The sequence below is a fragment of the Lutjanus erythropterus genome, chromosome 24 (genome assembly GCF_056507025.1).
Source record: "Lutjanus erythropterus isolate fLutEry1 chromosome 24, fLutEry1.hap2, whole genome shotgun sequence".
Lineage (NCBI taxonomy): Eukaryota > Metazoa > Chordata > Actinopteri > Lutjaniformes > Lutjanidae > Lutjanus > Lutjanus erythropterus.
The window spans coordinates 2609252-2753430 of NC_139340.1; the positions used below are offsets into that span (position 1 = coordinate 2609252).

General features: G+C 37.9%; 4 protein-coding genes across 7 annotated transcripts; 2 read left to right on the forward strand and 2 right to left on the reverse strand.

Moving 5' to 3' along the window:
• Window positions 1-795: 795 nt before the first annotated feature.
• LOC146304508 (growth/differentiation factor 8-like) lies at window positions 796-5686 on the forward strand. The gene is made up of 3 exons (XM_084713249.1): window positions 796-1123; window positions 2574-2944; window positions 4868-5686. The coding sequence occupies exons 1-3, from the start codon at window positions 796-798 to the stop codon at window positions 5246-5248; spliced, it is 1080 nt and encodes a 359-aa protein (XP_084569375.1). The 3' UTR covers window positions 5249-5686.
• Window positions 5687-11443: 5757 nt separating this feature from the next.
• stat1a (signal transducer and activator of transcription 1a) lies at window positions 11444-31972 on the forward strand. 3 transcript variants are annotated; one of them, XM_084713740.1, is made up of 25 exons: window positions 11444-11558; window positions 14188-14318; window positions 20913-21057; window positions 21143-21238; window positions 22183-22269; window positions 22387-22465; window positions 23279-23370; window positions 23619-23770; window positions 24302-24460; window positions 24665-24757; window positions 25028-25087; window positions 25173-25193; window positions 25360-25450; window positions 25765-25806; window positions 25945-26034; window positions 27834-27932; window positions 28267-28402; window positions 28514-28569; window positions 28799-28893; window positions 28969-29108; window positions 29224-29412; window positions 30081-30156; window positions 30268-30364; window positions 30477-30518; window positions 31787-31972. In XM_084713740.1, exons 2-25 carry the CDS (start codon window positions 14191-14193, stop codon window positions 31814-31816), a joined length of 2295 nt encoding a protein of 764 aa, XP_084569866.1. In that variant the 5' UTR covers window positions 11444-11558; window positions 14188-14190; the 3' UTR covers window positions 31817-31972. The 3 variants fall into 3 exon arrangements, with proteins under 3 accessions (XP_084569866.1, XP_084569868.1, XP_084569867.1); XM_084713741.1 differs by having other exon boundaries at window positions 11452-11558; window positions 14191-14318; XM_084713742.1 differs by lacking the exon at window positions 30477-30518.
• A 14090-nt stretch (window positions 31973-46062) lies between these two features.
• glsa (glutaminase a) lies at window positions 46063-80455 on the reverse strand. 2 transcript variants are annotated; one of them, XM_084713476.1, is made up of 18 exons: window positions 80043-80455; window positions 66280-66370; window positions 65853-65971; window positions 59896-60025; window positions 59691-59770; window positions 57972-58135; window positions 56680-56738; window positions 50750-50782; window positions 49815-49873; window positions 49491-49557; window positions 49245-49295; window positions 48673-48849; window positions 48144-48275; window positions 47964-48056; window positions 46741-46802; window positions 46492-46568; window positions 46351-46414; window positions 46063-46215 (listed from the first exon to the last, which is right to left on the reverse strand). In XM_084713476.1, exons 1-18 carry the CDS (start codon window positions 80312-80314, stop codon window positions 46068-46070), a joined length of 1878 nt encoding a protein of 625 aa, XP_084569602.1. In that variant the 5' UTR covers window positions 80315-80455; the 3' UTR covers window positions 46063-46067. The 2 variants fall into 2 exon arrangements, with proteins under 2 accessions (XP_084569602.1, XP_084569601.1); XM_084713475.1 differs by having other exon boundaries at window positions 66280-66376.
• Window positions 80456-91730: 11275 nt separating this feature from the next.
• LOC146304511 (NGFI-A-binding protein 1-like) lies at window positions 91731-118677 on the reverse strand. Its single transcript, XM_084713808.1, has 8 exons — window positions 118100-118677; window positions 105981-106783; window positions 105758-105891; window positions 104621-104672; window positions 101950-102069; window positions 99134-99302; window positions 92865-93014; window positions 91731-92618 (listed from the first exon to the last, which is right to left on the reverse strand). The coding sequence occupies exons 2-8, from the start codon at window positions 106779-106781 to the stop codon at window positions 92542-92544; spliced, it is 1503 nt and encodes a 500-aa protein (XP_084569934.1). The 5' UTR covers window positions 106782-106783; window positions 118100-118677; the 3' UTR covers window positions 91731-92541.
• Between the last annotated feature and the right edge of the window lie 25502 nt (window positions 118678-144179).

A 144179-nucleotide genomic window follows, 5' to 3' on the forward strand; every position in this document is an offset into this window, starting at 1 on the left:
TTTTTCTTAAAGTAAAGGATTGGATGTTCCCTTTGTCACTACTGAAACATCATCACATCTTTTGTTCATGACAATTTTCAATCTGTCTCAGAGATGCAGATACAGTTTTACACACAGAAAAAAACTACATTTTCTGCAATAACACCCCAAAAAGCTTCTGAAATTGCAGAATATATATATATAATATTCCTTGAAGTTACACCTGTGCTGTAAACTGTACTGTAAACTAAAAAGTATTGTTTCCCACTTTTACACCCTATTATACTTTATTATGGACACATAACAACAGAACTGTCAACTAAATCCCACTGTTAAACGTCATTAGACTTCATTAGAGGGTAATTAGAGACACATTATTATAGAACTGTACTGTAACCTAAAGTAGATTATGTCTTACTGTTTGATTCTTATTACACTTTATTAGAGGGTAATTTGGGAGACCTTACAAGAGAACTGTACTGTAAACTGAAGTGTATTATTTCCCACTGTTAGGTCATCATCAAACTTTATTAGATTTCTAGTTTTTGTCTAATTTTACTATAAAACGCCTTTTTAGTGTACTAGCCTTAAATCAGTCGTAAAATTAAGACCCATCACAACCAGTCATTAGCACAAGTCGTCTTTAATAAGGCTTCATTCTGTGAATTCAATATTGATTATGAAATCTTGCTACCTCTTTAAATTACTCCTCTGATTAAAAAAAGATCCTCCTCGCAGCCAATCATAAAGTCTTGAGGACCGGGGACAGACTCATATGAGACAGCGTCACTGCACTGACCTCTTCTTCTCTCCAGGATGCTCCTCTTCCTCCGTCTCACCGTCTTCTTCTCTGCGGTCTTTTCTCTAGAGATGAACCAGACCTCCAAGCTGCTGGCGGAGAGCGGAGAGCAGTGCTCGACCTGCGACTTCCGTGAGCACAGCAAGCAGATGAGGCTCCACAGCATCAAGTCGCAGATCCTCAGCATCCTGCGGCTCGACCAGGCTCCCAACATCAGCCGGGACATGATCCGCCAGCTGCTGCCCAAAGCGCCGCCTCTGACGCAGCTGCTGGACCAGTACGACCCGCGGGTGGAGGACGAGGACCACGCCACGACGGAGACCATCATCACCATGGCCACCAAGCGTAATTAAACCAAATCAAAACTCCATCACTTTCTTTACTCTCTCGTGTTCTGCAACTTTATTTTCTGAACGTCGTGCGTAAAAGTAGAATGATCCGTGCCTAAATTCTGTGCGTAAAGTTTGTTTTCCAAGCAGCAGAAAACACCCGACCCTAAAACTTTTAATTCCTGCTGAACAAACAATGTAATCACTTTCAGAGTGTAATGTTTGGCTTTAATCCAAAATTACTGGTGGAATTTTAATTTTGGAGAGATTTTGGTGTAGTGAAAAAACAAAGAAACGTTCAAATTAAATGATTTAATTACCACTTGAGAGAAATAGATTGAACTAAACTTTAATTCCAGTAGTAGTAGTAGTAGAAGCACAGAATCTGCTTTCATGTGAGGGAAAGTATTTGACAGTTGAGTGATTAAAAATGTGTTTCTTTACAGATATTTGTTTTATATGTTGTGGCAATGTTGGAAATGTGAAACAATATAGAAATAGTCACATTATTCTGTTGATTTCAAAATACCACCGGTTTTCACAGCAAAACTTATAGTATGTACAGTACATTTCCCTAAATGTGGTGGGAAAATGTAAGTCATTATAACCAGACACTTTCTACAAATGAGTGACTAATATCAAACTTTTAATCTTTAATAAACTTTTTAATCTCAAAATAATTAAAGATACAGATTTTCCAGTGCAATCAATGCATCAATCCTGATTCTGATATATTGACTGATGAGTATCTATCTATCTATCTATCTATCTATCTATCTATCTATCTATTATTATAATTTTATTTTATTTTATTTTTTAACAGTTGCATACTACCAACACTGTATGGATGTGATATGACTGGTATTATTATATTACGGCCTGGTTCTGGTTAAACTCTTTGTGAAACATGAGCAAGTACATATGGAGAACGAATGCAATTGAACATGACTTCGCTGTCCTGGAAAAAAAGAGGGTGGGGGGTATCATCCATAGGCTTATGGACACAATGATACCCAGTCCAGTATTTCACTTAGTATTTCACTGAGTCATTATGTTGAGAAACTAATTATTTTAAGATACTACCATAACTATTTTCCCTAGAGGTCACTTTATCGTGTTTTATCGACAGCACCAATGGGGAACCTTTGTCGTATTTTTCCAAACATGGGAGCACTGGGGATGTATTTGCCCCTCCCCTGAGTACACCAGTGCTAAAACCATTAGGATTTAATCTTCTTGGAGACATATATATACCAAGCCTGATAGTGGTGCTAGATAAAAGGTCAGGAGTTCATCTGCAGGAGATTATTAATATTTACAGCTAATATCCTGCTAATCCATTCAGTGGTTTTGAGGTGTTTTGTTCTTGACTGAAGTGTTGGGCAAAAAAAACCAGCTGATTAAAAAAAGCCGAAAGCAAAATGTTCAATCTGATAATTTAATGTTTTAATTATTTTTTTTTTCAGCTAATCCAATTGCCCAGGACGAGTTGTCCTCCTGTTGTCTGTTCAGCCTCAGTCCGAAGATCCAACCCAAAAACATCCTGCGCGCCCAGCTGTGGGTTCACCTGCGGCCGGCCGACATGGTCACCACCGTCTTCCTGCAGATCTCCCGCCTCAAACTCGGGAAGGAGGGAAACAACACCCGAGTCAGAGTCCGCTCTCTGAAGATCGACACAGACGCCGGCGCCGGCTCCTGGCAGAGCATTGACATCAAATCTCTCCTGCAGGCTTGGCTGCGTCAACCTGAGGCCAACTATGGCATCGAGATCAACGCCTACGACTCCAAAGGAGAAGATCTGGCTGTCACGTCAGCAGAACCTGGAGAGGAAGGACTGGTGAGTGTAATCACAATACTAACCTACAACTTAAAAAGCACTCTGGAAGTTTACTGCCAGTTGTGGCCACTAACACAACCATACTGACTCATGAACGACTCTTTTAGTTCTGTATTCTGCCACAAGCTCTCTTAGCTTGTTCAGTAAACAAAATAAACTGACAGAATGTCAAGATGGGAAATATTCTTTTCCTTATTAAACAGAGAAATACAACGTACACCCTCTGAATTTAGGTTTCTCTCTTTAACCGAATAAAGATGAGCTTAATTGCTTTCTAAATTCAATTCAAACTCAATAGCAATAAAATAAAACTTAGCAAAACAGTCTCCATTAGTCTTTCCACTGTTCCAACAATCACCAGCTCTGGTTTGGTTAAAGTAGACCCTTAATTCTCTGAGTTAGATGTGAAAATATTCTGTCTCCTTTCTGTCATTGCTCGCCTGTTTGTTACTGGACTGGAAACACAACACTGCTGAACTGTCCGGCTGCTGCTCTCACTCGTTCTCAGAGAGAGACTCTCTCCAGAAAGTTGTGATGTTGTGATCGTATGCTGCAATTTCATTGCAAAAACTGCCTAAAAATGATGCAACATTGCATTACATTTTTTTTAGAAAAGCTTCTGTGAAATCATGCAGTTTAGGCTGCAACAATCCCCAAAACAGCCTGCAAAATCTGGTAATGTGCAACTGTACATGCACCATACAGAAGAAAGAGATATAGTTTGCTATGCCTTTGCATATGCATCTATATGCATCATTGCCGCCTCATGTATCTTGTATACATTTGGAGCAATGGTTGTGTACGTCCTCAGAAATTAACGATACACAAATGCAAACACATGGTTAAAAAGCAAGTACATCTCCGGTGTAAGAATTGTTCAAAAAATTTTTTTTTTTTGTGAATGTAACATCAGTAAACCAGGCTAAAGTGTGTCTTGTTTCAGGTCATTTAACCTGCACTGTTTCTACAGTGGAAGCTTTACATACAGTCAGTATGTAAAACTGACTGGGTTACATCAGTTAACCGTGACTGACCACACAAACAAATGACTGACTTTGTGAATATTTTCATATTATGCATCAGTCAATCCACATCAGTACAAGTCTGCAGAAGAGAAATGGAAGAAGTCGCCTCTCACAGCACAAACTACACTCTGTCTGACTGAAACCATACACTTTAGTGATGATTTGATCTTTAAGCTCTTAAAACAAATGGCTGCAAATATTCCTCACTTGGAGAATAGAAAGTGGCTGTGTTGTTCTGGTGCACAAGTTCATCTCTTTGTCCTTCTCCTCATCCGGATACACAGATGGTTAATACTTTCATCTGCTGGAGAAATACATGTGATACCAGCAAAAACTGTATATGCTGGCTAATCTCACCTCTTTGAAATACCTTTTTCCTTGTTGTGGAAACGAAGTGAAGAATGCCAAGGAGACGGCCATGTTGGTGTTGATGATGTATGTTGTTTAAGTCAAGAGATGAAGTTCACTGGGCGGTTTTACACAAAATTAAATGATACTCTAGTATCTTTACAACAAAATGCAACTTTTTTGAGTTGCAAAATTACATTTTAAATTGATAAAAAATCATATGTTTAATCCATAACACAATTCAAATGGGATCACCGTTGATATTTTTTCCAAAATTTCAGCGCACCAGAAGAGGAGGGATTTTGTCTCTCTGTTCATGGAGGGTTAACTTGTTTACTGATCATTATCAGTTTCTTCCTGCTCTAATCTGTGCATTTATTATACTTGGTTAAATCCAAATAATTTAAAACTGCATTAAAAAACATGACCTATGGCGACCCCCAGTGGAGGGAAGTGATCCTGCATCAGTGATCAGTGTCATGTTTTAGATTTAGATTTGGGTGATGGTTTTGTCTGTTGTATTGTGAGGACGTTTTCATTTCCTTTCCAGCAACCATTCATCGAAGTGAAGATCCTCGACAGTCCCAAGAGATCCCGCCGTGACTCGGGCCTCAACTGCGATGAGGAGTCTGCAGAGACCCGCTGCTGCCGGTACCCGCTCACCGTCGACTTCGAGGAGTTCGGCTGGGACTGGATCATCGCGCCCAAACGCTACAGGGCCAACTATTGCTCAGGGGAGTGCGAGTTCCTGCACCTGCAGCAGTACCCACACGCACACCTGGTGAACAAGGCCAACCCACGGGGCACGGCGGGGCCCTGCTGCACGCCAACCAAGATGTCGCCCATCAACATGCTCTACTTCAACCGCAAGGAGCAGATCATCTACGGAAAGATCCCGTCCATGGTGGTGGACCACTGCGGCTGCTCCTGAGGAGAGCCAGACATCTGCAGGACATCAGCTCGATCAAAGAAACTTTGTTTTCAACAACGTGATGCAAAAATTCAGTATTTTGTTAAAAATCTAAACTTAGACCCAGAAACATCTCATCTATGACAGAGATGCACGGAGTATTTTTAAGGACATGACTCCTAAAGTTGTTTTTACTTTTATACTTTGCTTTTGTTCAAATAAAAAAAAATATATATAACAAAGAAAAAAGATAGATATCAGACAAGACAACGATATTATTCTACAGGACTAACTAAAGGTCACAAGCACAAAATTTCCTACATAATCTAAACTTTCATTAAAAATATAAGTTCAGTATAAATCTTTCATATTTATCTTCTATAATATGAAGGAAGGATTTAAGTCAAATCCAACAGATCTGATTGGATTATTCAAAGTGGGCGTGGTTCATGTACAGATCTGGAGAACAGAGAAAGGAGATATGGGAAAAAAAAGAAGAAGAAGTAAAAAATAAAGTAAATGTTTTGTAGAACATAATAAAAACAGAATGCAGTAATTTGTAAAAATATCTTCAACATATATTCAATTTAACAGGGTAAAAAGACAAGATATTTAATGTTCAAACTGATTAACTTAAATTAAATTGTTTTTTGTAAATATACACTCATTCTGAATTTGATGCCTGCATGTTCCATAAAAGTTCTCTGGATTCTCTGAATCATTTAATGATATTATGGATTGTAGATGGTAAAATCTCCTGCAGTTTTGTGTCGAGAAACATTGTTCTTAAACTGTTGGACTGTTTGTGGTTTTTCACAATGTGGCGAACTTCACTCCATCCATGCTTGTGACCTACTGAGCATTTCAAGGACGCCACGTCAATACCCAGTCATGATACTGTCACCTGTTACCAGCTCACCTGTTTACCTGTCGAATGTGAGTTTCTCAGTGTTTTGTTGCTCCTGACCCAACTTAATTGAAATGTGTTGCAGGCATCAAATTCAGAATGATTACAAGAAAGAATAAAGTTTATCAGCTTGAACATTAAATATCTTGTCTTTGCACTGTCTTCAATTGAATACAAGGCGAAAATGATTTGCAAATCACTGCATCCTGTTTTTATTTATGTTTGGCACAGCATCCCAACTTATTTGTGATTGGGGTTTGTAGTCTCCTGCTGCTTTATGTCCTTCTGTCTTCTGAAAACGTGTCCTGGTTTGAGCCTTGACCAGAACAAATCCTGCAGGGTGTCCATGTGCGCCCTTATTTTGAAAAACATGAACCTAATGACTGTGATCTGACGGATCGCCCTTTGCTGTCCCAAAGCTTGTTTGCAAACTCCTCGCTGTGATCTGTTCTCAAGAGCATCACAGTGATGTAAGAGAAGGGAGAAAGACACTGGTTTAAGGACACTGCTGCAGGTGTGTTGTGATTTAATGCTGGATTGTATGGTATGTTGTAAACATGAAGCCCATAAGAAATGTTTTTAATTTTGCCCTGTCTTCCCTTGTAGCATCATGACTTCATAAAGTCACTTGTTGGATCCAGAAAATGCTAATTAGAGTGAATGAATGGAGCCGACTTAACCACAACAGAAAGTGACTGGCTGATAGACCTGTCAGTCAAAGCAAACCTCCAATCAAATCTTAAATGTCCCACTGTGAGGTTCTCTTGTTATCCTGAAAACATTTGGAGCATCATGAAAGATTTTCAAAGCTTATGTTTGTCTTCTTCTCTGACGTTTTGCACTTTCTCTTGTTCCTGTTTTATACCTTGCATGCACAACACATTTACATGATAAAGGCTCATTTATGCTTATTGTTAGATATGCATATGGGTGGAGCCTTCTTCCATACATACTTGCAGGGGTTAAAGTCATGTTCAAATGTTCAAGTCCGTACTTTTATATCATGCATCACACCATGTAATCTACTTAGTTACGTTTAAAATCATAATTGAGTAGTGAGTGCAACTAGAATTAATATCCAAACCTTTGACTTGCATTTTAGAAGCCTGTCAGGTTGTGTGGTCGCAAGCAGGCCAATGAAAAACCCCGAAACACTGCAGCAGGCACAGGAGCAGACTAGGGATATTAACAATTATTAATTAATTGATCAATTGCTGTTATGAATTTTACCGATTAAAAATGTATTAACTGATATTTAATCAATAGTTTAAAAATTGTGGTAAATGCACCTCATTTGTTGAATAAGGAAACTGAAAATGACAAAATAAATGAACAAAAAAACAGACAAAAATGAAAATAAGGAAAAAAGATGAATAATGTGTTTTATATCTTATAAATTAAATTAAAAAATAACCAATATGCTGAGTAGTTTTGACAAGAATATTTAAGAATTTTTCTACCACCAGTACTTTTACCTCTAACTGAGTAATTTTTAGTAATGTAACTGTACTTGTCCTTGAGTACAAATATTCAGTACTCTTTACACCACTGTGTATTTGTGCGTGTTTTCTGAAGCTTACATATACGGACAAAACAGAGCAGTCCACTCCACTTTTGTCTCTTTTTCAAAAGGTTCATTATTACAACCACCTCCAGCGCTAATTTTCTGAAACTTTTTGACTCTTTTTATTCTTTTTTTTTTTGGGGGGGGGGTACCTTTTGACTCTCAGCAGCGCCCTCTAGTGGATGCACTGCTTAACATCCATGCCAACGTAAAGGACGCAAATTATGCAGGCAGTGACAGTTACATCCTTTGAAATGGAGCAGTAGTAACTTGGCTCCAGACTGAAAAATAGTATTTCATCTTTAAAAGTGTGTTTCACCCCTGAAGCAGAGTTGGGGTCAGAAGTGCATGTTTTTGCACTTGGAACAGTGTACTGACACACCCTGGAGGACGCTTGTAGACATTGGAGTACATGTTCTAAGCAGTACTTATCCACAGTCAGTGTATAGATGGTGGTCGACACGCCCCAAGTTTGGAGGAGCAGCAGGAGCACCGATGCAGACAGTTGGAGATCTCTACCTACCAATCACTGACAAAAAAAACCCTTTAAATATGCTGCTTTTGTCCTGGAATAATCTACAGAAGGATCTGAAATTGGCAGAGCTGATCACTGTGGTGGACTTCAAGTCGATTTTAAAGGACTGAGAAAATAACTCTCTCGTGATTCCATTCTTCTCAGTGGTAGGCACATGACTTCTACATGTCAGCACCCCAGTATCCTTTGCATTGCCTCCTTAAAGACTTTGGATCGGTTCTGCAATACAACATTGCAGTACAAACTCTCTAATTGTTTCCAGCATATATGAAGTGTGCCCTATATTTAGAACATTTTCACTATGTGCTGTCAGCCTTTTCTGATGGGATGCCACCAATATATGAGCCAAATATTTCTCTCTCCAAACCAACTATACTCCTTTGACAAAAACTTCATTTTACCTTGCAGAATACAGGAGTTACTGTTTTACTGCTGCCTCCACCTGTTAGTTTATTTGCATTATTGTGTGACTCTGGTCAGTCCGAACTAACTCTTTGAAACATTGAAGTCAAACAAACAAATTAACCAATCAGAGTGGCAGCAGAACAGCATCTTCTGTGTCTGAAAAGTCAGCAAGGTAAAGTGGTGAAAATATTCTAAATGTAGTATACACTTCAACTGTGATTGATTTTTTTTTTTTTAGGGGTCTGAAACACATTTGGTTGCTGATCCTGTCCACAGCAGTACATTGCTTAGCTTCCTACACCGGTACTCCTGCTGCTTCTCCAAACTGAGCTCGTGTCGACCTCCATCTACTATAGATAAAACACTGTCTATGGATAAGCCACACTTCAAATAATCCGAACTATCCCTTTAACAATAAACTCACGTGCACCATGCACATGTTAGCTGAGAGTCTAAAGGTTTCACAGCCACAGGGAGTCTTTTTCTCTTCTTATGGATACAGTCATTCACCTGATGTCCTTGTTTTATTGAGAGTGCAGCAGCAGCAGCAGCAGCTAGTGGACATTAGCAGGTCTGCAGCTGAAGGCACTTCACTGCTTTCTTTAGCATGCAGCTGTGGTGTGTGGCAGTCGGTGGCAATAGAAAACTTTGTAATTTAATGCAGTTGGGAAGCATTAATACATTGATTTGCTCCACACCACAACCTGACCTCTGAACTTGAACTTCAGCCCTAAACCAACTCAAGAACAAATCAAAGCTTTTAGACTCTGAAAGCTGGTTCTGATGATTTTCATGATGATCTAAAAATCATCACTGACTGGTGCATAAACAGCCAGGGAAGTTCTGGATTCATCCGCCGGTTACGCTGTGAGGGCAGGAACTATGATCGCAGAGGGAGGTTTGATCACGATTCGAAGCCGAGAGCAGATGTCCTGACTGTTGTTGTGCTTCATGGGGGTTTCTGACCCAAATGTCTTTGTTCTGCTGCTGGAACAGAATGTCCACGAGTGACGCTGGGTCACGTTTGTGATTCGGCAGTGAACATAATGTTCTGTCCTGTTGTTATTCATCTCCACTAAAAGCAGACTAATCCACAACAGGAACTGAAAAAAACAAAGATTTAAATTGCAAAAAAGCTGAATTACTCCACTTCATGAGATTTTAAATCTCAACAAAATGACTAAATAAGGTTAAGATGTATATTTCTGATCTGTTCTGTGTATGGATAAGTGCCTTCAAAGATATATATTGAAAGATGTGGGTTTTTGGGTGGATAATTTTTGTATCTTGCATGGCTTTATGGCTGGAATTGAAGCAGGGAGTTTGCCATGTTTATTGCTATATAACTCGAGTTAAACAGTGACTTGAGTTTAGAAAATGTTCACTTACAATATGCACTCAGCACATGTGCACATTACACAAGATAAGTAAGCCAAATGTGAAGCCATGCTGCATCTGTGGTCAGCTGAAGAGGAAATGGGATGGTGCATTCAGGGGCACTCTGACAAGTGGGAACATAACTTTTGGTTGCTGAAATGCACTGATGAGCTGTCTGTTATCAGAAAATTAAACCCTGAAGAAATTAAGTAAATACATTGACAATCACTTCCAAATATAATAAAGGTAAAAAGTTTGCTTTCAGTAGACAGCTCTGATTATAATCGAAGCACCATCTGTTTTGGAGCAGTTTCTGCATTAAACTTTGACAATACTGTCACATCATCACTAATGAAGACCATACATCAGTTGTCACATTGTTCACTGTGATCACAATGTGATTTTTTCACATAATATTGCTGAAATGAACAGACACCAGTGGAGTATTATTTTAAATAGAGTGGTCCCTTTAAAGCAGTTTTCTTTTCTCCCTGCTGATCTTCTATCAGTGCTGTGTGAAATCTGCTTCACACAGGAACTGCAATATGTCAAGCCCAAACGTTTGTGGGTAATGAAGTCTTTCAAATATGTACGGTATTAAAAAAAAATAAAAATAATAATAATAATTATATATATATATACACAATTATTATTATATATTATATATATATATATATACAATTATTATTATATATATTATATATATATATGAATTGCAGCTTTAACATCAACAAAACAAAATCCAATAACTGTCATTAATATCACTAAATCAACCAATGATAATTATATTATTGTATAACTATGCATATTTTCATTGTAGCTTATTGACACTATATGTGTTTGTGTGTGTGTGTGTGTGTGTGTGTGTGTATATATAAATATAGATAGATAGATAGATAGATAGATAGATAGATAGAATACTTTATATATGATAATGGCCTAGTCAAATGGTTTCAACATATTTTGCATTTCTCTCAGTTTGTCAGAGAGTATTTGTCAATAATCTGCTGATCTTTACCATAAATTAGGTTTTGGTTTCAGAGTTGTAGGTGTCTGACTTACTTTCTCTTTCTCTGAAAACACGTGGTCACTGCAGGCTCTTCTGCTTATTGGCCGTCCTCCCTGAAACACTCTGCACTATTTTGGTTTTAATAATTTGAATTATATTTTGCAGATAGTTTGACACCCTTATAGTCTGTAAAAATACACAAAGCACAAATTTAATCTTGGTGTTGTACTCAAATTACCTAATGAACACGAAAAAGCACTGTATATAATTGTCATTGTGGGGAAGCTTGTTAACTGACAGAACAGCCGATTTTCAGCGTTCTGATTGGCTGTCACAAGCAAAAGGGTGGCTACATGTCACTATTCCTAAACGGTGATTGGATGACGCTGTTTCCGTATAGCTTTTTGCTACAGTGTATCATCAGACACAGGCCGAGAGACTGGTTAACAAATTCGTTGCACAATTTAGGCTAAACCCTTTCAGGAATTATATTACATTTCTCTTACACATTGTGCACATTTGCTCAAATATAAGGTAAGTTTAATCACTTTTGTTACTCATGCAGCGGCTGACGTCGCTTTTTGTTCGTATATTGGGATACGCTTAAGCCAAACTAACATTTAAAATTGAGCAACGAGTTTAACTTGCTTTGCCGGTGGATGAGGTCAACTGAAAAACAATGCTAAAAAGAGCAATAAAGGCTTGTTAAACGTCGTTAGTTTCCACTAGTACATTTGCTATACCGAGCAGCAGTTGTTTTAATAAAAAAACAACTTTTTATAGAGGTTTACAGAATCCGTCTCCGCCCACCGCTTTAAGTTTGAGATGAACTCCCAAATGTCGTCATTGTTATTTCCTGTGTCACAGCAGGTGAATTAAATGTAGGCCGAATTCACCTGTGAAACATTCATATTTAGATGGGGAGTCGTGTTTTGTTCTATGACTGGTAACTTTCCAAAAGCATTATGTTCTGTTAAAATGCTTTACATATCAGACAGCATATGGAGAGATATCTGCTGCAGGATGTCAGACTGGTGCAGGAGGCAGAGTTTCACCAGTGGGGAAAGTGAAACCTATGGACACCTCTTCCCAAATTCACCTTTAACAACTTATTTTGCAGAATAATCCATTTCAGAATTATTTATATTATATCATTGAATAATTATTGTTTAATGCGACAAATGGTTGATTTCATTATCTATTAATCTGTCGATAATTTCTTCGATTAGTCAACTAGGTGTTTGGTCCATAAAATGTCAGAAAATCACTGATCATGGTACATATACATATACAATACATATATATTGAACAGAACAGAGAATGTGTACATACTTTCTTAAAAATGTCTCTGAAGTGCTTGTTGAACACATGACTCAGATGTTGGACTTTCCTGTGGCCATTGAATGCATCCTAAATCTTTTTAACTTAATAAACCTCCATTCATCCTCCCACATTACAGACCTTTTGATTTTAGTTTCTAACGTTTCTCTGAGGAGAAGTGATTCGTATTAGGAGGCAGGACACAGCCCATAATAATTATGGAGTCAGCACTTATGATTTCCTGTTTCTCATTTTGTAAACAAGCAGTTGGTCTGGTGTAGTGATTGAAGAGAGGAGCTGGATTTGTTCACTCTGCTGAAGTGCCCTTTAGCAAAACAGTCAATCCCTTAAAGCTCCAGAGCTCCCTGACCTTTGACCTCTGACCACACAGGGACAGAGTTTGTACAGATGCTGGAAATCCTTGAAAAACACAATCACTTTTAATGTAATGTTTTCAGGGTTGGAAAAGTGTGTGTGTTTTGGATAAAGTGTGTGAAATTGTAATTGCATTACTTGACTGAATAGTTTGCATTTTAGATAAAGAAATAAGTTTGGCTCAGTCAGGTTATACAGGCTGCCAACTCTGCTTATTGACAGGTGACACATACTGTGCTACTCTAATGTAGAATTCTATCACTAAACATCATTTTGCACAATAAGATATGACTTAAGAATGGAAATAATTATTTTAAGTGTATGTATATAAATATAAAGTACTTTACCACAGCTGTTAGGTTGTGGAAAAGTACTTTAAAAAACTTGATAAGAGCTGGAATTTGACTTTAGGAAAGGCGTAGGAACCCTGCAGAGAGAAGGCAGTTGGAAGACAGATTAGATTATTAAATTATTGCATTATTCCTATATTTTGCAGGTCTTATAATGATTTCAGGTATCAGATGAAACACTGATCAAGACTGGGAATCGCAGAGGCAAAAATCCAAATGTAGTGTAGTTCATTATGATCCAAGTTCCTCTGCCACTAACTGCAGAGTATCTTGTCTTGACTCAGATTAAATGTAATTAAATCCCCTCTTGTAAACCTAATGTAATATAAAAAACCCAATGAGGCAGGTAAACTTGAATGAAGTTTATTCAGATATCATTTACAGCGTCACAGAGCAGGTGATCCAAACTTTTATCTCAGCCCGGTCCAGTCCTTTAAAATAACCTTCTGTTCTGTTCACTCTTATGGTGCATATATCCTTTATAGAGCCACAACGATTAGTCGATTAATTGATTAGTCAATTGGAAGAAAATTACTTGCCAATTATTTTGATAACTGATTAATCGTTTCAGTCATTTTTCAAGCAAAAATGTCAAACATTTGCTGTTCCAAGCTTCTTAAATGTGAGAATATTTTGTTTTTCTTTGCCCTTTATGACAGTAAATGAAGAGTCTGTGTTTTGAACTGTTGGTTGGACAAAAGACATTTAAAGATGCCACTTTACACACTGGGAAATTATGATGATTGTTTGCCACAATTTTTTTGTCCTTTTCTAGATGTTTCGACAGATGAATTTATAATAAAAATGATCAGTAATTGCAGCCCTAATCTTTTACATCTTTTTTTATCACACAGTGGATTGAAAAAGTATGTTTTGGATTTTTTTTTAAAATCAGTATTGTTTTTCAACCAAATGTCAGTTTTGGTATTGAAAAATCCAGAGTAGGCATTTTGCACAGCAGCCATTTTGACATGAAACAGTCGAGTAAACACAGATGTTATCAGTGATACTAGTTTATTCTGCTGTTTCACATCAGTGTGGCTGCTGTGAAAAATAGATTTTGGTTGAGATAAAAGTTTGGAGCCCTGAACACTCATGTAGCTGCTCTTGTCCACCAGAAGATGGCGCAGTGGTGCCAGCTCCAGATGTTGGACTGTAAGTACCTGGAGCAGGTGGACCAGCTGTACGACGACTCGTTCCCCATGGACATCCGTCAGTACCTGAGCAGGTGGATCGAGAGCATCGACTGGTAAGAGAACTGGATTCAAGTTTGAGCTGCTGTTTATATTCTCTTTACATCATTTACATTATTAGGTATCTTTGTCTTACTGATGTGTGTCTTTCTGACAAGTAAACTTCCACTTAAGACTGATCAAAGCCTCATTTAAACTGTATATTAAAATGAAACAGTTTGGTATTTTGGACTATTGGTCAGACAAAATGAGACAATTGAAGCAGTCACTTTCTGCTTTGTGATGTGATTTCATTCACCAGTCATCGATTAATTTAACAGACTAATCAATAATGGAAATAATCATTAGTTACAGGGAGCCCTCTTGCAGAGTATGAAAAGACTTGATTTGAAATTTGCCATTCAATGAATAAAAAGAAATTAGTGTAATGTACTGCAACTAATGATAATTTTCCAATACTGATTAATTGGCCTAATACTTTTTTCAGTCAATTTATTATTTAACAGTTTATAAAAGGTCAGAAAAAATTTAAATTCTCATGATATCAAGTGTATAAATAATTGCAGAATACCTTTCAATTGATTAATTGTTTCAGGTCTGTTCTCATTTGATGTAGCTTTTCTTGACGTTGCATCATTTTGCTTAGTAAGTACTGCAAACTAATCATATGTAAGATAATGAAAGTCTATTAAATGACCTCTGAACTTTTGATCAAAGTTTATTCATTTTTTCATTTTAAAAAACAAAGTTGTTAGAGATCAATTGATCAATTAACATCTCAGATCTTAACAGTGCTATTCAGCCCTCTTCCATGTAAATTATTTTTAGGGCTGAAATGATTCCTCGAATAATTCGAGTAACTCGATTACAAAAAATGATCGAGGAATTTTCTCTGCCTCGAGGAATCGTTTAATTTTGCCAGTTGGAAAGATATTCACAGATTCAGACTTCCGGCATCAATAACTCATTAGTGAAATGTTGTCAAAACATAAACGAGGCCTCTTTCCCATCGTTGTAAGGTAGACAATGTGCTACAAGCCCAGTTTTATCAAAAGTAGCTGTCTTTCAAGCTGCAGAAATAACATTGGTGTCTATGAGCAGCCAGCTGTGAGACGAGTGGATAGGGACCGTCTGCAAATTGCAAAACCGCTACAGCAGCGAAGAGAAACACTACACAGATATTCAATAACTTCACTCTTAGACAATGTAGTGCCACCAAAATCACTGCAGCCATCAACTGGATGCTGCTGATCATACTACAACTCTTGGTTTGATATTAAAAGCATTTTTTCATAATTTTAAGAAATTTTATTAATAATAAAATTTAATAACCTCTCTTTTATGTACTGTAGTGCCACCAAAATCACTGCAGCCATCAACTGGATGCTGCTTATCATACTACAACTCTTGGTTTGATATAAAATATTTTTTCGTAAGTGAAAAAGATGATGTCATTGCTGCCTCAAGGACACTCTGTTTAAACCAATCACACAAGGATACAAAAGTGTGATGAAGCCACTAGCCAATCAGGAACACCTTTCAATTAAGCTCTACCTCAGATCTTTTCAGTCTGCATAACCTGCATATCACCATGAAGAAGAAGATTATGATTATTTTTTATTATTATTATGATTTTTTTTTTTAAATATCAAACCAAGAGTTGTAGTATGATCAGCAGCATCCAGTTGATGGCTGCAGTGATTTTGGTGGCACTACAGTACATAAAAGAGAGGTTATTAAATTTTATTATTAATAAAATTTCTTAAAATTCTGAAAAAATGCTTTTAATATCAAACCAAGAGTTGTAGTATGATCAGCAGCATCCAGTTGATGGCTGCAGTGATTTTGGTGGCACTACAGTACATAAAAGAGAAGTTATTAAATTTTATTATTAATAAAAATTCCATAAAATTATGATTTTTTTAAAATATCAAACCAAGTGTTGTAGTATGATCAGCAGCATCCAGTTGATGGCTGCAGTGATTTTGGTGGCACTACAGTACATAAAAGAGAAGTTATTAAATTTTATTATTAATAAAATTTCTTAAAATTCTGAAAAAATGGTTTTAATATCAAACCAAGAGTTGTAGTATGATCAGCAGCATCCAGTTGATGGCTGCAGTGATTTTGGTGGCACTACAGTACATAAAAGAGAAGTTATTAAATTTTATTATTAATAAAAATTCCATAAAATTATGATTTTTTTAAAATATCAAACCAAGTGTTGTAGTATGATCAGCAGCATCCAGTTGATGGCTGCAGTGATTTTGGTGGCACTACAGTACATAAAAGAGAAGTTATTAAATTTTATTATTAATAAAAATTCCATAAAATTATGATTTTTTTAAAAAATATCAAACCAAGAGTTGTAGTATGATCAGCAGCATCCAGTTGATGGCTGCAGTGATTTTGGTGGCACTACAGTACATAAAAGAGAAGTTATTAAATTTTATTATTAATAAAATTTCTTAAAATTATGAAAAAATGCTTTTAATATCAAACCAAGAGTTGTAGTATGATCAGCAGCATCCAGTTGATGGCTGCAGTGATTTTGGTGGCACTACAGTACATAAAAGAGAAGTTATTAAATTTTATTATTAATAAAAATTCTTAAAATTATTGAAAAATGCTTTTAATATCAAACCAAGAGTTGTAGTATGATCAGCAGCATCCAGTTGATGGCTGCAGTGATTTTGGTGGCACTACAGTACATAAAAGAGAAGTTATTAAATTTTATTATTAATAAAATTTCTTAAAATTCTGAAAAAATGCTTTTAATATCAAACCAAGAGTTGTAGTATGATCAGCAGCATCCAGTTGATGGCTGCAGTGATTTTGGTGGCACTACAGTACATAAAAGAGAAGTTATTAAATTTTATTATTAATAAAAATTCTTAAAATTATTGAAAAATGCTTTTAATATCAAACCAAGAGTTGTAGTATGATCAGCAGCATCCAGTTGATGGCTGCAGTGATTTTGGTGGCACTACAGTACATAAAAGAGAAGTTATTACATTTTATTATTAATAAAATTTCTTAAAATTCTGAAAAAATGCTTTTAATATCAAACCAAGAGTTGTAGTATGATCAGCAGCATCCAGTTGATGGCTGCAGTGATTTTGGTGGCACTACAGTACATAAAAGAGAAGTTATTAAATTTTATTATTAATAAAAATTCCATAAAATTATGATTTTTTAAAAAAATATCAAACCAAGAGTTGTAGTATGATCAGCAGCATCCAGTTGATGGCTGCAGTGATTTTGGTGGCACTACAGTACATAAAAGAGAGGTTATTAAATTTTATTATTAATAAAATTTCTTAAAATTCTGAAAAAATGCTTTTAATATCAAACCAAGAGTTGTAGTATGATCAGCAGCATCCAGTTGATGGCTGCAGTGATTTTGGTGGCACTACAGTACATAAAAGAGAAGTTATTAAATTTTATTATTAATAAAAATTCTTAAAATTATGGAAAAATGCTTTTAATATCAAACCAAGAGTTGTAGTATGATCAGCAGCATCCAGTTGATGGCTGCAGTGATTTTGGTGGCACTACAGTACATAAAAGAGAAGTTATTACATTTTATTATTAATAAAATTTCTTAAAATTCTGAAAAAATGCTTTTAATATCAAACCAAGAGTTGTAGTATGATCAGCAGCATCCAGTTGATGGCTGCAGTGATTTTGGTGGCACTACAGTACATAAAAGAGAAGTTATTAAATTTTATTATTAATAAAAATTCCATAAAATTATTATTTTTTTAAAAAATATCAAACCAAGTGTTGTAGTATGATCAGCAGCATCCAGTTGATGGCTGCAGTGATTTTGGTGGCACTACAGCACATAAAAGAGAAGTTATTAAATTTTATTATTAATAAAAATTCTGAAAATTCTGAAAAAATGCTTTTAATATCAAACCAAGAGTTGTAGTATGATCAGCAGCATCCAGTTGATGGCTGCAGTGATTTTGGTGGCACTACAGTACATAAAAGAGAAGTTATTAAATTTTATTATTAATAAAAATTCTTAAAATTATGGAAAAATGTTTTTAATATCAAACCAAGAGTTGTAGTATGATCAGCAGCATCCAGTTGATGGCTGCAGTGATTTTGGTGGCACTACAGTACATAAAAGAGAAGTTATTAAATTTTATTATTAATAAAAATTCTTAAAATTATGGAAAAATGCTTTTAATATCAAACCAAGAGTTGTAGTATGATCAGCAGCATCCAGTTGATGGCTGCAGTGATTTTGGTGGCACTACAGTACATAAAAGAGAAGTTATTAAATTTTATTATTAATAAAATTTCTTAAAATTATGAAAAAATGCTTTTAATATCAAACCAAGAGTTGTAGTATGATCAGCAGCATCCAGTTGATGGCTGCAGTGATTTTGGTGGCACTACAGTACATAAAAGAGAAGTTATTAAATTTTATTATTAATAAAAATTCCATAAAATTATTATTTTTTTTAAAAATATCAAACCAAGTGTTGTAGTATGATCAGCAGCATCCAGTTGATGGCTGCAGTGATTTTGGTGGCACTACAGTACATAAAAGAGAAGTTATTAAATTTTATTATTAATAAAAATTCTTAAAATTATGGAAAAATGCTTTTAATATCAAACCAAGAGTTGTAGTATGATCAGCAGCATCCAGTTGATGGCTGCAGTGATTTTGGTGGCACTACAGTACATAAAAGAGAAGTTATTAAATTTTATTATTAATAAAATTTCTTAAAATTATGAAAAAATGCTTTTAATATCAAACCAAGAGTTGTAGTATGATCAGCAGCATCCAGTTGATGGCTGCAGTGATTTTGGTGGCACTACAGTACATAAAAGAGAAGTTATTAAATTTTATTATTAATAAAATTTCTTAAAATTATGAAAAAATGCTTTTAATATCAAACCAAGAGTTGTAGTATGATCAGCAGCATCCAGTTGATGGCTGCAGTGATTTTGGTGGCACTACAGTACATAAAAGAGAAGTTATTAAATTTTATTATTAATAAAAATTCTTAAAATTATGAAAAAATGCTTTTAATATCAAACCAAGAGTTGTAGTATGATCAGCAGCATCCAGTTGATGGCTGCAGTGATTTTGGTGGCACTACAGTACATAAAAGAGAAGTTATTAAATTTTATTATTAATAAAAATTCTTAAAATTATGGAAAAATGGTTTTAATATCAAACCAAGAGTTGTAGTATGATCAGCAGCATCCAGTTGATGGCTGCAGTGATTTTGGTGGCACTACAGTACATAAAAGAGAAGTAATTAAATTTTATTATTAATAAAAATTCCATAAAATTATTATTTTTTTTTTAAATATCAAACCAAGAGTTGTAGTATGATCAGCAGCATCCAGTTGATGGCTGCAGTGATTTTGGTGGCACTACAGTACATAAAAGAGAAGTTATTAAATTTTATTATTAATAAAAATTCTTAAAATTATTGAAAAATGCTTTTAATATCAAACCAAGAGTTGTAGTATGATCAGCAGCATCCAGTTGATGGCTGCAGTGATTTTGGTGGCACTACAGTACATAAAAGAGAAGTTATTAAATTTTATTATTAATAAAATTTCTTAAAATTCTGAAAAAATGCTTTTAATATCAAACCAAGAGTTGTAGTATGATCAGCAGCATCCAGTTGATGGCTGCAGTGATTTTGGTGGCACTACAGTACATAAAAGAGAAGTTATTAAATTTTATTATTAATAAAATTTCTTAAAATTATGGAAAAATGCTTTTAATATCAAACCAAGAGTTGTAGTATGATCAGCAGCATCCAGTTGATGGCTGCAGTGATTTTGGTGGCACTACAGTACATAAAAGAGAAGTTATTAAATTTTATTATTAATAAAATTTCTTAAAATTCTGAAAAAATGCTTTTAATATCAAACCAAGAGTTGTAGTATGATCAGCAGCATCCAGTTGATGGCTGCAGTGATTTTGGTGGCACTACAGTACATAAAAGAGAAGTTATTAAATTTTATTATTAATAAAAATTCCATAAAATTATAATTTTTAAAAAAAATATCAAACCAAGAGTTGTAGTATGATCAGCAGCATCCAGTTGATGGCTGCAGTGATTTTGGTGGCACTACAGTACATAAAAGAGAAGTTATTAAATTTTATTATTAATAAAAATTCTTAAAATTATTGAAAAATGCTTTTAATATCAAACCAAGAGTTGTAGTATGATCAGCAGCATCCAGTTGATGGCTGCAGTGATTTTGGTGGCACTACAGTACATAAAAGAGAAGTTATTAAATTTTATTATTAATAAAAATTCTTAAAATTATGAAAAAATGCTTTTAATATCAAACCAAGAGTTGTAGTATGATCAGCAGCATCCAGTAAAGAAGTGAAAATATTCTTGATATAGTGCACATGTACTCCTGCTGGAGACGTGGACTCCCATCTGAATGTAATACACTGACTGTGGATAAATACCTCATACAGCCCCTCTTGAACTAATGCAGACCATCCTTTTATTAATCAAAAATGCCAAACCCTCTCCTCCAGCTTCTCAGATGTGTTGTATGTAATTGACTGCTTTTGGGTTCCAGACTTATGGTTGGACATTCTGCTGAAAATATTTGTTGCATCTATAGTACCGCTGTGTTCTCTGTCTCCGCAGGGACACGGTTGCGATGCAGGACTCTCTGGCCACGGTCCGCTTCCACGACCTCCTGGCTCAGCTGGATGACCAACACAGCCGCTTCGCCTTGGAGAACAATTTCCTGCTGCAGCACAACATCCGCAAGATCAAACGGAACCTGCAGGTCAGAGCGTGGGCTTTATTCTTTGCGCAGTGTGTAGGTGTTCTTTCTAATTTTGGTGTTAAATGTGAAGTGATTGTCTGTCCAGGATCGGTTCCAGGAGGACCCTGTCCACATGGCCATGATCATCTCCAGAAACCTGAAGGAGGAGCAGAAGATCCTCGCCATTGCAAAGAGTACCGAGGTAAAACCTGCATCTTTTTACACAACTTTCATTTCTGTGATAATGTGGACAAAAACAACCACGCATTGTAAATATTTTAATTATTTTATAATATTAAGTGAAATGGTACACAGTGGCTGTTTTCATCTGCTGCACAGGATTAAATCAACATATTCAGTACAAAAAGTCCATCAACAACAGTACACACACTTTTGTCTAGCGTTTCAACATTTTTGTTGCAAGCATGAAATGTCAATTGTCCTGAGAGACAGTTATGTTTGAGAAGGGTCCTGAGTCTCCTGCCATGTGTGAGACGAAAGTTAATATGTCCTCCAGGTTTTTTATTGTGTCATACCTTTTCCTTTTCTCTCTCACTCCCTTTAATGAATGAAAATCTTCGTTGAGATACAAAATTGGACTTAAATATCTAATATTTCTTATTTTTGATTAAAGAACATTCTAAAATGATAGCTGTGTTTTTTATATTTATCATTTATTTATTTTGAAGTAATCTGCACCCAGTGAAGTTGTTCTTTTTTTTAAGTCTGTAGAATCTGAAGTGTAGGACAGGACGTCTCAGCCTCAAAATATTCATTCATTTAAATGTTTTTGACACCAATTCCCTAATATAATATATCCCTAACAAATATTGCACCTCCTGCGATTTGAAATTTGCAGAAAGCCATTTTGCATTTCAATCAGTTGTGCAGTTCTACTTCCAGTTAATCAGCCATAACAAATTATTGAGAGAGACTTAAAAATCTCTGCCCGTGCAAAACATGTGAAATCTGTCTACAGAGAAGAACACAATTCAGCAAATGTGAAGAATAAAATTTCCATCAGATAATACTTATTAAATTCATAATTACTTTTGATTTTAATGGAGCTGAAATCAGCAGCTTACTTTAAACTCAACACAGTGAATTATCCCAAAGTAACGTGGAGTGTTCGGTTCCTGTGTGCAGCCGGAGGGTGAGGGGACGGTGTCGGCCATGGTGGTGGAGAAACAGAAGCTGGACAACAAAGTGAAGGAGATGAAAGACAGAGTCCAGGTAAGAGAACGTGGAGCTGATCAGTGTTCTCTTTTGTCTTGATCTGATGAACCTGAGGATCAGACTTCGGGTCTGACTGACAGATGATCCAGTTTGTCCTCGATTCTTCTTCTTCAGGTTGCAGATCAGAACATCAAGAACCTCGAGGATCTGCAGGACGAGTACGACTTCAAAGTCAACACGCTGAAGAACAGAGGTGAGAAAAATGTTCTGGTCTTCTAAACATTTGTTTTGTTCCACTAATGTGCCAGAAATATGTTTATAATTCATTCACATCATTCTGTGTTATCTTACAGTGCACTCTTAGAAATAACTCTTAGAATTTTAGAACAGTTCTTCCTGAAGAGCTGAGGTTCTACCCGGAACCATCTGATTCTTATGAACCCCTTTTGAAGAAAAGATTAATCAGTGGTTCTTTGTAAGACTAAGGGTTCCATTAGGAACCCTTTTCACCCAAAGAAACCTTTTTTTTAGAAGAAAGAGTTCTTCAAGGATTGTAAAACCATTGGAATGTTCTGAGTAGAACTCACTTGATAAGTTCTAGATGAAACCATTGGAATACAAATAAGGTTCTTGGTAGAACCCCCTGAGTGCGTTTTAGTTCTTGGTGGAACCCTCTAGGATATCAATAGAACCCCCTGAGTGGGTTCTACATAAAAAGGTAAAAAGGTTCTCATTAGAAGTCCCCTGGGTGTTCTAGATTAAAATTGGGTTTTTGTTAACACCCTTAGAGTGTGGAAAAATTCTGGATAGAACCTCCAGACAGGGGGGTTCTGTGTGGAACCTTTGACAGATGGTCCCAGGTTTAAACATTTATGTCAGGTTCGAGGTAGAGCTCTCTGAAAGGGTTACAAGTCGGAACATTATTAAAAGGGTTCTCCTCTGGAACAAGCTGAAGAACCTTTATGGTTCTAGTTAATATGTCAATTTCTGAGAGTGTAATAAATGATGTATAAAATGTAGTTTGTGAGTGTGAACGTGATGCAGGTTTTTCTTTGTGTTTGTGCAGAGAACGAGATGAACGGGATGACACAGAAGGAGCTGGAGAAAGAGAAGATGACGGTTGGGAGGATGTGCTTTGAACTGAAAGCCAAACGACAGGTGAGCAGACAGACACCTGTCTGAAAAATGAATCCAGGTCTTTGTAAATACACAGGGAACGTCTCGAAACAGCAGGAGCAAGGATGGAATAAAAACAGACATTAAACGTTTAAGAGATTTTTAAATGATTTTATCTTATAGATGTGAACAGAGTTCAGTCATCCTTATAAAAACGAGATCTTTTGGTCTCTGTCATTGTTTTGAGCCCAAACTGAATGTTTGTCCGTCTGTCTGTGTGTGTCTGTCAGGATGTGGTGACTCAGCTCACCGACCTCCTGAACGTCACTCAGGCGTTGCTGTCAGACCTGATCTCAGAGGAGCTGCCTGAGTGGAAGCAGCGGCAGCAGATCGCCTGTATCGGAGGACCACCCAACGCCTGTGTGGACCAGCTGCAGAACTGGTGACACTTCCTGACTCTGTCATACAACAGTCAAACAAACAAACAAACAAAACAACAACAGACAACAACAACTCTCCTCTTCTTCTTCCTCTCCTCCTCCTCTTCATCTGTTTCTTCTTTGTCCTCCCTTTTACTCCTCCTCTTCTTCTCCTCATCTCTTCTTTCATCTTATTTTTCTTCTACTTTCTTTCTTCGTCTTCCTCTCCTCCTCTTCATCTTTTTCTTATTTTCCCTCCTCTCTTATTTTTCTTCTTCTTCCTCTCCATCTCCTCTCCTTTTATTTTTCTTCTTCATCCTCCTTCCCTGTACTCCTGTATTCTTCTTTCCCTGATTCTCATCTCCTTCTTCCTCTCTCCACCTCTCTCCTCTCTCCTCCTCCTCCTCCTCCTCTCTTCTCTCTCCTGCTCTTCCTCCTCCTCTCTTCCACTCTTCCTCTCTCCTCCTCTGGCCTCCTCCTCCTCTCTCCTCCTCTGGCCTCCTCCTCCTCTCTCCTCCTCTCTCCTCCTCCTTCTCCTCCTCTTCCCCCTCCAGGTTCACAGCAGTAGCAGAGTCTCTCCAGCAGGTCCGTCAGCACCTGAAGAAGCTGCAGGAGTTGGAGCAGAAGTTCACCTATGAGAGCGACCCCATCACACAGAAGAAAACTTACCTGGAGGCCCGAGCCCTCGAGCTCCTCAAGAACCTCCTCTCCAAGTGAGGAACCCTGACACACAACTTCTTGATCACCTTATCAGTGATCACCAATTAGGAATTTGATCTCCCACTGTTGTATGGCTCAAACTTTAGCTGAAAATACATTGTTTTTATATGACTAATAGTCTTGGGAGTAGTTATTATTATTATTATTGTGTGTGTGTGTGTGTGTGTGTGTGTGTGTGTGTGTGTGTGTGTGTGTAGCTCCCTCGTTGTGGAGAGGCAGCCCTGCATGCCAACCCATCCACAGAGGCCACTCGTGCTGAAAACAGGTGTTCAGTTTACTGTGAAACTCCGGTAAGAAACTAAAAAAACTTTAACATGGTTGAGTGTGTTCTGCTCTGGAGAAAATGCAGCTAATCATATTATTTACATCTTATTTACAAGTTCTTTTTCTGAAGAATGACCAAATACAATGTGGAGAATCAAAAACATAAAAGCAGAAATCATGTCAGAAGTAAAGAAAGTGCTGTGACAAAATCAAACACTTTTGCAAAAAGAAGAATCCGATCTGCAGATCTGTGTCAACATCCTGTTTCAGAGGAACTGACATTTGTTTCTCTTCAGGTTTCTGGTGAAGCTGCAGGAGTTTAACTACCAGCTCAAAGTCAAGGCTGTGTTTGATAAGTGAGTCATTTAACTGCTGCAAACTGATGATACCTGTGTGTGTTTGAACATGTTCCTAAATGAATCTTCCTCTGTTTTTCCTCAGAGATGTTACAGAGAAAAAAGGGTGAGTCACAGAAAACACTGCAATGAACACTTTTTTATTTTAAAGTAATACAACCACAATATCAAATTCCAATTCTTCCCCTAATATTATGATTAAGTGATTACTATTTTAAGTCAATAAATGTTAGACTTTTGAATTAATTTATTAAAGTCGTGTCTGTTGACAGGTTCAGGAAGTTCAACATTTTGGGAACAAACACCAAAGTTATGAACATGGAGGAGTCGAACGGCAGCCTGGCAGCAGAGTTCAGACATTTGGTGAGACGACTGACTCATTTTAGATACTTTAATATATTTTTATCTGAGATTTGCTCTTTTATTCCTCAATAAAAATGAAGCAGGCAACTGTGGTGGTTTTAATTAGAGAGTTTTTAGGGGTCCTTGGTCCTTTAATGAGAGCAGGTGCAGGAAGGTTAAATGAAAAAGTGAAAACCAAACATATTAATGCCTGAGTGTAAAAACTACTGATTTTTCAGACGTGCAAAGACTGAAAACCTGATGGACAAAAACAATTTCTTTGGTTTGAAAATGAAACTTTTGTGTTTCTCTAACTGTCCTTGTTCTCCCTGCAGCAACTGAAAGAACAGAAAGTAGCCGGAAACCGAACAAATGAAGTAAGTGATGATATTGTGAAGAGAAATACTTAGAACAAGATGTTTAACGCACCATCCAAAATATTTATTTTTTTGTAGTTTTCATCATGTGTTTTGTAGTTTTGTGTGAGCTTACTGTGTGTGTGTTTGTGTGTTCAGGGTCCTCTGATCGTCACTGAGGAGCTTCACTCACTCAGCTTCGAGTCCGAGCTGCAGCTCAACCAGTCGGGGCTCAACATCAAACTGGAGGTGAGAAACTCGCACACAAAGATTACAACCTGTGTGTGTGTCAAAGATGATGATTCATTTAACAGTGAAACACTCAGTCAGGGCTGCAACTGTTAATTGATTATTAGCAAATTAATTACAAGCTATTTTTTATAATCGATTAATGATTTTAAGTAATTTTTTAAAATAAAAAATGTCCAAATTCTCATATTTCAGATTCTCAAATGTGAAAATGGTTTCTTTAGTCCCCTTATGACAGCAAACTTAATATCTTTGTGTTTTGGACAAAACAAGACATTTGAGGACGTCATCTTGGACTTTGGAAAACAGTGATCAGCATTTTTCAACATTTACGCATATTTTACAGACCAAACACCAATCGATTAATGATGGATTAATCAGGGAAATTATCGATAGATGAATTTATGATAAAACAAATTATCATGCACGTAAGCACACTATATATAATCGCCATACTACTTCTTCTTCTTCTTTTTGTTATCTTTCTTCCGCCAGATTTTTGTCAAATCGTGCAGAAAAGTGTGCTATGACTTTTGTTAACGGTTCACCAAACCGTTTCTGCAAAAATCGCCATGAGGCTTTGACAGGAAACAGCATTTTTATAACTACAACGATTTGAATGAAATCTCAGTTTTAGTTTCTGGAGATTTTCAGTGTTTCAGTCTTTATAATGGGTGTGTATTGTGTGCAGTCGTTGGAGCTAGAGTGGATGATGTCATCACTAGAGTGGAGAGGAGCTGTAAAATCATCTAGAAATTTTCTCTTAAACTCGTACCCACAGCCACAGTGTTCACTCTACATACACAAATTATACATCAGATTGTAGGAAAAGTCGTGCCGGTCGAAGAGGTGTGACTGCCGAAGCAAATGGAAAAATGGTTTTGATTGGCCAAGCAAGAACCAAAATTTCTGGAAGAAAGCAGATGATACCAGTTTTTTCCATCGTGGTTCTGGCCTCATTTTTCACACCACAGAAATAAAATTTGCATTATTGCGTTTGGCAACCTGTCCTCTCGCTCACCGTATGCAGTTTTTAGCTGTAGCAGTTATGGTGTTTCATTAATCAGCTGGAGTTTGAGAAGTACGTTGTCTCAGTTTTTGGCGTATTTAAAAGTGTGCTGTGCTGTTGCTCACAGGTGATTGGTCAATTTCAGCAACCTGAGTTCTTTGCAGTTAAAACCTCATACAGAGACAATTACACCTGAAGCAGCTCAAAGTTTGAAATTATTAACAGTTTAAAATGTCTGTCTGTCTGTCTGTCTCTGTCACTCTGTCTGTTTCTGTCTGTCTTTGTCTTTCTCTGTCCAATTTTGACATTTTAGACTGTGGTCTGTTTCAACTGTTCATAAAATCAAACCTTGGCTGCTTCAGGTTAAATTCTTTCTTTTGTTCCTTTCAGTATTCATATTTCTCTGTGCTGTATCATACAGGCAATTGGTTAATTTCACCAATTGCAGGCTGGTCCTCTCTTCTGATTCGTGGATTGACCTAAAGCTGTTTTTTGTCTGTTCAAACCTCATACAGAGAGAATTACACCTGAAGTGTCCAATTTTGACATTTTAGAAACTTTATATACACACACACACACTCACATACATACACACATGCATGTGACAGCACATGTATGTGCACACACACAGACACACACAACCTCAATGATACATCTACTGTTATTAATACTGCTGGCATTATGGTGGGGATACTAGTCGGCAGCAGGCATCAGACACACTCAAAATTTTGTGTGAAATTTTCTAGCTATTGTTAACATCTTGTTGTTTGTGTGTGTTTTCTTGTTGTAGGCCATATCTCTCCCTGTTGTGGTCATCTCTAATGTGTGTCAGCTGCCCAGCGGCTGGGCCTCCATCCTGTGGTACAACATGCTGACCACCGAGACCAGGGTGAGTTAAAAATATCACACCATCTATAGAAGATGTATGAAATGCTATCAGTCAGATTCATCTGCAGCTTCTTTATGGTGCATTTGAGTGTAAGAAGGTAGAAGGAAAGTCTGTAATCATAACTGTACAAAAGATTTTACAGACAGTGCAATTCTGTATATTTATATAACTAAAATTAAGGTTGTTGCAAATGTTTCTGTGTCACTTGTTTATGTAAAAATTGATGGGTAAATGAGTGGGGTTTTTTCTGTATCAATCTCAAATATCTCAGTTGACTTCAGAAATCCAGTAGCAGTCAGGTGTGTTAAGATTTCTTTTCTCTTGTCATCTTCAGAATCTGAAGTTCTTCCTCACCCCTCCTCCAGCGAAGTGGTCTCAGCTGTCGGAGGTTCTCAGCTGGCAGTTCTCCTCCGTCACCAAGCGAGGCCTGAACCAGGAGCAGCTCAACATGCTGGCCGACAAACTGCTGGGTACGATCAAACGCAAAAAACAAAAATGCAACGAGAAGCAAAATAAACCCCTCTGATAGCTGCAGATGTTTTTAAGGCCTGTTTAATGTAAACCTGAATGTTTTTCTGCAGGAGCCAAAGCCCAGAGGAACCCAGAGGGACTCATTCCCTGGACCAAGTTCTGCAAGGTGAGACTCAGTCAACCAGGTGATGAATATGTCAAAATCATATGGGTTAAAAAATGGGTTTATTGCCAAGTAGATTTTCACTTACAAGGTGTTGGTATATACTAACGTAATACTAGAAATATAAATAAAGATCAAGGCAAAATGTATTTCTTTGACTTTTTTCAGAAGTGTTATCTGTACACTTAATTCATCTTTGCTCTACTTAACATCTGTGTCTTTTGTCCTGCAGCAAAGTGCCAATGAGAAAGCTTTTCCCTTCTGGCTGTGGATCGAAGGAATCCTGGATGTGATTAAACGACACCTGCTTCCCCTGTGGAACGACGGGTGAGCAGCGTTTCTGTGTTTTGTGGTTTTCAGAGTGAGAGTGGATTTGTGAATGTCTTTATTGTCTGTGTGCAGCTCCATCATGGGCTTCATCAGCAAGGAGAGGGAGAAGGCTCTGCTGAGCGACAAGTGTCCCGGGACCTTCCTGCTCAGGTTCAGTGAGAGCAGCAGAGAGGGAGCCATCACCTTCACCTGGATCGAACATGACGTCCACGGTGAGCACACCTTTTTTGACATTTCTTTCAGTAGAACAACCAAAAGCAGAGCCAAGTTTGGAATTTTTCCACTGTTTGAACTTGAGTTCGTAATATCTGTCATTTTGGAAACCAGACAAGCCGGTCTTCCACTCTGTGGAGCCGTACACGAAGAAGGAGCTGACCGCCGTCTCCCTGCCCGACATCATCCGCACCTACAAGGTGATGGCCGCTGAAAACATCCCAGAGAACCCGCTCCGCTTCCTCTACCCCGACATCCCAAAAGACAAGGCCTTCGGGAAGTACTACCCCAAACCCTCAGAGAGTAAGTCACACACCTGCACACATGACTCAAGTACAGTACTCGAGTACTTGTATTTTTCTGATTCTTCTTCTCCACCATATTTCAGAGGCAAAAAAAGAGTCTTTTTTTTTTTTTTACTTCATTACATTTATTCACAATCTGCTGTAAATCAGCTGCTGCACATGAACTTACTGAAGTATTTTCAAAGACACTGTCTTTGTAATTTGAATGCAGCAAGCTGACCCTTTGCCAGTAAAAATGGAAGATGTGAAGAAGACATTAAGAATAATAACTATATAGAAGAAAAAAAAAATCAAAATTCTGTGATTTCAGCTTCTTAAATGTGAATATTTTCTGGTTGCTCTTCTCTCTGACAGTAGACTGAATATCTAAAATAGGACATGTGAAGATGTCATCTTGGACTTTGGGAAACACACTTTTGAACTATTTTCTGACATTTCATGAATCAAACAACTAATCAAGTAATTAAAAGAATAACTGACAATTGCAGCTGTAGTAGTAAAAATAAGTCAGTTTTTTTTTGCATCATAAGCACTTTTACTTTTGATACTTGAAATAAAACTTGCTGACACAAATGTACTTTTACTCAAACTATTTTTAAAGTATGGTATATACTACTCTGACTTACATAAAGAATCTGAATCAGTGTCTTTGTGTTTAATGACCAGCTCCAGAGCCCATGGACGTGGAGAACCCAGAGAGGACAGGCTACATGAAGACGGAGCTCATATCTGTCTCAGAAGTGTGAGCATCAGTCCCTGAAACACATTTAAGATCACAACATGTTAGATTTAGTTATTGATTGACTGATTGATCAGAGTTAATGTAGGTGTTTTTTCTGTACCTTTGGTCCAGACATCCGTCCAGACTGCAGGACAACATGATGCCAATGTCTCCTGATGACTACAAGGCTCTGGCGCAGTACGTCAGTCCCAGAGACATCGACGCTGTGGTGAGTAACACTTCATACTGAGAAACTGCTGCTGTCCACAATCATGCTTTAATGTCATGTTTGATGGAAAACTGTCTGTCTTTCTCTGTTTTTCGTCTCGCTCTGCTTTCAGGCCAGCAATCTGATTTCAGGATTTGACGAATTTGGCATTGAGGTAGACGCAACTTTAACCTGTTGCTCTGCACTGAATGATTCTCCACATCTGTTACACTTCATTTTTACTAAATGTAGCTGCTTTTCCTCCTTGAACATCGTCATGTGCTGCTTTTTGCATGATAGTATTTAATGGGTAACGTGTGTACTTTCACAAGTTTTTGTCTCATTATTACGACACTGGTCACATTAGAAAGTTCTCTTCCTTCATCACTCTTATCTTGTCACACATGAATTTAAAAAACTCTTGTTTCCATCGGTCACTTAAGACACAGAAACATGTGAAGACAGGGTCCAGATTGAAACCAGTGGTGGAAATAGGACTGAAAATTTGGACTCAAGTACAAGAACTGTTACATTACAAAAATATTACTCAATTACAGCTGAAAGTAGTGGTGTTAGAAATGTAATGTAATGAGCAAATGTACTTCTGCTCAGGTTTCACTGTCACCTCCTCCAACTTTGCAAATTTTGTGCATTTTCATTAACCAATAGATCAATAGTTGAAAATGCCAAAAATCGATTAATCATTAATAATTTATAAGATGCTTTTTTTGCTCATTTCTTTGTCATTTTATGACACATGAGGTGCAGTGACATTTCTGATTGATTGATTAAATACCCATGAATACATTTGTAATTGTTTAAATTCTCAATGGCGATTAATCGATTAATCTATTGATCGTGCTGCCGCAGTGTTTAGTCCATATGTCCTGGTTTTCATTGGCCTGTTTATGATCAAATCACCTGATTGGCTACTAAAATGCAAATGAGAGGTTTGGATATTAATTCAAATTGTACTCAGTACGCAACTATGATTTTAAAAGTAACTAAGAGGATTACATAGTGTAAAGAATACTTAAGTAAAAGTACCGAGTTGAACTATTTAATGTCAGTAATCTGAGTACTTGTAATTAGTTACTTCCACCCCTGGTTGAAACAGACACAAGTTAACAGTAGTTTTTGTTTGATTTCACATGATGTTACATCACATCACCTTTACAGCATGAATGTATATTTAATCAGGGCTGCAGAGTTTAAATGTCAAACGTTGGTGTATCAAGTACAGATTTGATGCATTTTGGGAAATAATTATCTGCAGTGGTGATATGAATATGAAATGATGCATGACTTTGTGTCAGCTGCATGTGCTGCTCGTAAAGGTCTATCTACAGTTCACAGCACAATATTCTAGACTTAGTTTCTCTGTAGTTCATAAAGAAAGATTCATTTAATAACCTGTTGTCCTTTTTCTTCTTCTCTTCACAGATGAGTGCAGAGTTTGAGAACCAAAACTGAGGACGATGAGTTTCTTCACACTGTACTTTCTTTCAGAGCTTTTGTTTCTATATAGGATCATGTAAGACGCTCTTGAAACTCAGATTATGGGGTCAGGGACCCTTTTAATTTTGGACACAGGTCAGAACAGTAACAATGGAGAGACTAAAGCCCCATTCGGAGTGGAGGGAGATGAAATGTCTGTAGTAAGTACAGACATTGAGCAGGACATATCATTCAGTGTGACACCTCTGATGTCCATCACAATCAAACCTCCATAAATCTGCTTAGAAATCATCAATGAAAGATGCTTCACAAGTTGTCTGCCATTAATCAGATTTCTAAGCTTTTGTCAATATCAAAATAATCCAGTTATAGTTGTCTGTACAGAGAGCTGCTAATAGCCTGAAACTTTTGGACCTGAAGTCTCAATAAGAAACTTTTTCCCCAGATTTTGTTGGTGCTATCAGGGTTCCTACACAGTCTGGAACACTGTGGGATTTGATTTGAGGAACATCAGGACCTGAATAATTTCGGACAAAAGAAAAGAGGATGGAAAAAATATTTGTTTCCAGACTATTGCCCCTTTTCCTTTTTTTCTTTTTTTGAATATCAAATTCAGTTTACATTGTGCTTTTTACAGCAGACTCATCCCCATGATGCATTGTAAACACACACTAAAACAAGCAGTGTTGTCACGGTAACAGGCTTATGTCATGTGGGGAAAACGTCGGCTTAACATGTCTGAAAATGCTTTTGAATTTTTTGGCATTGACCAGTCATGCAAACTGTTTGAATGATTCTCAGTTACAAAAGTTGTGATCAGTCAAGAATAGTCAAAACACAATAATAATAATAATAATAATAATAATAATAACTATTATATTTATATAGCACCTTTAAAACAGAGTTTACAAAGTGCTTTGACAGAAGCATCATTTCACTCTGGTGTCGAGTCGTCTGAAGCAGAATGTACCACACACCAACAAATTCTGACTTTTACAGCCAAACTTTTTCACCAGGGTGTGTGATCTTTCTCTTCCAAATCAAAGAAAACCAAACCTTTGTTGCAACTTTTTTTCAACTAATTTTCACTTCTTACTTATAAAACAAGCTTAAAAAAATATAGGGGTGAACAGAATATAATGTCATTGATTTAATATGTTCAGGTTTGTTTAGCTCCTCTTTGGTAAATGTGAGAAGAGATTTCTGCAGTGGAAAAATGTGTAGGAGCCTCATCTCCATAGAAGTCACATCCATTTATGTCTTCGCCTTTTATTGCCATTTTGAAGTTTTTTCAAAATAAATTTTTTGCTACACTAAAAGAAAAAAGTTTTAAAAAAAAGGTTGACAGAAAAACAGTCTCCCCTGCTCTCCTGAAGAAATGAATTCAGTATGAATGGGGCTTGAATCTATTGTAGTCGTGACCTTTCACTTTATTTCTGTACATATATTTCTCTTTATAAAATGTCTAGACTTTAAACTCGCCTTCATGTCCAACTGTAAACCAGTGAAACTTCAGAATGTGATTCTGCAGCGATTCTTACTGTAGGAAACTGTATTAAAGTATGATTTCATGTTTGTGAGGAAAATCTGTGAATCTTTCCATCACACAGAATGTGTGTGTGTGGTTTCCTGTAGCAGCCTGAGTGTTTGATTTAAAATCTGTTTTGCTTTTCACACGTGATGTTACAATGGGACGGCTAAAGCAATCGTTTATTTTTGGAAGAAGCTGATGGTTATATGTGAAATAAAAATCAGTAAGACATAAAGATGCCAGCTTCCTTTGATATTGTCCAAGTCTGTCACTTATACCTTTATCTGTTATCTCTACCTGTCCAGTTCTACTGTGTGCAGATAAAGGTGTCCAGACAATTGTGGAAAAATAGTTCCACAATTACAAAGTAACAATGAATAACTTACAAAGTAAGTGAGTAACAACAAACATTAAATATTCAATATTAATACCAACACTCTTAATACCAGTTTTTGGTGAGACTTTATACTTTAAGGATTCATATATTTATCTGAAATATGTCTAATTTAGGAAATGTTTTGGTTTGTTTTAAACTTGTTCGTCCCAGACAAGAATTCACAACTTCAAACTATTTAAACGTGTTTTGAGGTGTCAAACTGTGTTATTTCAATCATATTTGTTTTAAAATACATTTTTTATAAAAATGTTTCTGGATTTCTGTCAGATTTTTACCAAACAAAAAACAAACTTGATAAACCTGATAATGTTAATGTTCATTTGTTGAATGCTTAAATTTTAAATTGAGGCCATATTTTACAGATTGCTCCTTTAACAAAGAGGCGACTCAATTGAAAACATTTTGTCTGCAGCAGTTGGTCATACTGAGAATAAATATCTTACCACAGTGAAGATGTCCTCTCACTTGGTCGTCTTCCAACATGTCCTCCATTGAGGCTGCATATCTACAAGTGTAAGAGAAATAAAAGTCAGGTTATTTGAAGTGTGGTTGTCTGAGTGACTGATCCACAGTCAGTGTGTTTCCTACAGTAGATGGTGTTCAGTACAACACACGTCCTAGAAGCAGTGAGGGACACCAGCACAGAGACTAAACAGAGTCCTGTTGTGGACAGAGTCAGCAATAAAACAGATTTTAGTCACCTGAAAACAATGAATGTCAGTTCAAATATTTTCAGCACTTTACCTCGCTGTGAGGCAGCCTGTTCTTTTAGGAAACCACCGTTACAGAAGACAAATATCTGTCCAAGTCCCACAGTCAACTGTCAGAAACATCATTTTAGCTCAGAGAACAGAGGAGTTTCTGCTCTACTGCTGCCTCCATCACTTAGTTCAATTATACAGAGGTGGAAAGAGTACTGAACATCTGTACTCCACTACAAGTACTGTTACACTGCTAAAATATTACTCAATTACAAGTCAAAGTACTGGTGTTACATATTTAAATACAGTAAAAGTATTTGTCACAAAAACTACTCAGAGTATTAGTTATTTTTTAAAGGTGTTGCCACGTCACTTCTCCAAACTAGGGTTGCAAATTTTCATGGTAGACTTTAGCAGTGTTGTACAGACTCTGCACAGGACTGTTATTTTGGAGACTGAAATTGTGCTCATCTCAAGTCTGTTAGTTAATTTTCAGACACCTGAACCTTCTTTTTTAAAGCTCCTTCCAACAGCGCAGCACAGCAGACATAACAGGTTGAACTGAACAAATGAACTATGATGTTAATAACTATTGTATTGGATACATACATTTGCATATTTGTGTAATTATTTTTGGTTTATTTAAATGTAAAATTGGATGCTAAAAATTCTAAATACCTGGCCAACAGAATAGACAAATACTTGATGCCTGTAACATGTTTCAAAACATAAGGAAAGGGGCAACAGAAGCTGTAAAACGCTCAAAAATCAGCTGCATGGGCAAACAGTCCAACAGTTAAAGAACGTTTCTCAACACAAAACTGCATGAAGGGATCTCACCATCTACAATCCATATAATATTAAAAGATTCAGAGAACCCAGAGAAATCTCTGCATGTGAGGAGCAAGACTGAAAACCAACATTGAATGTCTGTGACCTTTGACCCCTCAGGCAGCACTGCATTAAAAACTGCATTAAAAACCTAGATTATTGTATTGTTTGGGGCTGAGACTAACGATTATTTTCAGTGTGTCCCAAAGCCCAAGATGACTTGTGCTAGTGCCCATGGCATCATGGGTAACTGTCACATTCTTTCATCTGGGGAACAAGATTTGGTTTGATTTTGAGATCTGTCAGCCAGGACGTCCCTGTAGCACCCAATAATGTAATAATTTACTGAAAATGTAATAACGCCTGAAAATGTAATAAAATTTGCACTTAACTCAATTGAAAATGTAATAAAACCCAATAATGTAATAAAATATTCTGACTGATATTGTAATAACATTTTTACCGATAATGTAATACCTTATTACATTATTGGAGATTTATTACATTTTCAGGTGGGTCTTTTTTTTAAAAAAATGATAATGTAAAACTTGACAGATAATGTAATATAGAGGTCTATATTTTGTGTTTTGAGAATCTAAGACTGTTTAATACTTTGAAACAAGAGAATAACTATTGCTTCCCTAAACATACTTTGCTCTCCACAGTTTTCCAACGAATCACTACCTCGTGAAAACAAACCAACAAAACAAATTTAAGTAACACTTCATTTGACGAGGGTATGCATAGTTATTCATAACACCAACACATTATTTAAAATTTAACATAAATATATCCTCTCATAAATGGTTATTATATCACTTTGAATGACGGGGCGGCATGGCTCAGTGGGTAGAGTGGCGTCTGTGTGTGTGTGTGTGTGTGTGTGTATATATGTGTATATGTATATATATATATATATATATATATATATATATATATATATATATATATATATATATATACATATATATATATATATACATATATATATATATATATATATATATATATGAGGTCCTATCAGGACCTTCATTCTGAGCAACACCTTGAGTTTGAATTATACTTGTTTTTATTAGTCACAATACTGAAGAGAAAACTTTGAAAAATATTAGGACAGGTGAGCTTGGATTTGAACTGCTCACCTCAGGTTCCAGACATGAGCGGCTTGTCTCATTGAGCTATTCCTGCTGCTGATTTTTTTTTTCCAAATATTAGGACCTGTGGTGTTCATGAGCATGGTTGTAAATGTGAGTTGTCCCCATAGTAAAAAATAAAGAAAATGTTGTAGAAGTTACCAATTAAAGTCGCCTGTAGTTTTCATTTAAATTGAACACTCTAAAAAGTAAATAATAGCATGTGTGCTATATAGCATTTCATAATCTTCATCATCATCATCATGTCATATGAACAAAAAAAGCTACATGAACTTGGTTGATCACCTCAGAGCCACTGCTCTGCATGTTTTAGCTGTTTCTCTGCTCCAACACACCTCATTCAAATGATCAGCTCATCGTCAACCTGATAATTGGAATCAGGTGTGTTGGAGCAGAGAAACATCTAAAACATGCAGGGCAGTGAGCTCTGAAGGACCAGGGCTGAAAAAACACTGTACCATGACTGTACTCAAACGTAAAGATGCAACAAAGTTTAAAAAAAAAAAAAGAAAATAAGAAAAAAAGTGTCAAGAATGACCAACACAGATCACATTAAGATTTGTTGTTCTTCCGATGACATGGTGCCAGCAGCATAAACATGTACAAAGTCTATGTTGTGCCTCTGTTTATCATATTACATCTGTAAAATATATATGACAGTAATCCTAATGCATCGAGGGAAGGGGGGCTGAAGTCGCAGAAGGGGGGAATTGAACTGGAAACCTCATGACAACAAACCCAGGAAGGAAACCGCTACACTAATCCAACCGCGCCACCCACCCCCGCATTTTTTTTTTTTCTTAAATGTCAGAAACTCGGTGAACTCGGCAGACTCTTGCTGAGGTGGGACCGACATGGCTGTGCTACACTTGGTAGACGTGGTAGACTTGGTGCACCAACTAGACTTGCACACTTATGAACACCAGCCATGTCACCACTACGTCAGCAGGGGGCAGCACAGTCTCCACCACTTGGACTGGCCTATTTTTCACACTTTATTTTGATCCTTTCATTCAAATGATCAGCTCATCGTCAACCTGATCATTTGAATCAGGTGTGTTGGAGCAGAGAAACATCTAAAACATGCAGGGCAGTGAGCTCTGAGGACCAGGGCTGAAAAACACTGTACCATGACTGTACCCAAACATAAAGATCCTCCTGTGTTACCTGTCAGTGTATCAGGATCCATTCATATGTCAAATATATGTTGTGTCTTTAATCTTCATGTTTCAATGATAAAACACATGTTCATTAATTAATTGTAATGTAATCTGGATAAGACACAAAGTATTAGTATTGTCACTAACTCATTAATTCATCCAGCTATGTGTTTGATTTGGGGTGGGGGTGGGTTGTGGTGGTGGTGGTGGTGGTGGTGAGGTGGGTTGGGCGGGGGTGGGTGGTGGTGGTGTGGTGGTGGTGGTGAGGTGGGTTGGGCGGGGGTGGGTGGTGGTGGTGTGGTGGTGGTAGTGAGGTGGGTGGTGGTGGTGTGGTGGTGTTGGTGATGAGGTGGGTTGGGTGGGGGTAGGTTCTGGTGGTTGGGGTGTGGGGAGTTTCAAGTCTGCCGAGATTTTTGCCAAGTTGTAGACTCGAAACACCCCACAACACCAAAATAAGCTACCTCCAGATCCGACCCCCGCCCAACCCACCTCACCACCACCTCATCACCACCACCACCACCAACCCCTCCCCCCCACCCCCACCATCACCAGCAGCACCCCCCCCCCGCTTTTGCTTTTACAAGGGAAATGATTCAAATTTACAACCACAGTTAAGAACACCACAGGTACCAATAATTATATTTGACATATGAATGGATCCTGATACACTGACAGGTAACACAGGAGGATCTTTACGTTTGAGTACAGTCATGGTACAGTGTTTTTCAGCCCTGGTCCTCAGAGCTCACTGCCCTGCATGTTTTGGATGTTTCTCTGCTCCAACACACCTGATTCCAATGATCAGGTTGACGATGAGCTGATCATCTGAATGAGAGGTGTGTTGGAGCAGAGAAACATCTAAAACATGCAACATGAAAAACATGAGTGAGCTCTGAGGACCAGGGCTGAAAAAACACTGTACCATGACTGTACTCAAATGTAAAGATGCAACAAAGTTTAAAAAAAAAAAAAAAAAAGTGTTAAGAAGGACCAACACAGATCACATTAAGATTTGTTGTTCTTCCGATGACATGGTGCCAGCAGCATAAACATGTACAAATTCTATGTTGTGCCTCTGTTTATCATATTACATCTGTAAAATATATATGACAGTAATCCTAATGCATTGAGAGAAGGGGGGCTGAAGTCGCAGAAGGGGGGAATTGAACTGGAAACCTCTTGACAACAAACCCAGGAAGGAAACCGCTACACTAATCCAACCGCGCCACCCACCCCCGCATTTTTTTTTTTTCTTAAATGTCAGAAACTCGGTGGACTCGGCAGACTCTTGCTGAGGTGGGACCGACATGGCTGTGCTACACTTGGTAGACTTGGTGCACCAACTAGACCTGCACACTTATGAACACCAGCAATGTCACCACTACGTCAGCAGGGGGCAGCACAGTCTCCACCACTTGGACTGGCCTATTTTTCACACTTTATTTGGATCCTTTCAACTTTTTTTTTTAAGGTAAAATCATCTGTGGACTCCATAAACATGAAGACCATAACTAGATCACATAGGTAGACAATCTGAGTTATCTCAAGTGTAAAAAATAAACAAAAATGTCATAAAAGTGATCAATAAGAGTTCTCTGTGATTGTGATTCTTGTATGATAATTAAAAATGAAGAAGAACTCTTGGGAACACAGACACAGTTGGATTGAATCATATCAAATAATAATACGGTGGTGATAAATGTTCTCCTCCAATCTTCCAATCTTCAGACACTGAACTCTGGAGTCTAACCACCAGCCACAATTTCCTCAACTGTGATAGGCCAGTCCAAGTGGTGGAGACTGTGCTGCCCCCTGCTGACGTAGTGGTGACATGGCTGGTGTTCATAAGTGTGCAGGTCTAGTTGGTGCACCAAGTCTACCACGTCTACCAAGTGTAGCACAGCCATGTCGGTCCCACGTCAGCAAGAGTCTGCCGAGTCCACCGAGTTTCTGACATTTAAGAAAAAAAAAAAATGCGGGGGTGGGTGGCGCGGTTGGATTAGTGTAGCGGTTTCCTTCCTGGGTTTGTTGTCAAGAGGTTTCCAGTTCAATTCCCCCCTTCTGCGACTTCAGCCCCCCTTCTCTCAATGCATTAGGATTACTGTCATATATATTTTACAGATGTAATATGATAAACATAGGGCACCACATAGAATTTGTACATGTTTATGCTGCTGGCACCATGTCAACGGAAGAACAACAAATCTTAATGTGATCTGTGTTGGTCATTCTTAACACTTTTTTTTTTTTTTTTAACTTTGTTGCATCTTTACATTTGAGTACAGTCATGGTACAGTGTTTTTTCAGCCCTGGTCCTCAGAGCTCACTCATGTTTTTCATGTTGCATGTTTTAGATGTTTCTCTGCTCCAACACACCTCACATTCAAATGATCAGCTCATCGTCAACCTGATCATTGGAATCAGGTGTGTTGGAGCAGAGAAACATCTAAAACATGCAGGGCAGTGAGCTCTGAAGGACCAGGGCTGAAAAAACACTGTACCATGACTGTACTCAAACGTAAAGATGCAACAAAGTTTAAAAAAAAAAAAAGAAAATAAGAAAAAAAAGTGTCAAGAAGGACCAACACAGATCACATTAAGATTTGTTGTTCTTCCGATGACATGGTGCCAGCAGCATAAACATGTACAAATTCTATGTGGTGCCCTATGTTTATCATATTACATCTGTAAAATATACATGAAAGTAATCCTCATGCATCGAGGGAAGGGGGGCTGAAGTCGCAGAAGGGGGAATTGAACTGGAAACCTCATGACAACAAACCCAGGAAGGAAACCGCTACACTAATCCAACCGCGCCACCCACCCCCGCATTTTTTTTTTTTCTTAAATGTCAGAAACTCGGTGGACTCGGCAGACTCTTGCTGACGTGGGACCGACATGGCTGTGCTACACTTGGTAGACGTGGTAGACTTGGTGCACCAACTAGACCTGCACACTTATGAACACCAGCCATGTCACCACTACGTCAGCAGGGGGCAGCACAGTCTCCACCACTTGGACTGGCCTATCACAGTTGAGGAAATTGTGGCTGGTGGTTAGACTCCAGAGTTCAGTGTCTGAAGATTGGAAGATTGGAGGAGAACATTTATCACCACCGTATTATTATTTGATATGATTCAATCCAACTGTGTCTGTGTTCCCAAGAGTTCTTCTTCATTTTTCATTATCATATAAGAATCACAATCACAGAGAACTCTTATTGATCACTTTTATGACATTTTTTTTTTATTTTTTACGCTTGAGATAACTCAGATTGTCTACCTATGTGATCTAGTTATGGTCTTCATGTTTACGGAGTCCACAGATGATTTTACCTTAAAAACAAAAGTTGAAAGGATCCAAATAAAGTGTGAAAAATAGGCCAGTCCAAGTGGTGGAGACTGTGCTGCCCTCTGCTGACGTGGTAGTGACATTGCTGGTGTTCATAAGTGTGCAGGTCTAGTTGGTGCACCAAGTCTACCACGTCTACCAAGTGTAGCACAGCCATGTCGGTCCCACGTCAAGCAAGAGTCTGCCGAGTTCACCGAGTTTCTGACATTTAAGAAAAAAAAAAAATGCGGGGGTGGGTGGCGCGGTTGGATTAGTGTAGTGGTTTCCTTCCTGGGTTTGTTGCCATGAGGTTTCCAGTTCAATTCCCCCCTTCTGCGACTTCAGCCCCCCTTCCCTTGATGCATTAGGATTACTATCATGTATATTTTACAGATGTAATATGATAAACAGAGGCACAACATAGAATTTGTACATGTTTATGCTGCTGGCACCATGTCATCGGAAGAACAACAAATCTTAATGTGATCTGTGTTGGTCCTTCTTGACACTTTTTTTTCTTATTTTCTTTTTTTTTTTTGAACTTTGTTGCATCTTTACGTTTGAGTACAGTCATGGTACAGTGTTTTTCAGCCCTGGTCCTCAGAGCTCACTGCCCTGCATGTTTTAGATGTTTCTCTGCTCCAACACACCTGATTCCAATGATCAGGTTGACGATGAGCTGATCATTTGAATGAGGTGTGTTGGAGCAGAGAAACAGCTAAAACATGCAGAGCAGTGGCTCTGAGGTGATCAACCAAGTTCATGTAGCTTTTTTTGTTCATATGACATGATGATGATGATGAAGATTATGAAATGCTATATAGCACACATGCTATTATTTACTTTTTAGAGTGTTCAATTTAAATGAAAACTACAGGCGACTTTAATTGGTAACTTCTACAACATTTTCTTTATTTTTTACTATGGGGACAACTCACATTTACAACCATGCTCATGAACACCACAGGTCCTAATATTTGGAAAAAAAAAATCAGCAGCAGGAATAGCTCAATGAGATAAGCCGCTCATGTCTGGAACCTGAGGTGAGCAGTTCAAATCCAAGCTCACCTATCCTGACATTTTTCAAAGTTTTCTCTTCAGTATTGTGACTAATAAAAACAAGTATAATTCAAACTCAAGGTGTTGCTCAGAATGAAGGTCCTGATAGGACCTTATATATATATATATATATATATATATATATATATATATATCATTTGAATGAGGTGTGTTGGAGCAGAGAAACATCTAAAATATGCAACATGAAAAACATGAGTGAGCTCTGAGGAGTAGTAATTAGGGCTTTCAAATTTAATTTAAATTGAATTCTAGATTCATTAATTCTAAAAATAAAATAATAAAATACAACACAAATGCAAATAAATGCATTTAATAAATAAATATAAAACTGTTATGGCCACACTGTTGCGTGGACTATCAATATGCAAAAGTACAACTAATGTGTGTTATTTCATGGAAAGTATTAAAATTTATTTTAGGATAGGATTATTGTTAAATTTTTGCGTCTGTTTCTTGTTGGCCATATATAAAATAAAAACTATAACCATAAAATCATCACATCTATGTTCAAAATTCAACTAATCAATTAATTCATCGTATAAATCTAAAAACCATCATCAAACATAATCAAATTTAATTAAAGATTTTTTTCCTATTTATTTTTGAGGATTTTGAAGGCAGCACAGTGGAAAAATAACTGATGATTCAGGTGCAAACAAAATCAAAGCAAAATCATAATACTAACTTTTATATTCAATTTACACTCAAAATAAAATAAAAATTACAAATCAGTCTTGAATCTTTTTTAATATCCACGACATACACAGTGAACCAGAGCAGCCTGTAGGGGGCGTTGCTTTGCTGGTGTCTTTAAAGACGGATTCAATCCAACACTGTGTTGAAGTTAAATCTTAGCAGGTAATCCTCTTGAGCGTCTCTCTGCATCAACTTCAGCTCAAAACTAACACAAGGACTGAACCTGCTTCCTCAGAACCTGAAAACAGTGATCTGCCTTCCAAAGTCAATGACTCAGATACATGAAGACTCTTTCTTAGAGCTTTTCACTCTTTCCTTTGGAAACAGGTCTCAAAATCAAACCAAAGATTAAACCTGGGTCCTCAAAATCCAAACATTGATCTAAATTCTGAAACCAAAGAATCAGAAAACCCTACAAACAAAGCTACCCCCCCCCAAAAAAAAATATAGACATCCAATAGATTTTTATAACTTTTATTAAATGTTTGATCTGTGAATAAATATCTGAAGTGCTTGCGACACCCAGTAATCGACGGCCATGAGCTGAAGCAGCATAACCATACATGAAGAAGAAACAGAACGACACCAAACACGTTACATTCAGAAAACTTCAGTCGCAGCTGCAAACAGAAACCACTTCATATGTAGAACAGCTGAGTGAGCGGAGCTGCAGGTCAGAATCACTTCATGTGAAAGCAAAGTCAAATCCATATTGCTGATTTCATCTTACAATCATTGCATTTCTATTGCTAATTCTCTCTTCAGATATTGCAGTTTTTAGGTGCAGTTTTGTGCTTCTTTTTAATCTCTTCTAAATAAAGACTTTGAAATAATTTCAGTCAAAGTGAATGAACTGATCCCAACCTGTAGAATAAAAGTGTTTCTCACTGCACTACATTTGGATTGTTGATATCAACATGTTGATTGCATGAGTCAGTTTGTCTGTACAGAAACAACATCCAAACTTCCAACACGCTACAAACACACAAAAACCTCTGGAAAAACTACACATCTGCACAACTTTTCAAGTATGACAGATTCTTCTGCACATTACAGTTTTGTTTTTTTTAAAAAAAAAAAGAAAAACAATCCTGTCTGCAATATAAAGCTCCTTCAGTTTTAGTTTTTAGTGTTTCAGGTCCGTTGTGGAGACAGACCGGACCTTCCTGAGTCCTCTGCTGGAACAAGTGTTTACATACAAACCATCAGAATTCACATGATACGTTACAGTCAACACATTTTCTGCACTAAAATCTGGATTTTCAGAAAAAAAAGACAAAATGTTTAGACTGATAGTCTTAAAAAATAAAGTGTAACAGCATGAAATGAAAGGACACGGTGCACCCAACAAAGAAAAATACTTAATCATACTTAAAGTCAAATTTTTGTGTCCTGCATTCAATCAAATGGAAATATTCTATTTTTCTGCAGATGTGGTCTCACATATTTAGTATCTTTGCAAACCTTTGATCAGCAGTATAATTTCTAATCAAATTCAGTGTGTTTGAACGTTTGTCTGCACAGAATGAGTTTGAAACAGCTGATCTATCAGTGGGACAGTGGGTTCATTTGATTTTCTATTGTTGAGTGCACACTGAGATTCTTCTGACAAAGTTTCAGACTGGTGAGCTCTGATGTACAGAAGCCTGTTTACATCCAGGTGATGGGAAAAAAAACTCCATATTTATTTTCCATGTTTCTCATATTGAGATACTAACTCATTGTTTTCAGATTAAATACTGAGTCATTATTTGGATTGTATTTTATAGGATCTTTTTTTCCAATCACACTGGTGTAAACACTCTTCCATAATGACCTCTTGCACCTTGATCTAAAACTTAAAGAATAAAACAAAGTCTTCTATTGTTGGGTCTTTACAGTAACTGAAGTTAGTGTCAGTGCTGGCAGTGTCACATCTGATATTCAGAAACTTTGAACTCTTTCAACAGTCAGGAGACAACAAACCACCTGAGCTTTGGCTGACTCGTTTCCATTATTTCCTTATGTTACAAAAAAAGAATAAAATAAGTATCAAATAATACAGAGTAATGGCAAAAAATAAAACTCCAGTTTTTTGGGGGTATAAACAAAACTTCAATATCAAAACAAAAGAAAACAAGAGACTTTTAACTCATATTCACCTTTTAAAGCTGAATATTAAACAGTTTAAATAAACAAAACAAAATTCTACAGAAGCCAAGAAGGACTGTGCTTATACTTATTCTAATTTTTAATGCCATTTTCTCCAGATCGCAAGTTCATTATTTTATTGTCTCAAGACAACAAAGCTTGTTTTCTTGTAATAACAGGTTAATTTATCTTTTTATCTCAAGTTAAAGAGTCAAGTCATTTTCTTGTGATAATGGGTTATTATTTATCTCATTATCTCAAGATAACAAAGCTTGTTTTTACATGATAGTAAAGTTAATTAACTTGTTATTTGGAGAATAAAAAGAGCATAATTTACTTCTGATCTTTAGATAACAGCGTTAAAAATATGATTTCATGCACGGCTGTTCTCTGCTTCCAAAAATATTCTTGTAAATGTCATATTTAAAACTGAAAAAGTGTCAGTTTGCAGAGTTTTAGTGAAATCACACTCCTCATGATCAAAGCTGAGTCCAGAACTTTCTTTGTTTCAGTGAGAGCTGATCGACTACACAACTACAACTATACACCTGTACGTATTTACACTAATTTATCCTCATCTCAGGAATATCCACACACACTACATGAATGTACAGTTTATCTTAAATAGATAAATAAATAACACACACGCACACACACACACACACACACACACACACTTAGAAACACACCAAAGTGTTTGGGGGAAGATACATTCCACCATGTTGTGATGATGAAGTGAGGAAGGTTTTTAACTGTCTGTAACTCCTCCTGGACTCCATAAAAATGAGAACTTCCTGTTTCCTGCTTTTCAGAATAAAAAGTCAAAGTAAATAATGGAGTCCGTCGACTTGCCAGCCACAGCTGAATTTACCCAGCATCCAACTGGCGGCTTCCTACAAAGCTACAAAGCTGATGAGAAAATACAGAAGGAGAACTGAAATAAGAATATTTTCCCCACTCAGAGTACAGACATGAATATAATACAAAAACCAACAACATCTAATAACACAATGAGGAGCTTTTACACTGGAGGGACGGTGGCTGCTCTGTGTTTAAGGGGACTGTTATCTACGTTGTCTCTAAAGGGATTTTTATCTTCCACTGTACACTTGAACAGTTTTCTAGAGGTGATTAATAGAATTGCCTTTCTGATTCATGACTTTTTCTTTCCTGACTTCTTTCCCTCGTCAGAGCATCCTATCCAGGCTGATTTAAGCAATTTGTTGATCAAACAACCGTCCAGCTTCCTCTTTCCATCACAGCATCCCGTCCAGGTTCTTCTCTGCGTTCTGCTTGTCGTCGGTGGTTTCATGAGGGCTGTACTGGGTGTGGTAGTCGCGGAGGATGGTCACCACGTCATGGTGGCCGAAGTGGACTGCTTCGTCCATCGGTGTGTTCCCCCACCTGCAGCAGAGGAAACAGTCAGAACAGGTGGACATGTCGGAGGTGGAGTTAACTAGGCTCGATGAACTGGACCACCACACATTGTTTGAAGCCAGTAAAGCTGAATAGCAGAATAATCTGTTGTTTCAATGTTACCTGTCTCTGGGAACTGGGTTGACTTTACAGGCCTCGAGCAGGAAGCGAACCACCTCAGCATGTCCTGAAAACAAACACAGACCCATCAGCTCCTCTGATCAGAATGACTCATCAACACATTAACCTCCTGAGTGTATTTACCCTCAGCTGCTGCCACATGCAGAGCCGTCCTGGAGTCATAGTCCCTCTGCTCCATGTCCATGGAGGACAATGCAAACCTTAAAGAATAACAGATAAATATCAACTCGAAAAACTTCATATTAGTGCAGAAACAAAAATTAGCAAAACATGCTTTACCAAATTAGTTTTTGTAGTTCAGTCAGCAAAAGAAGAACTTGCAAGCTAATGTTTTAAGGATTTCAAATCTGAACATTTAAGGAGTTATTTTACCTGCGCAGGGCTGAGACGTCTCCAGTGTATGCAGCAAACAGCAGATTGATCACCGACTTCACCTGTAACACAACAACAAACACAAAAGCTGAGCCAAGAAGAAGACAGCTGACAGATTCAGGAGTTAGGAGAAATTACCCTACAGTACAAATTTTGACTATCCCATGCTGACTGGTAGATCCCCGGCTTTGCTTTCCTTGTCATCAGCCTGTATCAGTTAATCATCTGGACAAATACTGCTGTGCTTGTGTAACACAGCAGTGGATGAGAGACTGCAGACACAGCAGATTAAAATATTGCTTTCTTTCTCCTTCACTGTCTCTACCATAGGCTCCCTGCCAACTTTGCTCCATGTGTGTTTTTGTGTGTCTGTGCATTTGGAGAAGTCGGGCCCAACACAGAGAGCAGGGACACAGGCTGAAGTGTGATAATTAATGATTAAAGAATGTTAAAAGAACTGATAGCGTCTGAGCTTTTCCAGATTTTTATGTAGCAAACTAAGCTAAACAGACAGTTTTGGTCTGCCTTTACATGAACATGATTCATGTTTAATGATTCAGACAACAAACTGCAATATGATTTAGGATTAGTGGAAATGATCATTTTTCTATCACAATTTCATTTTCATTTAAATAAATATTAAAATCATGATGATGAATCTAAATTTTAAGAAAAACAATATATAGATAGATTTACAGTGATATAAATTTTATGTTGTACCTTTGAGCCCTGCAAGAACTCCACAATTTAAAAAAAAAAAAATTAATTTCTCTACTAATTTTGCAGCCAGATATTTATAAAATGATTAAGTGAATTATAAAATACCAATGAGACAAATATTAAGTTTTAGATGTGATATTTAAGGATAAAACAATAAAACACAAAATGTTAGGAATGGGGAAATTTCTGAGTGAACATTAAACTCTGGTGATAGAATTATTTTCCACCAGATGGCGCTGTGCATTGAAATGTTCCTCACAAGGTCAAACGGCAGCCAGGACACTGAGCTCACTGTGAGAGGATGTGACGCAGACTGTCTGAAAAATGTTTCGCTGTCTGATAAAGTGACGTTTTAGTCTAAAAATAAACCTCAACAAGAACAAGAAGGAAACACGTTTAGATATGATTTATGTTTAATGATCTGTGCTGCTGATTTCAGACTTTAACAGGAGGAAGAGGATGGATAGAAGCTGATGAAGGAGCATGATGTTATTGGGACTCACCCTCTGGTCTCCTCCCTCCCTGCGAGGATCCAGTTTCTTGGCAAAGTGTCTCAGGTTGTCATAGTTGTGGAAGTTACAGAGAGAAACCAGGTCCTGAAAGAAGAGAAAGAACCGTGTCAAGAACAAAACAGAAAACAAATGAGCAGCACTTTTCTTGTGTCAAAGTACAGTAAGGGTTACCGTGCAGAACTGGATGCCTCTGACGCTGTTTCCCAGCTTGTCGAGTGGAGGAGACCAACACATGATGCCCATCACGTTTGGAACAACCAGCAGAATCCCACCAGCGACACCAGATTTAGCCGGCAACCCGACCTGAAACAGCAGGAGGACGACATGTTGACAAAACAACTGAAGAAGTCCTCAATGTTTATTATCATTATTCTTAATATTTTTATTCCTACTATTATTATTATTATCAACAGGAGTGTAAAAACATCAAACTACACTATCATCTTAATAGATGGGGACATAAACCAGCAGTAAGAAAAATGAGTACACAGTATGAGTAGAAGAAAAGTCTACTGAATATTATACGTTTGTTAAATGTTCTTGTTTTCTTTTATGGCAAAAAGCAGGAAAGAAAGGAGTGGAAGCTTCTTCTGTAACTGGTCAACTGGTCAAGAGTCAATATAATATTATATCATGATGAAATTTACAGCCCTACTGTCCACGAGGAGCAGTGCGAGTGTTTGATGACTGAGATACTGACGTGGAAAGCGAACTGTCCGGAGAAGTCGTACATGCCGCAGGAATGCATCAGACTCAGAGTGTTTCGCACTGCCTCGGGGCTCAGCACGCGCTCTCCTGTGATTGGACAGAAGCCACCGTTGGCAAGAGTCGCTGCCATGACGCTGGCGCTCTCACAGGTCACCTCGATGGAGCACAACTGATGAGGAAGAACGTGATAAAAATATTCATACAAAAGAAAAAGTTTAGATTTGAAGCAACCTTTGATGATAAAATTTGTCTAATGTGTGTTAATCAAATTAAATTTGTCTTTTTATTATTTTTACTATTTATAGGATTATAGGATCTTGTAAATGAGGTCTCTAACTCTGTGTATTTACGAGTTAAAATAAAGGTCAAATGAATGAAGGAAATGACTTTCAATAAAATCTTAATTAGCATAACTGTTTCCATGACCTTCTCAAGATTTCCTCCTAAGAATTCAATTAAATGCAGCAAATTAAAGGCACTGATGTGAGGTGTAATAGCTTCTATCAAAGCACTCCCAGTCATAGGTGTTTGTGAGTTTTCCTCCTTTTTCTGTGCTCTGTTTACCTGGAAGTAGAAGTCGAGGATGGAGGTCATGTCTGTCCCCTCTGGAAAACACTGAAAGAACAATAACACTGTCAACCCATCAACTAACACATCTGCTGCTTCTCTGAAATGAAGAATAAACCTTCATCACTTTAAAGGATAAAATCAGAGAATAAATTGCACACAGCAGATAAAGAAGAGTTGAATGAAACAGTTACTGAAGAAGAATGAATGAAAGTGTCAGCTGTAGATGACCTTTGACCTTACCTTCTTCTCCTTCAGGTAGTAGCCGATGGCAAAGTTTCTGTCTCCAGACTCTCGCTCTGACTGGAAACTGGGACACACAGAGAGGGAGGAGGTTTGTTCTTCAAACACCATGACTCAGCTCATGTTATATAAAACTGTACCGACTGAATGATTTTATCTGCAAAGTTTCTGCGTGACCTTAAATTCAACTCAGTGATACAGAACTGTTCTTCTCACCTCAAGGACTTAAAAGTTGAAATATTTTTTGTATATAATAACACAGTAAAACATCACTGTGTTTTTATCTGTAGGTATGTTTCTGCAGGGATGTGCTGCTGTACTCACGTTGCGTTGCTGAAGCCAACATACTCGTTTCCTGCCAGTTTGTTCATGAAGTTCATGACCTGCAGAACACAGCAGCAGAATCAGAGTAAAAGATCCACTAATAAACAAAATGTAAACAGATCAACACCATCTATTCAATGTATGAGCACAAAATTTAAGCAAAGTACTGACTGTTTAAATGAATATAAATCTGCAATAACTGATTATTTTGGCCACTTGGGGGCAGTGTAAACAAGCTGTGAGGGCAACCTTATCAGCATCATCAGCAGCCATAATGGAGCAACACTGTCATTATCATTCATTTAGAGTCTTTTTCTTTTGTCTCCTGATGGACAAAAGTCAAAATTTCTTTCTCTTTTAGCTCTGTTTTTGGTCTCCACCACCTCTGGAGGGAAATATCTGTCTCTGGCTGCTAAATGCTTTGCTCTTTATTTCATTTTTAATAAAACCAGCTGAACAATAAAGTAGCAGGCCACAAAATCTAAAACTGAAGTGTATTTTTCAACCTGGAACCTATTTTCCCTTTTTTTCCATGTCTGCAGTGTGTTATGGGGACATAAAGTTTTCCACTGCTCCAGCAGACTTAAACAACAATATAATCCCTCCAGGCAGCTGCACAAAATACATCTACTAAGAGTGCCTGTCACTGACAGGTTCAGGGCAAAAGCTTACAATTTTAATTAAATTTAGAGCCAAGTACTTGAAAATTAATCAACCCATCAACTTTTTAAAGCAACTGTTAAAATATATTACTTAATTTTTAAGCAAATATGGCTAAAAAAAAAAACTTTTTTTGTTGCTATTTTATACTCTATGATAGTTAACTGAACATCTTTGGGTTTTGGACTGATGCTCCTCATTTGTAAGCTCGAAAATGAATCCAAGTTTTTAAGCACAACATTAAAAACGACAAGGTAACACACAGTAATACTCACATAATCGAATTTCTCAGCGTTGCTGGCCCCTTGCTGAAACACAAACAGAACAGTCACAGTATTAAATTTGTATCTTATCAATCTTTAAATTGTACATTAAACTGCCACTGACACTAAAAGTTACCCATGTCATGACATTAGCACTACCACGTATGATCCATATCTCTATGATATTAAACTACGACAGGAAAACAGTGCAACTTTATATCACTACGGTTTTCAAATCAAAAGTTGAGCTCATTATCAGTTATGTGACCAATCAAAACCAATCAATGAGATTAAGATTAGAGGTGGGAGACTAGCTGGAGATGGAAGAGGTGAAATAAAACAGTTAATCCACTCAGAGGTTCTGGTTTTGGAAAAGAACAGAAAACACTATCATGGAAAGTATCAAAGAAAAAAATTGATTATTTTCAACTGAACTTGTTCCATCAAAGTAAACTAACTACAGAGAGAAGTTAGATGTGTCTGATCGAGGAAGATCAGTTTATGGTCAGTCTACAGGTGTGTTTACGTGGAGCATGTGTGCCAGGTGAGTTAGTTTACTTCACTTTAGGGTGGATTCACACTGCAAGCCACATGATCAACGCTTCACAAAATGTCTTAAAAGGGGCACTCGACCAAGTTCAAGTCATCTACATATACACCGTGTTGACCACTTCAGCTTGTTGCTGCAAAATATTCTAAATTAAAAGTACTATGTCTATGACTGGTGTTATATTCAAGGGTTTATGATAAACATGGAAAAAGTTTTTTTTACTCCATGTAGATCAGAAACCCTTGAATAAACCCGTGAAAACAGGGGCACTTTTCATATGAAAACAGTGTGCACCATTTTTGCAACAGTTTCTGGACTGAACAACATGTTTCCTCAAAGCAGTGTGAGATACATGTTCTCTCATTTGGTGGGTGTGTCAGAGGTGTTACCCAATCAGCAGCCATGTGTATGTAAACACAGCCGTACTAAAAAGGCATGTTCAACGCAGCACTGATTCTGTTAAAAGAAACGTTCTGCTACATTTTGACAGGGCTGAATGTGTCTCAGTTGTATGTTTACTGTAGGTCTCCATGACAGAAAATAACACAGATGATGTAACTGTGATGTCATCAGGGTCATCTCAGCTTGGGCTCAGAGACCTGCTTTACAAAACTGGGGTGTAGAGTTTAAAAGAAGAGTGATTTTACAAGGCAGAGACAGTCTAATATAAAAACTGTGGGACTTTTGAGAATTTAATTCATTCAAATTTCTCATTTGATTGATGTTCAAACATCTGTACAACATAACATTATAAACAGCGGCGCCAAAAGTAAAAAAAATAAATAAACACCAGCATACTAACATGCTGGTACTAAATAAAAGTAGTGCAAAATTTGAAGCAAAAAGAAAAAGTACACTTTGTAGCACAGCTTTAATACAGTTATATATCATTGTGGCTTCTGTCATCTGTTAATGAGCTGTCATCTGTCTGTGCTGTCTCTACGGCTCAGCTGATATAACATATTTACTGCTGCGCAAAGGATTGTGGGTAGTAATAGCCAGAAAAGTATGTTGGGTTACTGCAAACTGTGAGCAGATGCAATGGGACATGTGAGTATTTTTGGCATTTGACATACTATGTGATCAAGCATAGTAAGTATTTTTCTGACATACTAAATAGTAAGGCAGTACAGGTACTGGAACACACCGTGCTGTCATTAAAACTCATACCCTGATGAAGACTCTCTGTCTAACCATGTTGGTTTATCCTTGGGGAAAAGTCAGTAAGCAATTGTTTAAGATATTTCAGTCTGGACCAAAACAGGGCTACAAGTAACAAATATTTTCATAGTCAATTAATCAGTCAATTATTTTTTTTGATTACTTGATGAATGGTTGTTTGATCTATAAAATGTAAGAAAACTGTGAAAGCGCAAGAAGATGTCCTCATATGTCCACATGTTGACCACAACACAAATATATTTAGTTTAATGTTATAACAAAGTAAAGAAACCAAAAAATATTCACATTTAAGAAGTTAAAATCAAGTAAATTTTTCTCCAAAAATTACTCAAACTGATTAACTGATCATCAAAATAGTTTGCAGTTATTTAATAATTGATTAGTTGTTGCAGCTGTAGTTTAACACAAGTGGACAGATGTTGTCCCCCACCATTAAGACTTGGTGACCTGACTAAAATCTATATTTTTTGATTCTGACATGTTCATCAAGTTGCAGATACAATTCTGAAACTGACATTTGATGCAACAAACAATGTTCTCCTTGTACAGATTTTATCAGTCAAAGGTCTTGAAATGTATAAAACAAAAGGCCAAATGTCTGAAATAATTCATTCTGACATTTAATTAAAAGGACTTTGTCATAACAACAGTCAATCTAAGATCAGACTGAATTATGTCCATTGTACAGTATACAAAGTTGTTTAACATGTAGCTTGCAGTGTGAATGCACATTATGAATTTTATCAACTAATGTGGCTGAGAGACAAAAACTAACTTTCTGGCCTAAGTTGACTTGAATTAAAAGGGTTCCTCATAACTTAAATGGATGACTGATAAAGACAAACAAAATCAGTTTGAATCTAAAAATTAAAAACATATAAATCAAAAACAAAGAGGTCCTTCTCTACAGAAGAATGGAGTATGAAATAAAACCAGTGTTTGAGTTGAGCCATAGCTGCACTGTTTATAATCCAGACGTATAAACAGTTTTTGGAGAATGCATGTGAAAAGTACAAAAGCAACATTTAAACATTCATAAACAGCCATGTGAAGGCTAAAAGCTTGTCACAAATCCAGACAAAAGAGGGGAAAAAATAATTAAAAAGGAAAAATTACCAACGTCATAGACCTGTTGCAGTGGTCATAATTTCCCAAAGATCCTAATGCTGTAAAATATGCAACAACACATAAAACCACACAACGAGCCTTGAAAAGGTACATTGCAAATGAGCGTATTTGAAGTGTAGATCTAGACTGAGACAGAGGAGAGAGGAGGGGGGGGACGCATGCACACAGTCCCTGATAGAACCTGGTTTTATTATCCGGATCAATGGATACGACAGATTCAACCTGGAGCTACAGAAATCTCAACAGTGATTGGTTGGGATTCAAAGGGAGAGTGAGATCGGTTGACAGATAAACTATTGTCATATCGTACGGGAATGATGGACAGAGTGACCAAGAGGAAACAGAGATTTTCTGCTCTACTTTCTTGTTGCTGATAAAACTACAAATCCCAAATGAAGAAAAATTATTTTTTTGAGCATTCATATGTATTTTTTTCCTGGCTATCATTCCCATATGATGTGAACACAACAAAAGACAGTGGATGATCCTCTTCTCATCCGTACATATGCACAGCTGGTGTTATGTAAAATTAAAAAAACACAACAGCTATTCTGAGATTTTCTTTTTTTTGGACGTACTAACAAACTAACAAAATATAGAGCAGGTCTAAACCATACTCTTTACAATATTACAGAGACATTATAGTTCCCAACAAGACCAAGCACTGCAGTGACAGTGGCCTTAGACTGGTGGGCAGAGAAACAGTTTTATTGTGACTCCATTATTTCTATCCTAACAGTGTGTCAGTTGTTGAAAACAAGGTTTGTTTGGAAGCATATTTGAAGGATTTGGTGTACGTGTATGCAGACACAGTATGTGTTTCTCTCCTTATATATGTCCTACAACATCCTCCTTTATATTGTTATAGTCCATATGTACATCAGCCAACATCAGACTGGTAAACAAAGAGTAAATATGTCTTCTTCACACTCTGAGCAACATAAACAGACCACAGAAGTCTTTGTTTGTTGGCCAACTTTCATAGTTCATTATTTTGCCACAAATGGGGACATTTTCCCGTTTACTGTAATTGACTTTATCATAAATTCAGATGATGACATAACCCACTGTTGGAAGCCTTTGTATTTGCAGTGTTATGAACTTGGTGCCTGTGCTGACATTCCTGAAAAAAATCACAGGACTCCCTATAAACTTGGTATTTCGCCCAGGAGCAAAGCTTTACTTCCTGCGTCACACACTGTGTTGTGTGCCTCATGTGAAGGCTAGCAAAACTCTGACCTGACCTTTTTTTGTCTAATCTTTGCTGGAACCCCAAAGTTAAATCTACAGGAGATGTCACATGTGACTGATTTTTTTTTATCTTTATGTGATAGATACACTTTGGCTCCTTGTACAGCTGCACCACAACTATCATTAGACTTCACTGATTTTCAAATGACTTCCACCTGACTACAGATGAACAATGAAACTGACCATTATAACATATGTGAAAATATACCTAAATCAGGGGTGTAACAGTAAATAAGGAGTTTCCCCTCATTGACTGACACAGTTAAGCTGAAAATTAGTGAGTAAACTCAGAGCCTGGTTTTAGAGAGGTGGAAGTTTACTTGGGTTTTCTCTTCACAAGGTCCCCTGAATTAAACAGTGCTAAATTATATTGACAAGAAGGACTAAACAACAAAAATATACTGCTCAGACTTTCAGACATATAATTCCTGAACTCCGTGGAAATAAACCAACAGCTGCTGACTTCATCTTGTTAACAACCAAAGAGCTAAAACTCAAGCTAAACTCCCACTGGGTTTAAAAAATACAGCTAGAGGCTCTAATAATTTTGGTCTAACATTTAGTATTTTCTTATGGCAGCAGCTTGCTGAACAGGAACAGCTAAATGTAGCAGTTTACTTCAAAAAGTATTTTATTTACAACTTTTATATGCAGAATAATAACAATGCTGCTGAAATACAACTTAAAGATTGACAGTGATGTGCATTGTGGCTGGAAATATGAATCATGTTATACTCTACAATCTAGAAGTGTACAATCCAACTTTTTATCATGGTCTAGTTTTGAAAAAGCAAACAGAAATAACCATAATATTGAAAATGGAATACTTAAGAATCGCAGTACACATCAAATCTGCACTCAGCTATCATTATGGTATTGAATTGTGCTGCCAAAAAAACTTGTCTTTGCAGATTGCTCACAGTGTGAAGGGACAGTGGATCATCTTTTGCATTCTGATCAATACTAAACAACGCTTTACAGAATGTAAACATGACTACAGAGTAGTATCTGATGTTCTTCTAAAATAACCTTGACACAACATCCAGTGAAGGTTTCAGATTAACAGCACGAGGGAGAGTCATAACACTTCCTGTGGATCATCTCTGACTGGATAAAAGTGTCGGTGTAATTAAACTGCTCATCATTCTACTGGGAAACCTTCATGATCCTCACCGGCCGCTCGAGGAGAGGCGGATCAGAGTCACTGAGAGTTTTAATGTTTTAATTGAAGTCTTAAATCAGCAGGTGGTGCCCGTGTGTCTCCAACAGCTCCCTGTGTGTGTGAACTGAAGGCCAGAGGAGGATATTTAGTAAAACACTCAGGTGGTGGAGCAGTTTCTCCGATTAAAGCCGGTAATAATGTGGCTGAGCTGACCTGACTGGTCTCCACATCCGCCCACTCTTTAAACTGTGTGTGTGTGTGTCTGAGTGATGCTGCTTTCAACCAAATCCCCTTTCAGCGTGATTATCTATAACCTTAATCTCTCCATATACAGTAATCTGGCGGAAACACGTTCTCCAGATGATTATAATTCTATTTCATACAGTTTCTCTTTGGACACAACTTTGTCTGACTTTATAGCTGCAGTTAGAAAGTCAGAATTCATCTGAAGTGAAGTTACATTGCCCTGACATAAATAAAACCCCTCACAATTTGAAATCTACATTTTAAAGATGTAAAAACAACAAATTTCAGGATTTCAGGCCATCTGAAACAAAGTCATGTAAAAAAAAACAGTCATGTAGGCCTTAGCCCAAATTATTCTTTTGTATGAGTTTCCAAAATAAGTGTACTTAATAATTAACAGTGGGGTATGTAAATGCAGCTTACCTTAATGAGGGAGGTACAGACGATAGCACCAGCATTAACCATGGGGTTGTGTGGTTTATCTGTAGGAGAAAGTGAAAAGACACAATATATGCAACGATTAGCTGATAAATCGATTACTTGTCAACTATTAAATTAAGTATTTTTTAGACATTTTTAACCATTTTGAGTCACTTTTTCTCTGATTTCAGCTTCTGAAATGGGAATATATTCTGGCTTCTTTTCTCTTCTGAAAGAGAGAAAAGGACATTCAGGAACATTTTTATGCCAGAGGTCAAAACATGGCTGAGTGAACATAAACATAATGAGGTAAGTAACCACACAACATTCACATAAACCGAACGCACACCATGTGCAGTGATACACCACTTCCCCTCTGTGTTTTAATCTCCTTATGCAAGAGGCCAGAACAATGTTAAAAAAAAAAGAAATCTAAAAATAAACAGCTGGAATATTTCCGCTGGTTTTGCTGTTAGATAACAACAATGAGAGGAAAGCTGGAAACTTTCTCAGACCAGTTTCCATTTAAAAACACTGTTTTTACACAACCTGATGTAACGTCTGCTGACTGCTGCTGCACTGGTTGAACCGTTCACTTTATTTTACCAGCTATTCAGAGTAACTTTAATTGTGATTTATTTAATGCTCACTAATTTCCTGAGTAAAGGGTTAACAGAGGACTTATCTTCTATGAATAACTACAGGGAATAACTACAATATTGATCACCATCTAAGATGACGTCATCAAATTTCTCGCTTTATCCACAAAACAAATATATTCAGTTTGAGAAGCTGTAATCAGAGAACTTGGACACTGAAATTATTTTCTAATTGCTGCAGCTCTAAAATATACTATACTATATATTTTTCAGCACATAACTGTATATTTTCAGTGATTTTCAGAGACTGAAATGAAATTTAAGGCTGCAGACATGTGGGATGTCTTTGTTTAAACTATGCATGAAATTCCAAACACTACGAGACAGTTTCTTTATAAGACAGAGACTCATTGTCCATGTGCCGGCAGCTTGTTGTATTTAGATGTTGTGAGTCTCTGTTAGACACTAGCCACTCAGTTTTATTCTGCTGTGGTGCTGCAACCTCTCATCAACAATTTATGATAGCTCCATAGCAACGAGGCCACGAGATGGATCCTCTTACAGTGAGTGTGTGTGGAGAGATGGTTCAACCACAGCAGACTGATGCAAATACAGGCCGCTGAGAGCGTGTGTGTGTGTGTGTGTGTGTGTGTGTGTGTGTATGCGTGATTGGGTTTGGACCAACTGTTTCCTCACCGTCCTCATTCAGGAAGAGCTTGTTGAATCGCAGACCGCTGGGCTCTTTGCCGATGAAGCGGTGCACGTACTCAGTGCCGTGGTCATGAACAGCGATGGCATATTTCAGCGGCTTAACACAAGACTGCAGACAGAAAGGGACCTTGGTGTCTCCGACAGTGTGCCTGAGGAACAGACAGATGTTTGTTTACATGTGTGCCACTGCAGATTTACATTTTCGGTGAAGAAGTGGACTCCAAACCTTTCAAAAAGCTTTGCCACTATCAGGTAAGTTAAAGTTCCCATGAAGTCAAAATTGATCTTTAAGTGTTTTTATGATATGTATGTAATATGCTATGTGTCACCTACACACACCAGTATCTGTCCCAACAATGCTAAAAAAAAGTTGTTTTGTAGATATTCTCAGGTATTTTAAATAATTTTTCAGAGTATGTCTTTTTCTGGAAAACAATTTTAAACGGATGATGACTCTTTTTGCACTAAATTTGCATCAAATTAAATGTTTTCTCACTCATGATTCAGCAGAAAACGAAGGGAAAAAACATCTGCTCATTGGAGCATAATGAAGTGTTTCTAGGGAGCTTGTCTCACTGTACAAAAGCACAACTTTATACCCTTATTCACTCATTTATGTGAAACTGTATTTTATGGAGAAAATATTTTTCCCCTCTGATGTCCTCCAATCAGAGTTTCTTGATTGACAGATGCCTTTAGCTTACTTGTTGCAAAAGTAGCTAACTTTAACAGTTAGCTTCCATTACAGGGCAACAGAACAGGGCTCAGCCGCTTCTCAGAGAACATAACCAGTCACACAGCCTCAGAGACTGACAGGGAACACAGCACCGAAATCACTACACTGTTTCCTGATGAAAACGTAGCTTTACTCGTTGCAAAAGTAAGCAAAAGCAGCTGTTGTTAATTCTCTTCGTAGTGACTCAGCCCCAGGGTGCTGGGAGCCAAATCCAACAAGAAAACCACCTCGGTACTGTAGTTTATTACCGTCAAACTAACCTCTGTTGGTCACCAATGGAGGTTAGTTTGTCAGAGTCAGCTCATATAACCGCTCTCTGTCATAGCGTTACATCCATGGACCACTTAAGCTACATGGCGGGAGAAGTAATGCACAGCATTATTGGCCACTGTAAACACCAAATGCAATTTGCTCTGAATCTGACAAAGTATTTACATCACTACAACTCCTAGTTACAGCTTTTATTTCAGAATTCTTTACCAGAAATATTATAATTCAGCAGTTGAGTTGGGTGTCAGTAACTCCTTAGATATTTCTCCAAAGTCAATCTGCCATGATTATGCAACTAAACACTTTATTTTTATAATTAGTAACACAGTTTGGTCTATTTCAAACATGTACTGAAATACACTGACACACTTCCACAGTCTCTGGCTTTACATCTTGTAATGTGTTGCTTGTGTTTCACCTCTACTCTTCATTTTCTGCAGCTTTCTGTATTTTCAGTACAGATTTCGACACTGTGCATAATCTGTAGCTAAAAAGCCAGCTGTTCCCTAACTGACGGCTGCTGATAAACGCAAAATACACCAGATCTCTGGCAGCAAAGGTATCAACTAAACATGAACAGAGCAAAGGAATGAACGAGATGCTTTGATTTCATGTTTCATGACCTTTGTATGTTTGTATGTGAAACTATTTACTCATCAACAACTGCTATCTAGCGTGCATTGACATTTCAGATGTACCTCTGTCCATCGACGGTGCACAGGGCGACGGCCCACAGGTCTGGGCTGAAGCGGGCCAGCTGAGGAATGTAGTCGGCCACCTGCAGCATGACATAACACAGAAATGATAAAAACATTCATTTACAGTCAGGTTTATAACTTTTGGTAAGGCAGGCCTTATTATAGAACAGCGCTCCATCGTCTTTTTGCAGCAGCCCTCACTCACCTGCCCTCCGGACATGTTTTTGGCGTTTTCGTAGAGGTCATCGATGTGGGCGCAGAAGGACTGGAAGTCTGGGATGACAAACTTCTTCCTGAAGGCCTGGGTGAGCAAAACAATGTTGCTCTGGACACATCTGAGACAGGAGAAGAGACGATAGTTCAGGACTCCAGTTTGGCCTTTAACCACGACTCAGGCTACATCCACATGAATACATTTTCATCATAACTTTTGCTACATTTTTGCCTAGCGTCCACACCGCTCAGGCATTTCCTATCAAACAAAGACCGAAAAAGCTGCTGACAATGTTTTCGTTTGAATATCCAGGGTAGCCTTTTAGTCTGGACAGGCAGAAACAGAGACTTCTTCTAACAATGACAGACACCCAAGTTCGCTTCCTAGTTGGGTTTTATCAGTCATGGCGTGTCCCTCTCTGATTCATGGCGGTCCTGTATTGTATTTGTGAGCCACAGGAGGCAGTGAGCATTTCATCTTCTGGTGTTTTAGTAAGAAAAGGGCCATTTATCCATTCTGTGGTTCTGTGGCAAAGGTGAAAAATTGATCAACAACTCATCTATATTTTGACTTGCTGAGCCTGATTCTGGCAGTTTTGAGTGACTGACAGTGACCGTCTGAACAACACAGTATGGTTAACAGAGCTAACGGCTAATTACGAAAATACACAAACATGCACAGGGAGCGGTCTTTCTTGGTTAAGATAGGAAGTAACAACCAGGAAAAAGTTTCAAGACAATATATATTTAGGGTTTTAACCAATAGAGCATGTTTAAAATCAGCCTTTAAGCTTAGACCTGAAATAAAATATACAGCTGCTGCAAACCTGCAAAATGTCAGACTACTGTTAACTGGAGCTGTTTTCTGATGAACACTGGGAAGCGTTTACTCGTTCTGTGTTCTGGCCTCCTGGTTACCATGGAGAGGGAAGAAGTGGGGGTCTTAGCCAGGTTTTAATTATCTAAATAAAACAGTTGACTCTGAAGCTCATTTGCTTGATGGTTAAATGCCTGACAGAGCTTTGAGTTAAGCCTTTGCATAAAACAAATCATCCCTCTGGCTTCACACTCTTCAGTGTCAGAGATCTTGCTGGCTGAACTGGTGTGATTCTTCCCACAGCAGCTGCAACTGAGAGGCATCTGCTACTGGATTCATATATCATGTAATTAACAGTGTTGTGTTTTGGGAGCATGTCCGTCCTTTATTTCCAGGTTAAAATGTCCTTTGTGACTTTTCTGAACAAGCTGTCTGCAGACGCAGCTTGATGAGCTTGTTGGAAGGATTTTTCTGCACCTGTTTAACCACACTGCAGCCTCTGATTCACAAACATTTGTCAGAGACCCCATGTCTGATACATGTGGGGTTTTTTTTTACATTCAAAGCTTTAATTTAGGTCTTCAAAAGAGGCTCTGTCATCATCTTTTATGATGTCCTCAAATGATTAAAGGGCTTGTGTCCATACAGAATTTTTCTCTGACAGAAAAGAAAGAAAAAATGCTGTACATGGGTTTTGGTCTCTATGACAACAATATCTTCACCACAGGTGGGAAGTAACTATGTACAAATCTTGTGTTCCTGTTTATTTCTTTGTCTGACAACTTTTCACTTGTACTGTCTACATTTGAACACAAATATCAGTATTTTCTATTCCTCATATTTTCAAAACAGGCTTGTTACTTTAGTTTTAATGCATTATAGGGGAATAATTTTTTTTTTGCATCACTGTGTGCTGGCTTCACAATATTGAGACTGATTTCAAACTAAATGAATGAGAAAATAACACATAGAAAAGCTGATTCCTTGTGTGTATCACAAACAACAGATGTACAGTAAAAAGATGACAGTGATGCAACATGACAAAACAGACAAAGAGAGAGATTTGACCACAGAGAAAAGGCGAGATCGTGTGAGAATCCATCCTGCCAGGCTACAAGTTATACGTTTGTGTCCGTACCAAAAGTGGTGCAGCCAATCAGCGTCCTAGGAGGGACTGCTGGCAACTGTGATGTGCATTGTTTCTATAAATATGACATATTGTGATATGCACTCTCTAGAAGTGTATTCACACTCTCTAGTAGATTTTTTTCCCATGCTCTGCTTTTAAAAAGGCAAACAAAAATTGCAACAAATCATAATACTGAATCACAATACATATTGAATCTGCACCCAAGTATCTGCAAGTATTGTGATAGTATTGAATTGGAGGAGATAAGTATATTGTCCTAGCCCTAAATTAACATGACACAGCTTGACTTGACATGGCCAAAACTGCCAATGGAAAAGCCCCAAATGTTTTTGCCACCTCTGATATCGACAAAACATTGCTGTTAGCTTAACAAGCCCACCACAGACAAAGCAGGTGGGAATGTTTCTTTTCTACTTGTGTGTCTCTGCCCTGCTGTCCACTGTGTGCGTGTAGAAGCTGAGCCCTGCCCTCGGTTAATCACGCAGAGGACAGAGGAGCGGATGTGATCATAAATGACAGCACGATGTGGTGGAGAACTCTCTGCATAGTTTTTTGTTTCTTTCTATAAGTTTCTTTTCAGTCTCTGTTATGATACTTTCAGTCTGACAGATCATAAATTAGCCTGATCTTTGTTTGCTGCTGTGCAGAAATATTGAGTTTTAACAGCAGACTGTTTAAAAGTCGATTTAGAAGTTCCATTCCAATGTTATGAACTAAGTTTCAAACTATTCAGTACAGCCCTACCAAGTCTGTTTTAAACTATGAGCCTTACTCCACCAATCTTTCTCCCAAATGTTGTCCAGATTTTGTCCTGATCCTATTTATTTGAGCGATTAAGGACCACAGTTAGTAAACACACGACTCCATACAACAGTAATAAGTTGGTGAGGTGGAAGCTGTGCCTCTCTGGTTGCAGAGAGATTTGTGGCTCAGCTATCTCACTGCATCAAACCCTGTCTAATCCCTGTAGCATGGGATCCCTGCACAGAAAACACACGCTACACTCCACCACTCGCTCACGTGCCTCCCTCTGTGAGCCTGAGCTCTAAAAATAAGCCTGGGGAGCGGATGTGATGGATCCCAGCCAGGAGAGGCAGTGCAGGGGTCTGTTCAGTGAGGATTCTGCTCCCCGGTGAGCTGTCATATGCCCCGACTAGCCATGCCGCAGCTTCACAAGCTGTCACCCAGTTCTGTCAGTGTTGTTTCCTCTCGGAGGGGGTCAAATAGCAGCGGTGCTACTATACCGGGATGGGGAGGTTAATGTTATTTTATTCCACACCCAGCCTTGTTTAGTTTCCAGTTGTGGTTTCACAGCAGCTTCTGGGACTAAAAATGTTCCTTGATTTCTATATAAACATGACTCATACTGGCAATACTTGTCTTTGGGCTTGTGTTAATGTAATGTTTTTTTTCCTGAGCGCTGGTGTCTTTTTTCAGTTCCTCTACAGAGCTGGTTGCCTAGAAAGAAAGAGAGGTACCCAGCATCATTTTTTTCAGATGCGTTCAATGTTTTTGTGCAGCTGCTCTGAACATTTCTGACTTGTATTTAATTAAACAGTGCAAAGACATTTAATGAAAGCAAATCACTGCATTCTGTTTTTAATTACATTTTACTCAACATCCCAAATTTTTCTGAATTGAGATTTGTTAGATGGAGCAGGACTGGTCACCGAAGTGTTCTAGCCATGTCTGTCTATAGGTCAGACAGAATCATAACACCGACAGAAAATCACATTTGTGTGAGCAGATCGCTTAAGTTAGCTATGTAGCTAATGTCAGTCTGCTTCCTTTTACAAAACCAATACACAGCTATTTTTTTTCACTCACCACACAAACCTTTCATCCCAGCACACCCCAGTGCCATTACATTAAATTACAAGTCTTGTCTGCAAGACTGGTGTGAACAGCTGGAAAATAAGGGTATTTCAATGAGATGTAGACTCGCAAAGGAGCATACAAATATGGACAGAAACGTTGATGTAAACTTTCTTTGATCATGAAGCCAAATTTACTCCTCAATTCTGTGGTTTACACTGCAGACTGGAGTCTCTGTTAACAGGGCCAAACAGCTGGATCTGTGTTACATACACTGTGAAACATTGGTCTTTTCATGGTGCTGCTGTTTATGTACTGTATCTCCCTAATGAAGCCCTTTACCACCAATATGTTGGAAAAAAAGATCCTGCCAGTCATTATAATGAGAAAAATAATGACTTTGATAATAAGTCATATTTTTGATAAGCCTTCTGAAATAGTGTATAGTATGTAAAAATAAAATCATCCCTAACCCTTAAGTTAAATTTATTATTTCAGTGTACTTAAAAGTATTTATTTGATTTGGGCCTTGCTGCACATGCATTAGTCTTTATGCCCCCAAAAACTGATAAAAACAAAGTCCAACCCTGGACTGACAAGAGGTCTCAGCTGCTGGCTACATTAGCCACTACTAGCACCATGTTTGTCATCTTTTTGTGGTTGTCTTTAGTCTCAGTGGTTGTTTTTTGTCTCTTAATTATAGTTTCGCATCTCTTCATTGTTTTTTTGGCTCTTTGTGTTTGGTTTACAGCTTGATGGTTGTTTGTCATCTCTATGTGCTCAATTTTCAACTCTTTGTTGTAGTTTTGCATCTCTTGGAATCTCTGATCAAACTGTTGACAGTCAAGTTGCAAAGTGGGTAATGTGGACACCAGGTTAAAGATTTTGGTCCTTTTTTTTCCTTAACTGTCCATTTTGAGTCCGACAATATTATCAGACTCTAGTGCTCAATATGTAGAGGTCTGTTACAAAAGCTGGTAAGTGATAAACTGGTTTTAGAATTTATTTCTCAAACAAGTAGATTTCTCACTAACACAGATTTCTTCTTGATTTTTGGCTAATGTTTCATGTTACAGTCAAAATGTTTCTTTGTCACAAGCCTTTGGTTTCATGGCAACTAATTATTTTATCACACGCTCACAATGTTATTGATCTGACCTTTGATGTAGGTTAGTAAAAGGTCATTCTGTGAGCTGTGTCAGTCGCTGTATAATGAAGCAGAGAGGCCTCAGACTCTTTTATCAGTTCTATCTATTAATGGTTCTATCACCACTAATCTGTCTTTAAATAATGTCTCACTAAATGTTAAGATAATGCACTGACTTTAAGCCCTTTCACTTATTATGCAAATTCATGTGTCCTTTACAAACTAACATAGCTTATGGAATGAACTTTGATTGATATTTTTCTGTGTCATGGTCTGAAGATGACTGTATTATGGTTTCATATCTACTATGTCAGTTATTCAAGTGTCCCGTGTTTTCTGCAGTAGTTGTGCTCTTGAATGAATCCAGCTGGATGAAAACCTCAACAAGATTCCAATGACGTGCAAACAGAGAAGTGATGAATAATTAAGAACGTGCAGTGACCCTTTTCTGCTGCAGGAAAGTGCAGAGGACTGTGACCAGCATTAATAATTCTTCTGATAGACTCTGATGAAAGATTGATGCTGATGATTAAAGTAGAACAGCAAGCAGGACATTATTTAAAAAGACCTCCGGCTTCCACTAACATATAATTACTATAACTTAGTTTTGTGGTCACAATGAAGTAAATTTGATATGTGAAGCAGTTTCCAAGGGTCTTTATTTCATTATCTTTGCTAAATCAGCTCCTCAGCAACTGTAAAATTGTCTTGTATGCAATCCAAAACACAAGAATATCAGCTCAAAACTGAACTGTTAACTGTAATCATTTTAGCACCGTTACTGGAAAAAAACAACAAATGATACCCAACCCTAGCATAGCAGATTTTGGAACATCAAAATTCAGATGCACATTTGGATCTTTCATTATATTGAAAGACATTAACTACCTCTGTCAGCTTTACCTTTTTCCAGTAAGACAAATTTTGCAATATACTGTAAAAAAATGTAAAAACTTTATGTGCTTAGCAAGAATATTGGCAAAAACTTGGTTATGAAAATAAATGTTCATTAAAACCTACTTTTTGAAGAGGTGTCGGTCCAACGCTCCGTCAGAGGTTGTCTTCAAAGTCACCTTCAGCATCTCCATACATTCTTTCAGCCGAGGGTCTCCCGTGCGAAGCCCTGTGGCTTTAAGAGCCTGTCGAGAGAGGAGAAGAGAACATCATCATTAGGACAAGAAATCAATAAAGCTACGAGCCGTGAACTGAGGCTCCTGAAGAGCCTAACAAGAGGAGTTATCCTGCTCATAATTCAACCAGGGAGACACCTACAAGGACTAAAGCTGTTTCACTACCTCCCTGCTGCTGAATTATCACACTCACATTTGTCTGCTTGCTATAAATCCTACATTACAAACCCATTTTTAGTTTTATATTTGTAAATCATGCAGAAAGTACTCATTTCAAACATAAATCCTCAGTTATGTCTCCTGCTCTGAGGACTCACTGTGGTGAATTTGTGTGCAGGGATTTTTTCCTGGCCCTCTGCGATGGTGTAGAAGAGCAGATCCTCCAGGCTGGGCAGGATGCCGGCCTTCCTTCTCCTGCAGAAAAGCAAGAGAAAAAAACACACAGGCAGAAAAAGTGAGAAAAATAACTCAACAGTGAGGCCCACTGTGGTGGAAACATGGTGCAGCAGAGGGAGGAGAAAAAAGCTTTTGGACTGCAAGGAGAAGCTGTGAGTAATAACTGGAATACTGCATTGGAAAACATTACCTTACACTGACCTTAGCAGCATTATAACCCGTGGAAAAGACTTGTACTGGACAGGTATTTTTCCATAGGTTAATATCCTGCCTTAAGGTCACTGCAATGTAAACTGTTTGTTGTCTACTTTGCTAGAACACCAGCCAGGAGTGTGTTTAAAAAGACGATTAACATGTGAGCTAACCAAACAACAACAAACCCTTCGACCCCCTGAATCAAACTCCCTTTGAGGAATTCATTATTGTGGATTTTGGATTTTTTTATGTTTTCATTTGGGTGAATCCTGGGGACAGTGAGGCAGGACAGCAGCAGCACATAAAGACCAGAGAAACAAACAAATATTTCATGACATGTCTGAGAAAGAAGTGACGCTGCCTTACAGGCATCTTTGTCCACACTGTGTGTGTGTGAGGTGGCGGTGTCAGTGCAATTCAGCCAAATAAAAGCACAATCTGTGAATTGTGATGACTGGGCCTTAACTGTTGCAGCTGTGACATGGAAGCTTGCCAACACCCCTGGCACATGAGAGTCAAGTTGTTCAGTGGCTGAGACACGACCACCAGCAACAGTTAGATCTTTGAAAAAATGTGCTTTCCATTTTTTTCTTTTTTTTTTTTGTGGTGCTGAAACCAAAGTCATAAATTTCCAACATTTAAAAGTTGACTAATCTCAATTTCACCGATTTATTCCGGCCACAAACTTTCAGCCTTGTGGCCTTCATCAGAGCAAACAAGTCACTAGCCTCCAACTGAATTACAGTTAAGAGTCTCTACTGTAATCATTAAAAAAATGCATGAAATCTCACTCCAAGCAACAAGATCACAATATCACCAGAGGTCTAACTATGTCTTCAAGAGCTGAGTGAGCAGGGAAGGTGTGGATGCTTAAACAGCATCTCCACAGCTGAACTTTAACTCAGGCAGTCATCTCAGCCAATAAGACTTTTATACAAGGGAAGCATGATACTGGTTTTTTGTCAATATCTGATATTTCCCAGCTCATTTGCACAGAATACTGAGGAATGTATTGCTTCAACTGACCACAATTACCATCAACACTGACTGGTCTGAAGATTTGCTATTGATGCTTTCTGCTTATATTGGTTTTGATTTATCATTAGCAACAGTTGCTAGCTAGCCATGTTGGCTTGTAGCCATCAGAAAAGCTATGCTAAAACAGCAAATGCAAACAAAAAAAACCCTATCACTTTGTGAATTCAGTAAGCTCTAGAGTTGGGTAATATTTGGCAAACATTTTCAATATTAGTGTCACAACAATAATTGAGTATTGGTGCGAATACAGAAAGTTTTTCCACTGTCTTAAAGTTTTTTTCCCATTAAACTAAATATGCCCAAACTGTTTAAGGCATCAGTGTGAAATGAATAAAAAAAAAATTCCCCTCTATCATGCTTACAAGCATTTTATTGTGCATGATGAGCTTCCTCAGATTCATATATCAACCACACTTTTCATACATTTTCATATTTCCTGAGCCACTAAAGAGGTTATTATCTCCAGTCTTTGTTCTGCTGGAATCCTGTAATTTGCAGCAGCAATATCTTTTGCTCCCCATGGCAATCATTGAATTAAATAAACCCAATCTTCACAGTGTCTGATGAATTTTATCATTTAGTATAATATGGCCTGGCTGGTGTTCTGAGCAGTGCTTCCACTCCGAGTCGTCTCTGGGAGGAAAGTTAGTAGCATGTCAGGAGGCAGACGGGGTGAGCAGCTCACAGCAGGCTCTCTGCTATGATTCATATCAAAACCAAATTGGATTTGTGCAAAGCTCTGGGTGCCCAGGCGCACACTGTCCAGCAATGCATCATGGGGCACTGGCCTGTGCGCGAGGAGAGGATGTCTCAAGGTAAAGCTGTAGTTGGCAGGTGGCTCCTCGCAGCAGCCAACCAAATATAAAGCTGAGGTTGCACCCTTAGGGACATGAGAGCAGAAAATCTACCAGTTTGTCATTTCAGATGCAGACTCAGTGACAGAGTTCCCTCTCGATTTATTCAGCAGCAGTGAACTATCAGGAAACTGACATGACAACTTTAAAGAGCCAAATTTGCTATTTCACAAGTCAATGGATACTGAGGTTTTCATACAAACTGTCAAATGAAGGACATTAATCAAATCTTAAACAATTTAATTAAACAGCAACAGCTGGACATAAATTTGGTCATTTTGAGAAATTTGCAGAAATTCAGATATGGGAGCATCCAACACCAGTCACTCAGCTGACGGCTGCTTTTCCTTTCTTGTGCTAAAAAAGAGTTTGTTTGGTATTTTCTTCTTATTGTCAACAACAGGGGGTGAGGGAAATAACTGATTCTTAGATGCAACATGATTCTCTCTTGAGAGATTACGAATCAATGCAAAAAAATCAGTAATGGGAAATTTAAAACCAAGTCCACTGGTTCCTACTGAAGACAGGAATCTTACAAAATTATAGTTGCTTTAAAAAAAATGGCTTAGTAATTTCCTAGAAGAGCTGGTCACTGTGTTTTTTCTCAAACTAACAGGAGAAAATAGTGCATTTCTTGGGGACTATTTTCAGTGGCGGATTACTCAACATTTGGTGCTCTAGTGAGTAACTGGGTCAGCAGGATGTGGAATTCATTCTTCTTAATTAATTCTTCTTCAAAAAAGGCAAAAAAACACCTTAAGTGAGCATAAAACTTGAAATTGTTACTAGAATTTTCTGTCAACTTTTTCTGATGCAATACTTCAAAATGCATGTGAAAGTACATTGATGGAAATATGGCTACTGTGGCTCACTGATGCATTTTTAATAGTTTCTGGAGCTCTATGAAACAGAGGAATAAGATATACAAGACTGTTACAAGGTACGCTCAGGGTTGGTTTTGGTCTTTTCATGGGATTTGTTGATAGTGAGAATGAATGTGTTTTAAAGCCAGTATCAACATTTTTCCTGGACCGCTCTGCTGCAGAATAATACAGGGGAAACACTGGGACCAAGTCTTTGATCTGCCATTATCTGTACTGACAGTTCCACTCAGAGTCAGAAGTCAGAAATTCTTCTGAGTGGGAAAATTGTAATTCCAACCAGGGTGCGTTCCAGTTTTCCAGCCAGGAAGCAAATATGGATGCAAACAAAATAATTTCCTGGCAGGCTGTGGCAGCCAGTGTCATGTATCTAACTTTCATTTTTATTAAATCACCACAGCTATCACTTCAGTATTGAAACTATGGGTGTTTTCATGTCATCAAATGCTGACAATTAAAAACTGGCTGTGTTTTGGAGATTATTCTCTGTATGTTCAACTGAAATCCTTAAAAACTAATGAGAAAAGCAAATCTGAATTTCCAACTTTCCAACTCGTGTGTGGAACGCAGCATTATTGCTGAAAAAATATAATCAAAAATAATAATTTTGTTGCTGTGTCCTTATAGAACCTGTAACTTTTTTGTTGTTAGAGTGCTCTGGCCGCATTAATGAAGGTTGATGCCTGCTGGTGAGGAAGGAATACACATCAGAGAGTATGTGTGACAAGGGAGGGAGGAAGGTCAGGTAGAGGGGAGGGGATTAAAGCGCAGCCGCTGGGAGGAAATGTGGTCATTTCAAAGTAAAAGTGGTTATTGGCTTTCTGCAGAAAACCTCTACTTCTACTTGAAAACAGAAAAAAAACAACTAAAACTAAAATAAAAATAATAGAAACATACTTACAAATGTAAAGCAAGCAGATCAACAACAGGGAGAGAGTGTGCAGAGGGAATAATACTGAATTAGTAACAGTGAAAATGGCATTTACAGAACAGTATGAACACATCAGCAGAACACTGCAACAATAAACATTCATGTAATACTGACAAACACATACTGATACTGTGACAAAAATGTACATAAATTTTCACATTATTTACTGAAGTTTAAAGGACCAGTGTGTAAGATTTTGTTGCATCTAGCGGTGAGCACCAGAAAATATTCACATTTAAGACGCTGAAATCTTAAATGACTTTTTTCCTTAAAAATGACTCAAACTGATTAATTGTTTTTCAAAATAGTTGATGATGAATTTAATAATCAATTCACAATCAATTAATCGATTAATTGTTGCAGTTCTAATGCTAAGGAATGACAATGACAATTTTATACACTAACGTAAGACTAAAAAATATTCGTTAGTTGCAACCCCTGTCCAAAACCCTTCATTTATTCTCATAAAGGTCAAAGAAATGCAGAAAATCCTAACATTAGAGAAGCCAGAACCAGCAAATTTTTTGCTTCAAAAATGACAGAAACGATTAATAAATTATCAAAATAGTTAATTTTCTTTCAATCAACTGATTAATATAGTAATCTCTGCAGTTCTACACTAATGAGAACATACTTATGAATAATACATTTCTGCCATATTCTCCAAAACAAAACAAAACAAAAAAAAAAACTATAAATCTTACACACTGGACCTTTAAGTGCTGTGTTTAAATGTACACACATATATGAATACTGACATAACTGCTGTCAGGACAACAAATTAACAAGAAAAACTGAAATTAATGAATAGAAAGCACTGGGGTTGTAAATATGTCACAAACCTGAAGAAATTCAAATTATTTGATGCATCAAATAAACATTATGCACTTTTCACATTTAATCAACAATAAGAAACTGTTACATGTTAAGTATCTCAAAATAAATCTCTGTCATAATTATTCTGAAATGCTGCAATAATATAAATATGAAGGAAGACTAATTTCAACTAACCAGTGACACTCACGCATATAGTAAACTAAATATTATGTTCAAACATGACAGAGATCTGGTATGAAATGCTTTTGCAGTAAGAGACTGCAAGTAACGTTCTTGTTTAGTTAATGAGGCCTGTGAGAGATCACCATTACCACCGGGTTAGAGGTGGCCACTGGAACATCTGGACCAGACTGGATCATCTCATTAATCTACCTCAGCTGCTCTCATTAGCGCTCTCACTACCAGGACCCGCTATGTGTGTTTTTAAAGGTCAATTGTGGTTCATCACACCATTTATCCAGAAACAACTAGCTGTAGATGTATTTTGGACTGAGCAGCACATGAAGGCTTCAGAGGTTTATCTCCATCATAGTGAAAGAAAATCAGTAGTAGCAGTGCTTTGACTAAGGACCAATGCATTCTCAGTCTTACAAACTAAATTTGTTCCCAGGTTTGTTTTCATAAATCCAGTCTCTACCACATGAACAAGAGATTTATTTCTCCTCTGTGGTGGCAAACAACACATAGGCTCACTGAACTGTGCTACGTTCACAGTTCACTAGATATCTATGGATAGCAAAAGGTACCTTAACCACAACAAACATGCACATCACTCCCTGCTGCATTTTTTAATGTTGACTTACTGTCTCCACTTGCTGTCTTGCTGCTGTTTTTTGAAGTTTAAAGTGTTATACAACAGGACCACAATGAGAACAAGCCTCATGGCTTTATTGTGTTTTTTATTCTCTGATTTTTCATGTATGCACTGACTACTGTGCAGTGTTACATGTGTTTATATCAAATAAATTCAATCACTATTAATGCTATACTGTGCAGTGGTTTGATAGTCAATGTAATCATATCCTACAGTATGTAGCTACGCCTCATACAGTCAACTGCCCTCCTAGCGACTGCTGACTCCTCTGTTCCATTTTTTAAATATGCTGGGAGGAGCAGGGCAGAAACTGAGGGGTTACATACCCTTTAAGCAGGGATAGATGCTATTATTTTTACAGAGACAGGTCACTTCAAAATAGCAAGTACACATTTTTCTCCTGGCCTGTAGTGTTATTTCTCTATCTGGACTAGCGTTGTGTGAGCTGAAGAGCTTTGGAGATATCTGCCATGGAGATATCCACCCTCTCTCCAATGTCTCCATGTCTCTTTTTCAGAAAACATGACCTTGTTATTCAAGATAATCCACAGACCATGTTGTGAGCAGTTTCACGTAGGAACTACTTTCCTTCTGCAGTATAACCTATGGGAACTACTTGAGATTTAACCGGCACAGTGCCTACACAAAACTACACAAAAGGTCTGTGGATTATCTTGAGTAACCAGGTCATGATTTTCAGAATGAGACACTAGGTTTTAATTTTTCATATGCATTTTTCTGGTACTATAAGCACCACAAGCTGGGTGCCAAGTAGTCATATATTGGAGAGACATGGGCAATAAATAAATAATAAATAAATGGCCAATATCTCAAAAACTCTGCAACTCACACCAAACCATCTAGATGGATAAATAGTACTTCAAGTACAAAGTGCAAAGTACATTTTTGGGGGGTAAATGAAGCTGCAAGGGTCAAGAAAATACTGTTTAGTTCTCATGTAATCTACTTGTAAACTATTTTGTTCATTAAACAGATGAGTAGTTTTTTCACTGGAGAAGACGCTGTGGCTGGAGCTGAACCCCAATATAGCTGCTGCTGACCAGACAGGTGGTCTTAAGGACAGAGACAGCTGAGGACAGGGTTGGACTGCCTCATAAATGTAAATACACTGGTGTATATTCAGGGTTAAATGTTTATGGTTTGTTTAGAGCTGAAACGATGACTCCATGAATCATTTAGTTGATTGACAATCAATTGCCAACTATTTTCATAATTGCAACTGATTAATCGTTTTTTTAAAGCAAAATGCCAAATATTCTCTGTTTTTAGCTTTTCCAATATGCTAATTTGCTGTGTTTCTCTTTTTCATGTCATATATAAATTTAAAATCTTCAGATTTTGGATTGTAGGTCAGAAAATAAAAGACATTTTAAGACATCACCTGGAACTTTTCCCTATATTCTGATATTTCAAAAACAAAACAATTAATTGAGAAAGTAACTGGCAGATTAATCAACAATAAAAATATCTATTAATTGTGTATGTATGTATTGTATATGTATTGTGTAACAAAAGTTTTTCAGTCAAACATACTGTAGTTGAACGTAGAGTTGCACTTATTGATTATTTTCATCATCAGTTAAGCTGCCAATTATTTTTATGATTAATCATTTAATTGTTCAGTCTATGAAACATCAAAAAATTTGTGAAGAATGCTCATCAAAATTTCCCAGAGTCTTCAGATTACTGTTCTCCAACCAACAGACAAAACCATGGATTCAAAAAGATAAATTTAAGACTTTTAACAACCTTTTTAAGAGCAGTGTGAATATAATCCAAGACCTCTTTTTATGACCATACTGAACAAAAAATTACATGCACAGTTTGCTTTAGGGTTTATATTGGTTCAATGTTTATTTTTTTAGTTATTACAGTGTGATCAGTATTTTTCTTTCCACTAAAACACATTTAAAAGGACAACTGGAGTTAAATCCAGCTTTATAAAAGTAATACTAACTTTAATCAATTTTTAAGACCTGTTGAAATTTATCTGAGACATCTGAAGGGAGAAAATTCAGATTATATATTCATTAGACTTTTTAAGGACCTGCAGATACCCTATAGTTATCATCATAAATGACAAAGAAAAGCAGCAAACCCTCACATTTAAAAAGCTGGAACCAGCAAATGTTCAATATGTTTCTTGAAAAATGACTGAAACGATTAATAGGTTATCAGACTTATCCAGTCCAATTATGTAAAGTCAACACTGCGAGGAAACTACAAATGCAGAGTATTGATAATTAAGATCAAGATTTAGAACCAACCTACTTTTTAAGTCTTTCCTCGGGTGTCCCACCATAGTTTTATTATGTTATTTCATCTGATTGACATATTTTAAGTCACTGGAAGAAAACGTTCATATCGTATTGACGAGCCGAGGTCAGTGTCTGGATAGAGTCGTCTGTAGTGTCTGCTGTATTTATCTGACCCGATCGATGGTGCTGGCTTCACTGCCTCCCAGATGTCATGACAAATTGGTGTGGAGGGTGGAGGCAGACATGAAAGCGGGAGCGTTGAGAGGCGGTGCAGCACAAATCAATCTGTGCGAGTGACTCATCTGCTCCTGAAGGCCCTGACAACTGCTGGGCAGCAAGCCAGCATACAGGCTTTGGTGCAAAAAACGTGGAAAAATGATGTGGGCGGGATAAGCTCCCCTGCATTACAAACATTTTTAACCCCTTATTAGCCGGAGCACAGCCTCAGGACCCTCATAACCACAGTAGAGTTGAGGATGAATGCTGTCAGGGCCCCAGGGACTCCAAACACCCTGTCTTGGGTATTATACTTAACAAATTTATTCATGTTACACTGGCCTAATTTACTGACTTCTAACCTAGGTCATGCTTTACGTCTGGCACCACAGCTTGGTAGGTGTGTCATCCTCTGTTTGAATATGGACAATAATGTGATCATGGATTTTTTATTTACCAGTTAATAGTTCAGTGTATAAAAAAAAACAGTCAACACAAGACACTTTACCCCGTCCTTCAATCTCATTGCCTAAAATGCACTTTGTTTGCAGTAGGGTTGGACATCAACCAAACTGGGCAATAATCAGATTCTTCATATTGTTTTTATCTCCTCTCCTGCACGTCAAAAAAGGAACTTAGGCAACGACTCCATGGCAACTCTGAGGGGACACAAGATCACAAATACAGAAGGCATTTAAATCACGAAGATCCAGGCTACTATTATTTTTGTTTGAGACAGCTGGGATTGCTGTGTAGCCAACTATGTTCCACAATGTTTGTAATGGCTAGACACTTAAGGTTAGTGTGTTTAGGATAATGTAATATGATCATAGCTCATAATAACCCTACAAACATGGTATGTCCCCTGCAACGTTGCAACTGTGTCGAACCATTTGTGGCACTGTAACAGCGGTGCAACATTACAACTTTACCATTAGTCAGGTTTTCACTATGTTGTTCAGACATTACAACGTAACACATATTCTAAGGTATTTTTGTAACGTCTGTTCCAACATCCTCTGCATGACGTTTCCTTAGGCTGGGCGATACAGCTGAAAAACCTACCACGATAGTGAAGTTTTGTATTGGTCACTATCGATAATTATTGATCATGTAGGTTGTGACTAACAACAAGTTGTGGACTCCAAAGGGTGGAAGTGATAAACGTGATAAAATGAGTAAAAACTAAACACACCTGACAGTGTGACAATATTGTAGCGATGACTTTCACAAAATATTAACCCGATGAGAGTTTTTCATAAATAATCATCAGTAATGTGGATATAATGACTAGGTGGGTAAAGGCAAATTTCAGAACAGCTAGACCAGTCTGATAAGCTCAAAAAACTACATCACTTGATTGTAATTCAGCCTTTGAAACCAGGAAAAGACAACAATTATGAATAATCACTCATTATTATTATTATTATCACTCATTCCTACAACAACTTCGTGTTGCGTTGCTGTGGAGTAGGCTAATGTCAGTCCTGACTGTTCAATCTGTATCATCAAACTACATCATTAGCATTTCAAATATTACATTAGCTTATTAAACATTTCCAGATTCATCGTTAATCATCATGTCAGTAAATTTATGCTACTGCTTGCCAAAGAAAAATAACACTGGCTGAATTTTATGATTTCTTACCGAGGTGGCAAATATGGTATGGAGGATCATGTTCTTTCACTGGTATTGGTATTGTCTCAAATTAAGTAAATTTCTGGTACTGTGACACCCCTAGCTGCCTGATTTTCCAAACTTCAAACTACCCAACATCACATACCCAACCTTCCACAATCAAGCCTCAAGACCAAATGCCTCTGCAAGGTTTCTTAATGTTTAACATCTGTGACCCTTTGTGTTGGGTCTGTTGTTTTGCAACACATTTACCTACACAAGTTGTCCTCATGATCAGATGACTTAGTGCCCCTTTCACCCGACACAATGAATAGCCAATGTGTTCCTTGACAGCTGCCAAAGTGTTCTGCTGCTTCATGCAGCTTAACATAAATGCAGCCTGTTGATGATTTCTCAAACACTAATCTTCAATGTTAACAGAACAAGCCGAGGCTTCACTGAAACTGAAATTAGCCTCCAGGGAAAATAAGATGTTGCTGACAACCAGTCAGCTGAGCAAAGTGAGTGCCTAAACATGGCCGACCACTTAAGCAAATTGTCCGTGAATGGAAACAAATGGGACAGTGTCGGCCTGCAGGGGCAATGAAGCATTTTATTACTATGGAAACTCTCTAAAGGGAGAAAATATGCTGGTGTGGTTGCTGGTATCACAGCTGCTCTGAATGTTAAAAGCAAGAAAAACTATGACGTGGCCTTAATTTCATGTGTAACGTGGAAAACATCTTGAGTTTGACTCATTTTTTTTTTTAAAAAATGCTTGTTACTGTTTTTATACTACTACTATGGACAAGTGGTAACTTCTGCACGGCCTTGATCTCTGTTCATTAATACTGTCCGATTCTGCTACAGCAAAGTGAAGACAGTTCAGCTTGTCAGTATGAATATCCATCTGCCAACAAGGATTTTCTTACATTCTCTGGGCTTTAACTACTGAAGTTAATACCAAGATATTGCCCAACATCAGCTTATTAAATAAGGCAAATGTCAGAAATTTATCTTCACTGAGAGCAACAGAGCCAGACTGTTAAATATCTGGGTTGAAGAGGAAGACGAAGGTCTTCAGTGGCATGCAGAGGCATGAGTCAACACTCCAGTGTTTGCAGAGGGAAAGAGGAAGCACTGGATCACATTCCAGCCAGATTTACATCTCATTAGAATAAAACACATACCAGACTGGATGCTGCTGGCATACAAATGCAACCACAGGCCAGCCAGGGCCCATGATATCATTAATAATCCATAGTACGTGTCGGTACCATTTGTTTTGTTTTTGTTTTTTAATTTAACACTGTCAAGCAGGAGAAACTTGCTTGTAAATATTGAGATTCATAGGACCAAACATATCGCTGTTGAGTAAGATTTTAAATAAGTAAGTGGCCAATATGGATATTGCCTGCCTGTAAAAATGATTTTACATTAATCAAAAAAGCTGATCAACAGAACATTTATCTGCAACTCTTCTGAAAATGGATTAATCTTTTCATTTTTCAGTCAAAAATGCAGAATATTCTCTGGTAACAGCTTCCCTGACATCAGGATTTGCTGCTTTTCTTTGTCTTATTTGACAGCAGTAAATTAAAAATACATTTTCAAATAGGCTGTCTATTACTGTGTTACCATTTTTCCAACAATGCAAGAAGTATCATCGCCTGCACCTGTCACCAGAGGAAACTGTGAGGGTGACTTTTTCATCTGAGACAGAGGTCGGACAGTTTACAGTTTGCAGAGACTGAAATCCTGGAGTGTCTAAAGTCAAGTCTCCTGATGGATAGATACTGAACAAAGTCCCTGTGATCAAACTTTTATTGAGTCAACACTCCAACACCATCCAGGCTAGTGCGCCCATGGACAGGCTTTTTTAGCCTGTGAAGTATCATCAGAGGAACTGACTCTCTGACATACATTTTGAACAACTTCTGCTTTGTTATAATAGTGAACTACAGAGAACACTGGTTGGGTAAGTCTGTGTTATTTGAAAAAGCCTGTGTACTTTTATAGTTTGTATGTAGGCATGTGTTTTGAGAAGCTAAGCAATTCATTGGCCCATGCTGAAACAAATGCAGTACAATTAAAGTGAATGGTGACTAGTTTTAAAATGTAAAAAAAGAACACAAAAAAACACACATAATGTCTCCATACTGCTCATGTGGTGTAATCCAAGTGTCGGTAAGCTGTGACATTAAAATGTGACCCAAATAGATGCCATTTACACCATGTTTTTAGCCTAAATATCAACTGTAGCCTCTCAAACCTGATCCTCGTGCACACATCTGAAGCGGGTACACAGGCTTGGCTGCAACACTGTTTTTACCGCTGAAGCTCCGGGAGTGTTTTGTGAACTGGAGATCTTCACCCATCTTCACATCAGCACAGGGGTGAGTAGATATTAAGTGAAATTTCATTTTTGGGTGAACTATTGCTTTAATGCTTCAGCTATAAAATATGATGCAGCAATTTGTCATTGTCTTAATTGCTGCCAGTGGGTTTTAAGTGGAATCAGTGAAGCCTTATCAACCCGTGGTGGTGATGTTGTTGGTGTTTGAGGTCATTAAATGCTTTTAACCTGCATCCGATCAATCGCCAGGAGGACTCTCATCCTCACTTCTCTATCAGTGCTCACTAATTCCCCCTGTTGAACAATCACCCCTGTCAGACACACTCAATTACAACCTTATCTGCAGGACTAACACTGCAAATAAACACTGGTAGCAACAATGTAATAATCTGCAAATTGACACTGAAATGGTTTCTAATTCATTCTTCTTGTCTGACATTTGTCACACACACATTTTGAGTGCTGAAATTTGTAGCTGATGGGTTTGTGTACTGATGGTTGATTATCTACCACAGTACATCAAAACACCATTCACTACTTTCAGCCTTACAAGTGCTCAGAGTTGCTGGACTTTTCTTTGCCTAATTATAAATAGAAATGTCTGAGGGTTTAGGTGGCTGTTGATGAGACTATTTACATAAAGACTAGACATGTGCCATTTGTTATCATGGACTTCATAACTAATGAACATTAATAATAAGAAATCGCTGTTAGTTGCATTCCTTGATCCAGTAATAAACTGACCTTCATTAGACATTGAGTTGAGGCTTGGACTTTCTGCATGGTGCATTAAGTCATACAAACACACCTTTTATTTGTTGTTTATAGTGATGTTGTCATTATCAAAGCCCAGGGAAGCTGGTAACAGCTTAATGCCTCATTGAGTTTAACATGCTGTTCTGTAGATGAAAGCTGTAGCTTCTGGCTACTGCTAGTCACGATATCTGCCTGGCTGCACACTTAACGTTTATAGGACATATCCTCATCTGAGGCGCTTATTATTCCCTTTTCCTGCAGAAAAGTTTAATCAGATGTCTTTTATTACAGGTTGTCAATAGCAATAAAACGGATGGCTTATGATTTGAATAATACTGTTATTAATAATAACTGATATGCCCTTACATCCACTTACAACTATCACGCCCTGGTTTTATAACAACCGGTCATCATTGGCACTGGCCATCGGGGGTGAGTGAGGTGTCACCGGTCACTTCAGGGTTTCATTCTCCTTGCCTTCACGGCAGACCTGACACATCTTGTTAGCTAAGACCCACAGTACAGCCTCTGCTACATTAGCTTGCTAGGTCGTCATTCCAACAGAATCTGAGCTAGCTAGTTAAAAGGTAGCCCCATTTGCCTCAATGACGAACTGCGTTGTAAAAACCTAGTACTTTAAAAATAACTTGAATGAAATGTAAAACATGGAAAAATAAATTAACATTTTACTCCGAATATAATATTAGGAGCCATGTTTTAATTCGGCAGCTATTTTTTATGTAAAATGTCCAATTATTTCAATAAAAAAGAAACTTTAATGACTCATCGCAGCCTTCCATGACTGATAATCGCGACAGTTAAATTGTCAGTTTTTTCTATGGAGTTTTGCCTACCGTGGAGCTAGCGGCTAAAATCTTCCCACAGCAGAGCAGGGTTACCGTTACTCACTTTTCTGCTGCAGAGTCCTTGCCGGCTTCATTATGTCCGTCACCTTTGGAGCAGAAGCTTCTTACACCGTGTCTCCTGGTCAGATGCGGCGGGGCTCTCCACCCGGCGAGTGTCCTCCCTCTGCCCGGCGACCTGCCATCCAAACTGCCGGTGCTGCTGAAGCAGGCGGAGGCTGCAGGTGCCGCTTTGACGCCAACTCTACCTGCCAACGGACGTTTCAGCTGGGTTTGAAATAACTCCTTGAGCGCTACCGTTGACCGAAAATGTAACATTTCAATCCCGTCGATAAGAGTATCTGGATGCTGTAACTATAGTTGAGACGAGTGAAGAAATTTAGGGAAGTAAAGGGCACAGTAGATGAGAGTGTCGGCTTTTCTCGGTCGAGTAACGGTTTTCCCGGTGACTCAACAACAGAAATTTTTCCTCACTGGGATACAACCTACCCTTCACGCCGCGAGAGTTTTGATTGGAGTATGATAACCCATACCTACAGCTGATTGGCTGAGACGGCTGTCGATCATCAGATCAATCTCGCCTACTGTTTTGATATGCTGTAGGTCGTGTTTTTGATCATTTATCTCCATCACTGCTGAGTTAGTGAACATTTAACAGCAGTTATGAATATATACTTACTTTTAACGTGTTGTAGGTAGAGTTTTTCGTCTTTTTAAAAATTCACATGAGACATACAAGAACCAAAACTATCATACGTTTAAAAAGGAAACATCATAAAAAAGCATATGGCAGATCTGTCACAGCTAATTGCAATAATAACGCAGGCCGATTCAATTAGTTTTTTAAAAGGACCGGATTTGGAGAAAGCAAAGGGGATCTTTATATTTTCTATGTCTATTGTAATTTTTTCCTCCACTTTATTAGATTTCACACTTGGAAAAAAAGGTATATATATATATATATATATATAACATTATATTTATATATATATATTATATATTATATTAAATATATATATTTAACAGAAAGAAAATTAATGTTCTTTTATTGGAAATATGATTTTCTCTTGCTTGTTTTGCGTAGATTCTTAAATGGACCTTTGTTTTTCCATTATTTGTTATGTCAAATGTAATTTAAAAATTGACACATCAAACAATTGCCAGAAAATTGAAATGTTCTATATCACTTACATGTATGATATTTTGTTTGTATTATATCTGATATATCAGAAATTTATGAAAAACCATTTATCACAATAATTTGGAAAAAACAAATATTTTTCATTACTTATGGAAAACTGGCACATTTCAAAGTTTTTTTTCAATATCTGAGTGGTATTCAAGAGCAAATAAATCACTGTTTTGTTCATTTTATTTATTGTTTGTGTGTGGTTTATTTCGTTTTTCAATAAACAATTTTGTATTTTGATTTGTAATATAGTGGTTTCCAACAAAATATATGCGAAAATAAAGTATATATATAAAGTATAAAGTACTTCAAAATCTGTATAAATAACCACAGAGCAGCACACGCATGAGATTATAATGTCTTGTCTTGGTGTGACACCATTTGAATTATTTTGGTACTGCACTCACACGTCCTCTGCAGTCTCTCTCCAGAACAACACAGTGACAGCGCCATCTGCTGGAGAGATCTGAGATTAAATATTAAGACATACATTACGGTTGGATGCTCTATTTCTTTTTATACATGCATGCAGCTTTGTTTTTCTCTATGGATATATTTCTGGGAGCCATGTGCGCCCGCTGTGCAGAAAACTTAATAAATCTGCATTTATTTTATTATTGTTAAATTTGCAAATTACACATGAATTAATAATAATTTTCAACGTCTTAATTGATTCAAAAATAGTGTGGGCAGATTCCTTTTATGATGACCAATAAAACAGATCGTAGCTTGAGGGCTGTTATCACACAGCTGTTATCACACTGACCCGAGTCAGACAGCTTTTTAATGTTTGTTTTGTCCTCTTTCACGGCCTGGGTGGGTGGAGTTTGACACGCAGTTTAAAATAATGACCTACAAAAGAGATTACTCACTGGTATTCCGTAAGTTGCTTCAGTTCACTTTTCTGTGGCTCCCAACTTTTATCTGACTTTATCTGAAATCTTGATAAACTCCACCCACCTGGATCTCCAAGTAGGATAAACCAAACAAACTGATGCTGACTAATAATGCCTCACTTGGAACGTGAAGCACTCATGAATTTGGACTGAACGCACTGGCAGAAACTCAAACTCTGCAGCTCACATTTCCTTGTAATCAGGTCTATAATTTAAAGGGGAATTCCAATGAGAATGTATTGTAGGTTGTTATTTTACAGGAATCCACATTTTAATTAAAAAGAAAAATCCCTTTTCTGCAGTCTGAGTCGTGGGGCTGCATCACAGAAGCTTCCTCTTTTAAGTATTTAGTTAAGACAGGAGGAGTCTGAGGTGGATTTTTCCTTATTTGGTGCTTTAGAAGCTAACTTGAGAGATAAAAGAAAGAGAGTGGGTTAATACAGCAGAAAGTCCCAACCATACCTGGCATCCATTGTGTGAAAGCAGTAAAAGAGAAGCCATACAAGATTTTTTTTAAAAAAAGATAGCGATCACCACCATTAGCTAACACTACAGTTAACCACTGTTAGCAAAAACAACCATTAGCTTCTGATAGCAAACACTAGCATTAAAAACTCTTAGCAAACATTACTTTTAGCGGCTGTTAGCAAACACTACTGTTAGCTGTTCTTAAGGAACACTACAATTACTTACTGTCAGTTAACGTTAACTTCTGCTAGCTAACACTAAAGTTAGACACTGTTAGGACATAGCACTGTTAGCAAACACTAGCATCAGCTAATATTAGGTAACACTTAATATTAGCGAACATGAATGTTAGTTACTGATAATGAACACTACCGTTAGCTACTATTACCATACACTACCATTAGTGCTGGTAACGAATAGTACCATTAGCTACTATTAGCGAACACGACCATTAGTTACTGTTAACGAGCACTACTGTTAGACTAGGTAAGATTAGCCAACAGTGCCATTATTTACTGGTAACAAACATTTCCGTTAGCTACTATTAGCGAATACTACCGTTAGTTGCTATTAGTGAACACTGAAGGTGAAGGTGTTTGTTTTGATTCAGGCTTCCAGTTCGATAAGTATCTTGTTAAGTCTTTTATCATCTAAAAATATATCAAACATTCCTTATGATATAACAAAAAAATTATCTACTCTTAAAGGACCAGTGTGTAGGATTTTGTTGCATCTTCCTTTCAGGTGATTATACCAGAATGAAAAGATTATATTCCATTTCTGCCACATTCTGCCAATAGATCTCCATAATTTTTACAAACTGGACCTTTAAGTCACTTCTTAAACACATTTTATCAGATTAATCTTTTATCTTATTTGTTTTATACAGTTTTTACATTACGCCTGTTCTATCTTGTTGATTCTCTTCCTGTATCTTTGTTTAGTGTGTGGCACTTTGAATATGGGTGTAATTTGTTTGGGTGTCCACATATCACAGCAGTGTAGTGTATCTGACAGCCTAACAAGCTGGATAGGAAGTAAATTAACAGGAGCCTTGTTTATGTAAGCAAAACATTTTCTCGACCATTGGGAGCTTCTAAAAATAAGACTCTGCAATCTGTCGCATTCAATCTGCAATTAAACAAATGACTGACTCCTGCACTTTGGGTTCAGCAACAATTCAAACTACAACTGCTTTACATGCAAACATTATGTACATTATGATGAGTGGATTTCTGATGTAGTCACATACATTAATACAAAGAAGACAGAATCCAGTAGAGTACAGAGTAGAGATGAATGCATGTATCTAATGTTTTTGTATTATTTGTATGATGTGTAATATATACAATACCTAAATCCCTCTTCCATTGAAGCTGTGTTGCACCAACAAAGATTAACCAAGCTTTAAACTAGCTTAAAATTCAAAAAGAGTTAATTCAAACCTTTTTAGTTTAGTTTTCACTCTAAATCTAAATTAGATTTCTGTTGCACCAAAACTTTAAACTCAGACTTAAAACATGATCCAAAAACTTACTCTTGAAGAGGTTTCATTTTTAAAATGGCCATTTTGAGATGACAATATAAAAATGTTTTCTTTTTTTTTTTTTTTTTTTTTTTACATTTTTTCAACCTTTAAGCTAGCAAGTTTTATGATTTGTTTTTAGCTAGCTAGTGTGAATGAGGCTTATGTCTATTTCCTTCAAAATGCCCCTACACCCCTGATAGTGTGATATTTTAAAGTGATAATATTTCTTGTTAGATAACTGCTAGCAATGTTAACTAGCTAGCTGTTACTGTCAGCTTAACTCGCCTCGCCAACAACTCGCCCAAAACATCTTGGTTCCAACTATCACCCATTCCGGTCTGGTTGAAATAAACCCTTAATTTATCATATTAGATATTCTGGTTTCTCTCCAGTGCTTCTCTGATATCCTCTCCTGGTGATACTTTCACTTCTAACTCTGTGAATCAAGTGTTTATTTCAGCCAAACCAGAGCTGGTGATAGTTGAACAGCGTAAAGACGAACCAAGATGTTTTTGGCAAGTTTTATTTTATTTCTGATGAGTTTGAATAAAGCTGGCAATGACAGCTAGCCAGCTAACATTGCAAATAGTTATCTAAGATACTGAGGTGTTTATCACAATGCTCAAAAATGCTCAAAAACCAAGCTGACTGTGAAAAGTAAAGTGACTAACTTAAGGATGAGAAATCACTAAGTGTGTAAGGTAACATTACAATAGATTTGACAGGAAGTAAAGAAACATGCAGCTCATAATACGGATACATTACACTACATTATTTTTTTAAAAAAGAATCATTAAAACAGAAAACAATGATATGAAATCATAATGAACAAACTGATTGTCATTAACATTGGAAAGCTAGAATAAAGCACCTGTAAGATCTGACAAAAAGTATACTTCTGGGGTCTGCAGGTCCCCCATCAGTTAAGCAAGCCTTTTCTACTCAGTTATTTTGTTCCTTAACTTGCAATGCACATTATTTTTGGGGATTTTTAGTGTCTGTCTCGAGAAATCTTTGGTGTAATGTTCATGTGAAAAATAAAGGCAAACTGGTGTGATCACTTTTTCAAACTGACAGTAGCTCTCAAAGTTTAATTCTGTGCAGAAATCCCCCATGAGGAGCAGCTGCATGCAGCAGTAAACCAGAAAACAAAGGAAGGAAGGAAGGGAGACAAACAAGGCGATCCCTAACGAAGCTGCAGGGAGGAGAGGCGATAATTCACCAACACCCACACCTTCTCAAAAGCAGTCAGCTTCCTGCTCCTTTCAAAATGAGGGTGATGGGTGCGCTCGGCAGATCCCTCCCACGCTGCTTAGCGGCTGGCTTCCGCCCACCGCCCGTGGAGCCGCCCACCTCCAGCCGTTGCCACGGCAACACATCATCATCATCAGTGACTTGCACTGGAGGAGGAGGAGGAGGACAGGGAGGGGAGGGGTGGCCGTTTTGAGCGCCGAGCAGGGCTGCCACTGTGAACGGTAACCAGCATGGGTGTTCATGAGCTATTCTCCAGAGAAAATGTGTGTGTGAGCGTGCGTGTGTGTGTATGTGTGAGAAGGGGGGGGGGCAAGAGAGGGATGGAGGGAATGGAGAGAGAGAGAGAGAGAGGGAGAGGATGATGGGAGGTATGTGAAAAGGACCTGCGTCAGAGTGACTCATCAGCCAGTTTCACAATGTGTTGATGTGACGCTGATGCAAATGGCCTGCGCAGGGATTCATCTCAGCACAAAAAAATAGAAGAAGAAGATGAAGAAGAAAACAAACAGAAGACAGGGAACCTCCTTTAAAGGAAGCCCAACTGGCCTTTGGGTGTTTCTGCTGGTCACCACTTTCTTCCCATCACTGCCTGGCTCTCTTTTTACCTGCCTTTGCTTGAAACGCTTTTGCTCTTTTCCAGCTCCTCCCTGGTTTGCATTCACACACACTTTCACACTGGGAAAAAGCCGGGGTTTCCCTGCCTTGCTCAAAGGCATAAATTAATCTACTAACTAAAACTAAGGGTGAATTTTGTTTTAGTTGATTGAATTAAAAATAAATATTAAAAGAAGACTATTTAAAGCATGTTTACTCTTTTCCAGCTGCTCCCTGGTTTGCATTCACATGCACTTTCTCGCTGGGAAAAACCTGGGGCCTCCCTGCCTTGGTCAAAGGCTAAAACTGAACCAAAAACTAAAAATAGATGTGAAAAATTTTTTTTTAACTGAAATGAAAATAAAAAGCAAACAAAAAATGGAAGTACTTTTGCGCTTCCAGCTCCTCCCTGCTTTGCATTCACACGCACTTTCTCACTAGGAAGAAGGTTTCTTGCCTTGCTGAAATGCTAAAACTAAACTAGGAGCTACCACTAGGCAAGTATTTTTGTTTTTGTTTTTTTACTTAACGGAAAGAAAGGGGGGAAAAAACAGAAAACTGAAGCACTTTTATTCTTTTCCAGGTCCTCCCTACTTTGCATTCACACGCACTTTCTCAGTGGGAAGAAGCGAGGCGTTCCCTGCCTTGCTGAACGGCTAAAACTAAACTAATAACTAAAACTAGGTGTGAAATAATATTTTACTGAAATAAAAAACAAAAAATGAAAACTAACTCAAACAATATTGTGTAAAACTAAGCCAAAACAATAAAAATATACATAGAATTTCTTCAGTTTTAGTCTTTGTCAATTTGGTCAACATAACAAGCTGGAAGATGTATTTGACCATTGAGAGTCAACCGCCTTCACAATTTGTATTCATATTGTAATTATGAACTTCTTAAATCTTGTCCCTGACAAATACCCTCTTCTTATAATAATAAAAAACTCAAACAAACATAAACTAAACTGAACTGAAAACAAAATCTGAGAAAACAAATCCAAAACTACACTAACTCTGCTTCAGAGTTGCTGCTGGAGGATGAGTGTATCAGATTTCCCAGCCAGGATTCAGTTAGTTTTATGAGCAAGACACTGAAACTCCACCAGCTCCTCCCTGTAGTGGGAAACTAATATATAATTTACCAAAACATTATTATCACTACATTATAGTGTTACAAAGACAACAACCTATTATCACAGCACTACAAAGACCTTTTCTGCCCCATTAGTCACTGTACTTGATATTCTGACTTGAGGAATGGCTGCAAAAGCTCCATCTGCTGTGCATGCTAGCAGGCTAACACACACACTGAGTGCACAATGAGCGGCTGCACATCACCACTGAAATATAAAAGTTCATTTTTGACCAGTATTTTGACAAGAAAATCTTGACTTAAGGTCTCTTACTTTCTTTCTGAAAGCTCCAGTAAAAGTTAGCAAGCAAAACTTGAGTTGAGACTCAAACTAGCATACAATTTTTTTTTTTTTTTTGCTTTATCCTGAGCCAATCTTGTTCTTCTGTTTTTGTTTAGTAAATTATGAAGTCTGTTATGAATTATTGAAAATATGTTTTTAATTAAAAATTATGGTTAAGCTGTTGTTAGCTGTGTGGCTACTAGTATTATTTTAAAATAGAATGATCTAACCATTTAGCTTTATTCAGCCCCAACACATTATTTTTAACCTTAAATTGATGTTAAAAAAATACAAGTTAAAATATTAGTGTACAAATTAACTTCCAGAGAAGCAGAGATGATTTCAGTTTTATTACACAGTGAACCATGACAAGGGCAAACCCCCAACTGATAGGTCAGCAGGTCATGGCCAAAAATAGTGAAATTTTAAAGATAAATTTTAGGTAATTTTGATCTCTATTGATTGCATTAAGTTTATTTTTAAGTCTCTATTAACCGTATCTAAAGTATCTAAAGGATCCATATCCATATAAGAGTAACGTAAACTTTTTAAGGACCTGTGGAAACCCTGATATGAAATTTAAGTAAGAAAATTAATATCAGCTGTTTTGTAGATTTTTTTTGTGTAGATATCAGCCTCAGAAAACCACCATCAGCTGAGCTATAACAGTCATATTCCCATGCCAACACAAAAACTCATGACACGTAACGAAACCACGGGTTCAAACTGGATTGAGAAGACATTGATCACAGAACGCACCTCACAATAGAGTTCAAAAAAATAAAGTTTAATGTTTATGTGCTGTATAACAAATAAAATATATTAGTGTTTAAAAAACAGGTGCATAACTAGGTGAAGCCTAATCTATCACTTTACAATAAACAGTGAGGAGAACAGTGATCGGTGAGACGGCAGGTCAGACATGCGCTATTCTCTGAAACATCGTACAACAGTCACGCTAACTAGGCCAGTGTTTGAGCCAATCAGGTCGAAAACAAGAATTTTTTTGTTGTTGTTGTCTCCGAACCATGATGGCTTTATATCTCCCAGAATTCACTAGCTAGTTTAGCTTTAGCAAACTAGATTTTTACAACAGATCACAATCCTCCTTAGTTTCTTGCCATAGTGGCTGCTTGAAACAAAACGCAACCTTATTCACCGTATTCACACGGCGGCCATTTCCCTCTGACATCACGTTCAGGGCAGAAAGCTCCAACGCTGTTATTTAAATATATGAAATGGTTAGCATTTCACCGCTTCTCTATTGATTAGCAACTGAAAAGACAAAAGACAGTCAAAATTCAGAAGGTTATCAGGCCATATTTAAAGCTAAAACAGCATATTTGATAACCCATTAGCTGCCTTTAAACAGCAGCTAACATTAGCATTCAAACACCTCCTAGCTAACGTTACCATTTGATAGTGTTACATGATACGACAGAGAGGCATAAATTAATTCTGATATATCAACAGAATATCAAATTTATGCCTTTCCTATCAGATCATGTAGCCTAACACTATCAAATGGTAACGTTAGCTAGAAAGTGGTTAATAAAAGCTAACGTTGGCTGTTGTCTAATGGGTTATCAAATATGTTATTTTAGCTTGAAATATGGCCTGATGTCCTCTGAATCCTACTGATCAATCAGGAAGCAGTGAAATGATAATTTTGTAAGCTGATTCTTGAGAATTGTGACAAATTTGTATTTTGAGGGGTTTTTTTTATGTTTACTGTTCAATTATGCTGGAAAATTATTTTAAAAGATCAAACTTTTGGCTATTAAAATTTGTAACATGCCAACCTCCTAGTGATTTTATTTTTTATTAAATGTAGACCTCAACATACTTGACAAAATGTTCAATTTTGTCGTTTCACAGCATCGTCACAGTAAGCCATTTTATTTTTTAAAGTGTCTCAGAGTCTCTTAATGTTAATCAAAGTACACATTTTTAAATTGTTCTTATTCTTATTTAGCTTTGATTTAGAAGGACTACAGAGTTGACATGTTATGGTTGAGACACATCTGGTAGCAATAGTATTTCATGAATCTGTCTAAAAATAGAAATCTTACCAGTAGCAGGATTCTTGCCTTTTTTTAAACCAGGAAGTGAGACAGAGGTCCTTAGGGTATAGCTAACCATTTTTTTTGCCTGATTAAATCGTGTTTCTGTTGTCAGAAATCTGGCACACGACTTGACAGGACCATCATTTTCATTAAAAATCTACTTTAAAACAAAGATGGTTATAATAGCACATTTTTACTCCTATGGCATCAGTACGTATTGTTATTTTTAGATTTTGAAGACTTTGAACACATTTTTAAATTGTTTAAAGTTGTGAATTATTGTCTGAGATGAGGCTGTTTTCTGACAGAGCAAGTTTAGAAAATAAAAAAATGAAAGCAAACAAAGCATTTAATAAATTACATATATTTCATATATATAAATCTTCACCAAAAAACTGCAGTAAGAGTGTTGATATTAATATTTTTAAAAGTTTTTTTTTAATAGGACATAATTTATCTCAATTCTCAAGAACTGTTGTTAAAATATGACTTTCAACCTTAACACAACAGGATGATATTATCCTTTTCCTGACAGCGTTTGAGCTTCCCACCCTGAGCGTGACGTCAGAGGAAAATGGCCGCCGTGTAAACATGGTGAACGGACTTATGTGAAAAGAACATCATTAAATACAGATACAGTGCCGTGCGCACTAAAAGTGAGACAACACAAACATTTCCCAAGTTGTAGGTGAATTCCCACCCTGAAGTTCATGACAGACGTACAGTTACTGAGCACATAACAAAATGATGGATCCATATAGAATGCAAATAGACTTATTACTTACATAAATATTGCATTGGTCTGTCATTACGCTGAGTGAGACTAAACTATCTGCAGGGAGTAGAGGGGGGAAAGGAGATTAGACCAAATTGTCTGGACATTATTATCATTTTGGACCAAACAGACGTATTTACACAGTGTGGCGAACACACAAGAACACAGTGAACACTTATTTGTTATGTATTTACCTCTAAACAGCAAGAACACATCTTTGAAATATGCACTGATGGCCATCACAGGTGGATTAAACACTGTTAAGAGCTAAGGCTAATCAACATTATCATCATGTAAAGCATGTTTTTATATACCAGACACTTTCACACTGTTGATTCTGTATTTTTTCCTCAATGACACTTAAGTTTTCTTTTTTTGTTTTTGCTCTACATACATAAACACTGTATTGACACCAAAAATCTACAGCAAAGTTACACTTGACAAAGGAAAACCCTGGTTGAGAGATTAGGCTAGCACTATTTGTTATCTTGGTACTATTTACAGACCCCAGGCTGCTGCTCCGTGAAGAGCAGCGATAAACGGGAATTTAAATTTTTGCCGCTGTTGTTGGAAAACCGTACACCTGCAAATCTTTAATATTTGATGCTGTCTTCAGTTGAAAGAGTACATGTTGAGAGGGTTTTACGACCTGTGGGGCCTGCTGAAAGCTTGTTGGATGATTTCTAAAAAATACACACAGGCTTTATTCCTGAAATACTCCCCGTTTGCAGATGCGTGGTTTCGGTTCAACAGCAGTGTTTTGCTAAATTACAAAGTGAAATGAACCAATTAGCTCGGCCTCCGGCATGCCAGCCCAGCCATCCTGCCAAGACAAATGACAGAGGTCCCCTGCTGTTACTCCACAACAGCTCCTATACATCCTCTTCTTAAATTACCTCCCATAAATATACACAAGACAAGAGTGAGGAGGGAAGGATTAATCCCACCTGTCCTTTTTTTTTCCATTTGAAGTGAGCGACGAAAAAAAAAACTAACCTGCACCAGGGGCTGAATCCTAACTCAATCTCCCTACAGTACTTTTACACCTTCGATTTGAGTTACAGTACAAATGCAAGTTAGATTTGGGAGAATGACGGAGGCTCAGAAGACCTGCAGTGACCACCAGGAAAAGGACAATTAGCCACCAGCCAAATGCTGCTAAATCTTTGGCTTTTGCTGGCAGGTTTAATTCCTTGTATGTAGGGATTTTGATATCAAAAAATATCAGTTTGTCACAAATTTAATCTATAAGGTGTTGCTATCTGACTTTATAAAACATCAATCATCGTTTTGTTGAGATATAAACAGTCTTACATCCTAAAAAAAAATAAAACTAGAATTCCACAGCCATGCTAGCAGCTCTGTACTCTGCACTTGACTGGCTTTCAAGCTAAATGCTAATATTTAACAAATATTGTTTGCCATGGTCACCATCTCAGCACGCTAACAATTGTTATATACAACTGAGGCTGATGGGAATGTCACTAGCTTTGCAAATATTTGATCACAAACTAAAGTACTGGACAGTTAAGTTTCATGACCAGTTCATGACCTTGATGTCTGTACCAAATTTTATGCAGATCCATTGAATATATATTGAGATATTTCACAGTTGGTGAATCAGAAGTCAGAGGATCGCCAAAGTACAGAAATAATTCTCGGACGTGCATGAATGTCTGTCCCAAATTTCAATGCAATCCATCCAATATTTATACGATATCTCAGTCTGGACCAAAGACATTCCTAGCTAAAACTCTCTCACTTAAAACATTTCAGAATTTGAAATTTTAGACTGAATATTAGCAGCATCTGCAGCTTTTAGTTTTGGGATCCAAGTGAATGAGGGAGGCCTTAAAGCACTGGCTATATGGCTGAACCTCACAGCGACAGAGCCAACATTTCTGCTTTTGTCTCTTGTCTGAATCTACGCTTGAGTTAAGACTCAGCCCCAGCATCACAGCCTGCAACCTGGCTGTCCAAAGAAAGCAACAAAAATATCACCCAGGCAGAGGTAAAGAGTATACAAATGTCTGCAACAGATCACTCTTAAATTACATGTACATCTAACGTGTACAATTAATCAACAGACAAAGACCTGTAGAGCACTGAAGGGCTTCTCGACATGCTCTCTAGGTGCTTTGGCAAATACCGTTTAAACACAAGAAACAAAAAGACAAAATCAAAGAAAAATAAATGCTATTCATGAGGCAACATTGGTTGTTAAGGCTCTACTGTGGCTGTGCTTGCTTAGTATCTATTGACGGGTATTAACTGCATACTGTCAAGTGTGAGTAGAATGAATTGAGGGTTGGTACGAGGGGTGGAGGGGGTGGAGGTGTTAGGGCGAGGCGGGAGGCACTATGTGGAGTCTTCCGGCTCTGACTTGATGGTCTTCTTCTCTGTGTTGCTGGACGCTCGCTGCGACGTCCCGTTTTCTGAAGACGAAGACAAAGATAAAGGATAGAATCGTCAGTATAAAGGTCAATAATGCAGCATGAAGCCTTGTAGAACACAGCAGAACAGATTTAACGCAGTAAATTCTCAGATTTTATATACTTCAACTTACCTTTGTGCCCAAAATATGCTTGAGCAAGGCATTCAGCCCTCTACTGACCTACCCTGGACAATAAAAGCTGCTCTAATAAGACCATAAAAAACAACAGACGTCTGTCATCACTAACCTGTTGCTGGTGTTTTGGTCTCGTCTGTGGTGTTGTTGTTGTTGTTATGGTTGTGATGGCGCTTCAGTTCATTGGCTAGCTGCTTGCCCAGGGGGAGGTCACCTTCCTGCATGTTCTGACTAACCACCCGCAAGTTGATTGGTCGCTCATCTGGAGGAGAGACAGAAAACACAAAAACACAAACCAGTTATTCTCATTTTGCTCAGAACTGTAGTAGGGGTAGACTAAGACTTGATTCTTAGTTCCTATTGTCTGAAGTAGGGTTGTATGTGTTTAGTTTGCTTGTGTTATTATATGACTTTGGTGAAATCAAACTAACCATTTAAAACTACAAAATCACACAGCAGCAGCAGCCCAGCAACCACTGATGTATATTAAAAAGTGTATTGGGCTTCTGGCAAAATGATCCTACTTCTCACTTGGTTTATGATCCCAGTGAACAGTTTACTAATTGGTTTATTGCCTCAATCACTAGTTTAAAGTTTTCTTCAATACAGCATAATGTTCATTTAGTAGACCGTGTAGAGTATAACAGACAGTGTGATTGACAGGTCATACTCAGTGAGTCTGTCCAGGGCAACACACAGGGCTCACAAAATGCAGATCAAACTGTCAAACTAGACAGTGTTGATCAGTTGATCAGTGTTGATTCTGTTTCTGCCTATTTCTTGTCGAAAATGCTTTCAGAAACATATTAGTGACCACAGCAGCTTATATTGTGTGTCAGGTTTCCAACAGAGGCTCCTGAAACTCTAATAAAACTGTAAGGATGAATATTCTGTGACTGCGTTGCCTATTTTTCCACTAAAATGTTTTCAGAAACATATTTTGGTGACTGTTTAGCTGTAAAGCAGGAAACTGCCACCATTCCATCCTGCCGAACAGATGAGCCAAAACCAAGCACCGCCAAAATTGCAGTATGTCACCCACCAGCTCCACGCTCTTCTTGGTACCATGTGGGCTCTGGTTGCAAAAAACTAATATGGCGACCCCAATAATGCCAAACTTGAGGTTTCAAAACAGAAATCCACAAACTGCACTGGTATTGTTTCTGTCAAAGGAGTGTGGTTGCTTTGGCAAGAGCAACATCTGGCAGTTTCCCATCAGAAAAGTCTGTCTGACTATGAGGTTAAGTGGTGAAAATATAGTTGTAATTGTCTAAAGTACAACTTCCTACAAAGGTTCTCCCAATGCTTCTCCAAATTGGTGGCATGTTGATCACCATCATCTGTGGATTTTAAAAAATACCTAACAAACTATCCATTTAAATCAATTTGTTTTCACCATTAATCAATCAGAAGTAGACTGAAGTGAATCCAGTTGAATAAAAGCAAACATCAGCCCAGATGTTATTCTTACGCTGGCTTTGTTTCACATGTTCACATATTCCCCCTGGGTAACAAAGCCTGTGTTTGTGTGAGTTAAGCTTTCTGATCCCTTGTGTTTGCTTTTATTCCCTTAGAGAGCAAGAGAATCAGAAACAAAGAGAGGGGGAAGATTTTCCTGCATCACTCGACTGCTCTGTGCTCAATACTGACATACAGATATCATTTATTTTACAGATTATTAAGTTTACATACACAGTCGTGTCCAGATTGGAGCCTTTTATATTCAGGACATGTTGCTCATATGGAACATGAGAAACATTGTTATTTCTATCCATGTAAATACATGATTCAAACATTGTGCAGGTTTCTGCCTTTTCTGCATCAGCTGATTTACCTCAGCAGTGGAGGATGAACCCACTTTGGTTTCTGGCTGTTCACCAGTAATGTTAGATGAGAGTGACACGAAGGTTTATTCTCATTTCAATCATATTTTCTGTTTTTCCAAACTAACTACAATGCAACTAGAGTTGACAGGGAAGCACCTGCATATGTGGCACACAGTGATCAGAAAAAAATTGATCAGTTTCTTTATGACCCCCAACCAGAAATCCAAATTCAGAGTCTCAGCACTCTGCGTCTTCCTGGAGTCATAGAGGATCCGTTCTGGAACGTTTCTGATGTTAAATCTGATTTCTCTGTCACCTTCTCTGGTACCTTAGAAATGTTCCTAAACGTCTCATTACAAGCGACACATGGCTTTTAAAGATATTTATGGCCAGAAGTTGAGCTGCAATGGTTAGTTGAATACTAGATCAAAAGAAAACTGTTTTGATAATCGATTACTCATTTCAGTCATTTGATGATTAAATTAATCACCTATTATTGTAATCATCGATTAATCTAATCATGAGCTGCAGCCCTCACTGCAAGTATGGCTGCAGAGGAAGCCTCCCACCACTGCCCAGCTTATCATCACAATCAACTCTATTTGTGAAACAGAACATAACTTCACTCATCGACTTCAAAAGGAAAAGGGGGATAAATACTGAGAAAAATGGGATTGTTATAATATATAGATTGTAATAATCTTCCCTCTTTTCACTCATACTTTTACTTTAAAAAATTAAAGCCTATATACATGTAACACCTGAAAATATGATGTAATATTCATATGTTCACATTTTCCGTTTCTTGCTAGGGAGGCGACTAATGACTAATGTCTACTTTCATAACTGATTGGTCTGCTGATTTCTTTCTTGATTCAACATTTTCATCATTTCAAAATACAGAAAAAATTATAATATATCACAGCTTGAGGCAATGTATTTAAAGGGAGAGTTCAGATTATTTGAGGTGGAGTTGTATGAGGTATTTAGAACCTTTTCTGACAGGAAACCACCATTATATAAGGCATATATCACTTCATCCAAACTAACCAAACTCCATAGGCAAAATCAGTAATTTTACAGCAGAACACAGGAGTTGCTGACCTACTAATGCCTTGATCTGTTAGCCTGTTTGTGTTATTTTCTGACTTCTGTGTTTTAAAAAGATTGTTCAGATTCATCGCAGTCACACAACAACACAAACAAACTAAAAGATCAAGGCAACAGTAGAGCAGCAACTCCTGTGTTCTGAGAGGTAAAATTAGTGAGTTTGCCTATGGAGTTTGGTTGGTTTGGAGAGAGTCATATATGCCTCATATAACAGCAGTTTCCCATGAGAAAAGTCTGTCTGACAGCAAGGTAAAATGGTGAAAATATTCTAAATATAGTGCACACTTAAACTGATACTGATTTTTTTAACGTGGGCCTTTTTAAGTGCATAAAATACAACATTTTGCTGCTGACCCTGTCCACAGCAGTACATTACTGTGCTCCTTTCTGCTTCTCTAAACTGAGAGCATGCCAACCATCTACTGTAGGTAAGAGCACCTCATACACCCCTACATCAAATAATCCAAAGTATCCCCTAAAATTCCTTGATTTATTTTACTAAAACACAAGCTGAAACAAGAGACTAAAATGATTAGTTGATTAACAAAATAGTTGCCAGTTAATTTTCTTTTCAATTAACCATCTAAGTGTTGCAGCCCTACACAGTTACCTCAGAAAAACATGTTGAAATGTGCTGGTGGTGGATACAGAAACACAATACTTTTGTTTTTTAGTAATTTTCACCAGAAAAACATGGATATATTTCATTTTAAGCAGGTTTAGTGGAAATACTGAGCCAATTTTACTTGGCTTGTTTGGCTATTCTAGTGGCTAAGAAAGGTGAATATAAAAAGAAGAGAAGACAAAACAGAAAAAAGGGGGTTAGAAAAGAAATACAGTACTGTATATGCAGGAAAATACATGTCAGTGGTAAAGGAGACAGGTTAGGACAGGCAGAGGACAAGGAGGAGAAGAAAAGAAACGACAAGTGACAGAGGGAAAAAAAGAAAAGAAAAGAGACAAAAAGAAGAAAACGAGGAAGGAAAGCAGAGAAGGAGAGGGGGAGGACAGAGAGAGGTAGACAGAGAGACAGAGAGAGAGAGACGCCCCCCTCCAGGCAACTGGCTGGAGGTAAACAGGCGTGGGCGTGATAATTACAGGTGCATTGTGGGATTTGTGGGAACAGCGATATAATGAGCTGTCGGGAGTGGGTGAGGGAGAGGAAAGGGATGAAAATGAGATGAGGCCCTGAGGAGAAGTAAGATCCTGAATAATGATGCATCTTTTTTCTCGTCTCTTCTTCCTCCCTCTGTGTTTGAGAGAGGAAGAGAAGAAAACACAAAAGTGGAAGCCGCCATGACTGGGTGTGGAAAATCAGCACCTATAGCCACGTACACATCCTGTGGCATTTATGGCATGAGATAAAAATAATCCCCAAAAAAGAGGAAGTCTGTTTGTCTCCTACTGAGCTTTAAAGCTGATAATGGGCAACGACTTGGCTGAAGATTGCACCCACAGCTGGATGCTCTATTCTGATTGGACATGAGGGGCAGAAGGGAGCCAATTAAAACCTGGCAAACCAGCAATTATCAAAAAAGACTCTCAAATTAAACCTGGACAAGCCAAACAAAGGTGAGATTTATGGTTCGATTGAGGCATTTTCAGGCATTTTAAGGATCTGCGTCAAGAAACATCAAATGTTCTTTGTCCATATCAAGTTCTAACTTCAACTTTCTTTGATTAAAAAGCAGGTAAAAGCAGGTAATGTCCAAGCTGCATTTTTATCATTAACAAAAGGTCTCCCTCAAGGGTTGATATTAGGACTTGTCCTTTTTTACAGTCTATATTAATGATGTCCAGGCTCTAAATAACTGTGCTGTTCAATTCTATGCAGATGACACTATTTTATATTGTTGGGTTGACTCCATACACCTGTCCCTCGAATGAATGCATGAATGAATGATAATTCTGTATTTTAAACATGTATAAAAATAAAAATAAATGAAAATAGAAATAAAAAAATGATTAAAAAAAAATCAAACCTACAACAAACTGAGAAGACAAACACTCAAGCACCACAATTAAATCCTATATGTTCTACAAGGAACAGAAAAAAGAATACATGTGTTTATTCCTACCAACTTTTTCAACTATTAGTCTAATCTTTTTAAACTATTAATTAACTCAATATGGTATAAATATTAACAACTTTCCAAATTCTACATACAACCCAACACAATATACCCAATACAACTATGACAACTATAACAACCTGACAGTTGCATTGTTTATATTAAATACATCCATTCAGGACAAAAAAAATAGTTCTAATCAAGTGCCTGGCCTTCCACGTCTTTACACTGTGCTATCTAAACCAGAAGGTTTTGTTTTCTTTCTTTTTTTTAATTCTTTCTTTTTGTTTCATATTTGTTAACGCAGCCTTGAATGCCTTGAAAGGCACTATATAAATGCAAATATTAATTATTATTACTATTGCTGTTGTTGTTGTTGTTGTAGGTCTCTAGCTCTAGTTTAATGCTTATCAAGTAAACTCAACACCTTGTTATCTACAGGGATATTATCCTGCCTTACAGCTTATCACAGTCCTGGCAGGAATGTGATTGGTCACCCAAAATGCCACCCTATTATCCTAAAGTACGACTGGCAACCTGCCCGGTGAGCGGCAATGATTCTACAATGAGATGTTAGTTGTAGCTCCCTTTATGCTACTCACAAAACAAAATAAAGAGTCAAAAATCATGTACAGCATGTGGGTGAGTAGATGATTACTCATAAAAATAAAACTCTTTTTCATGGTGGAATGACGAGGATGAATCAAGGATCTTTTATATAAAAATTTGAAACAAAGGAATGTAAGAAAATTTAAGATACTCTAATATGTTAGCTGTGTGTGTGTGTGTGTGTGTGTGCGCGCGCTTCATGCCACCCCTGTATAAGTCAGTTGGTTTATAGATGTGAACCTTGACTGATGTTCAGCATTCTGAACTTTCCTTTGATTAAAACTAATAATTGATCACTCATATAGTCCATTAAATGTCTTCAAACTGCTTGTTTTGTCAGATCAACAGCACAAAACTTAATAATATTGAATTTACAGAGATGTAAAAAAGAGAAAAACACATTTGAGAAACTGTAACCACAGACAAACGATGTGAAGCATTAACTGATGATTAAAATTGTTGTTTTTGTTGAAGTTGGAGAACCTGTGATTCTGTATGGTTAAACTGTGACCATGGCAACCTCACCCATGTAGATTTATTTTTGTGTGGAGACTTTTAAAATAGGAAAATCCCTCCCAAGCTGACAATCTTCTTGACTTCCATCAGAAAATTTAAATAATTATGTGTTTTTGTGACTTCAGATGCACTAAATTCATGACAGCGACACATTTTTCAGGCCAAACAAGGAGATCGTGAAATGTCTATTTTTTTTTTTAAACCAGCATTTGAACTCCTCTCCACTGCCTGCTCACGCCCCTCAGTACCTTGGCTGTCTCTGCTGGCGTCGGCAGCGGCTCCGTTGGTGTTCTGGGCGTCGTTGAGGTACTTTAAGGCGGCGGGGGGGATCCTCCAGTCCAGAGCCTGGAGTCGCTCCTGGACGGCGGCGTCCTGCAGGATCTCCATCTGCCGCGCCAGCAGACGCTCCAGCTGCATCTGATGGAGACAAACAGTTTCTAATAAGAACTAGAAGAGGTCACTCAGTAAAGTGCAGATCTCTGCCAGGCAACAGATGGTGAAGCACCTACTGCAATGACACCACACATCCAGATGCAACCAGGGATGGGCATCGAGAGATGATACTAAACTGGCACCAGTTCCTGATTGGTCAGTACTGAAATATTGATAAGCACATGGACAAACGGTGTTGCAATCCAGATTTATGTGATATTAATTCACTTAAACAAAGCAGTACAGTGCAATGTGTGTTCTGTGTTGCTAAAGGGCAGATGAAGAATATATATTTTTCTGACCAGAAATTACTGTTAAAGACGCCAAATAGCTGTCTCTTCAAACCAACCAAACTCCATTAGCGAAATCAGTCATTTTACCTCACAAAAAATAGGAGTTGCTGGCCTTGATTGGTTAGTTTAATCATGTTTTTTGTGTGACTTTGGTGAATCCAAACCATCTGTTTAAAACAGAGCAGTCCACATTAACATAAAGAAACAAACAGATCGAAGCAGCAGCTCCTGTGTTCTTCAAGGTAAAATTAGAAAACTGGCCAATGGAGTTTGGTTGGCTTTGAGAGAGCGATATTTGCATCATTTAACAGCGGTTTCTTGTTGTAAAAGGGTGTTTGATGGCAAAGTAAAACTGTTAAAATACTCTAAATATAACACACACTTAAACTGATATTGATATATTTTAAGTGGACCTTTCTTTTAAAGGGCCAGTTCACCCTAAAATTAAAAATACACATCTTTCCTCTGCCCTGTGGTGCTATCCCTTTAACACTGAAGGCTGTGTTCATTTTCATAACATTTTGTCTCTTTGGGACATTGCTGCCTAGTGGGCAGTCCTCACCGGTGTAAAAGAAACTCTGAAGTGTCCAAAGACACCCATACACGATCACTTACATGCAGCCTGGAGAAGACTGATCCAACCTCAGTCTGTCACTGAGCATTAACATGGAGGATGCATGAAGGAAAAGCTGACAACCTCAGATTCATAGAAATATGCAAGAATAAAACCAGCAGGGATATCTGCTCATTGTCAGTCTGCACATCACTGTCAGCTCAGATTATTATGGGATGTGCTTTTACATCCTCACACAGTGAAACAGTGTCTGGTGCGAGCGGCGGTTCAGAGGGCCTGCGGTGTGAACACAGCCATGAAATCTCTTCTTCTTCTCAGTGCCACCTCTGAGAAATCACATCAAGATGACAAGTGGAACTGCATCCACACAAACAGCTGATGCACACACACACACACACACACACACACACACACACACACACACACATGCATATGTATGTGTGTGTGTTTATATATATATATATATACATATATATATATATATATATATATATATATGTATGCACCATACATGAGACCAGACATGTATTCTCTGCAAACACACACACTTCACATGAACATGTTTCCTGCATAATGACTTATGATAAAGCTCTCCTCCTACACTCCGGCTCTAATTAGGAACAAGCCACAGCGGCAGAGGCACTGGAAACCAATAAAGAACATTACTGGGATCAAACTGGATCCTGCTGCCACAAACATCTGCTGACATGGAAATCTGTTGCCGTATCTGCTGCTGGGAATCTTTTCAACCTGAAAGCTGAGCTCCACTTGTTTGATTTTCATATTTCCTCATTTTAACTGACTGTTGTTTGCAACCGTTCGCTTTCACATCTCATAATATCCTTTAATCATGTTTATTTACAGTAAAACAGACATAAAGTAATTATATTTGTTGCCTCTTTTGAATTTAAAGGTTTCTTTAAAGTTTGCTTTAGACTATTTCAGCCGATATTCTTCCTTTATATAATATATTCATATATATGTAAATAACCCTTATTACAAGAATGGAATAATATAGTAAATGACATGTGACTGAAAAGATTATCTTTTCTCTCCATCTTAAGTAAAAAGTGTTCATGAAGTACTGGACCAAATGGATCAAATATGTCAAACCCTTAATACCAGGTTTAGTGGAGGTATTGAATGAGTGACAGTCGAATTTAGTTAAACAACAGCGAAGAAAAGTTCTCACGCTACTTCACAACATCATCAAACTACGTCTTTTGTTATTGTTTTAATGTGAAAGACCTCTAGCAGCAGAACTTAAATATTGTGTGTTTAATACTTTATTACTTCTTGTTTGTGCCAAACCCGTTGACTCCTACCAAAGACGTAAAACTTTAAAAACCTCACAAATATATAGTTTCATTTTTTAAAAAATCTCATTATACTCCTCACGGTAGCTTTTCTCATATAAACAGGAGGTCTGGGCAGAGAGCTCTGTAGTTTATTTGAGATGTTAAAAGTCTTATTGATTAGTCTGTTTGTCTGTTACATTTTTTCCTGCAGCTTGTAAAAGATAATCTGTCCTGACAGTTGTATCATCTTGGATTGGCCTTTAAATAATGTCAACTTTTACAAGAATTAGAAACACTTCAGTTTCAGAGATTCACTCCCTCATTTTGTTACCGCGCCCCCGACATCCCTGATCATCCTCCCATCATTCTAACACACAGCTGTGGGTCTGGGATTTCGGAGGAGTCGTAACAGCATCAAGCAGCAACAGTTTCCATCATGAATTTTATCTCGTTCGTCGTCGGCCTACCTGCAGATTTCGTCCGACGGTTTCTTCCCCTTTCGACTTGGCGCAGGCCAGCTGCTCCCTCAGCATCTCCTGCCTCATGTGGATGGCCTGCAGCGCCTCCTGGATGTCGAAGAAGTTCTCCTGAAGGAGGCAGGAAAAAGTTCATTGTTACCATTTTAAGGGAAAATTTATGTTTTTTCTGCTTCGGTAAAAGTTGAAAAGAGACACAGTGCAGTATCAGGTTATAGCTCAGATTTCAGGGCCAAGAGTACCAGTGAGGACACTAAGGACACTAAGGACATGTCCTCTCATACTGGAAAGTTTGGGGCCTGAAGAAGAGTTTACTTTCTTCAATTACATGGAAATTACACAAACCTTTTTACGGCTTGTATTCTTGAAAAGGAGAAAAGAGGGGCTGACTGGTATATTTTTTCAGGACCAATACCAATTTTTAGCAATCAAGCAAATCAATAAATGAACAGTTGGAACCAAAATACATTTGCAATAAAAATAAAAATCTTGGTGTCAAAATTTAGACACACAATACAAAACAAAAACAATGTTTAATTAAAACTTTTCGACATATAAACTAACCCGGACACAGATTCCAATAATCGAAAAAATACTGAATATCAAATCTGATAATCAGCCTGGGAACTAATCGGTTGAACACTAGAAAAACGTGAAGAGTGCTTAGTTTATTATTATTATTTATGTTAACTGTGGATTCTACTGCATTCTATGTTTGTTTATCTTCTTTTTCATACAACTTTTTAAAATAATTCTTACATTTTTATTTTTTATTTTAAAGTTCCTTATTTTAAATGACTTAAACAGCATTATTCTTACTATTCATTAATTCAGGCACATGTGCACGTACCAATGATATAAATATTTTTAAATCAGTTAGAAAAACTCTTATAACTACTACAAGTATTGATATTTTTCAATAGCACATTTAAAAGGATACAATATGAATTAATGATAGTATCAAACATGTTGACGCTATTTTAAAAAAATGCTCATTCAAGACCTCAGTTCAGTTCAGTCTTTATTGTCCTGCCTACAATTTGGAGTATTTTTTATACTAGTATCATATCAACATTTGAAACTGGTATTGTGACAGTTTTATACAGAAATAAAGTTTATGTTTTAAAAAATCTCATATAACAACAAGTATTACAGCTTATACTTCTGATAAGCCAAAAATTATATTGTTGTAGTATCAATAAAATGAGATAAGGGAACATATTTTAACATCTACAATACTAGCATCTCCTCGCTGAATCAAACAACTGACTAAACAAACTAGACTTTTCTGGATTTTTTCAGTTTTTCTGCACAACAGCGGCCTGAACGTGAATTTGGCAGGAATTCCCCCCGTTGGGAACTCAGAGTGGTTTTTGTGAGCAGGTGTCGGTTCATCTGCAGCTCTTCGTCTTGGTTAAAATCCCTGCAGAGCTCGCGACCACCACATGTTTTCGATCATCGGTTTACAAACTGAGAGGAGCCATTCAGAGCTCAAAGAAAACTCGGAGCCAAGTGTGTCAGGAGATGAACACTGAGAGATCGCTTTGTACTGCGTTCAAGGCTGCTGCTGCTGCGGCGTCCATTCTGGTACTGATCACTGCACACAGAGGAGCGCCATCTGCCAGGACTAAGTCTTTACATCTCAGGCATTTTAAACTTCAAAAATGAGCCAATGAGTGAGCTTCAGCTCTTTGTTTAACTTTATTTATTACAAGCAACCAAACGTAACGTCAAATGTCACACTGAAGAGACCTGTCTATACATGAGCCAGCCTCCATCATATTCCCTGCCACACAACAGATGAGGTGAAGCACCTCCTGCAATGTTTTTGTATAGTTTAGTGTCAGTTTTTCTCAATCTGTTCATTTGTTTGTGCTATTGTGTGACTTTCGTGCTTTAAAAGGTTAGTTTGGATTCACCAAAGCGACACAATGACACTGACAAACGAACAGATCGAGGTAGCGGGAGACCAGCAGCTCCTGTGGTTTGTGGGGTAAAATTACTGATTTTTCCATTGGAGTTTGGCTGGTTTTGACAGAGCAATAATAGGCTTATTTAAGCAATTTCCTGTCCTGAAAGGGCTGTCTGACAGCAAAGTAAAGCATTGAAAATATTCTGAATACAGTGTACTTTGTACAGTAGGTAACACACTGACTATGGATAAGCACGTCATACAACCACACTTCAAATAATCCAAACCATCCCTTTAATAGGGAAACTAATTATTTATTTGGAACATTTTATTTATTAAGAATATTACAAGCAACCAGGCAGCTAATTCTAAATAATTTATGCTTGATGTTGCCTGTTCATAGATTGGAACCTGCATGTCTCAGTGGAAGTTGTGTCTATAAAGAAGGTTCATGTTTTGGCATAGAGACAACCAAGGACAAAATGTGACCTGCAACAGACTAAGTAAACCTTGTTTTTAGCCTCGCAGTTGTTGCTGACTTGAGGAGTGAGAAGTTGGTATAAAACAGAGCAGTCAATAAAATACATTTTTCTTTAAAAAAATTGTGACTCAGTCACCATGAGAGGTCCTTGAGCATTTGGTCATAAAGTGCACAAAAACATGAGGCTGATGGGTCCAGTAGTTAAAAATAATAACCAGTAATATTCCCAGAGTGCAGCGTTAATCTGACTGCAGAAATGTTTGACTCACCTCTGTTTTGATCCTTTTAGGGGACGGCTCGTCTCTGTCTCCACAGCGAGACCTGCAGAGAAACATCAGGAAATACACTTCAGGACTTTTTTCATCAGAAGTATTTAAAACCACTTCCTGTCAGCTGGTGTCGGCTTCTCAAGTGTTTTTTTAAAAACAGCATGAATGCTGAGATGGACGACAACGATGCATTTAAGGCTCAGAGAGGCCGTGAACAAAGTGGCAGACAGTTGCTTTTAAGAGGCGAGGAGACCAAAATGTTACTCCAAAAGAAGTGCTGATTGTCACTAAAGTTTGGATCAGACTTATTTGCCAGGAAACAAGCAAGCAGCTTTTCCATAAATCTTAGTACAGCTGTAAACATTTCTTGCATTATTTAAGACAGAGCTGTACTTTTTTTCATCCCAAAAGTTGTGCTTAAATTACTCAACAAATAAAAAAAGGGATATTTCAGGTTCAATTCCAACCTGTGGTTCTTTGCTACGTGTCATCCTGTCTTTCCCCCATTTTCTTCTTTTCTTTCTTTCAAGCTTTACCTTGCCATCAGACGGATCTTCCAACAGGAAAATGTTGTTATATAAGCCAAAAGTCACTCCCTCTAAATCAACCAAACTCCATGGGCAAAATCACTAATTCTACCTTGCAGAACACTGGAGCTGTGTGTCTACCTTTGCCTTGATCTGTTAGTGTGTTTGTGTTATTGTGTGTCTTTGGTGAATCTGAATTAACATTTTAAAACACAAAAAGACATACAATTATACATAAATACTCACAGATCAAGCCAGCTCCCATGTTCTGTGAGGTAAAATTAGTAATTTCGCTCATGGAGTTTGGTTGGTTTAGAGAGCGTGATATTTGGTTATATAACAGTCCTTTTCCTTTGTAAAAGTCTGTCTGACAGCAAGTTAAAGTGGGGAAAATATTCTGAATATAGCATATACTGAGACTGATAAAGGTTTTTTTTAGGTGGCCAAAATATATTTAGCTGCTGACCCTGTACACAGCAGCTTCTCCAAACTGGGAGCATGTCAACCGCCATCTAGTGTAGGTAACACACTGACGATGGATGAGTACCTCATACAATCACACTTGAAATACGAATGAATATGAATGATCTCTGTAAGTGTGAGCTCTTACTTGCTGGTGCGGTAGGTGTATTTGTAGGTGACCTCTCTGGAAATCTGGCGTGCGAGTCCGAACAGCTCGTCTCGACGTGTCAGCAGCGCCATGTCCCTCATACAGAGCTGAGCTGCTGCCTCGTTCACTGTCAGCTGCACATCACACAGAAAAACACACAAACATGAAGCTCAAGCAGACTGGAATATGAAGACAAATTCTTTAATCAAGCAGGGACGTGAACCTCGTGCAGTGTCAGGTGTTTTCCGTCCCTCCTCTTGGAGTCAAAGCGTCCATAGATGGCGCTGTATTTACGGATTTCCTCCTCCCTTCGTGGGTCGTCGTCACTCATTTCAAAGATGTGTCCGATCATCTTTGCCAGTTTCTTGTTGTTCTTCAGCTGCTCTTTGACCTCAGCAAGGTCTGTCTTAGGAAGTCCCGGTGCCATCCTGTCTACACACTCCAGGACTGACTGCACGGCTGCGGCATCCAGAGCCTCTAAGGCGTCCCTCGGTGAGGATGGGGAGCCGAGGTCTGACGGCGACAGGCTGTGCTCGCTGTCGTTGCTGTGGCCTGACCAGAATCGAGCCTCGCTGCTGCCCTGCAGGGGCGACCCAGCAGACACTTTGTCCCGCGCCACATCCAGCTTTCCTGGGTCGGAACAGGCGGCCGCGACGGCTTTGGGCATCTTGACGCTGGCGGTGTTGGCTCTGTCCTGTCCGCTGAGCAGCGTTGGCGAGCCCTCGGGCAGCTTGTAGACGGGGATACTGCAGACAGGCAGCGACGTGAGTGGCTGGTTGAAGATGGCCGGGTTGGTGACCCAGTCCCGCAGCGCCTTCTGCAGGCGGCGCACGTGCAGCGGCTTGCTGGCCATGCCGACGAGGGCCATGATCTCCAGGAACTCCTCCTCCCCGGCCTCGCACAGCTGCTGCACGTCGTCGCCGCCCTGCTGGATGAAGGCCTCGTAGTAGTAGAGCAGATTCGCTCGCTGCAGGATGCGGTAGAGCTGCAGCTCACCCAGGGTTCTCGGCAACACCGCCGCCATACCTGAGGGAGGACGTAGGACAGGTTAATAAGACACAGCCAAGCAAATTTTTAATTTTAAAGCTTACAGATATGGACGAAATGGACCAGTGCCACCTTAAATTCCTAAAGTATTTTTGGGTGACATCTTTGGGGAGAGCAAGGTGAGCTGTTTCCCCCTCTTTCCCATCTTTTTGCCAGGCTAAACTAAGCTAGCCAGCAGCTGGCTTCAGCTTTACAGTAGGATTGATCTTCTTTGTTTAATCAGAAGTGTAAAGACTCACTTATGCTTAATGTTAGATACGTATACAGATACAGATGGAGCCTTACTTCAGAAATAACATTTGTCATCAATTAGTTAGTGAAAAGAAATCTCCGTCCACATGTCGGGAGTGTTTGATGGCCGTACAGACCGCCGTCATTACAATGCTGCCTCAGTCATTATTACAACCACCTCCAGCATCACCATGTTTGGTGTTGTCAGAAACTTTTGACTCTTTTTCTTCACCATAAATGACATCGTTTGAAACTAACCTATCTTCATACATAAAAGGGGCAGAAATGAGCCTTACAAGTTGCAGCTTTATGAAAAGTTAGTGTTAGACTAGGTGGATTTTGTTAGGCTAGCTTTTTCCCTTCGTTTCCAGTCATTGTGCTAAGCTAAGCTCACAAACTACTGATAGTAGCTTCATAATTAACAGACAGACATGAGCATAGTGTTGATCTTCTCATCTAACTCTTTGCCAGAAAGTAAATGAACATTTTTTCCAAAACTGTCAGACTGTTCCTTTAATGCTGAATAACTTGCCCAGTCCTCCAAAAAACTTCAGATTTAGAAATGTCAGACAAGTCATTTGCTAACTGCAGAGCCTGTAGTCCCCCTGCTGAGCACCAAATGGCGAGAAAAAACCAAGTTGTCCTTGATGGATAAATCAGACAGACAGTTTTACAAAGGACATTAACTCTGAGATGATTTGCCTTTTCTTTGTTGTCACACTGCTCTTAACAAACTCAGTTTTCTTCCTGCCTGGATGGTTAATTAGCAGCCACCAAAACAGAAAAGCGAGTGAGAATTCTTGACGTTGGAGAGTTTCTAATCAAAGACAGAGATGCAGTTTAAAGCAAGAAAATTGACCTTGAATTTTCCTCAAATTCTGTCATGTTACATGTTCTGCACCAAAATTACCACGGTAACCTGACATAGAGACACGTTTCTATGAAAACTGTGAAGACTTATATTTGGATTGCACATATTATTCCTGGCAGGTGTCTGATTGCAGTTTATCAGGCCTCAGCAGGTGTGGGAAAAGGTTAAATTTGGCGACAGGATGGACGACTTTTCCATCAAGAATGCCACAAGTGCCTTTTTACATTTTTAGCTTGAATGGTCGCGGTAGGATTTTCAAGATTTCTGCTTTAACCTTGTTTAGTTATCAACATTATTTTTAGGTGTTTTAGCTTTAGAATATTAATGTTTTATGTCACAAAATGGGTTAAAGGCTTCACTGTTGGATATAAGGGTTCAGAAAGGGTTCTCTCTGAAGTACTGAAGTTCTGAAGAACCCTTTTTGGAAGAAATAGTTTTTCATGGTTTGTTGAGATCCTTGAAGAACTCTTTTGTCAAGGACTCTTTGTACCATGGTAGCAAGAGGTTCTTGGTAGAATCCCCTGGGTAGGTTCTCAATAAAACCCTTCAAATATAAAAGGGTTTGTGGTAGAACCCCCTGAGCTGGTTCTAGATAAAACCCTTGTAATATAAAAGGGGGTTTGATATAACCCCCTGAGCTGATTCTAGATAAAAACCCTTGGAATATTAAGGGTTTTTGGTAACCTAGTGGAAGGATTCTAGATGAAACCCTTGTAATATAAAAGGGTTCATAGTGGAACGACCAAGATTCAAGATTAAACCCTAAACCCTTTGAATATAAAAAGGTTTTTGGTCGAATCACTTGAGTGTGTTCTGGACAAAACCCTTATATGAGGGTTCTCAGTAGAACCCCCTAGATGGGTCCTTGGTAGCACCCTTAGAGGGTGGAAAGGTTCTGGTTAGAGCCCCAAAACCTTTCACAGATGGTTCCAGATGGTTCAATAAAAGGATTCAAAGCTGAACTTTTATAAAAGGTTCTACCAGTAATCAAAAAGGGTTCTCCTATGGGGACAAGCCAAAGAACCCTTTATGGTTCTAGTTAGCACATTTATGTCTAAGAGTGTACAAAGCTTTCTTTCACAAGGCTAGTGTTGTATTTCTTATAGTTGCATTGATGTAAAAAGAGCTAAAATGGCTCCTGCAGTAGTTTAATTTTGCTGAAATTGTGTTTGGTATTTTTAATCTACTCTTAATTATTTCAGCTCTACATGCATCAGGGCTGATTCCATGTTTGAATAAACCTTTTCTGGATGTATGTTTGGCTGTTTGCTGCCCTGTCAGCTCGTCAGATTAGTATTTATCCTCGAAAGTGACGCTGTCATTCACTCCGCCTCACAAAGCAAAGAAAACGCTCACATCTGTGCCAAATATGTGTCACTTGCCACCTTGAATTTGAGGAAAAAGAAGCCAAAGTGGAGGCCTGAGAGAAAGAGGCTTGTTTTTTTGTTTTTTTTTTCATCTCTTCCTATGTGCATGTGAGGCCCTGCGGAGGCCCAGCTAACAGAGGAGTGGCAGTCAGCAGGCCCGGGTTGCTGGGAGGACCACATGCCTCTCTCCACCCCTGCAGGATGTGTAGGTGGTGGGCTCGCCTCGCCCAGAATAGGCCCGGAGAGCCTCAGCCCAGGGAGCCAGGCAGGCCTCGACTCAGCCTGACTGAGACGGGAAAATGACAAACACAAACGCTGCCTGAGAGGAGACGGCGACTGAAACCATCACATATATGTAGTTTTAGATCAACGAGAACCACAAATACTACTGATACTACTGCTGCCAATTAATGTCTACAAACCAGACTAGCAACAAAAGTTAGTTGAAACAGTCATTCAATAAAGTTCTTAGTCACAGTGGACAGACTGATGAGCAATATTTGTTTCCAAATGGAGGATCATCTCCAGCCTAGCCTCTAACTCAGTGCAAGATGTCTTTCTCAAGAAGTGAAACGTATAACTAGTTCAAGTATCTGTGCAGCACTTGTTAATAAAGTTTAAACTATTGATAAAATTCAAAAAACAGGAGCTTCAGTGAGCTTTTTCCAGCTCATCACGTCTTCATGACCAGGACTGGGAGAAAAAATGTAGCCAGTAACATAATCCAAGTATCAGATTAGTGTTTTTAGGGCTGCAACTAACGATTATTTTCATCATCGATAAATTGGTCAGTTATTATCTCAACTAATCGATTAGTTGTTTGGTCCATGAAATGTCAGAAAATGGTGAAAAATGTTGATTAAACCTCAAGGTGACGTCCTCAAATGTCTTTTTTTGTTCACAATTCAAAGAAACTAGAACATATTCATATTTAAGAAGCTGAAATCAGAGATTTTGATGTTTTTTTCAATTAAAAGTGACTAACAATTATTAATCAATCAATTAATCCTGTCACAATCTTGTCAGTCGATAAACAGACATACATTCATGTGCTCCACATGTTTGGTCCCATTTTCCAAGTCTTTCCTCTTATGATTATTTTCATTATTGATTAATCTGTCAACCATTTTTTCCATAAATTGATTAGTTGTTCGGTCCATAAAATGTCAGAAAATGGTGAAAAATGTTGAGCAACGCTCTTTAAAGGAGAAATCTGCAACATATTTACTGTAATAAATCATAAAATGACAATGATATGTCATCTGAGAAAGTTGAAATACTCACTACTCTAACGTCAGTGCTGCAGCCACAGTGTCTCCCTTTGAAATTTCTATTCCAGGCAGGAATAACGTTTTTTGTTTGCCTGTTTAACATTAATCAGAGCTCAAATTAATGCAGATTTTGTTCCGAATGAGTAAGTGTGTGTTTATGAGTCGCACGAAATCATTAATGATCTTTTGGAAGGAGCAGATCTTTATAACGGTTAAATTAAGCAAATTATTTTGTTAGTTAGTTTGGCAGGCAGTGGGACAGTCACTGAATACCAGCTTCAGAGTGTGTATTTTCAGGGCAATGGGTTTTTGTTTTCAGGATAACAGGCCTAACTTTTCATTGACCGACAGCTGATCAACTGACAGTGTGGGACTTGTCCTCACCTGTTATTGTTAAATTACAATGTTGCATGCATCCTGTGCTCCTGCAGCGTTACTGTAGCCTGCCTGAGCTTCCTCAAGTCTGGTGAGGAGGTCAACCATAGATCTCATATTAAATTGGATTTCTACCAAGTTCATATACAGCCTGTGGCTCCAACTTGCTATTTGGACTCATTTTTGCATACACAATTGCTACATATTGCTCCTTTAAGCACAGCCATTGTCCCACATTTTATTTTCATTCAACATAATAAATATAGTTTAATAACGTTGTTTCAGTGGTAGATAAGTAACTTTGCAAGGTAATATTAGTGTTTTTGTAAATGAAATTTGGTTGGTTTGGAGAGAGCGATATTTGTCTTATTTTTAAAGTGTCTAAAATACATTTGTTGTTGACCCCGTCCACAGCAAAGCACTGCTTAGCTTCCTACACCAGTACTCCTGCTGCTCCGTCTACTGTAGGTAACACCCTGACTATGGATAAGTTCCTCATACAACCACACTTCAAATAATCCAAACTATCTTTTTAATGCCCATTGACCTGTTCTGATTCAAAATTTATAGAAGCCTAAAATACTTACAATGAGAACTTTGGATAAAATTTGGGATGTTAGCATTTGTGAGCTGAATCAGGTCCAAATCAAAAAGATAAAACTCTAGAATGAAACTTTTCAGTGGCTCAACCTGCACAATTTCCCTCCATATCACCCACAAATGTCTGCGTCAACATGAGTGTGGCGTTTAAATGCTGTAAAAGAAAGTGGTGATGCAGCACAATCACTGAGGGAAATTATCATGTCACGCAGGGGAGGAAGTTCATCATGAGCATCATGATGCGACAACCCAATCACACAAAAACAAGTGGAAAACATGACCATTCAACTCATCATACATGACTAAAGGTCATCTACTACAGCTTGACATATTTGGGTCACACAATACGTGGCAAAAGGTGAAGAAAAAGAATTGCTGAGTAGAATCAGATTGGTGAAATGTAGGGCTGGATATGGCAACACTGTATACATATAATAATGCCTCTAATAATTCATCTTGGGAATTTTTATCCAACAAGCAAGGAGCTTTCATATGTAGGTGCAATAAACTCAGCTGTGCAGCCTTAACTGTTCCATTTATAACAGGAGGCAACCACAGTCTAGACATCACATTTAGTGCACAGCATGAACATAGATAAAACGCTGAATTAAGTTTAAAAAACTGTTTATAACAAGTCATTTTTTGTGGATTTTTTTCCTTTATATTTACCTCTGAACTTAAAATGCTGACAAATGCTTGAAACAAGTGTCATCCAATAACTTACAAAGGCTGTCATTGTGTGACTTTGTTGTATCCAAGCTATCTTTTTAAAATGCAGAAGTACCATATGCTATTTTTAGGATATTTTCAGTGCTTTATTTTGCTGTCAGACAACGTTCTCTGCCAGGCAACCGCTGTTATACGAGCTAAATATCGCTTTCACCAAATCAACCAAACTCCATAGGCGAAATCAGTCATTTTAACACAGGAGCTGCTAAACTACAAGTGCCTTGATCTCCAAGATTGTTTGTGTTCTTGTGTGACTTCTTCATTTTAAAGGGTTAGTTGAGATTCACCAAAGTCACAAAATGTCAGAAACAAACTCACAGATCAAGGGAGCAGTAGATTAGCACCTCTTGTGTTCAGTAAGGGAAAATTTCTGATTTTGCCTATGGAGTTTGGTTGGTTTGGAGAGAGCGATACCTGGTCTTTGAAATGCTCGTTTGCTGATGGAAAATGTCATCAGACAGCAAGGTAAAGCAGTGAAAATATTTTAAATAAACAACAGGAGTAGGGTTGTTTGGAAATAATGGACAAGAAAAGGCAAAGGACACAAGAAAGCCCACGTGCAAATGATGCTACAGAGGAGTGCTAACAAAAGGTGCTAATAGGGCTGAGCATCAAGAAATCATTCCAGAACCGGTTCGATGATTATCATTCTAAAGGAATCACTGATAAATACTGAAGGCATTTTCTTGGTGTGAGTTGCAGAGTTTTGGAGCTATCAACCACAGAGGTGTCTAAATGGCACCAAAGCACCAAAAGATATGTTTGCAAAATGAAAAACCAGTGTCTCTTTCTATTAATCATGACCCTGTTACTCCAGATAATCCACAGACTTTGTTGTGAGCAGTTTCATGTAGGAACTCCTTGCAGTAGAAAGAAAGTAGTTCTGGAAGATTGTACTGTAGAAAGAAAGTAGTTCTGGTAGATTAAAAAGAAAAGTCCTGCCTACTTTCATGCCTCCACGCCAATCACCGCATTAAGAGGGTGTGATTGTCAGTTTCGTTAAAGTTTAAAAAATTTCTCCCTCACATTCGAAAGTGTGTGAGAGGTTAGGGTTTCAGATGCTCTTTATTGTCCTGCCTGAAATTTGGCTTGCAACAAAACATCAGTCAACATTCACTGACTTTTTTAGTCTATTTTGTGTACCTGGGACTCTTTTATTCTAGTATTGTGTCAAAGTTTAAAATTCTGATATTGCAACAGCTGAACAATCTAACATGCCTTAAAACTGATATTGTTGAGTCTGACAGGTAGATTTCACTTGTTATTAGACTAATTTTACACTGTGAACCTGTGAGATCTGATCTGATTGCTGCGCTGTGTGTCAAGGCAGTTACCTGCTGCTATCTATTTTAATACAACTGTTAACTAGTCAGTTATTCTCTGGTTTGGCTTCTTAAAAATAAGAATTAGATGCTTTTTCTCTGACATGTATGATAGTAAACTGAACACCTTTGGACTGTTGGTAGGATAAAGAGAAAGCAAGGTAAAAAGCAAGGTAACCTTGGGCTGTTGGGGAGTATGACAGCCATTTTCAACAGTTTCTGACAATTCATAGACAACAAGGAAAGAACTTGTTGGTCGCAGCCCTACAGACAATAACACAACCAATGTTTTCAGCTGTTTTTTCAGAATAAAGTACAAATATGCAGCAGGAAAATTAATCACAACACACACATTTTTATGATATTTTCTGACAATTTATAGACAAAACAAAGAAAGAGCATGTTAGTTGCAGCCTTAAATACAATTATATAACTAACTGTTTTAGCTGTTTTTTCAAAATAAAGTGCAAACATTTGAATTGAATAACTATATTTAGCTGCAGTAGGTAAACTGTCCACACTACAGCTGTTTTTCAATATTTTCTGACAATTCATAAACAAAACAATGAAAGAACTTCTAAGTTGCAGCCATAAATATCACAATATAACTAACAACTGTTTTCTGCTGGTTTTTCAAAATAAAGTGCAAACTGAATAACTACATTTGGCTGCAGCAGGTAAATTGTCTATTGTTTGCCAAACCTGTGTCTGTAAAATAAAATAATCCCAGTCATTTTTCAAGCAAAAATATCACGCTATTAGTTGGTTCCAGCTTCTTAAATGTGAGGATTTGCTGCTTTTTGTCATTTATGACAGTAAATGAAGAGTCTTGGACAAAAGGAGCAATATGAAGACTTGACTTTGAGCTCTGAGAAACTGTGATGAGCATTTTTCTGCATGTTTTGACCTTTTGAATAAATGTTTAATCAATTAATTGTGAAAATAATCAGCAGATTAATTGATAATGAATTAATTATTTGCTATTTGATAATAATTATTTGCAGCCCTAATATTCACTCAATAATTGTATTAAATATGATGTTAAGATACTGTTAAGGACACCTCTCTCTCACACACACACACACACACACTGACATAACACACTGTTCTGGCTCATAGTGATGATTACAACATGATTGTTGAGAAACTGGGAAATTCCTCCTGAATCACACTGAAGTCAAAGAAATCTTCACTGTACTGGTGGAGGGCTGAGGTATCCCTGGCCTGCTGCGTGGCACTTCATACAGGAAACTACACACAGATCAGCCTGTGTGTGTGTGTGTGTGTGTGTGTGTGTGTGTGTGTGTGTGTGTGTGTGTGTGTGTTTGTGTGCCATTGTGCCAGCGCACGCCTCGATTCTCCAGGTGAAAAGGCGAACTCGCTAAACTCGCTTTGTGAAGCAGGACTTCAATTAGAGCCTGCCATTCACAGACGCCTCTTACACACACACACACACACACACACACACACACACACACACACACACAAACACACACAAACATCTACTGTGATAAAACTGGAGTAAGATGGCAGGCTGTTAAGATATCAGTCTGAGAGTGTTTGTGCAGACGGCTATTGAACCAACACACTGACAATAAGCATTATGAAGCTATTTTCTCTGTCAACTAAATGAATCCAGTTTCTATTAGTAGAATCACAATAAAAGAATCCAGTTAAAATTAGTAAAAACACACTGGGGGGCTTTTAAACCTGCAGATATCAAGATTATTTTACTCTCCAGACACAGGTTGATCTTGGCAACTGATGGACAATTTACCTGCTGCACCAAAATATAGTTGCTCAATTCAAATATTTGCACTTTATTTTGAAAAACCAGAAAAAAAAACAGTTAGTTGATGGTTGTATTATGATATTTAGGGCTGCAACTAACAAGTTCTTTCTTGTTTTGACTATGAACTGTCAGAAAATCTTGAAAACGGCCTGTAATGGTGACAGTTTACCTGCTGCAGATTAATGTAGTTATTCACCTTACACATTTGCACTTTATTTTGAAAACACTGCACAAAACAGTTGAATTACTGCCTGTAGTGCCGTGACTCTGACATCTGACATCTGCAGCTAAATATACTTGTTCACTTCACAGTTTACACTTTCATTTGAAAAAAAAACAAAAAAAACAGCAGAAAACAGTTAGTTGTATTATTGTATTTATGGCTGTGACTATTAGTTCTTCCTTTATTTTATCTTTAAATTGTTGGAAAATCTCAAAAAATACCTGTAATCTTGACAATTAATCTGCTGCAGCCAAATATAGTTATTCACTTTACAGGTCTGTGCTTTATTTTGAAAATCCAGCAGAAAACATTTAGTTGTATTCTTGTATTTAGGGCTACAAATAATAACTTCTTCCTTTATTTTGTCTATGAATTGTCAGAACCTGTTGACAAGTACCTGTTATATTCTGTAAGAGCCCAAAGTGACATATTTATAAAAGTTTTAACAGTCCAAAACCCAGAGATGCTCAGTTTACTAGGACTGCAAGCTACAACTATTTTCACTGTTTATTATTGTTTGGTCAATAAAATATCAGGTGAAGAGCAGTGAAATTAGTCAATCACTGTTTCCCAAAGTCCAAAATGACGTCCTCAAATGTCTTGTTTTGTCCACAATCCAAAACCCAAATATATACTGTCAGAGAGGAGTAAAGAAACCAGAAAATATTCACATTTAAGAAGCTGAAATCAGAGAATTTTTACTTTTTTTCTTTAAAAGATTCAGAGGGATTAATCTTTAACCAAAATTGTTAGTGATTAATTTGATAGTCGATTAATGATTGATTAATCTGTGCAGCTCTACTATATTCAAATTAAAGTGACTCTGATAATTCCTATAGAAATTTGTCCATGATGCAAGTTGACAATGACACTGTCACCTTTAACTCCTATAATATGCTCAAAATATACATTTATAATCCACATGAGTGGCTAAAATTGTACCTTAATGTATTGTCATGTTTACATTCATATATTAATATTCCTTTAATCTTTTATAGTATTCATATCATTACTGTATTCAAAAATTAAACTCTTTGCTAATACAGCTATAATATTCCTATAGCAACTTGTCTATGATGCTCATAATACACATTATACACAGTCATTATATACTTTTATTATGCATAGAAGTAGATATAATTATGCTTTAAGATGTTTTTATCTCTTTAATATTCACATAATGTCTGTGTATGGTGCACAGTAGCACTGACAATGTCTCCTTTCAGGTACTTTCACTCCTAAAATATCCACATAATATGTACTTATCATGCATAGCTGTGGTTGTAATTGTATTTCTTGTAGTATTTCTACAGTTTTCCTATGATACTTTATGCAAACATGAAAAATTATGTATGATAATTCCTACAATATTCCTATAATAACTAACTGCTGCTGAATAACTCCTACAACATGCTCCTCATATACATTTATCATGCACTGGAGAGGCTATAACTGCCTTTAAGGTATTTTAATAATCACTTATTCTGTGCATGGTGCTCACAAATGACAAATCCTACGATAATAAAGCTCTCATACTCCTATAATAACTTGTCTATACTGCTCAGCAGCGATTTTACAGTGACACTGTCAGCTTTAATGGTACTTAAAATTCAACAATATCATCATAAGATACATTTATCATCCATAGAAGTAGTTGTAATTGTGTTTTATGGTATTTAATATTCACAAGAAGTCTTACAGTCTGTGCATGCTGCTCAATAGTGAGTTCACAATAAAACTGTCACCTTTCATGGCACTTTAACTCCTAAAATATGCTCATAATATACATTTACAAGGCACAGAAGTGGCTATAATTGTGCTTGAATACATTTTTACCTCGAGAGCATTCATATGAAGCCTTACAGTCTTTGCAGAAATGAAAAAATAGTTAGTTGCAGCTTTAATTCTTACAGTAACTTGTCTATGGTGCTCAATAGCGAGTTTACAATGACACTGTCACCTTTAATGCCATTTTAACTCCTAAAATACACTTATCATGCATAGAAGTAGCTACAATTGTGCTTTAAGCTATTTAATGTTTGCATTATGTGTTATAATCTATGTATGCTGCTCAGTTGTCACCTTTCATGGCACTTTATTCCTACAATATGCTCATAATATACATTTAACATGCATAGGAGTAGTTCTATAATTGTGTTTATAGAGGTATTTAATATTCACATAAAGTCCTATAGTCTGTGTATGGTGCTCAGTAGTGAGTTCATAATCACATTTGGCGGTTCGAGCTATTTTTATTTCACATATTATTCCTTTAAATTAATCTCTTATAGTATTCTTACAGTTTCACTGAGGCTTATTGTGCACCTACACGGAGTTTTACCGCCTATTTGGTGAGTTTACACACAGATTGTGATATTTGAAAGCATTCCCTATAATATTCCTATAATAACTGGTCGTTTTGTGGAGCCACCGGCAGGCTTTCTGTGCAAAATGTGACTGCAGCTGCAGCAGCAAGTAACCTGCAGGATTACATCCATGTGTAATTGTGCCTACCTGGTGAGTTTCTGGCCCCCTTTGGTCCGCCCTGGTCCAGCTCTTCTTCTTCTGTTTCTCCTTCTTGTGGACTGTTTATCAACACAAAGCCTGGCTGTCAATTTGTGCAAGAGGAACGCCCGCAGAGAAGGGATCCCCCAGGATCACAGCGAGGCGCGTAATATCAAAAAATGTAAAAAATCAAAACGAAGAAATGTAAAAATTATCTCCAGGACAAAAAGCAGCCAAAGAGTGCCTGCTTGTCTTGTCTTTGCGACACTCCTCAGTCTGTCTCGTCTTCGTCTCTTCTTTCTGGAAACTTTTTCTATCTCCTGCCACTGAGAGAAGAAAAAAGCGCAGAATATCAGTAAAAAAAAAAACCCGCTGACCTTCGTGCGTCTTTTGGTGCGTCTTTGTCCTCCAAGTGTGTGTTGCGTGTGTGTGCGGGTATGATGTGTGTGAGTGTGTGTGTGAGTGTGTGTGAGTGAGTGTTTGAGTCCTCTCCCAGCGTCTATCCACTCCCCTGCACTGTTCATTCACTGTCAAACCCACAAACACTCACACACAACCACGTCCGGCTGCCGTTACAAAATAAAAGCGTCGCTCAGCATGTAAAACATTTAACATTTAGAAAAGTGTAAATAGAGGCTGGATTAATGTTTTAGCAGGTGAATATATACTCAAATCCAACAGCATACATCAATTTTTAAGTATACTCAATTAAAAGTGACATTATTATAAACTTAAAAACAACTTACAATCTAGCTTAATTGATAATATTTCATTTTTAGTGCATCATATTTTCTAAACTGAGAACATATACTGTGTGTAAAACCTTGACCTTCAAAGTAAATAACTACACCTGTCATAAATTCAGGAAGATGAAAAGTACAATATTTCCTTTTGTAATGCAGCAGAGTGGAAATAGTAAAAACTAGGCATACTCTAGTAAAGTACAAGTATCTCAGAATCACAAGTGAGTACATTACAGATGATAAGACAAGACAAGAAAACAAGAAATAAGACATGACCAAAAAAAAAACTTACCAGAAATCAGCTGAGACAGAAGTATTCGGGTGCTTTGCAGATGCAAAATCCTGAATGTGTTAGGATGCAACTATTAAATAAGAGTATATTACATTTTAATGTCATATATTAAATTCACTATCATATGCAATATTTCTTCTTCATATAGTATTGGGTTCACTATCATGTGCAATACTATGTTCATTATTGGTTGCAATATTAGTTTTTATTACTTTTTGCTCAATATTACTCCCAGTATTAATTTCACTGTCATTGTCAACACTGCTTCTCTAATTTGGTTTAATCTTATCCTTACCACATTTTTTTCCCCTTTCTTGAGATATGTTTACTGTGATAATTATACACCATAATACCAAGGCAAATTCCTTGTATGTGGAAACTTTCTTCCCACTCTCTAATTTTTTTCTTTTCATGGGAAATGTAAAACGATATTTCAGATGCTTTTATTTTGTCGGCGCTTCCTGTCTGGTCTCGTTGTAACGTCGCGCGGTTTGACGCAGGCAGCAGAGTGGGATATTCCGCGCTGTTACCACAGAGCCTCTCTCCCTCTCTCTGTCTCTGTGTGTGTGTGTGTCTCTCTCTCTCTCTCTCTCTCGCCCACGCTGCTCCCTGCGTGACGCAAATCCGCGCGTGGGCGGACACACGGGGCGTGGGAGGCTTTCTGCACGGAATACCAAACACAGGCAGGTTCAACACCCACAGAGACACAGAGACACAGCAGTGTGCGCACTTCATGTTCTCAAACTAAATTATTATTCTGCACATTACTTCATTATTTCATCCTCAACTGCAAATATTGTCAAAACCAATAGTCAATAGTATACAATATTACAAGTGATCACTGTACAGTTTTACATGCTGCTGCAGCTCATTTCAAACGGTCGTTTTTAATGTTACAATCCAAACTGCTGTACTTGAAAAGTGCAGGTACGCCTGTAAAATATCAATATCAGTCAATCTGATATCTATCAGTTATGTTTATGTATATATCTTGTCTTCACATGTGTATATTTTGTACAATGTGTCCACATTCTTAAAGTAAAGTGTATGTTCTGTATACATTTTTTGTATATGCCTTCTTTATACAGGTATTGTAAGTATATTCTATGTATACAATGTGTCCTCAGATACTTTTCTATATATGTATATGAATGTACATTTCTTATGTCAAGTGTATGCATGTAAAAAGCATAGCATGCCTGTAAATGTTATTAGCAGTATATTTTCTGTCTATAAGTTGTGTTATATTTATGTATTTTCTATACAATGTATGCATTTTCTTCATGTAAAATTTGTGCATGCATATGCGTTTTTAAATATATATTGAATACCCATAAAATGTCAGCATTAGCACTTCTACAAATTGTGTTTCTTATAAATTGTGTTCATGTGTATATATTGTCTTCATGAGTGCATTGTATACTATGTGATAAAACATTTTCTATGTATATATTCATATGTACATAGTATGTATTTGCTTTCTTTATAAGTATGTACTTTCTATATGCACATTGTGGCCATATGCACTTTTTCCTCATGTAAAATGTGTGCATGTGTATATATACAGTATATATTTTTATAGAAGCTTCATTATACAGGCATTGCAAGTATATAGTCTGCATGCACATTTCCTCATGTACATTTGTTCATGTAAAATTTGCATATATTGTCTTCATACATATACTGTATATTTTACAAGTGACAAAACATTTCCTCTGTATACATTGTTAATATTGTCATCATATGTATAAGCTTTCTGTATGTTTTATCTATATGCACAATGTGTTGACATGTACTTTTTCCTCATGTAAATGTGTAAATGTGTGCATGGGTATATATAGAGTATATGTCAGTATATGTTTTTGTATATGCTTTCCTTACACAAGTGTTGCATGTATATATTCTATATGAACAACAATTCTTCATGTAAATATTCTTTATGTACAACATGTATTCATGTATGTATTCTTTATGTAAACTGTGTGTGTGGGCATGTTCTTACATGTATAACCTACTGTGTGTCTATAAAATATTATTCTTAGTGTATTTTTCATCTATAAACTGTCATATGTGTGTATTTTCTGTATGTGCAATGTGTTCACATGTACATTTCCCCATGAAAAATAATTTATGCATGTGTATATATTTTCATTTTTATATTTTATTATATGTATGTTTTATATTTTTTATTTTAAATTTTATATATTAATATATCTCAAAATTGTGTTTCTGTTTGTAAATTGTGTTTATATGTGTACATTATCTTCATAAGTGTACCTTTAAAAAGAAGGAAATTTGAGCATGGGCATTTCTTTACAAGAACTTTAAAGGTCCAACAAAAACTCATCAACTTTCAACTCATCTCATTCTTCTTCAGTAAATGACTGAAGAAAAAGACCATGTGATCAAGTTGAAAGTTGTTTTTTGTAAATTACACACTGGATGTTACATGCTGAGGTCATACTGATGCATTACATCAGCTGGTACTTTTTGTTTGCTGCTTTGTTGGTGAAAACAAAACAACACCTAAGCTTGACATTTTCTTCCTATTTGAGAAATAAATACTCCAACTGTGATTCAGACTCATCTTAAGTTTTAAGTACAAATCATTCCTAATAACTCCATGAAGTAACAGTGACCAGAACCAGTTTTCTATTTCACTCCAACATTTAGATTAAGTGTCTCAAATGCATCTGGGTCAAACGATCAATATGTCAGAGTTGTTATCATTGACTGATATCTATACGGGCAGGTTTGGTCACGTGTGTGTGAAGTGCGTCAGTGAAACACGCCTGCCTGTATGCAAATAGTCAATTCAGATTTCACAATTTTACAATCAGCAGCGATGTGGCGGGACATGCAAATGGTTTCCAACGCAGGGAAGTGGGTACCAGGAAGCCCTCAGCACTGTGTGTGCATGTGTGAGTGTGTGTAAGTGTGTGTGAATTTTAGTGGTTTGTTTCACAGCAGACACACAGGAGAGCTGATCAACTGAAATAACTACCCTCAGATGTTTATACTGATGTACAATATTGCAGAATACTACAGTCTATATGTACCACAGTATATAATACACTTTAACTTCTGCTACTGATATCATCACTGCTGTTACTAAATACACAACAGCTGCTCCTTCTACTTTTACTAACATGATTACTTTCACTACTACTATGAGAACTAGCACTCTTCACAGTACTGACAACACTACTCATACTACTACTGCTACTGCTGATACTAAGACTATAATACTTCACACTACTATTCCCACTACCACTGTCACTCGTACACTTTTAAAAATAACTAAGGGTTCCAATAAGAACCTTTTTCAGCCAAAGAAACCTTTTTGCACAACAGAGTTCTTCAAAGATTGTTGAAATTTTTGAGAGCTTCTTTGTGTTGGGTCTCGGTAGAACCCCATGGGTGGGTTCTGAATAAAACCCTTGGAAGCTGAAACCCTCCTTGAACTGCCACCTTATCGTGGTGGAGGGGTTTGAGAACCTGAATGCTCTTAGGAGCTATGTTGTCGGGGGCTTGTTGCCCCTGGTAGGGTCTCCCAAGGCAAACATGTCCTAGATGACAGGTCAGACTAAGAGTGGTTCCGGTGCCCTCAATGAATGTTTTAAGATCAGGGATGTCTACATCGCCCGGGTTGGCGTTACCAGGGCCCCACCCTGGAGCCAGGCCCGGGGTTGGGGCTCACAGGCGAGCACCTGGTGGGCGGGTCTTTGCCCACAGGACTCGGCCGGGCTCAGCCCAAACAAGCAACGTGGGCCCGCCTTCCCGTAGGCCCATCACCTGCGGGAAGGTTCAGAAGGGGCCGATGCAGTGTGGTTTGGGTGGCAGTCGTGGGCAGGGGCCCCGACGACCCAATCCCAGGACATGGAATCTGACTGTGGGGACATGGACAGTCACCTCGCTGGGGGGGTGGCAATCCCCGAACACGGTTGTGGACACCGGAGGTAAGGGATGCCATCAGGCTGAAGAAGGAGTCTTATCAAGCTTGTTTGGCTCGTGGGACTCCTGAGGCAGCCGACAGGTACCAGCAGGCCAAGCGTGCTGCGGCCCAAGTGGTTGCGGAAGCAAAAAATAGGGTATGGGAAAAGTTCAGGGAGGCCATGGAGGAGGACTACTGGTCGGCCTCGAAGAGATTCTGGCAAACTGCCCGGCGCCTCAGAAGGGGGAAGCAGTACCCTGCCAACACTGTTTACAGTGGTGGGGAGCTGTTGACTTCAACTGGGGATATTGTTGGACGGTGGAAGGAATACTTCGAGGATCTCCTCAATCCCCCTTCCGTAGAGGAAGCAGAGGCTGGGGACCCAGAGGTTGACTCACTCATCAGCCAAGCTGAAGTCACTGAGGTAGTTCGGAAGCTCTCGATTTTCCGGTCAATCTACGTTCCTACCCTCACCTATGGTCATGAACTTTGGGTCATGACTGAAAGAACAAGATCTCCAATACAAGCGGCTGAAATGAGTTTTGTCCGCGGGGTGGCAGGGCGCTCCCTTAGAGATAGGGTGAGGAACTCTGTCACCTGGGACGAACTTGGAGTAGAGCCACTGCTCCTCCACATCGAGAGAAGCCAGCAGAGGTGGCTCGGGCATCTATATCGGACGCCTCCTGGGTGCCTCCCTGGAGAGGTTTTCCAGGCATGCCCCACTGGGAGGAGGCCCCGGGGAAGACCCAGGATACGCTGGAGTGACTATGTCACTCAGCTGGCCTGGGAACGAAATTGGGGTTATATTTCAAATACACAAATCAAGCTCTCAAAGTATTTTGTAACAACTTTTATCTTTGTTTTTCCCGCAAAGGAAAATGCAAATAACAAAATACTTAAATGTACTTTAAAACATATTTGAAATAACTGAAATATTGCCCATTTCTGCTGCTACTCCCTGGGACAAACTTCCTCTGCTGCTAACAGCATCAGGACATTTACGTCTCCTACTATATAGTTTTGCAATTACTACAAATTGTCCCACTAAGCTTCACTTCCTCAGTTATCAACTGTACACGTAAACCACAGAGGAAAGGGTTAAAGGTCAGAGGTCACACGCAATTAAGACCTGAACTGAAACAAAACTGGAGGAAAATTTACTCCCACTACAAGGTGAAACTGTGGTATTTTTATGTGCAATGAAGCCCAAAGTCGTGAGTCGAGAGCTTGTAAACGTTCTCTTCCTGACAGAGTGCAGCAGCTCGAATCAAATCTCCACATGATCGCTTTGATTCCCTATCAATGAGCTATTTTGGGGAAATAGGCCGCCACCAGTGTAACACCCTGGGGACGAAACCAGAACGGCTTTTGTCAACCCCCCTACCCTCCAAAACCCTGCCTACCCACCTCCACCTCCTCCACCACCACCACCACGACACCCTGAACACAGCAGCTGAAAAATAAAATAAAATACAAGAGGCACAATTTACACTCAAGGCTGCAGCTCCTTTTATGTGTCTTCTAAAGCCCAAATGATGTGAAAACTAGTATTTGTAGTGTGTGTGTGTGTGTGTGTGTGTGTGTGTGTGTGTGTGTGTGTGTGTGTGTGTGTGTGTGTGTGTGTGTGTGTGTGTGTGTTGGGGGTGGGTTGATGGGGTGGGACTGCTTGCTTTTCAGATCCTCTAATTAATTTCAGAAGGAAACTAAAACAAATATCAAAGCAAAACTGCAGATTTATGCTGGAATTCAAAATCCTGCAGGAATATTATGCTGACACCAAAACATAAAATAACCTCAAATATTCATAAATAAGCAGAATTTCACATTTTTTGGCACATATTATCTCAGTTTAGGGAACCACCACCGCCATTACAAGGGTCAATATGTAAAAATATCAAAAAGTTCTAGAAATGTTGTCTATACATAAATCCCTTTATAGAAACTACAGGAATTTCACACCATATAATACTAAAACACTTTAAAGGAATAATTCAGCATTTTGTGATACTGTATCTTGCGCTGGTGACGCCCACACAGCCAGACAACCTGCTTTTTATATTTTTTTATAATCAAATAACTAATTAAAACCAAACTAACTAGAAAAATGAACACTTGAACAAACACCAGCGTGTCAACAGCCAAGCAAGTGAAGCAAGTGAGATATTTTGGTTTCATTTTCTGGGCACGGTAATGTCGTCCATCTATAGGTAAATAATTAACGTCCCGGAGTCTCAAGCTAGCCAGGCTAGCAGTCTTCCTTTGTTTCCAGTCTTTATGCTAAGCTAGGCTAACCGGCTGCTGGCTGTAGCTTCACATTTTCCGATCTTCTCATCTATCTCTTGGCAACAAAGCAAATAAGGGTATTTCTCCATATGTTTAACTACTCCTTCAATGTAAAGAACTTTTCTGCTTAAAGATCAACTTGTATAGTGAATTTCTACCTGAATTTATTTTTCAAGTTAAACAGAAATTATTTGGGTAAGTTAATATATGATTTTATGTACTTTTCAAGCTATAATAACGTGCTATTATTGCCTGATTTTCATATGGAATCTGCATCCAAACACTTAGATCTTGCCTTTACATTTACTATTTTCTTATTATTTCAGTGTGTTCTTGTTATACAGTAATGTGTGGGAAATTCAAGGTGTTGAGCCCCAAGCTTCCTTAAAAAAAGACTGCATGACTTGCGTGTTTTTGAGTCAGAGGAAATTTTATAAACTTTGTGAAATGTTGTTTAAGACAGTTCTCAATTATTGTCCCCCTTCAGCAAATGTAATGTATTAAGTTATTCCTTTATTAGCATAAAAAAAGTATAATTTGTCCTGATGTGTTGCAAGGACCACTTTGACTTGATAAATTATCTGTCTTGTTAACAGCAGATTAGCTGCAGCAACGTCTGCAGCACAAACTTTTTTCCTCTTTTTTAATACTTTCTAACTGTATTTTGTTCATTTCCTCTACACACAGTTCTGTTGAATAACTCATCCTTTGGCACTTTCATGTCACACACTAGACATAAAATCAGTCATTAGAGGCATGTCTCTTACCTTCTTCTCTCAATTTGCTCCCAGTATTTCAAGTATGTTTATCAATGGTATGGATTACATTTACACCTTAAAGGGACAGTTTGGGGTTTTTGAAGTGGGGTTGTATGAGGTACTTATCTTTAACAATTTGACCAAAATATCTCAACTCAAGGTCCACTTACTGGCACCTTCTGGAGCTTTCGACCACGTCACTCACTGATAACATGCACAGTCACTGGCTCACTCTGTTTTTAATATTGTAAATTTAGAGACAGCTTTGCATCTGTTACCACAGAGGTCCTGCAGGCGTTTCCAGAGCTAAAGATAGATAAAAAACAGTATATTTGCCAGCAACAAATAATAATTTCTGCTGATATAAATAATGAAAATAATGCAACCAGGGCCAGGAAAATCAGCATCAGCAAATGGATAGGTTAAAGGGATAGTCTGGGTTGGTATGAGTTAATTTTCCATAGTCAGACTCAAATCAATATCAGCTTAAGTGTATGCTATATTTAGAATATTTTCATCAGTTTAACTGCTGTTAGACACACTTTTCTGTAAACTGCCGCTATATAAACCAAATATCGTTCTTTCCAAACCAACCAAACTCCATTGACAAAAACAGTAATTTTACCGAGAGGTGTTGGTCTACTGCCACCTAAATCTGTAAATTTGTTTGTGTTATTGTGTGACTTCTGTGTTTTAAAGGGTTAGTTCAGATTCACCAAAGTCACACAATAACACAAACTAACTAAGAGATCGAGGCAGTGGTAGACCAGCAACTCCTGTGTTTCCAGTGGAGCTTGGTTGGTCTGGAGGGAGCAATATTTGGCTTATACAACTGTGGTTTTCCATCGGAAAAAAGACTGTCTGACAGCAAAGCAATCCCTTTAAACACAATGTGAACCTTTTTCTTATGCCGAAAATGTGTCGGAATACAGATCGCATGTTCATAACAGGGTCAAAAGTAGGTGAAAAAGGAGACTTTCTAAACAGCATATAACAGAATCTAAGGTCAAGTGTATATAAGTGTATATGAAGTGTAATATAAATTTCTACCTCATCAGTATCAAAATTAGCATTAAGATTTATTTTCTTACTGATAAAAACTACCTAGCTTGACCTAATTTTCCCACAAATCAATGCATGGTTTACCTAAAAGTTACTCTCCGTGAAAAAGCTAATAAGAGAAGCCGGAGTTGAGATTATTCAAACATATTTCCAAGGTCAAAAATGAACGTTCATGCAAATATTTATGATGTGTTTTCCAAACGCACACATGGAGCAGGTAGGCAGGTAGGATTCCTGTCCGCCCACCTTCAGCCTCTAAATCCACGTCTGGCTGCAGTCTCCTTCTGTGTGTGTGTGTGTGTGTGTGTGTGTGTGTGTGTGCACGTGTGTTATTATGCAGATATGACCTTCTTACGGCGTTCCCACAGATCAGCCTCCGAGCAGACGGGGATCAAATCAAATTCTGAAAGAAACAGAGACAAAGACTATCAGCTCCATATCTCTCTCTGTTTTGACCTCCCTCCTCACCCACTGCACTCCTCCCTTACCTACACACACACACACATGCACACACACACACACACACACACACACACACACACACACTCTGCACTCAATATCTAACAGCAAGAACCACACAAGAACAAATTAAAACGAGAGCGCCGGCAGGAAATAGGATGTCCACCCACACTGTGAGGTAGGTCGACACCCAGGCTGCCTGTTCCCACAAGTCCCAGTTTTCCAAATTTTACACCGCTGCCCTCTTTTTGAACGCTTCAATTGATTCTTTTCTGCGTTTAGGGTTTATTTACATGATTGTTTTTACAGAAGACAAAAGTCACTTCAAGTTTGTCGGCTAAAGTTGCATAAAACTGACTTTAAAGCCCTTTTTTTAACCTTAAAAAACAGCTCAAAATTATAGGCTTTATGGCCGAAAGTTATATCAGAAAATCAAGACTGATCTCATACATTTGTCCACTAAATATAAAGATACAATATATACAATATAACTGAGTATGACGGTAAAAAAATAATAAATAAATAAATAAATAAATAAAAACTCTGGCACACAACCTCCTGTAAAACCGCAGCTTGTTGTTTTTACACTTAATGATTTTTGTAGAAATAAAACAACAGATATAAGGTGTTAATTAGTGAGCTTCAGAGGTGCAGGTAGGCGGATGTTGTTGCCTTTAGAGACCAATACGAGCTGTTTGGAGACCTTATGCTAAGCTAAGCTAACAGCTGCTGGCTGTAGCTTTACTGCACAGACATGAAACTGGTATCGATCTTCCCTTTGTGGAAAATCTTGAATCGCCCAAAAATGCTCCTACTTTTCCAAACCGGAAAGATTTTTAGCATGCTAACATGCTATGCTACTATGTAAACATGGTAACTGTTACCTCTCGGGGTGAGGTGGGGGTGGGGTATCTCATCAAGGAAAAGCCTGACTTATTTTGATAAGTTTTGCAAATTTAAGTTAGAGGTCCATTTTATCATCTTTTATAGGACTCAGTAACCATGGTAACACCGAAGTAGCCTACTCCGCTGCAGGTTAACTGTCAAGGTTAATTTACATGTGTGTCATAGAAGCCGATCACAGGTCGGTCAGATAGTTGATTGATTGATGAATCTCATTCCCAAAACGTCAGTATTTGATGACCTAGAACTGAGATTCAACAATGAATATTTTTCCAGAGTTGCTCTTGGCACCTTTCATACATGAAACAAAGATAATTTTTATATTTCCTTTGCGTTTTAATTATATCATCTTCTTGCACCCACTTATTATGCAATTGTTTGATGGCAGCTGAATGGAGAATTAGCACAACCGACACCTAATATTCACAGATGTGGGTGGAAACACACATTAACTCACATTTTCTTGAGTTTGTTTTCTGAAAATTTTGTTCAAATTTGCACTAATTTTGGTGGAAACCTTGGTAGTGTAAACAAACCATTACATCCCCGAAACAAACTTAAGAGGAATTTAGTTTCCTTTGCTCTGCTAGAAGATCTTTCATGCCAGAACTATGCTGAAATAAATGCCCAGACCTCCCCATCATGATGTTGGGTTAACCAATCAGCTTGCCTGGTGTGCAGGTCTGCACCAGGGTTGGGTGATTGGACAAATATATCATGTTTTGATGACTGGCTGAGTCATCAACACGGGTTGTTTTGGGGGACGATTTTCTTATTTGATTTTGCTAATTTAATAATCTACCTCTGAAGAATGAGAATGGGCTGCTGCTCAGCAACAGACTCCAATTCAGCAGCACAGTACAGATCCACCGAGCCAAAGAACGAGTGTGAGGAAAACAGCCTGTAGAGCCAGAATATTTTCACATCTAATGCAGAGCATTAAGGATTTATTTCCACCAAACCAGAGCTGGTGATTGTTGGAGCAGCCGAAAGATGAAACCAAATGGTTTGGGGGAGTTTTATTTTATTTTTCTGCTAAGTTTGAATGAAGTGTGGTTTATTACCCACACTGAGTGGTTGCTAAGCAGTACAGAAGACAACCTGAAGAGGGGATCACAATGTCTTGGTCAAAAAAAGTGAATGATATGCGCATCAAAATCCACTGAGTTATAGTTATACATAGTTATATATTTTCAGATTCAACCAGTCCCTCCACAATATAAGACAGGAAGTGTTCACAAACACCTGCACGAATATTTGGAAGCTGCCGGTTATTGGTTGCCATTTAAAGGTGGAAACTTTCTAAATTTCTAACATATCGCCCGACCCTAGTCTGCACTACACTTTACCCATAACACTCTTCTCCATCTAGGCTTTGCAAAGACGTTCACGTGTATCTCCACAGAGGCATAATTCCAGCTTTAGTCTTGTTTTGAGTTCATCTGATCAGGTTTTAAAATGCTTCCCCAAACCAAAAAAGAAAAAACAAAAAAAAACCAAACAAGACTCTGCACTTCATCCTTCAAATTAGTCCAAAAACATTAAAACCGCCGAGAGCAAGAGTTACAAGGTTTTCACACGACAGCAGCAATCTGCTTTCATGTCGTCCTGTCAATCATTACCAAAGAGTAGGCGTCACTTTTTTTTATTTGTGTGTGTGTGTGTGTGTGTGTGTGTGCGTGTGTGTGTGTCCTCCCCTCCCCACCGAACCCTCCAAACAGTGGATGTATCTCATTTGGCAAGGAGCCTCTTCATATTTCACTTTTCAGGAGACGCCTGTTCGTTTAATTTCTGCAGCGGCTTGCCTCTCGCTCTTTTTCTTCTTCTTCTCCTTTTCTTTTTCCTGCAACTTTTTTTTTTTCTCTCCCTCCTCTTCTTCTTCTTCTTCTCCCCCCCGGAGTAGAAACACATTTCAATGACACGCCCACGCCTGGGCCTGTCAGCCCCTCGCCCTGTCAGAGCGCCCACGCTGCTCTGCTCCCCTTCTCCCTCCCCTCTGTCTCCTCCCCTCCCCTCTCCTCCCCTTCCCACCAACCCACATCCTCAACACTTTGCGCTCTAAAAAAGCAGCTCTTTTCATCCAAGTTCCTCTTTTGCAAGGAAAGAAGAGAAAAAAAAAAGAGAGGAGGAACAACAGAGCGGCATGATTCAGTCTCCAGGCGGTGGTAGTGCTTGTCATGGAGTGTCCCTTTTCATTTGGAGGGAATATGGGTTACAGGATGACTGTGATGCCAAGAAGAAGCAGATAAAAAAATTAGAAAAAAAGAAAAAGGAGTTTGGTGCCTCCTATTGTCGTCTCCACCCTGTGTTGTGTTGCCGTTTTGGGTGGCAGACACATTTTAGACGGGCGTGGATGTGACTTCACTGGAAAAAAAATGTTGTGAAATCAGAAAATCTGGTCAGAAAGTAGTTAAAGCAGCCAAGCAGGTTTTCTTTCTATTAAAGTGCAGCATATTTTTTGAGTTTACGATGCCATACAAGGCCACGGCGTGCGTGTATTGAGAGAATTTGTGTGTGTGTGAATATGCAGGGCTAAAGCCGGTGTGTTTGCACAGGCTCCCTGGTTAGCAGAGTCTTACTTTGTGTCTGTTGAGAAAGTGTGGGATGGTATGAGCGGCTTATGTCTGACTGAACACGTGTGTGCCTGCGTGGGCGGGGAGTGTGTATAGGGGCGATGTGTGTGTGTGTGTGTGTGTGTGTATCTTTGCACACAGATTACACTCGTGTGGGCGTTTTGGGCAAGGATGTGTGTGGGCGTAGTGAGCGTAGGCGGAGGTTATGTGACATACAGATAGAGACTGCAGTGTTCCTGCAGTGTGTTTATGTGTGTGAAACTTTACTGCAGAGTGTGGACGGCAGAAACAGCTATAAGGACGGGCCCTGCTGCTGCTGCTGCTGCCTGCAAATGTGCCAGCGTGGAAATCTGCAGCCTTCACACTCGTCTACCACTACCTTAAGTCAAAATCCCCTTCATGGAGATACAGACTGAAATCATGTCACGTCTGAGTGCTGAAAAGGGTACATCACATATATGTGTTGTTGTTACAGTTAAAGTTAGTTTGTGATCCCAAAATACGTAACAATTAGCAGCAGTGAAAGGTCTGCAACTAACCATTATTTTCATCATCAATTAACCTGCCAGTTATTTTCACAATTAGTGGTTTAGTCCAGTTGTCTTTTCTGGGGACACGCTTTTTTAAAATGACAAATCAGTTTAATTGTGCATCAATGAACATTTTATGTCCATTTCCACATCACCCTTTATTAAATTAATATGCAAAAACATGTTAAACTACAAGGAACTTTCATAATATGTTGATTTTGGAGCCCCCTGTGGACAAATGTTGTAGTGTTTCCACTGTAATAAACGCAAAATACTATGTCAAAAAATGCAACATATAGGATCACATCTTAATTTAGCTAATGTTAGCAAAATGCTACCTAACTAGGAAGTTAAGGATTTATGCTGATTGGCTACCTAGTTAGGTGGCGTTTTCCTAAAATTACTGACTTAAGATGTGAAAATAAGTCACTTTTACAGGTCCACCAGCAACGTCTTTTTACCATCTTCAAAATGTTGTTTTCTTTTCAAGTCTTGCACATAGCATAGTAAGGATCAAGAAACAGGAAAGGAAAAAGTTGACAAAGGTACCAAGCTTACTCGACAGTTAGCAGTGGTGAAAGAACTGCTGAGATCTTTTAATGAAAACTATAATATGTAACATTTCCACTTTAAATGGCTGAAAATGCAGGACTTACGTTAAATTTTTAGCTGAACAGTTTACTGTATGTATTATTCCAAATTCCAGAGAAATTTGTAATTAATTCAAGGTAACAGTGCATTTTCAACTATCCATTATTATGTAGTTGTCCCATTTCCAGGATATGTCAGGGACACCCTCTACATTTTGTATTAAAATGCATTTTGGGTGTTCAGATTACAGTAACGTAGCGCTCTGGAGGTGGTCAGGGAAGTATTGTGACCACATTAACCACAAGTCTAAATGTACTTGCATTTTCAAACCACATACTGTACACTACTACAGCTATGTTGGTGGAAACCTGGTGACTTTGTCGCTAGATTTAGCAACTTTTTGGAATCTCTTAGCAACTTTATTTCTATCTAGAAGAGGTCACCAAGTGGAGAGCAGATCCCTACCTGACAACAAATGGTGAAGCACTTACTGCAATGTTGCCACAACTGCCAGATGCAACCAGCAGAGTTTTGCAAAATGACACCACATTTGTTGCTGCACTGAAAAAAGATGTCAGACTTAAGTAGTTGCTGATCAATGATGTTGTGCTGTTATTTCATGTCTGTAACATATTTCTGCACTTAAAATAGTGTTTAGGGTAAACCCTCTATGAAAAAAAAAAAATTGTAATTTACCATGCTTATGAACACATAAATGGATTTGAACCGAATATTTGATTACATTAAAATATGCATTAAATGCAAATATGCAAATGAGGACAGTTTGACTAAAATAAGTTCAAAGTCATATTTAGGGGTAGAATCCATGTCCCCTCACACATCTCACACGTCGACAGTGACTCATCGTTGTCTTCAGTGGGCTCAGTTTGTGTCAGAGTTGCCTTGTGGTTAAAAAGACTTTACTGTAGGTGAAAGGTAAATTACAAAAGCAAGCGTGTCAAACAACAGTCACACTTTTATATTGATGTGAAGTGTGACTCACACCCATTCAGTCAGGGTTTCTACATAACAATTACATCAGCTCAAGGTCTTTAGCAATAAATACATAATGTTAGTTTATCTGATGCTAACCTGCTACATGTAGCATCTTCTGCTCATGTCAGTTAAAGCTATAATATGGAACATTTTAGCATGAAAATGTACAAAAATACAAGACATATGTTATATATTTTGTTGAATTGTGTGCTTACATTATCCCAAATATTTCCAACGCAGAGAAATCTGTAATTTATTCAAGGTAATGGTGCGGTTCCTGCTAGCTGTTGCTAGCTAGTTGCTATAATATGGGATCCCATGCCAACTGTCATTAAATTGTCTTTTGTTATTCTGTTGTGAGAAATGTGTGAAAGACAATTCACATGATGTGCATTTAAAACCACATTTTTTACTGTTTCTGGTTTGAAAACTTAATGTTTTTACTTTTTAGAAGTAATCAGTAATGTAATCCAAATATCACAATATTAACGTAATGATTACTTTCCGTTAGTTTTGGATTACCTGGACATAGAATATGGTGAAATTGTTTGGCCTAATATAGTTTTTAGGGCTGCAACTAACAATTGTTTTCATCATAGATTATTCTGTCGATTATTTTCTCAATTAATCGATTGTTTGGTTCGTGAAATGTCAGAAAATGGTGAAAAATGTTGACAAAAGGTCAAGATGATGCCCTCAAATTTTTGTTTTGTCCACAACTCAAAAATATTCACTTACTGTCAGAGAGGAGTAAAGACAGCATTTTTTCTCAAAAACTGACTCAAAATAACAAATTGATTATCAAAATAGATGCAGATTAATTTAATAGTTGATTAATAATAGATTAATTGTTTTGTTATAGTTTATTCTGCTGTTCCTTCCCTTATTGTGTGCAATGTAGCAGCGTGTGCACTGTGCATGGTAGTATATTGTTCTTTATTTTTAAAATTTTAATCCTACTAATAATCCACAATCTTACTAAATGTATCTGTAATCTGATTATGTCTGTCTCTGTATCTGTAACTGTAAAGAAATACAATTACCTCTTTTACTATCCAGATTACATAATCCTGTTACATGTATTCTGTTGCTCCGCAGGCCTGTTCATTAGTGTTGTGCACATTTGAAAATTTAAAGCGTGGTGCAGCATCGCAAACAGATGATGTGCAAAATGTCACATCAGCCTCACAGACGGAAATAACATCAGGCATTTTTGTGTAAATCCAACAAAAAATATACATATAATTAATTCATCACAAGAAAACTGATGTTGAAATTTATCAGTAATCATAAAGAAAAAAAAATATTGCGGAAGATTCAAAATTTCATGCAAAAAAAATGGCTCCAAGAAGCAGCCTAGAAAACATTTGCAGAATGACTTGCATCCTTTCAAGGTTTCATTTTTGATCTGCTTGACAAATAAAAAAAAAGGTCACTTCAAGAACAAATGTAGATCATTTGCTGCGTAATGAAAGTAGTGGGTTCACAAAAAAAAAAAATAGGCCAGGCGTCATTAATGTGGTGGAGTTTTTATTGATGCTGCACGTTGCACCTTTAAAGTCTCAGTGGGAAGCCCTGTACCTCCTTGCTGACAGACCGTGGGCTGACGTGGAGGGGATTTGCCCATTTTGGCCACGTATGGGCCTCAGCGACCCTCGCCGCCTACAGCATCCTCACTGTGAGAGTGCTGCTTACGTCTGACATGTCTGCTATCTGCAGGCGGAGGCTGATGCTCCCTCCGCCACGACCACACACTGCAGTCAGAGAGAAACCAACCGGCCTTCGATGTGGTGTGTGTGCGTCTGTGCTTCGGCTCTGAGCTTATCTGAGGGTGTGATTAATCTGTTAAGTGTATTAATTTTGGGCTGCTGCAGAAAGGTCACGATTATCAGATCGCCTTCAAACCTTGTGGACTGCTGAGATGTGACAAAAAATGAATACTAAAGGGGGGGAAAAAATCCCTCACAGGAGAGGAAGGAGAGGAGAAGAAAAACGGGTAGAAATGATGAAACAATGCGAGTTACAAGGGTGTGAGCAAAGTTGAGGCAGGCTTTGAAGTGAAGCCACACATTTTGCATGATTATTGCTGTTAAGTTTTTGATCTCGAGCCAGCAGGCACGAAAAACAACAGCAGCTTGGGATTAGTCTCCCCCCCACTCACACGCCTACCTTGCCAGCATAAGTCCCTGACTCAATTAGAAAAAAACCTCTGCAACTTAGGGCTCCTCACGCACAAGTACCCACATCGCCCTGCCCACGTCCCTGCAGCACATCACAACCAGCATCGCTTTAATCGCACAGCACAATGAATGCACAGGGATTTGTCTTGGTGACATTAATGCAGAGACGCGCTGACAACTAATGTACACACTGATAAGACAGTGCAGAGACAACAGGGCCGAGCACACAGAGGAAATAAAGATTTATCTGCCTTTAATTAAACATCAGATATCATCCGTGGAGGTTTCAGCCTGCACAGAGCTTTACAAAAACTGGAAATCTGAAACGTGACAAATCGATCGTCTTTGCATGAGCGATTGGTTCATTCCACTGGTCAGTAGTGGTTTAGTGTCTCACAGTGGCCTAAATGTTGTTTCAGAAAAGCAAAATACTGAATAGTTATGCTTAAAAAAATCTTTTTATATACAAATTAAAGGTGCAGTAAGCCATTCTGGAAAAAGATAGTTGATCAGTCCCTCCAGGATTTCACGGGCCGTTTTGGGGATTGTTTCACAGCAGTTATTCTAAAAAATTGCGAAGCATGTTGCAAAGTTTTGAGGCATTTCTTGCAATGAAATTGCAGGAGCAAGTGAGAACTGCAAAAGAAAGTTGCAGGTTTTTGTATAATTCATTCGAATCAAAGACAGCTTGTTCCAGTGAGAACAAATCCGCACTCTGCTCTGGGTGTTCTCAGTAACCTCACAAAAAATAATTACGAAAACTCTATGCTTTATATATAATCTGCTTTATTTGTAGATGGAGAAGTGCACCTTTATTCCACAAAGAAGCAGAATCTGAATCATACAAAATGATCAAATATAAACGTGCACAGTGTCAGTAACACTGACAAATGTCTTCTTTACAGTACCTGTGATAAAATTTTTTAAAAATATAGAGGAATGCAAAAAAAGTGAACAATAAAACAAAACATTGAGTCAGTTCATTGAGATGTACATTATAACACGTGTGTGGGGAACTGCTATGACTGGCACATCTCATTTATCTTACCGACAGTGGTGGAAAGGGTACTGAAAATCTGTACCGAAATCTGTACTGTTACATTACTAAAACTACAAGTAAAACTACTGTTAAAAATACTTCAAGGGGCAATATGTAGCAAGTCTGCGTGCAAATGAGTACATCAGTCCAAATAGTTAGCTGGAGCCATACACTGTATATTAAATAGGTAAAAATTCAATTTAAAATATGATTTATGATTGAAGCGAGTTGTTTCTCTCCACCACCTCCTCCCCCGACTCAAGGAAGCTCAGGCAGGTTACAGTAACGCTTCAGAAATGTAGGACGTGGCGTAGTTTGACAATAACAAGTGAGGACCGGTCGTCCACTGTCAGATGATCAGCTGTCAATAACTGTCAGTTGTCTGTCAATGTAAAGTTTAGCCTGTTATCCTGAAAACAAAAGCCCACTGCTCTGAAAATACACACCACCGCCTGCCTCACTGCCTGCCAAACTCCATTAACATTTTGATCAATTTTACCGTTATAAACATCTGCTCCTTCTAAAAGATTATTAAGGATTTCTTATGACTCACAAACAGACAGTTACTCTTTCAGGGAAACATACGGCATTAAGTCGAACAAAAATTTAAGAAGGTCAAGGGGCGCTGCAGTTGGAGCATTGTTGTCAAAGAAACAAGTATTTCAACTTAACATGCGTCCTTGAGCTCTGATGACCTATCATGGTCATTTCATGATTTATTATTGTAAATATATTACAGATTTCTTCTTTAAGTAAAAGTTTAAAGTATGCTTCTCAGAAACCTCTCAGTTTTAGTTACTTTCTGTAATGCATTACAGGGTTTGTTTGTTTTTTTCATTAAAACCAGTAAAATCAGGCTTCAGTTGCCAGGTGCGGATGATGTAGGAACACAAATTAAATTGGTTGTGAGCAGTGAACATGTCAATGAATTATTCAGCGATCTGACCTCGCTCTTTCCTCAATTAACAAAAACAATCTGGGAGGTATTAAGATCCTTTTAAAATAAATTTGCTGTTGCAAATAAGTAGCATGAGCTCAACCAATACAAAAACTAATACAGAAATTGTATGATTCTCCTTTAGAGAACATCTAACAAATGCCCACGTATAATAAGTTTGTTTTAAGTGTTCAGAGTTTGAAGAAAGTTTTCAGTGGAAATGAAAAGAAATAAACTTATTTCTTTATTTATTTTTAAATGGTGTAATTAAGTATCATCTTTTTTCTCTTTTCTTTATTTATCAATTAAGCAACTAACTGTTGCAGCTCTATAGGGAACTGAGGTGTCATCTGTATTGGTTAAAAAATCAATCCATTATCTCTTTCTTCCTCTTCTCAGTTCAGCAGAACAACATCAGCTTTCACCAGAATACATTTGTGTTTCCCCTCTGATAGTTTTCCTCATAATTTCCACAGATTCTTCCGGTCACTTCTTCCTGGTCATCTAGGAGGTGAAGTGAACGTTCTTACTGGAAGTCTGTCCAGGTAAAAAAAGCTCCAGCTAAGTGAGTAAAATGCAAATGTGAATGTCCTGACTGTGGGCGATCAGTGAATTTTATCTGCCCTCTGCTCTGGACACCAGCGCCGGATAAATGACTAAATGTAAATGTGTTCATTATTTGTAGGTAGAGTTGTGGGTGATCCAGTAAATTAAGCTCACTGTAATGTTGTTCTTATTAGAAGTCACCCTGGATCACAGAGTCACTACGAGCAAACGCCTAAAATACAAATTTAAAAAGTGCTTTTTGTTGTTAAATTGTGATGATGGTGATCCAGGGACTCGGCCTCATTCTGCATAAAAGCCTCAGCTAAATGTCTGCACTGCAAATCCTGGCCAAAAGTCAGTGGACACCAGATTATCACAACTATATGAGCTTGTTGCACGCCCCTCTCTAAAACCATAGACAAACCATCAAATACCGACGTTTTGTCATGGCCCCTCAGTGACTCATACAGAAGCAGAAGGTAGTTATTTAGCTGTGTAAAATGCAGAAGTCCAGTAGAGTCCACGCATGGAGGAGGTGGGTTGGATGGAAACTGCAGTTCATGTGCCATGTTAAAACCAAATGATTATGTTATTAAAAGTTTGATGATACTGAACTTTGTGTGTGTCACATGACTTATGTTATGTGACTTTCATCTTGCAATTTGCTTCATTTATGTCATGTGACATACACAACATGTATTTTAACCCAAAACAATGTTTTTTCCTAAACCTGTACAAGTGTTTTTTTGTGCCTCAACTTTAACAGACAGTGACAGTTTCAAAATGTGTTCGATGTGTTAAAATGTTGGTATGTGACAAGTTAGAATGAGAATGTGTTATTTCATGCATAACTTTACACTGTTTGCTAGCAAGCTAAAAAGTTAACAAAACATTACGTTATTTGATAGCTAGTGAAAAGGTTAACAACATTTTACACTGTTTGATAGCTAGTTAACAAGCAATTAAAAATGACCTTGTTTGATAGCTGGCCAAAAAGTTAACAAAACATTACAGTTTGCTAGTTAGCTAAAAAGTAAACAAAATGCTACATTGTTTAAAAGCTAGCTAAAACATCAACAAAAAATGGTAGTGCTTTATTTGCCATAACCACAAAATAAAATGTCAAAAATACCCACATAAAACTCTTTAACAGAGAATCAGACCTTATGACCCTATGTCATTGAGAATAACTATTTAGAAATAACTAGTCTTCTTGCTTCTTGCTTTTGTAGGTCAATAGTATGAAACTGAGACTATTTCATGACCAGTTGTGGTATGTTTAAGTAAAGGACCTGAGTACTTCCTCCACCACTAGCAGTGACTTCAGTATAAAACATGTCTGGATATGTATATAAACCTCCTCTTTCTCTGGTGTAAAACAATACACTGTACTGTCAAACCATATTCTCACCGATACTGTTACCACAGCAACAGATGCAGACAGGTTAACGACGCCTGAACACACAAATCCACCCTCACTTTATAAATGATTGAGTGGACAGTTATATGTAATAACAAATTAGAGACAAATCAGATCTTTCTGGATAGTTGAAATGTTTTCACACTTGTTTACTGTGACTGACGGTGACTATTAGACTCATTCTGGATAAGAGCATCAGCTGCAGGAAAATATCTAACCTGCCATTTATAGAGCCAGTCCTTCACTACACGGCCTTCACAATGAACTGATGGGTTTCATTTGCATCTGCTCTTTTTGTGACTGCGAAGATTGTTTTTATGTTTTTCCTTCATTTCATTCTCTGTTTGAGAAGCTAAAGAAATAAGGCTGACTACTTGATTAAATTCAAGGAGTAAATCTCTTTGTTACTGTGTGGCGACTGTGACAGTTTCATTTCAGTCTTCAGTGTTTTCTCAGTGAAAGATGCTCCACATAACAACTCATTTATAAATAATTTTAGAGATTGTAATAATGTGCGGAGAAAGACCATTCTGTATGGTGTTTGTTTCATTTTTCTGATTGGTGTCATGAAATGCTTCAAATGCTTTACATGTTTGAAGGCTAGAACCTTGAGTTGTTTTGTTTTGTTTTTTGCCATATAAAGTAAATATATTTTCACTCAGTATTTTTTAGAATACAAAATATTTAGACTGGATTGCACCAGCTAAGATTAGTTCTAATCAGTGTTTACATAAAAGTTTTAAATAAGTAAAACCAAATTTAAAATTAAGCAGGGGATAATTAAAAACTAATCTCAGTTAAGTAAATCCAAGTTTAAGAACTAAAAAGAGTCTGATGGAAAATTGATTTATCCAAATTAACATAAATTAATAAATAAGAACAAAACATTGTTTTCTCGCTAGCTAAAAAAGTTAACAAAATGTTACATTGTTTGACAGCTATCTAAAAAGAAAACAAAACATTAGTGTTTGATTGCTGGCTAAAAAATGTCAACAAAATGTTATACTGTTTGCTAGCCAACTAAAACATTAACAAAATATTACATTGTTTGCTATTAAGCTAGAAAGAACAAAAGGTTACATTGTTTGCGAGCTAGGTAAAAAGTTAGTTGGCTAAGTCATTTTGGCTTGGCAAAGAAGCTTTTTTAAATTGAATCCTTGTTGGGTCAACCCAGCCGTAAGAGCTTTTGCACTTCTGGATGTTTTCAGCCTGACAACAAATGGTGGACAAGCGCTCAGAAATTGTAGCTTTGATAAATACAAGTAACAATTAGCAAACACATGCTTTCTTTTCTGTCCTGAAATCAGCAGTTTTTTGTATTACCAGTCATCCAATCAAATTGCAATCAAGTGACATCTCACTGGTTGTGACAGATCCCTCCTTCAGCAGGAAGTGGATCACATTAAGAAAGATCTGTCTTCTTCTACAGTGACTTTAAAGTGTCAGCTTAAAGCTTTCAGATGTAAAGAGCAGCTCTCCTGCTGCGCTGGCCCTGCAGGCTGCGGGGGCCGGAGGAGGGCCCCGGGGCGGGGCCGGACCGGGTCGGCCTGCTGGGCTGCTGGGCTACTGGCCGCCCACAGAGAGGCCTGGCTGGGTGGGCGTCATCTATGGAGCGATTGATCCCAGCCAGGACAAAAAGTCTCCCTGTTGTCCTTCTCGACCAGCAGCAGAAACACTCAGAGTCACTGCAGCAAATACTGTTGTACTACATAACACTACCACTACCACACTACCAGTAGTGGTAATACTGTTTAAAGTACTCATTGTTACTGCTGTTACAGGAATACTGCTTCTTTTCCTTATTTACTTGTTTTGGATAAGATGGTTCTGGATACAACAACATAGAAATCTTTATTTTTGGAGAAACTGACAAAAGCTGAAATTCTAATTCATTTTTACTTGATGTTTTCTGTTCGAAGATTTGAGCCTGTATGTTCCAGTGGAAGCTGTGCCTATTCAGAAGGTTAAAGTTTTAGCATAGAGGTTATGAAACTACTCCAGGAACTGAATTAAAGTAACCACTATCACAGTATTTCCCAAACTTTTTTTTTGTTGCCCTCTTCAAAGGCCAAAAAAAGCAGCACCAGTTTGGGAACCACTGCTTTATCATGTTCAGTTTCTCACGTTCATAAAAAAATTTCATTTCATATCATGTCTAATTTTAGTGCATCATATCGGATATGGAAATAATCTGCAGATGCTCCGGTTTAAGATGATTTAACATTTTTATGGATGTCAGTTTTTGAGACATGACAAATGTCAAATTTTTTGACCTGCACCACAGCAGCCCAGCAGGTTTCAAGGTTTTTCAAACACTGTGAATCAGCACAACCACAAGAGGCTCGTGAGCATACAGTCATAAATGTGTGCCAACAAAAATGAGCTTGGTGGCTACAGTAGTATGAGAGATTGGCTGCAGACACACTCACACACACAACCAAATACCTGATAACAATCCACTTATATAATAGTAAGTGACGGTTGTACAGTTGCTGAGGATAACTTAGTATTTTTATATTGTAGTATTGCTATAAAAACTTTTAATAGAAAAGTAGAAAATTGTACATTTGCTCAGTTTAAGTGAGTCTTCTCTATGTGAAGAGACCTATGAAGTGTAACACCTAAAAAAAACAAAATGAATCATGGAGGTCAAAGGTCAGAGGTCGCAGTCAGAGTCTTCCTATGACTATGGAACAATTGTGGATGGCAGAAAAGTGATCTGTAGATAAATGCATGTTCTAACATAAGCAGTTTCCAAGTAGTTTCCATTAATTAGCGCCGTTGCATGAGGCAACTGTGGAAAATGTGAAGTAGAAAACAACGAGGCACAGAGGGTAAACTTTGTGTAGAGCTGTGCTGTAGTATGACTTTGGTATCACGCCAGTCTTTCTCCTTTGAAGTCCAGGCAGCCGTGCTGGGGAGGCGGCTGCTGCTGTGGGCTCGGTGTGGAGGTGTTTGCCTGGAGAGGGGGAAAGGTCACAGCTACAGAGCACACATCTTTTACACTTTATAACATGCATCACAGCTCAGCCACATTGGGGCTGAGCTGTTTATCAGCTGCTTAGGAGACAGAAAAGTACCTGTAGTTTTTTGGTGGCGTAGGTTTGACGCTCACTTTCAGGCACTGAGGGAGTTTTGGAAACTTTTTGGCCTGAAAACTGTTAAATAAACAATATTTACTGCAAAGATGCATGGCTCACAATGAGAAAACAAATAACATCACCAGAAATCATCACCAATGTCAATATTTTACTCTCCTGCTCTTTGTTGTGTATCTGAAGAGTATCTGTATCTGAACTACTTCTACTACTCCACTAAGACAGCAGTGATAGACATGGATGGATTGTGAGACAACAGCCCCCTGGGCACAGACATGTAAAAGCCCCCCTCCCCTCCGTAACAGGAGCACATCCCAATTAAAACAGACACACTGCACAGTGTGTTTTTTTTAGTTGTTTTGTCTCTCTGTGATACTCGTGTGTCTCCTTCTGGTGGTAGTTTTGTGTCTCTTTGTGATACTTTTGTATCTCTTTGTGGTAATTTTGTGTCTCTTTGTGATACTATTGTGTCTCTTTGTGGTACTTTTGTTTCTGTGTGGCACTTCTGTATCTTTTTGTGGTATTTTTGGGTGTCTGTGGATATTCTTTATGACTCTTTGAGTTTTTTTTGTGTTTTTGTTGTTCTTCTGTGTCTCTTTGTGATACTTCTGTGTCTCTTTGTCTTAGGTTTATGTGTCTTGGTGTCCTTCTGTGTCTCTTTGTGATCATTTTGAGTATCTTTGTAGTTGTATGATTAGACAACTTTAGCCCAGAGGCCCCCTGACACCATGGGCCCCTGGGTCTGTGCCCAGTAGGTCAGTTCAGTAATCCATCCATGGTGACAGAGATATATAAAGACAAACACAGTCCACAGTCTAGACAACCTAAACAGATGTACTCAAGTACTCTACAAATTTGAGATAATTACTTTATTGACTATTTGCATTTTATGCATCTATCTATCTATCTATCTATCTATCTATCTATCTATCTATCTATCTATCTATCTATCTATCTATCTATCTTGGCTAAAAGCCTTTAAATATGTCAAAATCAAAGCAGCTGGGCTGAAAACATGACATAAAAACTAAGGCCAAACTAGACCTTAAATACATTAAATAGAGACATGCTCATATAACTCAGTATCTGTAATTGTGATGACTTTAAAAAAGTGAACAAAGCTTTAAGACTAAGCTAGCTGCTATTAGATAACAGAACATTGAAACAAGGAGTTTTGTCTGACCTTCCTTCAAGAGTTGATCTGTCAGGCTGCTCCATGAAACCAGCTGCTACAAAATGAATGATTTTTCCCACAAAACACAGGAAAGTCCTCTCAGAAAGCTGCGTTTGTGCTTTATTTTCATCGCCAAGGTCAGCTGGGAAGCCTAAAAGGCACCATCCCAGATCAGGATCTGGACCACTTTTTCTTCAAACCGACATTAGAAATTCCTAAAATGCTTCAACGGGCGACTGAAAATAGACTTTCTTGTAGGAAGCAAAATATGATGCTGAAAAAAGCACCAGCAATTAGTTTTCTATCTCATGAAACCAGGTTTCTCACATTTCTTCTAGTTTATGAGGCTTGAAATTGCAGCTCCAAATGAATTAAACAGAAGTTATTTTGTATTACAAACCAGTTTTCCTTCTTTAAATACAACAATAATCTGCCATTTTTCTGGTGAGGATGGGCTCATTTATCAACTGCTGTTTGCATGAATAAAACATGTTCAGGAAATTAAACCTACAACTAATGACTGATGGTGTGAATGTCCATCACTATTTCTCAAACGTCAAGAGGATGATTC

Bases quoted from the DNA above. Each gene is read 5' to 3' on its own strand.
- LOC146304508 (XM_084713249.1), top strand. From the start codon at position 796: ATGCTCCTCTTCCTCCGTCTCACCGTCTTCTTCTCTGCGGTCTTTTCT. The intron at 1,124-2,573 runs GTAATTAAACCA...TTTTTTTTTCAG, and splicing joins CATCACCATGGCCACCAAGC to CTAATCCAATTGCCCAGGAC. The intron at 2,945-4,867 runs GTGAGTGTAATC...TTTCCTTTCCAG, and splicing joins AACCTGGAGAGGAAGGACTG to CAACCATTCATCGAAGTGAA.
- stat1a (XM_084713740.1), top strand. From the start codon at position 14,191: ATGGCGCAGTGGTGCCAGCTCCAGATGTTGGACTGTAAGTACCTGGAG. The intron at 21,239-22,182 runs GTAAAACCTGCA...TCCTGTGTGCAG, and splicing joins CCATTGCAAAGAGTACCGAG to CCGGAGGGTGAGGGGACGGT. The intron at 25,451-25,764 runs GTGAGACGACTG...TTCTCCCTGCAG, and splicing joins CAGCAGAGTTCAGACATTTG to CAACTGAAAGAACAGAAAGT.
- LOC146304511 (XM_084713808.1), bottom strand. From the start codon at position 106,781: ATGGCGGCGGTGTTGCCGAGAACCCTGGGTGAGCTGCAGCTCTACCGC. The intron at 105,892-105,980 runs GTTCACGTCCCT...TGTGATGTGCAG, and splicing joins AACACCTGACACTGCACGAG to CTGACAGTGAACGAGGCAGC. The intron at 99,303-101,949 runs GTAGGCCGACGA...TGTCTCCATCAG, and splicing joins CCGTCGGACGAAATCTGCAG to ATGCAGCTGGAGCGTCTGCT.
- glsa (XM_084713475.1), bottom strand. From the start codon at position 80,314: ATGTTACATTTTCGGTCAACGGTAGCGCTCAAGGAGTTATTTCAAACC. The intron at 65,972-66,279 runs GTGAGTCCTCAG...CTCTCTCGACAG, and splicing joins CTGCACACAAATTCACCACA to GCTCTTAAAGCCACAGGGCT. The intron at 46,216-46,350 runs GTAACATTGAAA...CCTCTGCTGCAG, and splicing joins AACCCAGTTCCCAGAGACAG to GTGGGGGAACACACCGATGG.